Source organism: Anopheles merus, unplaced genomic scaffold (genome assembly GCF_017562075.2).
Source record: "Anopheles merus strain MAF unplaced genomic scaffold, AmerM5.1 LNR4000007, whole genome shotgun sequence".
Classification (NCBI taxonomy): domain Eukaryota; kingdom Metazoa; phylum Arthropoda; class Insecta; order Diptera; family Culicidae; genus Anopheles; species Anopheles merus.
The window spans coordinates 228,031-372,209 of NW_024427587.1; the positions used below are offsets into that span (position 1 = coordinate 228,031).

At 41.4% G+C, this 144,179-nt stretch overlaps 4 protein-coding genes across 12 annotated transcripts; 2 read left to right on the forward strand and 2 right to left on the reverse strand.

The window, feature by feature from the left end:
• The first annotated feature begins 10,163 nt into the window (after positions 1-10,163).
• On the forward strand, positions 10,164-104,843 carry LOC121600804 (plectin). 9 transcript variants are annotated; one of them, XR_006005875.1, is made up of 24 exons: positions 10,164-11,016; positions 13,017-13,083; positions 13,763-14,011; positions 15,932-16,141; positions 16,209-16,361; positions 16,445-16,683; positions 16,757-16,906; positions 66,865-66,961; positions 67,213-67,268; positions 73,310-73,399; positions 73,477-73,554; positions 73,674-73,841; positions 73,919-74,410; positions 78,446-78,562; positions 80,642-80,824; positions 82,361-82,528; positions 82,614-84,677; positions 84,775-84,990; positions 85,058-85,420; positions 85,513-85,583; positions 85,742-85,876; positions 85,944-86,212; positions 104,586-104,683; positions 104,762-104,843. XR_006005875.1 is itself a non-coding variant. In XM_041929566.1 (23 exons), the coding sequence occupies exons 3-23, from the start codon at positions 13,861-13,863 to the stop codon at positions 86,032-86,034; spliced, it is 6,099 nt and encodes a 2,032-aa protein (XP_041785500.1). In that variant the 5' UTR covers positions 10,164-11,016; positions 13,017-13,083; positions 13,763-13,860; the 3' UTR covers positions 86,035-87,573. The 9 variants fall into 9 exon arrangements, 7 of the variants coding, with proteins under 7 accessions (XP_041785500.1, XP_041785493.1, XP_041785494.1 ...); XR_006005874.1 differs by lacking the exons at positions 104,586-104,683; positions 104,762-104,843 and adding an exon at positions 86,297-87,573; XM_041929566.1 differs by lacking the exons at positions 104,586-104,683; positions 104,762-104,843 and adding an exon at positions 69,554-70,360 and having other exon boundaries at positions 85,944-87,573.
• An 11,693-nt stretch (positions 104,844-116,536) lies between these two features.
• On the reverse strand, positions 116,537-118,044 carry LOC121600809 (uncharacterized protein K02A2.6-like). The gene is made up of 2 exons (XM_041929577.1): positions 117,817-118,044; positions 116,537-117,238 (listed from the first exon to the last, which is right to left on the reverse strand). The coding sequence occupies exons 1-2, from the start codon at positions 118,042-118,044 to the stop codon at positions 116,537-116,539; spliced, it is 930 nt and encodes a 309-aa protein (XP_041785511.1).
• A 973-nt stretch (positions 118,045-119,017) lies between these two features.
• Positions 119,018-120,058, reverse strand: LOC121600810. Its single transcript, XM_041929578.1, has one exon. The coding sequence runs from the start codon at positions 120,056-120,058 to the stop codon at positions 119,018-119,020; it is 1,041 nt and encodes a 346-aa protein (XP_041785512.1).
• Positions 120,059-129,869: 9,811 nt separating this feature from the next.
• On the forward strand, positions 129,870-137,404 carry LOC121600811. The gene is made up of 4 exons (XM_041929579.1): positions 129,870-130,410; positions 130,552-131,188; positions 131,278-133,011; positions 137,386-137,404. The coding sequence occupies exons 1-4, from the start codon at positions 129,870-129,872 to the stop codon at positions 137,402-137,404; spliced, it is 2,931 nt and encodes a 976-aa protein (XP_041785513.1).
• Positions 137,405-144,179: the final 6,775 nt, after the last annotated feature.

Sequence of the window (144,179 nt, forward strand, 5' to 3'; positions counted from 1 at the left end):
AACCGACTGAAGAAGTTTAACGAACAGTAAGAGTGAAACGAAAGAGCAGCGGTAAAAGCGGAGCGCGACTGATGCTTCGGAATGTATATGTTATGACTAGTTAAGGCCCGGTAAAATCTACCGGATGTCCTCAAATTTCGAATTATTTTCAAACTCTACACGTTGCAACATCCATAACTCCTATTTTTCCTATTTGTTCTTATGCGTTAATGCATTTGTAGTGACAAATGTGTTAACCTTGTAACATCCAGGACAGTTCTTACTGTACTTTGCAGAACCGTTAAATAGCGATGAGGCTACTTTTTACTTTTTTTACTTTTTTTTTAGTAGTAACCTCAACAACGTGTTCATTGAATAACGTATTGATGTGCAGTGGGTTAAAAAATTAGGGTGCCGCTAATACATATACAATATGTTTAGATCCAATCCCAATTACGTACCTAAAACATACGATTTTTGAAATGCTCACTTTTGCTTCAATCCATTTTGTGTTTTTTGTGCCCCTTAACTGTAAGATTGATCTATAAAAATATGATATCGCACATGGTTCGAATTCCATTTCTACTCTTTTTTCGATTTATGTTTCATACGTTAGGTAATAAGTAATAGATTCTTAGAACATTTTCTATGTAAATTTTCCCGGTCGCAAATTTCAAAAAGGTTTCCAAAAACGCCGTCAAAATTTCATTTTATTATCCTGAAACTGGTTTTGAAGTATTGAATGGAATTTGTATTTGTATATGAGACAATTGTTATTGTTGCGCCAAATATCAAATTTTAATAGTGAACATATACCCTCATATAACCATTCCAAATGTGTAGTTCTAATATTCCGATCTATATTGTTATAGAAAAGAATGGTTCAACACTGTTATAGCCTTTCTTGATCAATTTACTAAATTAACGTTTACTTGTAAACTACTTTATTTACTCTTCCCGCCACACATTTTTCAGATTTTGCTTCTAATTTGACGTGTCCTTAATTATAACGTGGTTGTTCTTAATCAACACCATAGTACGGTGATAGCATCACATGGTAGATATAGCCATCACTCTTGATAGATACAGTCAGAATCTTTTCAGCCCTCTTGGGCACGTTACAGTAACCATAGTTTCATTGTGGATCATTCTGCAGTTGATGCTGATCCGGCTGAATGCAGTGCGCACGGTTGTCTCACCTAACGCGCAGTATGTTGCAGTTATGTTGCGCAATGAACCATCTTTCCCTTTAGTGCTTTGTTCCGGAAGGACATCTTTAAATAAGTAGTTCTTCCCGCACGCGAGCAAATCGTTACAAATTCAATTTTCACTCTCAAGCCATCAACATCCGCCGCTTTCTTGCTCTGAATTTCAGCAAGGCTTTTTAGCATATGGCCGCTTAGGGTCTCTCGGCTACATCCACCTCTTATTGCCATGCGTTTTCCTTGTCCCGACTCAGCCAATATTGCGGAGTAGTAGATTTGAGGGAGTAGTAGATTTGGGGCGGTCCCGTGGTACGTGGTCATCAACTCGAACGACTCAATAACATGCCCGTCATGGGTTCAAGCCCATGGACCGTCCCCCCATAGCAAGGATTGACTATCCGGCTACGTGATAATGAATTAAGTCTCGAAAGGCTATACTATACGGCATGTCCGCATAGGATGTTACGCCAAATAGAAGAAGATTTGAGGGAGTGTACATGTTCGACGTCCTGGGTATAGCAACCCGTTTTACAGGATATTCTGTACCACACTTATCTGCTGCTGACGACGGTGTATGTAGTATTCGAGGTGCTTAAGCACCAATAATGAGTATGGTTGGCATTATTAACGATTCAATGAATTGGAATATCAACCATTTCACAATTAAGCTATTTTGCATAGTTTTCAAACATGTTTTTTAAATATTGCCTTGAATATCTTGATTTATAATGGGAAGGGGTATGAGATGAGACACGTTATCATCAGGTGGCTATTTTGCAACTTTAATTATTTAATCGGGCCGGTCTGGTGGTACAGTCGTCAACTCATACGACGTAACAACAAGCCCGTCATGGGTTCAAGTTCCGAATAGACCGTGCCTCCATACGTAGGACTGACTATCTTGCTATGGTAACAATAAGTCACTGAAAGCCAAGCTCACTTAACTAGTGGGTACAGGCAAGCATTGACCGACAACGGTTGTTGTGCCATTGAATAAGATAATTATTTGAAAAAATTCATTATATCCAATACCATGTGTTTTCAAATCGGTTTGTGTAAACAAAAAAATCTAAGTAACCATTGCCCTCATTACCCGCAGGCTGGCAGTGTGGCATGGAGCAAGTCCTTTCGCAGCAACGCGCGTTGCTAAGAGAGCTATGCTCTCACCGCTCTCTCTCTCTCGCTATATGTTTACTCTCACGTCATTGTGGCGATTTTCGATTTTATATATAGTGAGATAGGATAGGTATAGATTAATCTTCGGCTGCTACAACCCATTTTGAAATTAGGTAGGGTAACGTAGGGATTAGTTCTAGGGTAGGTTACATATATATTATAATGTTTTCAAAAAAAAAAACAAAAAAAAAAAAAGAACACAATTTCGCAGCAACGCGCGTTGCTAAGAGAGCTATGCTCTCACCGCTCTCTCTCTCTCTCTCGCTATATGTTTACTCTCACGTCATTGTGGCGATTTTCGATTTTATATATAGTGAGATAGGATAGGTATAGATTAATCTTCGGCTGCTACAACCCATTTTGAAATTAGGTAGGGTAACGTAGGGATTAGTTCTAGGGTAGGTTACATATATATTATAATGTTTTCAAAAAAAAAAACAAAAAAACAAAAAAAAGAACACAATAACACAATTACTCACTACACTAATAAACCTTTTCAATCTTACTTCACACGCTATCGCAGAAGCACAACACGGCACGGACTGAAAGCGCGGAAACACATACTGGGGAGCGGCTGCTCAAAACAATGAGGCTCGAGGTGACAATGACGGATGAGGCCGGTAGAGAGGCTGCGCAATGGCGGATGAGGCCGGTAGAGCGGCAGCACAAAGAAAGAAGCGGCATGACCGGTACAACTCGGAAATCGGTGATTCGGTGATTCGGTGATTCGGTGAATCTTGGAAGGCAAAATCTCTATCTGCGGCTCGAAAACTTGGCGAAATTTATGTGAATGCGTAACGCGATGAGATTACGGCGCATAGAGATACGATACAGGAATGGGGAAGAGACAGGAGCATTGCAAAGGGGCGCTGTTAACATGTTGGTGCACGATTCAGCTAGACGAAGGGTTGGCCTGTTTAGATGTGTTAAGAAGGTTAGGTGTTACCTTGAATCATGTACACGGAAAGACATGAATTGGCCATCGTATCGTCAAAGTAACGTAATGTCGCAGAAGTTGCGTGGAAGCGTTATTAGCTCATGCGTTGATAGCAATATCGTCAATAAGGCAGAGGTGAACCGATAGGGGCAACGAACGACTTGTTATTTGGTGCAAAAAAAAAAAAAGGGAAAGGACATGTAGCGACCTCGACTGTACCCCAGTAGATGCAACGAGATCGACTGCGGAGATCTCGGCCGGCTACCATAGCAAATGGATTGAAGAGATAAGGGAGAGTGAGTAGCCGTGCGGATAAGAGCAACGACGAAGAGGCGAAAAGATGAGAGAGTGAGTGCGGGGTGCGAGGTGCGAGAGATCCAAAAGCACAGATGTTTCATTTATTCTTAGATTAGCTGTAGGACAAACGTGTGCGGTTTAGATTGGATAGGGTACAAAGGCTAGCTGCGTTAGGAAATAAAGTGTATAATTGTTCTAGCTGTATAAGTGGTTTTTTGGTTCGTTTTGGGTGCGGTAAATTTTAGTGCTAATTATTTGTTTTTTTTTTCAAATAGAGTTGTTCTAATTTACGGTTCACTAGAATACTCCTCAGTAGTTTGGTGCCCATCGTCGTCGTTATGGTCGAATAAGATTGAGTCAGTGCAGAAAAAATTCACCCGTTTGGTCTTACGGTTCACACCCTGGCGTAACGTAGCAGCGAGACCTAGTTATCATGTCCGGTGTTTAATTTTTAAACTCGAGTCTCTCGCTACTCGTCGCGAAACGGCGCAAATCTTGTTCATGAAAAAAATCAATCTAGGAGAGATAGATTCACCGGACCTTTTAGCTAGAGTTTATTTCCACGTACCTGCTCGTATTTTAAGAAACTTTAGGCTACTAAGAGTTGACCAAACTAGACGTGCATATAGCGATAATGAACCTTTGACTGCAATGGCTATCAGATTTAATGCACATTATGTCTCTTTTGACTGGAATTCCCTAAGTTAACCTGTTTTGCTTGCTGTGATTAGCCGGTGTTTTAGCCGATCTCTTAGTACAGTCGTCAACTCGTACGACTTAACAACTTGCCCGTCATGGCTTCAATCCCCAAATAGACCGTGCCGCCATACGTAGGACTGACTATCCTGCTATGGGGGGAAATCAATTAGTCACTGAAAGCCAAGCCGACAAGTGGTACAGGCAGGCCTTGACCGACAACGGTTGTTGAGCCAAAGAAGAAGAAGAACCTGTTTTTCTTGCTGTGATACTCTGTGTTATTTATTTTGTGCTTATGTTACATTGTACCGTGTTGCTTTATGTTATTATAAGTTTAGTTTATAAGATCAGTGATAAGGCCAATGATGGCCAATCACTTAACATTTACAAATAAACAAATAAAACCTGTGTCAATCATGGTAGGGCAATAAGATTAAGTCGTATTTATCGCTCTTTCAACCGATCCCTGTACAAAAATCATATATACCGTGTGCAAAGATATATGCGAAGAAAACCAAAGAGATTTTGGGCGTATGCCAAGAGTAGGAAAGCTAAAAATCAACTACCAAAGAAAATCAAATATAAAGGTGAAATAGCCAGTTGTGAACACGACATAGCAAAAACATTTGCATCTCGCTTTCACGACGTTTATGATACTTAAACATTCAATGCAACTCAAATTAATGAAGCTTTAAAAAATACTCCCCACAATGTTGTCGATGCTCATACCATCAATGTTGACGAAGAATCTATGTCAGCTGCATTATGTAAAATAAAACTGTCATTTTGTCCAAGCCCTGATGGTATTCCATCTGTGGTACTAAAACGTTGTAATAATCTCGTCTCGCATCTAGTACATCTATGTCGTCTGTCCTTTGAACAACACACTGTTCCTAGCTTGTGGAAAACATCTTCGTTAATCCCTATATTCAAGAAAGGTGATAAAAATGAGGCAAGTAATTACAGAGGAGTACCCTCTCTTTCAGCATGTGCAAAACTGATTGAAATAATTGTCCACAATGCATTGATAGGACCTTTAAAAAACTATAATGCAATTGCGCAGCATGGCTTTATACCAAATCGCTCGACATCCACAAATCTAATTGTATTTGTCTCGGAATGTACGAGTAATATCAGCAAAGAGATCCAAATAGACTGCATATATACTGATCTAAAAGCTGCCTTCGACAGTGAGTCCATTGATATACTGATAGCAAAACTCGACAGGCTAGGCTTTCAACACTTATTGTCATGGCTTCGATCATATCTGATCAATAGGACTAACTACGTAAAGTATGGGAAAGCTAGTTTAGATATCTTTACAAGCACATCTGGGGTTCCTCAGGGTAGCAACCTTGGCCCTTTATTGTTTTTAATATATGTAAATGATGTCTCTTTTGTTTTACCTGACGGCAGTTACTTCATGGATACAGATGATGTAATAATATTTCGTCCAGTTAACACTCACTCCGACCATAACGAACTGCAACGCGTGATTAAAATGTTTTCCGACTGGTGCAATCGTAATTTTCTTGTCCTTTGTATAGATAAGTGTGCTATTATCTCGTTTACTCGTGCCCGGCAACCTTTTTATTATAATTATGACATAGATGGACAAACGATTAACCGTGTAGATACAATTCGCGATCTTGGTATCTTACTAGATCATAAATTAACTTTTACAAAACACATAGAAGACGTTGTTAGCAGAGCCAATAGGACCTTAGGTTTAGTACGGAAAATGACGAAAAAGTTCAATGATCCTTTGTGTATCAAAACACTGTTTGACAGTCTAGTCAGGTCGATTTTAGAATATGGATCAATTGTGTGGTGTCCTCATACCGACCGCTGGATCAAACGCATTGAAAGTGTAGAAAGGAAAATGACTCGTTTCGCGATTAAAAAGCTTAGATGGCCAAATGGTGACACGCTACCCTATAGGACAAGATGCTTATTGTTAGGTGAAGAATCGTTAGAGAAGCGGCGTGAAAAGGCTAAAAAAATCTTTATGGCCAAACTGATAAAAAGATAAATGGACGCACCTCGATTATTAAGCAAAATGAACATACACGCTCCTCGCTCTAGTCCTCGTTCATCGTCCCTTTTGTATGTAGATAGGCATAACACTAATTATGCGGCAAATGAACCAATATCAGCAATGGCACGCAGTTTTAATTCATTCTATGCAGGAGTTGATTTTCACACATCTATGTCCACTATTAGTGAAGGTCTGCGCTACATTAATCTATAATAACTTACGATATCTTGTGGGGCCATCATTGGCGGACAAGAATTATAAAATAAATAAATAAATAAATAAATAAATAAATTATTACGTTAAAAAATTTTAGAAACAAAAAAAAAGTTAATAATAATAAGCAATGCGATTGGTATTATTGCTGTTTTTCTGTTTTGTTTCATCCAAGAATGGTTAAAAAATGATAATATCTACTTAAAAACTAATTGTATTCTTTAATCATTTTAGAATTGCTAAAAGAAGAGCAATAGTGTGATAATTCAAAACATAACGAAGCAAGAGCAATATCGCTTCTTGATGACCCCATCCTCCCACGCCTCAAAAAATATTAAGGCTATTCTGGGGATGATACAAAAGTGTTATTGGCTATAAAATTATCGAGGTAAATGTGCATTTAGTAGTTATAAAAATGTTTCATGGACAAGTTATGTCATGTTAGATAAATTTATTAATGATATCTTATGAAAAACTTTAGCACTTTGACAATCGTTGTACTCGTAAACAGAATCGTCGTTCTCGTTAAAACAACAGGAATTTTTCAATGTTCTTATTTGTTTTCAAATACGATGCAAAATACCCTTAAAGCAGATAAAAAAGAAAACAACTGATTTGTGTGAAATTAAGAAGAACGAATAACAGGACAAATATTTTCGCGGGAAAATTGTATGCTATTTCACTACATCTAAAACTTTGTTTTCCATGTATTACGTTGGTGACAGTCGCATGCAAAACTTTAAATAAATTCATTGCAATTTTTGTGTATCTTATCTTTATAAAATTGGTATGCGGCCTTTATTTCGAAAGTCTTATTGTGGTGTTAAAATAATGTTAATATTACATAATGGTTGCATTAAAAAATTTGACAACAATTGTCCATTGTTCATGGGTTTTTCTTAACCCGCTTTAACAAAACGTTGATTGCACTTTGAGTAGTAGTATCTCATTAGTTAGCAGACTAAATTTGACAGTCGAACTCTAACCATGATGGACAAAAAAGTGATTCAAAAGCATGCGCGATCAAAGAATGGCACCCCGTAGCGTCCAAAATGGACTCCGTGTGGAAGTTTGTGGACGTCGTATATACCCGTTTCGGCATTTTGGTCGCCAATATTTTGGCACTATTAGGCAATAATCAAAGCATCGAAAGAAATCCCAGGTTCATTTTTGAGTTTCCAAAAGAAGTTGAAATGAAGACAGAGGGACAAGTGGCTACATTACTGCGTTAGCTGGATCGGGAGATCGATGCAACCCACCAAACAGTAAAATAATACCTGGGATACATGAATAAACAGATCAGAAATTAGAACTCGCATCCACTGGCTTCACAGGGGTAAACAATTATGCGAATACTCAATGCAATCATTTCAGGTGAATTTCGACAGAATTTCTATATGACATCCTAGTCTGCAACTGGTCCAACATCCGTCACCTGTGTCCCATCGATTTTTTTCTGCACCAATGTGATGCAAAAACTCTACTTTAACAATTTTGTAGCGAAAACTTAGGAGTAATTGATGAAAATCGAAGGTAGAACTTAAAGCTGTAGAAAATATTGACACTTTAAAATTACGATATAAAAAAATTACATACTGTAAATAATCACTACTACCAAGTGTCGATTTTACCCGCATTGGCCGCACAAGTTATGGTGACATTTTATACTATATAGTTTGTACTGGTCTGGTGGTACAGTCGTCAACTCGTACGACGTAACAACATGCTCGTCATGGATTCAAGTCCCCAATAGACCGTGCCCCCATACGTAGGACTGACTATCCTGCTATGGTAACAATAAGTCATTGAAAGCCGAGCTCACTTCATGAGTGCGTACAAAGGCAGGCCTTGACCGACAATGGTTTTTGTGCCAAAGAAGAAGAAGAAGAAGTTTAATATAAAAATTACACACTTTGATACAGAACTAATCAATAGCGTTTATAAAAGAATACACGTACATTATAATTTTGTTGAATTAACGCAACAATTCCTCAAGTCCCAGAAGTACAAATTTACATCGGCTGTCAATCAGAACCACCGTGTTTATTTTGTTGTTTTTTGACAGTTGACAGGTTTCTGATCAGTAAAAAATGACTCAAATATTCAAAACAGTTAATACAAATAAAGTGTATAATTTTTTTTTCTTCAAAAAGTTTTATAAATACTAAAACGGCAAGGTGTAGAACCAACCCTGACTTCCCCTACAATTTTTTTTGCGTTTCAACCGATATTGGCCGCGGTAGCATAGAGGCGTAAAAAATGAAGAATATGAAAGAATTATTTTTTAATCCATTGCAGGGCGATTAGTTGTGTATGATGGGGAAACAAAGATAAAATTCAAATCAAAATATTTAGCCTACGTGATAAAAGATAAATAATCAAATCATATCTCCTTTCTATTCAAATGTTAACTGTCGTCATCTGTGCCTAAAACAACACGCTATTAATTTTAATTTACGATCTTGTGTTATGTTCAAAAGGATTGCAAAACTTCCATTGATGTCCCGATCATCAGATTAGTTGATTATTTGTACGGTTCTGTGTATCCCTGTGTGTATCGGTTCGGCTTCGACCTGAACAATCATTTGGGCTAATGTTTAGGATTTATTGAATGAAAGGACGATATTTGTATGTTTTTTTTTTTTTCAGGAGTAACGGTCCAAAAAGGCCGTATTGCTATATTTGTATGTTATCAATAGTAAAAAAAGAATAATCTTGTCTCAAATACAGTCCGAACTCACTGGTTGAACTTCGATTTCCTGCCAACTATTGAATATGTGCTTTTTAGTTGGTACGTTTTAGATACAAAAAAATTAAAAAAAAATCTCGGCAGATATTTTTGCGAATTTTTCGAAAACCGGTGTTCCATACAAACGTAGGCTTTTCAATTAAACTATCAGCTAACTATCGAGCGTTCTACTAAAAAATATGCCAACTAAAAAGCGTTCAACTATTGAATTCTAACAGCGCGGCTACATGAGGTGAAATATACAGCGAAATGAACTATTTGACAGGTGAAATATCTGACAGGTTCAGCTAAAGGGTTGGGAGAGACACAACATCTGCTTTCAAAATTCTATTAAAAATAGTATCTTCTTAAGCAGAAAATTCCATAATTGGAAGAATTTATGAACTGTTGACTCAAAATTGACGAAGTACTCGATATTGAAGTTATTTAATGGATTTAAATACGATTTTGTGCACGTTATTTGTTTAAATTACACATGAGCTGGTTGCTGTGATGCTTTATCCATCAGATATTTCGCCTGTCAAATAGTTCATTTTGATGTATATTTCACCTCATGTGGCCTCATGTTAACTGTAGCTACAAATGCTCAAAATGTTGAAAATAATAATGAATACTCTTATTTATAATGACCATAAGAAACTTAAACAACTTTTTTTGAATTAATTGAAATGGGCGAATAAAAGCAAAAAACCATTTAAAAATGACGGTTAAAAGCATTTGGGTCTATCTATACACCAGCACTACACAAAAGCTGAACCTTTCGGTAAGATACCTTGTGAAGCTTTTGACAGAATGTTTTATGTCATAAGCTTGTCGAGCGCTTGAAAGATTGCAGACTTATGTCACACGACCATCACACCAATATATGTGCAAAGTACTATTATAGCAGAAGGGCATGCGCAGACTAGATTGCAATGAGCAGCACTTTTTCATTGATTCTTTTCCTACCAGTTTTGTAGCGCGAAGTCAAAGATTTAGAGTGGTCGAAATATAGGACCTGGGAAACGGCATATCAAAGTGGTGTTCCTTGAGTGTAGGCACATTTGCAGATGTTTAGGTTTCACGGCTCTGTTATGTACCTTTGCAGGTTGTAAATGTTGCGTATAAAAATATGAAAAATTAAATGTTGCGTTATGATTGAGGCACAACTCAATATTAGTCATACGTGTGTCCGTGTCCAATGGCATGCCCATTAGGTTAACTGTAAGCAAGAAAAGTTAAAGCTTAAAGAAAGCATTGCGTGCAATCTTTGTGCTAATAATGTTCATGGTTATGTGAAAAGCAGTGTGTTGAGTATCGAGTACAAAATCAGTGGTCTCTGGTACCGAATGCGCCTCTCGTTAATGGTGCTGACGAGCATGATAACAGGTCAAAAATGTTAGCAAGATAAGCATGCCGCTTGCTGCTACAGTTATTTTTTCCTCACCGCGAACCGTAGTGCACCACCCTGGCTCTTGCCGCCATTTCGTTTTGCAATCCAATTGACAAGTAATCTTTGGAGCATGTGTATGAGAGCTGAAGGAATATAAATCGGGTCGTACAGAAAGTGAATAGCATTCGTATTCGTGTGCCGTTACTCGATGGGATAAAGTGTCACAATACATACGAAGTTAATTTTCCAACAGCATATTGTTGGATCTATTTAGTTATATTCGCATACTACATTTTGCTGTGCTACAGTTTATCTAATCCTGAACTAAGTTGTTTGTTCCTACGTAAATTTGAGGTGCGTTAAATCCATTTTCACCCCTCATCGTATGAAATTTCCTATCTTATTACTCTTCCTTATCAACATCATCAGTATAATCATCGTCGTCATCATCTTTGTAATCATCATAATTCAGAACAGGGTTATCAATTTCAAAATAAGGTTATTGTTTGAAATAACATTTCTATCACACGCGTTAGGAATTAGCGCAACACAAAAAAATTGTTTTGAAGCTCGAAACTGTGATGTTCACTGTCCCTTCACTTTTGTTGTATGTAAGCATGGCATTGCTATTTTTTCTTTCATTTTATGTAAATATCATTTTTATCAAATGGTATGCATGTTATTTTTAGAATACGAGCTCAATGGTATTATTTCTGTCCACTTAGATAAAAAACATAAATTCTCCACAAACTCCGTTCTCCTGGACCATCAATTGCTCTCTATATATTACTCATAGTTCTCTCTTTTTCTCAGTTCAATTTTCCACTCTAACTCCGTCTTTCTCTTCTCTAAGCTCTTATGACTGCTCACACTTTTCTAAATCTTGGATTTTTTACTCTGCTCAGGTTTCTCTTAAATTCTCCTATATTTTATTATGCTCCCTCTTTTCATGACTATCTCTCATTGTGTCCTTTCATGACCACAGTAGACCATGCCATACATATCTAAGGAATTTTATACCAGAAGATCAATACTGCATGATTATTAGAAGGAACGTCACGGACTTCTGGAACCAAAAACATACATATAATATACGACATTAACGAACAGTTTGGTGTAGATATGTATGCAGTTCCTTACGAGTCTAGCTTCATTCATTGCTGGACTTTTACACTACTGACAGCGATGGAGTACAACATAATCTTATGTTCTCCATTCAGGCTCGCTGCTGTGAGCTATATTGTGTAGGCGCCTGCGTGCTTATGTATGACACTGTGTTTCATAGAATTTCCTAGACAGAGCGTGGTTTTCATCGAAAATGCTTCACCATTTTTGTTGTCCTTGAATTAGCGTCCGGGCTTTCGGCATTTAATGTCAACTGATTGTTGTAGTCAATAAATTTGACAATGCTCAAACAATTAATGTTCTACCCGATATAATTGTCGACTTATGTGATTCAACATTATGATTGTTTTAAGATCCCATTTCATATAAGATCCCTTTTAACTTCCTTTTTTTATATAATATATTTTATAGGATATTATTCTTTGTAGGATATTTGTGGGCAATATTTTATAGGAGTTTATTCTTTGTGAGCCCATGCATGCAATTTTCTTCTGAATGCTAATGAACAATCATTTAGATTCTCTTTAAAATTGACAAAAATGTAATTGAACAATCAGACAACTCAATTAGTAACATGAGTACAAATCAATTTGCTTGGGGAACCATCAACTAGTCACATAAGAACAAGATGGTTTGTTTTCAATTGGTTTGTTTGTTTCTGTTTTCTTTTTTTTCTCAGAATGATGTAAATAACAATAACTGTTTTTACTAATCTGATTTTTTTTAAACTCGTAATCACAACTCTATCTCAATCTCTTCTCTTATTGCATACATAAAAGCTGGCATCATATTTTGCCTTCATTGTGTTTTTCTATTATCACTGTGTGCAAATAACATTCCAGTTTAATGATACAAAATATTAAATTCTAGCATATTATGCCATGTTTCAAAGTCATACATTTCATTTATCCAAACATGTTCTAAACTTTTCACGATAAAAATATATGTCAAGCCGGGGTAATACTACAACGAAATTTTTCCGTTTATTTTTGTTATAAGCATATACAATAATATATAAGCAATACGGCAAAGCCGTCCCTTCTGAATAAAAAAAATATATATGCCATATAAATAAAACTAATTACGAGCCATGTGATTCGTCACATCACTTAATAAACAGTTGAGCATATTCCGTTACACATAGCTTTTAATTGTTATTATACATAAAATTGCAATGTAGCAATTTTACACTAATTTGTTTTTTTTTTGTTTTATCGCTCGGTATGCAGCATCGGCAAAAGTGTTTGTAAAGGTAATTCACCGTGATTCGCTTCAACCTGAATCAACACCCATACGGTGAGTGTACATTGATGATGTCTATTTTGCAAATGGAAGTTTTTTAAGCAAAACCTCCTCCTTCGGCATACCTAGAATATGACAATCCCTCTCATAACACTATCCTTTTTATACCTGCTTTTATCGTTATTTGAATACTTGTCACTCCTTATAATATATATTTAGAAAACAGCCACAATATATTTTCAACAAAAAATGTAAATTTGACACAATCATTTGTACCAATATCGTATTGTAATTCTGTTCAAACTAATCCATTCTATGAATTATTGATTTTTTTACGAAACTATGATTGGATTCTGGACCATAAAATTTCATAAACCATTACATTTGAATAATACGACTTAATAACAGTAATAATAATCTAGTGGCTGTTTAGTTGTTAGTTATAAAGTTGGCAATTTCTATATATATGCTATATTTTGATATTGGATACAACAAATCATTTCACGAAAGTTAACAAAATCCAATTTTAATAGTAAATATCTATCTATATTCACTGTTTAGAATTATACCGCATATTACACATTATTTAATAGCCGTGCACTTACAGTACTACACCCATATCTGCGCCATATTGTTATTACTCATCTATCTATGTTGCTTTTCTTTATATGCACCGAAAACACATGATGTGAAAATGCGCCACTACCAACACCACTACAAAAACACTGTAAAGAAAAAAAATCAAAACACCCACAAACCAAACCTAAAAAACAGTAGCCAATTCTAGATCCGCGGAATATAATATAGACCGCGATTTATTCGCGGCATATTATGTCTCGCGAAGTCTACAGCACAGGTCAAACAAACTCAAACACTACCGGTACTAGAAGCCCTGGTCGATCAACGAGACGATTAACTGAACTGCCGACTGTTGACAAGTCGCCTTCACGAGACTACGGCGGAATCCGAGGAAGACCTTTAGGTGAAATAAAAATCGTTTTTACACTGATCGTGATATTGTATTGTATGCCTCTTTTTATCCTCATCTTAAAATCTATGTGTCTGGAACGTACAAATAAATTTTGATAAAATTTAAATTGAAATACTGTTTGTTTCATATGTCATAATTCTGTAACAGCTGCTCGTTTGCTAATATCTAATATATATATATATATATATATATATATATATATATATATATATATATATATATATATATATATATATATATATATATATATATATATAAAATTAAAACAAAATCAAGTTAAAATTATAATGAAAAGGATTCACACTTTACGCTACATTTTATTTTTTGAAAAGGCTTTCGTTTCACTAGAACACAAATACGCCAATAAAGTTTTAAAGTATGTAATGTTGAAAATGTATAACACTACATAATCGTGTTCCTCACAATATCATAATTAAAAATCGAATGATTGAATATTTTTACTCGAGTCTTCCATTTTCAGATTTGTTGTATTACTCTTTTCTCGACATGACTTGTTAGAAATACCCATTCATATTTCAATAACTACAAACGTGCCCTTAAAAGTAGAAATGGATACTTTCATTTAAAAAGCAACGAGCAGTTTGTTAGGGGCTATAGTTCGATACTTATTTTTACTTGTCTCTTACTGCTCGGTTTGTAATGGTGCTGTGCCGACTCGGTAATAATAGTGTTACCCTATTTAGTATTGTGATCACAACAACCTTGTGCATAGTAAATTTTTAAAAGGTTAAATGAACATTTTTTGCGAAAATTATAAATGCAGTACAACTACAGACATTCAAAGTATTTATATTTTTTGTATTATAGTTGTTTGTTTATGTTTTATATGTAGTAATAATCATTAATTTTATGTTAATATGCAATGTGTTTCATGTTTTTAAAGTTGTTTAAGCAATTTGTTAAATACTTACACAACTTTGAACCAATATAACATACATTAACAATGCCGAACACTGACTCGATATATACAGGAGACTCTCGAGATACGATCCACTCGAATTACGACGATTCGCAGATAGGATAATTTTGATTTTGACATCCCAAGTGACATTTGCTTGAAATTGTTTTTCCATATCTGCTCGATTAGTACTCGATACGCCTGAAATTATAAATTTGTGTGTGATCAAGTGTATTGAAAACGCTAAGATTTGGTGAGTTCGTAAATTAGACTTTCTTCTATTAATGGACGATGCCGTCGAACTCATTTTAAATTTGTAGCTTTGATTTTTTATGAAAAACAAAAGCAAAATTTGTGTGACGTTATTCTATAAAAATTGGTATTATTTAAGTATAACATGGCTACATGACCAACTATAACGATAGAAAACATCATTTTCGAGCGAATCTTGAAGAAAACAACGAAAAAGCCGCATCACTGTTGATTTACACATTTATAAAGAATCCCTGACTACTCGGACTGAAATTTCAATAGTGTAAACGATCTTTACAGTGAAATTTATTAATTCTTTTAAAAAATCGTTCAAGTACACGAAAAATTTGTTCGGTCTCAGATACAGTCATATCTTGAAGGTCTCCTGTATCCTGGTACGACAACAAGTAAAATCATGAATTCAGTCAATACCGCGTAAACTATTTGATTCTACAGTTACTGATTTTGATCTACTGTTTTTTTAATCTAATTTTATGTTTTTGTTTTAATAAGAATGTTATATTTTAAACTTGTTCCTAGAATATAGATTTATGGTAAAGTAAGAAAAACTACTAAAAAAGAACGTGGACGTGAGATAGAGTTGTACTGTATTTTAATTGGTTTTGCTCGTAGCATGTAAATCATTATTACGTTTTCCTACTTTAATTTTTATGTTTTGCTTTCAATTCACGGTAGAATCATCTTTAGCTCATAAACGTCACCTTTCCCCATTCTTATAGGGCCCAATATACACCAATCACACTCAGGAACTAATTCTCCGCTAAACTACAGCTGGAAGTCTTATCCACACCATAATTCATTTACAGCCATGGGTAGTCCATATTATCGAGATATGGACGAGCCCATCAGCCCTGCTGGTGGCCACCATCGCAGTAGAAGTGCAACTCGAGCTCCCACGCACTCGTTGGAGTATCCTCGCGAGCAATTGAGTATGGCTTGAATTGAGTGAAATGATCCATTTCTATCTAATTTATCTATAACATATCGTTATTCTAGGAACTCGTTATCAGTCATTGGATAGGGGTCTCGTTGATCCACACGATCGTGAATTCATACCGATACGAGAACCACGTGATCGTTCTCGTGATCGGTCATTGGAAAGGGGACTGTATCTAGAGGAGGAACTCTATGGCCGACCACCTAGGCAAGGTTGGCAACGCTCCAATATGTGCACATAAGGCACCAAAATCAATACAAACTAATTTAACTCCCAATGTTCTGTTTTTTTTCAGCAATGCCGGAACGAGGATATCTAGGCGATTTACAGGTTCAAAATGGAGAGCTGCAACGCGAACTGGGAAATCTTAAAAAAGAGCTCGAACTCACGAATCAAAAGCTCGGAAGCTCAATGCATAGCATCAAAACATTCTGGTCGCCCGAACTAAAGAAAGAGCGTGCTCTTCGAAAAGAGGAAAGTGCTAAATACAGCCTGATCAATGATCAGTTAAAACTGCTTAATAGTGAAAATCAGGTATGAACTAGACTATTCATAATTTGCTGTCGAACGAATGTGACATTCATAGTTTATTTTATTTTATATATAGAAACAAGCAATGTTGGTAAGGCAACTTGAAGAAGAGCTTAGATTACGAATGAGGGCACCGAATATAGAAATGCAACAACAAATGGAGGCTTTATATGCAGAAAATGAACACCTCCAACGAGAAATATCAATATTGCGCGATACTATTAAGGTAACAAAATATCAGAAAAAAAAATCATTATTTTACTCTTTTTTATATGGTTATACATTCAAAGCCCTGATTACAACTGATATCGTCAAGAAATCCTGTGTAACAATATTTAACAGCATATGAATATGGTTTCATAATCATATTATTAATCGTATTGATTCAATAACCAGTTGGAAATTACACAGTTTGTTTTCTCCATACGCTGTATTCAATTGTAGATCAAACGGTGCCTTGAGACAGATTACTTTAATTTGAAAAATGTTATAGTTGTGTCTGGTTGTAAAATTGAAACATTTTTTGTGGATTACAATTGAAAAAATTACAAGATTAGACAGTTCAGCCGTATACGCAGGTTTGACTATCCCAAGTGAAGGTTTTTGAAAGAGAACAGGCCGATGCACAGCCCGTTACAAGGTTTCTATTGCTCGCTTTTGACAGTTTCATTAAAAATTGTGTACAAACAAACGGGTAATAGCTAACGTGAAAAAGTAGACTAATTCAGTATTAGGAAGATTCTATTTGTTAAATTTCTTTCTGTCAATCACCCATGGCGAAAATAGGTACGAAATTGCAGTCTACTCTGTATTCAGACACATTGATAACCTTTTTGATTGATTGCCATTTCCTGACCATGAATCACTATCGTTTGCATCACTCCATCTGAAGCTCAACAGTCATAAAACAGCTCAGTACCCTAGCCGCAAAATCCCAGTTTCGCCGCGACCTCCGATCAAGCGAAAACATTTTATTTACGATTTGTATGGGGCGAACACACACACACACACGAATTATGGTTGTTCATTATGGATGAGAAGATTATGGTTCTGTCTTTTGTTTCACTCTAGCTCACAGACGATGATGCCCTGTCACATTCTCACAATCCCTTCGGCTCTACTGTTTGGTTGTTGCTGCTCTTTCTCGCACGTGAGGGAGTTTTCTTTCTCCTTGTTTTTCCCGTGTATGGCATGGGCTGCGAACGATCATCTTCCTCACGATCTTTTAGTTAGTAAAAGGGAAATTGTTAGAAGCAATGTCTCTGGCACACTAAAACCTATACAAATTCGTGCACGTTGCTGTGCCACACTGTACGGAAAGTGTTTTGTGACTAGCACAACCACAAACACAGTATTATGATATGTGTGTATTTGGGACACATTTTGGTAAACTTTTTCTGCGGTCGAGAAACAATTAATTGCCGCATATTGTATACACTTTAAACCAAAAGGCAGAATGCATTTTAATCATAATTCTGCTACTCTCTTCGACATGCGCCTCGACGCATTGAACGCATGCTGTGATTAGACCGGTTCCTACGAGGCCAGACGAGTTCGATTCTCATCCGGACCATTCTCCAGGTATCAAGAGCCGACTATCCAATAACGTGGTTTTAGTAAGGCAAAGAAGCCGTTACAGCCCGGTCTCGTTACAGTATTACTCGTTACGTCAAAGAAGAAGATTTTTTTACGGGAAGATGTGGGCTTGAGTTCAGCCTTGACACGTAGAGGATGCAAGATCATCTATACAACAAAGAAAGTAGGGAAATGGCAGGGAGCTGTAGAGTCTTATCAACCACGGGCTGCTATCGACTACGTGGTTCCACGGAGCGCTAGTATGTGGTCAGCGGGAGCGCTAGGTAGTTCGACAGCCATGACGACAATCGTGGGAGCATCGAGTTCGAGTCGACCCAAATGATCGGGATCGTTTACGGATGGTTCCGACCCGGTAGGTCGACCCGCACCCAGTGGCGGATCAACACAAGTGGAGACCCTAAGCGGTCACACTAATGTAAGCCATTCGGATATGTCGAGCGAGAATTTGTATGAGGAATTTTAAACCAGAGAAGAATTGCTAAACAATTATACTTATGAGCGAGGGGGGGGGATTCCTTTCCTTTAAGCCCCATGCGGCCGCTTAGTTAGCGTACTGGTTAATCCGCCCCTTCCCGCACCTTCCTATTGTTTTTACCAAATACAGTTTACATGTTGTATAGTAAACTATGCTGGCCTGATTGAACAGCAACACGAATAACAAGGAAAGAAGGGGGAAGGAGGTAATGGGGGGGGGAGGCAAACAAGAGCGTAAGGAGGAGCGGGAAGGGTGATAGTCGAAGAGGTGAGATGAGAAGATAACGGCGTGGATTGCGCGCGGCAGCGCGAATTGTTCCAGAGCGACAATAGGTTCTAAACAAAGGGGGACGAGAGCGAAGCGAGCTGGAGGAAGCATATAGGAACGGGAAGGACATCCAAGAAGGGAGCAACATGATTTTTTTTGTTAGTCGATGTTCTTGATTTACCCATAGCGAGATAGCCTGTCCTGTGCCACTAGGATCATACGAGGCTTGGACCAAAGTGGGTAGAAAGGAGGTGTCGTCATGTAGAACAATTGGACATCGAGGCTTTATAAAAAGCACAAAACCAGGATCGACGGCAGTTACCAAATGCGACGAATGTTGCTGGTATTTGGATGTGATAAATGAATTGTTCTCGTTTGATAAACATTTGTTTAGCACTAAAAATTTGTATTTTGCATGCACACTCCATAAATCGGCATTTTACACGTTATAATGCAGCTGCTGCCTGTAAACAAATATTGACGGCTGTTGTCAAACTGAATCTCAAAATGGCAACATGCCAAACGCTAAGAAGACACCTCCTCTATATTCCACCTTGGCTTGGACCTAGGACGGGTATGTTGTTGTGTTGTGTTCGGGTAGCACGACAACATGCATGCAGCATAAAAGTCACTTACGCATGCTACGTCAATGACGTTACGCACTTACGCATGCTACGAGTGCAGCGACGGGCTAGAACACAACTTTCTATGCCATCCTCCAGGCAGCGACATGGCCGCGCAGTACCATCTGCAACGATAATGCGTCTCCAAAAAAGGCGAGAGAAGGAGCAAGCCAGGCAAAGCGAGCAATGCATGCGTCAGCCAAGCTGGGGCGGGTTGCTCCTCGCTTACAGCATCGAGCGAGGGACTGGGGAGACGTTCCTTTTTTTCTTCCAAACAGTAGACCCCAGTAATTAGGATTAAAAAGGTACACCATGGTGGGTAAATCCTAACCTTCAATCCGGTAGGAGGGAGGGAGGGAGGGAGGAGTGCGAGAAGATTGAAGGGTTTGTACATTATTAAAGACAAAATAATGGAAAGACAATGTGTGTTCAATGATATCTCTCAATTTAATATTTGACCTTCCGTTGACTTTTACTAAGCATTGGTTGGCTTAACATGTGCTGACTAGTGCATTGAATGATCTTTTGATTGAATTGTTTTTTTTTTTGCACAAGTGCAACTAACTGCACTAACAAATAACAGCTATTTTGCGCAGTTGTGACCTATTGCTATGATAATAATGCTACAATGCATGATTCTAATTGATTTATGTACCTATTTCGTGCTTCTTAAACAAAATATCGATGATATTCAGATGTTGGAGCTTTTTGTCATTCTTGTGTATGTTTTTGGTGCGGCCACGAGAAAAGCTCTTTTTTGCAGTTGACAAGCAATTTTGACAAAGTTGAAAAAAATTTCAACATTTTTTCACCTCCTTGGCCACGCGCTAATTAGAGTAAATGTAGCAATAGTGGTACAATTTGTAGTGGTAGAGACACCGACAAACCGACATGACACTTCGAACAAAATGAGCTTCAAAAGTTGTCTTCTTATTTCAAATGAAAATACGTTGAACACTAGCGCCATCTCTATTATGATTCGCTTACTACACTGACACAGAGAAGAAACTGCTAAACCCCCTTTTTGTTTTTCTTCGTAAATTCCAATGCGTATTGTTTTATGTACTTCTCACATCTTTGCATTGATTTGGAAACTTATAAAATGATTTTCCTGGGTGTTTTGACCAATAATTCTCACAAAATCTTGCCTCACACTTGCTTCGCAATTTGTATTTAGAAAAGTAGTTTACATCGAAGCAGCATTGAACAGAGCTTACTTTGACAGAAGTGTTCGCCTCACTGGTAAATGACAGTACGTTCGTGTGGGACACTTTTGTAACGCCAGTGTCATGTCGGTTTGTCGGTGGTAGAGATGCGTATTATTGGTTTTAAATTGTTAGGAAGGTACATTTATGAATATTTTAATACATAGCAATTGTAATAAGCCGGTCTCATGGTACAGTCGTCAACTCGTACGACTTAAAAACATGCCCGTCATGGGTTCAAACCCCAAATAGACCGTGCCGCCATACGTAGGACTGACTATCCTGCTATGGGGGGAAATCAATAAGTCACTGAAAGCCAACCCCACAAGTGTGTTGGCAGGCCTTGACCGGCATCGGTTGTTGAGCCAAACAAGAAGAAGAAGAAGCAATTGTAATATGTTTTATCTTTGCAATCACATCCATTTTTACCATCAAACACAACAATTTTACGAAAAATGCATATATTGTGAATACTTTGTTGTACCAATAATGGTGGTATGGTCACCGACAAACCGACATGACACTGGCGTTACAAAAGTGTCCCACACGAAAGTACTGTCATTTACCGGTGAGGCGAACACTTCTGTCAAAGTAAGCTCTGTTCAATGCTGCTTCGATGTAAACTACTTTTCTAAATACAAATTGCGAAGCAAGTGTGAGGCAAGATTTTGTGAGAATTATTAGTCAAAACACCCAGGAAAATCATTTTATAAGTTTCCAAATCAATGCAAAGATGTGAGAAGTACATAAAACAATACGCATTGGAATTTGCGAAGAAAAACAAAAAGGGGGTTTAGCAGTTTCTTCTCTGTGTCAGTGTAGTAAGCGAATCATAATAGAGATGGCGCTAGTGTTCAACGTATTTTCATTTGAAATAAGAAGACAACTTTTGAAGCTCATTTTGTTCGAAGTGTCACGTCGGTTTGTCGGTGGTATGGTTCCTATAGTCGTCGTATTGCGTTCCTATAGTGGTGATGCTCGCGTGCGCAGCTTCGGGGGTGCGTGCTGGCGTGCGTGCTTTCGTGGGTGCGTGCTCGCGTGCGCGCGTACGTGTATGTGTGCGTGCGTGGGTATGTGTGTGTATGTGTATGCGTGCGTGCGTGTATGTGTGTGTGTGTATGCGTGCGTGCGGAAACCTCAAAACTCTTTGAGTCTGATGTGTACATTTTCATCCACTGCCGCTTAATTCTTCTTCTTCTTCTTCTTCTTCTTCTTCTTCTTATTATTATTATTATTATTATTATTATTATTATTATTATTATTATTATTATTATTATTATTATTATTATTATTATTATATTATTATTATTATTATTATTATTATTATTATTATTATTATTATTATTATTATTATTATTATTATTATTATTATTATTATTATGATTATTATTATTATTATCATTATTATTATTATTATTATGATTATTATTATTATGATTATATTATTATTATTATTATTATTATTTTATTATTATTTTTATTATTACTTTTATTATTATTATTATTATTATTATTATGCCGCCAGAGCGGAATGTTGATGAAAATCAGCGCCGGGCTGAACGTGTTAATGCGAATTAGGGTTTTGCGCGTTGCACAGCAAACCCTCCAGCGTAAGCTATCGATTCCTTAGTCATTTTTACGTGGCAGCGTTTGAACTCATTGCGCTTTTTTGGTTTGATTGGTGAAAATGCAACTTCATCGCCGCAATGTTTGTTAACAGCATTTTTAAGCGCCATAACAGCTCACGAGCATTGACCACACGCGAGAAAGAGATAGCGCTATGGAGGGAAAAAGGACGGACGACGGCTGACAGCGATTGGCCGTTTGACGCAAGGTGGATTTCAAAATATCAGGTGGTGGACTCAAGGTGTATGGATATTAGGAGGTGAAGTGCTTCAGAGCAAATTGACATTTCACGACTTGACATAACAATACTGTGGGCTTCGGTATTAAAATCGGGAAGGGCTGGAGGGGGGTATAGAAAATTGTATGCGATTTGACATAACAATACCCGCAAAACAAAATCGAGCAGTTTTTGAGCTCGCTTTCTAGCTCGCTTTCCGCCGAAACCGATCGAGAAAGCGAGCAGAAATGTCCGAAGAACCGATCGAAGCTCTTGATCGGTTGAAGCGTTTACGGTATTTCGAGAGAGCGCGCTGTATGTGTATGTCTCTTTTGACAAAAAAGCTCTGGTACGCGACCGTGATGGCGCAAAAATGATAATGGCCGAAAAAGTTTCACACCCACGTTTTCTTTCTCCCCTCTTTTCCCTTTCACCTCGCTTTATCGTTACCCGCTGCGCAAAGCGATCGAAAACTTTTCAGCCACTCGCTCAATGTAGCTAGAGAGCAAAAACCAATAACGATAAAGCGAGGTGAAAGGGAAAAGAGGGGAGAAAGAAAACGTGGGTGTGAAACATTTTTCGGCCATTATCATTTTTGCGCCATCACGGTCGCGTACCAGAGCTTTTTTGTCAAAAAGAGACATACACATACAGCGCGCTCTCTCGAAATACCGTAAACGCTTCAACCGATCAAGAGCTTCGATCGGTTCTTCGGACATTTCTGCTCGCTTTCTCGATCGGTTCGGCGGAAAGCGAGCTAGAAAGCGAGCTCAAAAACTGCTCGATTTTGTTTTGCGTGTATTGGTTTTTGCTCTCTAGCTACATTGAGCGAGTGGCTGAAAAGTTTTCGATCGCTTTGCGCAGCGGGATGGCGACCCTCCAAAGACCCTTATCCACCACCTGATATATTTAATCCACCTTGGTCTGACGCACCAACACAACTAAACTTTCGACAGCCTGCTCAGGCGACCCCCGCTGCGCAAAGCGACGGAAGAAATCATGCCTTTCGGAGAATTTTATCATGCCATCTTTTTCCCTCCAACGGCAAATTTGTCGAGCAGCTCGTCGAGCTGCCCGTCCCTGGCTCCGCCTCGTACCGCTCGACTAAACGCGCTGTCGAAGGTTTGGATGTGTTGGTGCGTCAGACGGCCAATCGCTGTCAGCCGTCGTCCGTGCTTTTTCCCTCCATAGCGCTATCTCTTTCTCGCGTGTGGACAATGCTCTTGAGTTGCTGTGGTGCTTAAAAAACCGTTTATACACATTGCGGCGATGAAGTTGCATTGTTACAAATCAAACCAAAAAAGCGCAATGAGTTTAATCGATGCAATGTAAAAATTACTACGGAATCGCTAGCGCACGAAGGAGGGTTTGCTGTCCAACGCGCAGAACCCTAATTCGCTCTAACACGTTTCTAACACTAAGCTTTTGCTTTCGTCTGTTGTGGATTACGTAGATATGCTAAGCATCCTGCGCATAATTGTGATTGTGCGTGTGTATGCAAAACTGTCGCCAAATGTAATTTCTTCCGGAATGTTATGATCCATCGGTCAAAGAAAGGAAGGTGTTCATGAAAGGCGGAAAGACGAATTGAGGCCCCTGTCAATGGTAACTGATGACAGGGAGGAGGGGGTACTGGCACACAGGTGTTGGGAAATAGAACAGTATACTTAAATTGCCGGCGGGGGAGGGGGGGCTTCGACCATGGAACCCCTACGATCATCGAACACAGGCCCTAAAATTGTATTCGCCATGGGGTGAGGGGAGGTGCAAATGGTTCTCCAGCCACAGAGCCCTAAAGACCATCTTTCCGGGCCCTTGTCGCTAATAATCTGTCCACTTGTACGCACACGGCATACTACAGCCTAGAGATCTTCGGCGACCGCCTAGTCCGCCTATCGTTAGGTCCGCCGCTGGTTCATGGCCGTGTTTTTTTTTTATCGTGGAGGTGCATCCTTCCCCCTGCCTGCAGCGTATGCATCGAGTAGGAGACAGAGTGGCAGTATGCAAGTTGCACGCTGGATAGGAGCAAGCCCGCGGCACCGCCATCATTCCGGACATCTGCATGCCCGTCGTGGGTTCTAATCGCGTATGAACCGTCCGCCGTAGCAAGGGCTGACTATCCGGCTACGTGGTACTCAAGTCCTGAAAAGACCGACATGATCGCGTAGGCCATTACGCCAATAATAAGAATAATAATAAGAAGAAGAACTTAGCATAGCAGTCCACACTCGGGGAAGGTTTTTGTTTTGACTTTGGTGCTGCCTGGTCTTCCGCTCTGACGCGACAAATACACGGAATGCACTCGATCAAAACATGAACCTACCGATCCGAACCCATTCCAAGGCAGTGCCGGTCAATCGGCGTTATGATACCGACTCCAACTCAACAAGCCACCAGATTCTGGACGGACAGGTGCAACACCATACGCGCACCGTAATAAACAAGTCCAGAATCCTCTTTTGTATGGATTCAATTCAAAATGTTGTTTCCACTTGCGTCCGCTAGCTGAATTGGAAAGAAATGTGCTACATATCACACGCACGTTTGCTTAGATCGTGTGTCTTTTTAATACTCCCAACAGCAGAGCCGATCGCAAAGATGCCAATGCTAATGGTTGTGTTGTCGCTCAGGTAGCGAGATCGAAAATGCATGGACTTAGTAGCCGCAGCGGATGAAAATGTACGCATCAGAATCAAATAGTTTTAGGGTTTCCACACGCACGCACACACCACACAAACACACACACAAAAACACACACACACACGCACGCGAGCACGCAAGCACGCACACACGCACACATGCACGTACACGTGTACGCGGGCAGGCACCCGCGAAAGCGCAAACGCAAGCACGCACCCACGAAGCCGCGCACGCGAGCACGCACCCGCCACCCCCCTCCCTCCCGCACGGGCAAGTACGGCTACCTTATCGGTAGAACGGCTGGTTCAGCTATCATGTATCGCATCCTCATCCCTAGTGCCGGGCGGGGTGGGGAATCGCGACATGATAGAGTGAACGGCCACTTTCCCGCTGTGTGTGTGCGTGTGTGTGACGAGACCCGACAACGCGAGACAGATTTCGGCACACAAAAAAAATTTTTTTTCCACTATACACTGTGCTACATAATGCTTAGAAGGTCGTTGAAGCATCAAACATGTTCAAATTAAAAAATATTAGATTAGTGTTAGACGTTCTCCTACGCTTGTTTTAAATAGGCTTCTTCACCCTCAATTGGCAGGGGCATCGAATGGTCTCATCAGCAGCGGCACGAAATAAAATAAACCATCAATACACCAATAACACTTTAAATCCCAATCCAGCTTCTCCCACAGCGTCTCAAGGTCACACACAAATTAATAAATGCTAACACCCACCAATAACAATACATAACCGCAATGCACATACATGAATCAACGCATACACCACAACACCCAATCAGCTGGCGGCGGAAGGCACGGGCAGAAGCGCAAGTAAGGCAAGGCAGGGTGAGGGAGGGAGAAGAAGCGGACGAAAAAATGGGCGCCAATATTTTTAAATTTTTTGACCGTTTTTTTGCTCCGCCGCCATAAATAGTTCGTTCATTTCGCCAACAGATGGCGCTAACCCGGCACAGGCCAGCGCAGGAATCGCTGAAGTCCACCCGCTGCGCAAAGCGACGGAAGACGTTATGGCGTTCTGAGAATTTTATCATGCCTTCCTTTTCTCTCCAAATGTGTTGGTGCGTCAGACGGCCAATCGCTGTCAGCCGTCGTCCGTGCTTTTCCCTCCATAGCGCCATCTCTTTCTCGCGTGTGGTCAATGCTCGCGAGCTGTTGTGGCGCCTAAAAATGCCGTTAACAAACATTGCGGCGATGAAGTTGCATTTTCACAAATCAAACCAAAAAATCGCAATGAGTTCAAACACTGCAATATAAAAATGACTAAGGAATCGCTAGTTTACGCAGGAGGGTTTGCTGTGCAACGCGCAGAATCCTAATCCGCATTAACACGTTTAGTCCGGCGCTGATTTTCATGAGCTTACCGTTCCGCCGGCATCTAGAACGCAAGCTGATTGTGAAATCGGCATACTGGAAAGTTCACTGGCAGTCCCTGGGGCCTGCCATCGAACTGAACGTGCTAAGCATTAAGCATAACACTAAGATTTTGCTTTCGCCTGTTGCAAAAACTGTTACCCGATTACATAGATATGCTAAGCATCCTGCACATGGTTGTGAGTGTGCGTGTGTATGCAAAACTGTCGCCGAATGTATGCTCTTCCGGAATGTTATGATCCATAGGTCAAAGAAAGAAAGGTGTTCATGAAAGGCGGAAAGACGAATTGAGGCCCCTGTAAATGGTAACTGATGACAGGGAGGAGGGGGTACTGGCACACAGCTGTTGGGAGATAAATTGAACATTATACTTAAATTGCAGGCGGATGGAGGGGGGATGGATGGATTGAACATTATACTTCTCTAGCCACGGGGAACCAACGACCATCTTTCCGGGGGCCCTTGTCGCTAATACTCTGTCCACTTGTAGACATACGACATACTACAGTCTAGAAATCTTCGGCGACTGCCTAGTCCGCCTACCGTTAGGTTCGCCGCTGGTACATGGCCGTGTTTTTTTATCGTGGAGGTGCATCCTTCCCCCTGCCTGCAGCGTATGCATCGAGCAGGAGACAGTGTGGCAGTATGCAAGTTGCACGCTGGATAGGAGCGGGCCCGCGGCAACGCCATCATTCCGCACATCTTAACAGCATGCCCGTCATGGGTTCTAACCGCGTATGAACCGTCCGCCGTAGCAAAGGCTTACTATCCGGCTACGTGGTATTCAAGTCCTGAAATGGCCGGCATGATCGCATAGGCTATTACCCCAACATTAATAATAATAATATTAATAAGAACTTAGCATAGCAGTTCACACCTGGGGAAGAGTTTGTCTTGACTTTGTTGCTGCCGGGCTACCGCTGTGACGCGACAAATGCACGGAATACACTCGACCAAAACATGAACCTACCGATCCGAACTCATTCCAAGGCATTGCTGGTCAATCGGCGTCACGATACCGACAAGCCAACAAGACGCCCGATTCTGGACGGACTGGTGCAGCACCATATGCGCATCGTAATAAACAAATCCAGAATCCTCTTTTGTATGAATTCAATTCAAGTTTTGTTTCCAGTTGCGTCCGCTAGCTGAATTAGAAATAAATGTGCAATATATCACACGCACGTTTGCTTAGATCGTGTGTCTTTTTAATACCCCCAACAGCAGAGCCGATCGCAAAGATGCCAATGCTAATGGTTGTGTTGTCGCTCAGGTAGCGAGATCGAAAATGCATGGACTTTGTAGCCGCAGCGGATGAAAATGTACGCATCAGAATCAAATAGTTTTAGGGTTTCCAAACGCACGCACACAAATACCCAAACACGCGCGCGCAAACTCACACACAAACACGCGCGCGCCAACTCCCACACAAATACACGCGCGCAAACTCGCACACACATAACACACACACACATACGCGCGCGCGCACATGCATGAACGCGCGTACGCCAGCACGCACGCACGCACACACACACGCACGTACGCGCGCCCGCGAGCATGAAAGCGCGCACGCCAGCACGCACCCACGAAAGCGCGCTCGCGAGCACGCACCCCCGAAGTCGCGCAAGCACGCACTCTCCCCCCCCCCCCCACTAGACCACCCCCCCCCCTCCACGCATGATCGATTACGGCTACCTTCTCGGTAGAACGGCTGGTTCAGGTTTCTTGTAGCGCATCCTCATCCCTAGCGCCGGGCGGGGTGGGGGATCGCGACATGATAGAGTGAACGGTCACTTTCCCCGCGCTGTGTGTGTGTTTGTAACGAGACCCAAAAACTCGAGACAGATTTCGGCACATTAAAAAAAAATTTATAGCCACTATACATTGTGCTACATGATGCTTAGAAGGTCGTTGAAGCATCAAACATGTTCAAATTAAAAAAATATTAGATTAGTGTTAGACGTTCTCCTACGCTTGTTTTAAATAGGCTTCTTCACCCTCAGTTGGCAGGGGCATCGAATGGTCTCATCAGCAGCGGCACGAAATAAAATAAACCATCAATACACCGATAACACTTTGAATCCCAATCCAGCTTCTCCCACAGCGCCTCAAAGGTCCCGCTGTGCAAATTCGAGCAGTTTCCAGCGCAGGAAATGTACCAAAATCTGCGCTGGCCAGCGCAGATTTTGGCTGGTCTCCCGCGCTGGACTTCAGCGATTCCTGCGCAGGGTTAGCGCCATCTGTTGGCGAAATGGACGAACTATTTATGGCGGTGGAGCAAAAAAAAAAAAAACGGTCAAAAAATTTAAAATTATTGGCGTCCATTTTTTCGTCCGCTTCTTCTCTCTCCCTCAACCTGCCTTGCCTAACTTGCGCTTCTGCCCGTGCCTTCCGCTGATTGGGTGTTGTGGTGTATGCGTTGATTCATGTATGTGCATTGCGGTTGTGTATTGTTATTGGTGGGTGTTAGCATTTATTAATTAGTGTGTGACCTTGAGACGCTGTGGGAGAAGCTGGATTGGGATTCAAAGTGTTATCGGTGTAATGATGGTTTATTTTATTTCGCGCCGCTGCTGATGAGACCATTCGATGCCCGTGGCAATTGAGGGTGAAGAAGCCTATTTAAAACAAGCGTAGGAGAACGTCTAACACTAATCTAATATTTTTTAATTTGAACATGTTTGATGCTTCAACGACCTTCTAAGCATCATGTAGCACAGTGTATAGTGGCAATATTTTTTTTAATGTGCCAAAATATGTGTCTAGTTTTCGGGTCTTGACACACCCACACACACAGCACGGGGAAAGTGACCGTTCATTATATTATGTCGCGATCCCCGCCCGGCGCTTTGGATGAGGATGCGCTGCAAGATAGCTGAACCAGCAATCCGATAAGGTAGCCGTAACCGATCATGCGGAAGGGAGGGGGGGGATTGGTGTTGAGTGCGCGCTCGCGTGCGCGCTTTCGGGGGTGCGTGCTGGCGTGTGCGCGTACGTTCATGTGTGCGTGTGTGTGTGTGTGTGTGAGTGCGTGCGTGCTGGCGTGCGCGCGTTCATGCATGTGTGCGTGCGTGTTTGTGTGTGTGTCTGTATGCGTGCGTGCGGAAACCTCATAACTGTTTGATTCTGATGCGTACATTTTCATCCATAGCGGTTACAAAGTCCATGCATTTTCAATCTCGCTACCTGAGAGACAACACAACCATTAGATTGGCACCACCATCTTTGCGATCGGTTCTGCTGTTGGGGGTGTTAAAAAGACACACGATCGAAGCAAACGTGCATGTGATACGTAGCACATTTCTTTTCAATTCAGGTAGGCTAGTGGAAACAAAAAATGAAATAAACTCATACAAAAGAGAATGTCTGTCCGTCCAGAATCTGGCGGCTTGTTGGCTTGGAGTCGGTATCATGACTCTTCCCCGGTACGGATGGCGCTTCAAAGTTCTTTTTTTTATTATTATTCTTGTCATTACGGCCTACGCGATCATGTTGGCCTTTTCATGACTTGACGTACACGTAGCCGGATAGTCAACCCTTGCTACGGCGGACGGTTCATACGCGGTTAGAACCCACGACGGGCATGCAGATGTGCGGAATGATGGCGGTGCCGCGGGCCCACTCCTATCCAGCGTGCAACTTGCACACTGCCACACTGTCTCCTGCCCGGTGCATACGCAGCAGGCAGGAGGAAGTATGCACCTCCACAACAAAAAAAAACACCGTCATGAACCAGCGGCGGATCTAACGGTAGGCGGACTAGGCGGTCGCCCAAGATATCTAGTCTGTAGTATGGCGTATGTTTACAAGTGGACAGAGTATTAGCGACAAGGGACCCCGAAAAGATGGTCGTTGGGGTCCCGTGGCTGGAGAATCATTTGAACTCATTGCGCTTTTTTTATTTGATTTGTGAAAATGCAACTTCTTCGCCGCAATGTTTGTTAACGGTTTTTTTAAGCGCCACAACAGTTCGCGACCATTGACCACACGCGTGAAAGAGATAGCGCTATGGAGGGAAAAAGCACGGACGACGGCTGACAGCGATTGGCCGTCTGATGCACTAACACATCAAAACCTTCGACAGCGCGCACAGGCGAGGGGAAAGAGGCAGAGCCAGGGTCGGGTAGCTCGACTGGCTGCTTGACAAATTTGCCGTTAGAGAGAAAAGCATGATAAAATTCTCCGAACGCCTTGATTTGTTCCGTCGCTTTGCGCAGCGGGGTCATACACAAATAAATAATTGCTAACACCCACCAATAACAATACACAACCGCAATGCACATATGAGTATCAACGCATACACCGCAACAGCCAATCAGCTGGTGGCGGAAGGCACGGGCAGAAGCGCAAGTAAGGCAAGGCAGGGCGAGGGAGGGAGAAGAAGCGGACGAGAAAATGGACGCCAATATTTTTAAATTTTTTGACCGTTTTTTTGCTCCGCCGCCATAAATAGTTCGTTCATTTCGCCAACAGATGGCGCTAACCCTGCGCAGGAATCGCTGAAGTACCTGCGCAGGAATCGCGTGCTTGCGCGACTTCGGGGGTGCGTGCTCGCGAGCGCGCTTTCGTGGGTGCGTGCTGGCGTGCGCGCTTTCATGCTCGCGGGCGCGCGTACGTGCGTGTGTGTGTGCGTGCGTGCGTGCTGGCGTGCGCGCTTTCATGCATGTGTAAGCGCGTGTGTGTGTGTGTGTGTGTGTGTGTGTGTGTGTGTGAGAGAGAGAGAGAGAGAGAGAGAGTTTGCGTTTGCGTGTTTGTGTGTGAGTTTGCGCGCGCGTGTTTGTGTCATTGTGTGTGTGCGTGCGTTTGGAAACCCCAAAACTATTTGATTCTGATGTGTACATTTTCATCCGCTGCGGCTACAAAGTACCACGCATTTTCGATGTTGAGAGACAATACAACCATTGGCATTGGCATCTTTGCGATCGGCTCTGCTGTTGGGGGTATTAAAAAGACACACGATCTTAGCAAACGTGCGTGTGATATGTTGCACATTTATTTCTAATTCAGCTAGCGGACGCAAGTGGTAACAACATTTTGAATTGAATTCATACAAAAGAGGATTCTGGATTTGTTTATTACGGTGCGCGTATGGTGCTGCACCTGTCCGTCAAGAATCTGGTGGCTTGTTGGTTTGGAGTAGTTATCATGAATCATGTCGTTGGGGCCCCGTGGCTGGAGAACCATTTGCACAGCCCTCCCCCTCCCCCATGCCGGCAACAATTTTAAGGCCTGTGACCGATGATCGTAGGGGTCCCTTGGCCACCCCCCCCCGCGCCACTGATTTAATTATACTGTTCAATCTTCCAACAGCTGTGTGCCAGTACCCCCTCCTCCCGGTCATCAGTTACCATTTACATGGACCTCAACTCGTCCTTTCGCCACTGTCATAAACACCTTCCTGTTTTGACCGATGGACCATAATATTCCGGAAGAAAACACATTTGGCGAAAGTGCATACACACGCACGCACACACCCATGCGCTGACGGCTCAGCATATCTGTGTAATCTAAACCATACGAAAGCAAAAGCTTAGTGTAACAAAGTTACGCTTAATGCTTTGCACGTTCAGTTCGATGGCAGGCCTCAGGGACTGCCAGTGGACTTTCCAGTATGCCGGTTTCCCAATCAGCTTGCGTTCTAGATGCCGGCGGAAAGGAAAGTTGATGAAAATCAGCGCCGGGCTGAACGTGTTTACGCAGGAGGGTTTGCTGTGCAACGCGCAGAACCCTTATTCGCATTAACTAGCGATTCCTTAGTCATTTTTATATTGCAGTGTTTTAACTCATTGCGATTTTTTGGTTTGATTTGTAAAAATGCAACTTCATCGCCGCAATGTTTGTTAACGGCATTTTTAGGCGCCACAACAGCTCGCGAGCATTGACCACACGCGAGAAAGAGATGGCGCTATGGAGGGAAAAGCACGGACGACGGCTGACAGCGATTGGCCGTCTGATGCACCAACACATCCAAACCTACGGCAGCGCGTTCAGGCGAGGGGTACGAGGCGGAGCCAGGGACGGGTAGCTCGACGAGCTGCTTGACAAATTTGCCGTTGGAGGGAAAGAGATGGCATGATAAAATTCTCAGAACGGCATGATTTCTTGGGCATGATTGCGGTTGTGTATTGTTATTGGTGGGTGTTAGCATTTATTAATTTGTGTGTGACCTTGAGACGCTGTGGGAGAAGCTGGATTGGGATTTAAAATGTTATCGGTTGTATTGATGGTTTATTTTATTTCGTGCCGCTGCTGATGAGACCATTCGATGCCCCTGCCAATTGAGGGTGAAGAAGCCTATTTAAAACAAGCGTAGGAGAACGTCTAACACTAATCTAATATTTTTTTAATTTGAACATGTTTGATGCTTCAACGACCTTCTATGCATCATGTAGCACAGTGTATAGTGGTTATAATTTTTTTTTAATTTCCCGAAATCTGTCTCCAGTTTTTGGGTCTCGACACACACACACACACGCACACAGCGCGGGGAAAGTGACCGTTCACTCTATCATGTCGCGATCCCCCACCCAGCCCGGCGCTTTGGATGAGGATGCGATACAAGAAAGCTGAACCAGCCGTTCTACCGATACGGTAGCCGTAATCGATCATGCGGAGAGGGGGGGTGGTGGTGTGGCGGGGGGGGGGAATGCTTGCTTGCGTTCGCGCTTTCGTGGGTGCGTGGGTGCTTGCGTTTGCGCTTTCGCGGGTGCCTGCCCGCGTACACGCGTACGTGCATGTGTGCGTGTGTGTGTGCGTGCGTGCGTGCTCGCGTGCGTGTGTGTGTGTGTTTGTGTGTGTGTATGTGCGTGCGTGTGGAAACCCCAAAACTATTTGATTCTGATGCGTACATTTTCATCCGCTGCGGCTACAAAGTCCATGCATTTTCGATTTCGCTACCTGAGAGACAACATAACTATCGGATTGGTACCACGATCTTTGCGATCGGTTCTGCTGTTGGGGGTGTTAAAAAGGCACACGATCGAAGCAAACGTGCATGTAATATGTAGCAAATTTCTTTCGCGCATATGGTGCTGCACCTGCCCGTCCAGAATCTGGCGGCCTGTTGGTTTGGAGAAGTTATCATGACGCCGATTGCCGACAATGCCTTGGAATGAGTTCGGATCGGTAGGTTCATGTTTTAGTCGAGTGAATTCCGTGCATTTGTCGCGCCACAGCTGCCGGGTCTACCAGCACCAAAGTCAAAACAAAAACCTTCCCCGAGTGTGGACTTCTATGCTAAGTTCTTCTTCTTCTTCTTATTATTATTATCATTATTGGCGTAATAGTCTACGCGATCATGCCGGCCTTTTCAGGACTTGAATACCACGTAGCCGGATAGTCAGCCCTTGCTACGGCGGACGGTTCATACGCGGTTAGAACCCACGACGGGCATGCAGATGTGAGGAATGATGGCGGTGCCGCGGGACCGCTCCTATCCAGCGGGTAACTTGCATACTGCCACATTGTCTGCTTCCCTATGCATACGCTGCAGGCAGGGGGAAGGATGCACCTCCACGATAAAAAAAAACACGGTCATGTACCAGCGGCAGACCTAACGATAGGCGGACTAGGCGGTCGCCGAAGATATCTAGTCTGTAGTATGCCGTATGTCTACAAGTGGACAGATTATTAGCGACAAGGGCCCCCGGAAAGATGGTCTTTAGGGCTCCGTGGCTGGAGAAAACCATTTGCACCTCCCCTCCCCTCATGGCGGCTACACTTTTAGGGCCTGTGACCGATGATCGTAGGGGTCCCATGGCCACCCCCCTTCCCGCCGGCAATTTAAGTATACTGTTCAATCTCCCAACAGCTGTGTGCCACTACCCCCTCCTTCCTGTCATCAGTTACCATTGACAGGGGCCTCAATTCGTCTTTCCGCCTTTCATGAACATGTAGGTTTCTACAATTATAATCTTTATTTCGTGTGCAGGAGAATCGTTTTTGTTGCGGTACACAGGAGTATTCAGAAAAAAGAGAGGGCTTATCCGATCGGATGATCCTATTTATACCTTCTCTCTCTCTCGCCTTACGCTCGCGCGCCTATTCGTTCTCACGCACCTATTCTTTCTCGCGCACCTATTCTTTCTCGCGCACCTACGCACTCTCGCGAGGCTACGCATTTCTCGCGCTCATTATGCGTGTCCTGCCCGACTCTCCCGTTATTTGCTAACCTCTCTAACTATCTACTTGAGACCCTAGTTAACCCTTAACATCGCAGACCTCAAGTGATGGCAAAAAGCCGTCCTTTTTAATTCACTTATTTTGAACAGGCGATCACCACAAACACCTTCCTTTTTTTGACCGATGGATCATAACATTTCGGAAAAAACACATTTGGCGACAGTTTTGCACACACACGCACGCTCATACCCTTGCGCAGACGGCTCAGCATATCTGTGTAAACTACAACATACGAAAGCAAAAGCTTAGTGTAACAAAGTTATGCTTAATGCTTAACACGTTCAGATCGATGGCAGGCCCCACTGCCAGCCAGTGAACTTTCCAGCCTGCGTTCTAGGTGCTGGTGGAAAGGAAAGTTGATGAAAATCAGCGCCGGGATGAACGTGTTAATGCGAATTAGGATTCAGAGCGTTTCACAGCAAACCCTCCAGCGTTAGCTAGCGATTCCTTAGTCATTTTTACATTGCAACAATTGAACTCATTGCGCTTTTTTTGATTTGATTTGTGAAAATTAAACTTCATCGCCGCAATGTTTGTTAACGGCTTTTTTAAGCGCCACAGCAACTCATGAGCATTGACCACACGCGAGAAAGAGATAGCGCTATGGTGGGAAAAGCACGGACGACGGCTGACAGCGATTGGCCGTCTGACGCACCAACACATCCAAACCTTCGACAGCGCGCACAGGCGAGGGGTAAGAGGCAGAGCCAGGGTCGGGTAGCTCGACGAGCTGCTTGACAAATTTGCCGTTGGAGAGAAAAGGAAGGCATGATAAAATTCTCCGAACGGCATGATTTCTTCCGTCGCTTTGCGCAGCGGGATGCTTTTTTCACGATTTGTATGGAGCGAAGACACACGCCCAAATTATGGTCGCAAATTATGGATGGGAAGTTTATGGTTCTGACTTCTGTTTCACTCTCGCTCACAGGCGATGATCTCCCGTCGTATTCTCACAATCCCATCGGCTCTACGGTTTGGTTGTTGCTGCTCTTTCTCGCACGTGAGGGAGTTTTCTTTCTCCTTGTTTTTCCCGTGTGTGGCATTGGCTGCGAACGATCAGTATCCTCATGATCCGTTAGTTAGTTAAAGGGAAATTGTTAGTAGCAATGGCTGTGGCATACCAAATTCTGCACAAATTCGTGTACGTTTGTGTGACACGCTGTACGGAAAGCGTTTTGTTATTAGTACAACCACAAACACAGTATTATGATGTGTGTAGATTTGGGACACATGGTGGTATACTTGTTATGTGGACGAGCAACAATTAAATGCTGCATTGTATACACTTTAAACCAAACGGCAAAATTCTTGTAATCGTAATCTTGTAATCTTGTAATCACAACGAGACCGGTAACTACGAGGCCATACGAGATCGATTCTCATCCGGACCATTTCCCCGATAGCAAGAAGCGACTATCCTATAGCTTGATTTTAGTAAGGTTGAGAAGCCGTTTCAGCCCGGTCCACTGCATTGTTCGTTACGTCAAAGAATAAGAATAAAATTTGTACGGGAGGCAATTGGCTTGATATGCAGATGGCAGGAAGCTGTAGGATCTTATTAGCCACAGGCTCTAATCGCCTACGTAGTTCCAAGGAGCGCTGATATTTATTTATTCATTTATTTATTTATTTATTTGTCATTTAGTATTTTGCATAGATTTGCTGGGGCACTTACTGATATAATTAATCCTTAATTCATCTACAAACTTAGCTACAGCGCTATCAATAAGGAAACGAGAGACAATTGGTTTTAAACTGAGCTATACTAATATTGAAGTCGAAGAATCTTTGGTATTTGTTGAAGCTATGCATCATTTGGTTAATAGGCGCATTGTAGGAATGTGCAGTTCTTGAGAACGTAGATCTTAATAGCTCACGTATCCTGAGAGGTCGTTCAGGAGCATAAAGATTCAGCTTTTCTAGCAGGTAGGGAGAGTCTATGTCCCCGCTGATTAACTTCGCGACAAAAGTAGCTTGTAATGCCTGACGTCTATATTCTAAGGTTTGTAGACCAAGAAGCATGCACCGTGACAGGTAATCTAAATGTTGTGATGAAGCCCATTATAATCGGTGTATTGCTATTCCGGAGAATCTTTTTTGTATGCTTTCTATCCTAGCTGAATGGGAAGAAAAGAACTGAATTAGACTCTAGGATGGAACGTACTAATGCGGAATATAATGCTTTCAAACATATTGGATCGTTTATCTCAAGAGTTTGTCTGATTACAAATCCTAACATCCTATCGGCCTTGGTAATAATAGAGTGGTAATTTTATTATTTTATTTTATTATTTATTTAATAAATTGTTGGCCTCTACGGTTTTACAAATGTGTTCTTATAATCTAGGGAAACATATGGGATGAGGAGTCACGAAGACGGGAGCGGAATTGGGAAACTGGGACGTTGAAGTCGAATAGGCGATACGTATCGTTGAAGGCAGAAGGAGCGCGCAAGAAAGGGTCTTTCTAGCCATGACGAGTTTGGCGGGAAGGAATAAGGAGCGGGGGTCAGTCACGAAGACAACATGAGGGGGCATAGATAGGAATCGAGGATAGGAGGGCGGGAACATTCAAGTCATTGGAAAGGAGGCAGGCAATGAAATATGACTGGATGTGATAGATGCGCGTTCTCAATGTCTCTAGCCCGAGCAAACGGCATCGGATAGGATACGAAGGAATTCGATCCGATCGTCCAAGAAAACGACGGATAGCGACACGAGTGAATTTCCGCAGAATTCGTTCGATCCTATCGATCAGTGTTAGGCCGGCAGGCCACCAAACTACCGACGCATTCTCAAGTATCGGGAGGACCCAACAGCAGTACAGGGACTTTAAACACATAGGATCAGTGATTTCAGAGGACATAAGAATAATGAAACCGAGCATTTTATTGGCCTTACTAAGGGTGATTTCGATGTGTTCTTGGAACGAGAGTTTCTCGTCGATCCACACTCCAAGGTCCTTTGTGACAATAACTCTGTTAAGTACAGTGTCACAAAGAACGTAATCGTGCTCGATCTTATTGGACGAGCGGCCATATGAAATCACACAACATTTATCCGGAGACAGACTAAGACCGTTAGAGTTACACCAAACATTAAAACAATCGATGTAATCCTGTAGACGCGCACAATCAGTGAACGAGGACACTGGTAGGAAAATTTTGATGTCGTCAGCGTAAAGCAAACAACCATCACGAGGAAGAACATTAACACAATCGTTGATAAACAGTAGGAAAAGTAGAGGACTAAGTACGCTGCCTTGGGGTACACCAGAAGAGGCAATAAAAGGCTCGGAAAAACTATTTTCGACTCTGACCTTATAAGATCTACCGTAAAGGAAAGATTTAAGCCAGGATAGAAGGGGATCACCAATTCCGAGTTTCTCAAGCTTTGAATGTAAACAGGCTAGCGATATAGAGTCAAAAGTTGCTTTTAAGTCGGTATATATAGTATCCACTTGAGAGCCACGCTCCATGTTGTTGAAGATCGAGGATACAAGGCACATTAGGTTAGTAGATCTTGAACGTTTTGGCATGAATCCGTGCTGATGTTCTGAAATTAGATTTTTAACACACGAACGAATAGACGAGTGAACAATTGACTCAAACACTTTGGAAGACGAACACAATATAGACACACCCCTATAGTTAGTACATGAAAAACGATCGCCCTTTTTGTGGATTGGAATGAGCCAGGCTTTTTTCCACAGTGACGGAAAATAGCCATCCTGTATTGATCTATTGTATAATCGGCAAAGTAGAGGAGCGAAAAATGTAGAACATTTCTTTAATAATGCTGATGGTATCCCATCAGGACCGGGGGAAAAAGATAGTTTGAGTTTGGATAGGGCAACCAATACAGAGTCGACATGAATTGAGACATTATTACACGAAATCACATTCGACGGTGTATGAACAAGACAATCAGAAAGATTAACTGGACTGCTGCTGCTGGGGTCGACAAAAACACTAGAACAATGTTTGGCAAAAAGTTTACTCGGGTCTTCGGAAGAAGAAGCGGACTCATTATTTAGGGATAGGTTGGAAGGGATGCCATTCTGTTTCTGACGCGATTTACAGAAACGCCAGAAAGACCGCGGGTTCGATCTAAATTGGACTTGCAGCCGTGCTACAAATGATGAGTAACACCATCGATTGTAGGAACGGTATGCATTTGTAGCGTAATTATGGATACGTAAGGTGTAATGATTGCGGTTATTGTGAAAAAATCGGTGGGAACGACGTGCATCGGCTCTAAGCGATCTGAGCGTCCTATTCGACCACGGAGGGTAAGGTGGGGGTTTGAAACGAGGACAACATATAGGGAATGTGAAAGTTATAACAGTATTGAAGACAGTAACTGCATCGTCCATGAAGCACGCATCCTCGATGAAAGACCAATCGACATTTGATAATGTCTCGATGAAGTGGGCGTGGTTCATTCTTTTAAAGTTGAATCTGCATGGCGGTGTGGTTCGATGGGAATGGTGTTGCGGCGGCGTGATGGTTGAACTTGCAGAGACAGGAACGGATAATTCAAGTGCCGGGTGGTGTCGATCCTATGGGAGTAAAGGTGCAACGGAAGGGCTTATGCAGGAAACAATATCGGTAGTTGCAGCGTTGGCGAAAACTGAATCAAGCTGACGACCCAATCCGTTTTTTACATCGGATAGTTGATGTAGCCCATTGAACACCATACCGTCTATGAGAGCGACATTACTCGACGATGAACGGCAAGGATATAGGTGTCTCGATGAAGGGTGGGGGAATTCCCATGCGAGTGACGGCGTGTTGAAATCACCAAATAATATTAGTAAGTCGGTAGCATTCTTTCGCAAATCGCGCTAATATCGTCATGCATAGCGTCAAATACTGTTGATGATGAGCTTCGGTCCGGAGGAATATATATAACACCGACATACAATGAACGGTGGCTGAGTCTGATGCATACCCAAAGCGATTCGAGCAAAGCGTTAGTGTGAGTGAGTACCGAACACGACAGATTAGCCGAACATGCGATTAAAACGCCTCCTCCGCGAGAGTGAGAACTATTCGCTGGGTTACGATCACATAATCTGATAAGAGTTGTTGGTGATGAGTGATGATGGTATTGAGTCGTCTAGCCATGTCTCGGTGAGCACCCATACATCAAAATCCGAGTTAGATATAGTGAGCCGGAGATCGTTTAATTTTGTGCGTAAACCTCGGAAGTTTTGGTTATAGAAAAACAGATCGGTTTTGGTTGTCGAAAGGGAAGCTGAATCTGCTGTGGTGCTTAAATTTGCTCTGGTGTTTACATTTGTTCTGGTGCTATTGTTTGCGTATTGCTATTGTGCTATTGTAGATGGTACTATTGTTTGTGTCAACGGATGCTGTATTGTTGTGTTCAAAGTCAAAGTCAATGTGTTTGCCTCTCTGCCATTTGGTAACAGCTTATAGATGATGACGTCATTAGTGTCCAGTTGAGAAGTTACCATTTCACGCATTTCCAACGCAGAAGCGTTTGACAGCCAAGGTACTCAAAGTACAGGTGGGTATCGAACATCACAGACAGAATCAACTGACATGTTCGACTCGAGGTTTGTCTTTTTTGTTTGTTTGTGTCTGACAGTGCACTTCCATATGATTACATGGATTTGTTCGAGTCGGATGTCGTGTTCGATTGGTGCCAGAGCGTAGCCTAACAAAATCAACATGCTTTCTCCTCCTACCCAACAAACCAAAAAACCTGAGAGAGGGAGAAAGCATGATGATTTTGTTGCATGTGATGATGTTGAGAATCAAGATACAGGGTTTTGGATCATATAATGGACTGCTTGACCCAATTGTTGAAATGTTTGAAGTGGATAGGGGTTTGTAACCGCAAATGTTTGCACCGTTGCTATGGCGGTTTGCAGGCTTCTTCCTTTCTTTCTTTCTTTTTTTGCACAACAACCGCTGTCGGTCAAGTCTTGCCTGTACCACTAGTGGGCTTGGCTTTCAGTGACTTACAGTGGGTGGAATCGCAAACCGTAACGACTTTCGTTATCGTTAATTTTTGTATGCGTCTCTTAGCAACACACGATCGTCAAATTGTAAACGACAATGCAGCTGACGACAGTCGTTACGACTGTCCCTTGGCTCATGAACAAATTATCGTCACGATCTCTTTGCGGTTGAGAGTCGCCCGCATTAATTATGGTTTCGCACTATGTTTTGTTGATAAATCATACCGGCCATACCATGCAGGCAAGATTCACCATGTGGCAGATCTTTTGGAAAATATAAACGCATAACTTACCATCTATTCATTGACTTCAAAGTTGCATATGATAGCATAGCAAGGGTAAAACTGTACGACGCTATCAACTCTTTTGGAATCCCGGCCATTCTGATAAGGCTAGTTAGAATGACTATGACCAACGTCACTTGCCAGATCAAAGTGGGTGGAAAACTCTCAGGGCCTTTTGCTACCACCAAGGGTCTGCGCCAGAGGGACGGGCTTGCATGTCTCCTATTCAATTTGGCTCTAGAGAGGGCCATCTGCGACTCGAGATTGGAGACTACGGGAAACAACTTCTATAAGTCAACCCAGATCCTGGCATACGCTGATGATATAGAAATCATTGGTTTCGGCTCTGATCATCATCGGCTCTCCTCAGTGGCGCGTTAAACGGTGGGCGGACTGGGCGGCCGCCAGGGGCCCCGGCGATCTAGGGGGCCCCGTCATTGTGGATGTTCGACTTCGTATCGATTCTACCCCCCCCCCCCCCCCTCTGGATGGGACTTTTACCATCTATTTCAAAAAGACTCATTTTTAATTAATGAATTTTTCCCATCGCTTCACTCACTGTATTTTGTCAAGGGCCCGAACCGAAATACCGGGGCCCCATACTACTCAAAGCAGCACATTAAATGTTCTAAGAAATCTGCCAATACTTGCATCACAGTCGCAAGCGAAGAACGCTGCGACATGCGCGCACAGCTCAAATCAATACCTCATCATCGTTGTCGCAAAGTATTGGACAGAGCGAGAAACCGTTAATTTTTGCTGGTGTGGGTGGCCTGTGCACGAGCACCCAAACCCAAAACCACGCAGAGCAACTTGCTGCTAAAATGGAATGCACAGCACGCTGCGCTTAACTACCACCGAAAACCCGTTACACAACACAATCATACAACACACCCAAGCAAAAATTTAAAGACCCCGAAACACAATATCAATACACCGACTCGTAGCCGGTAAAATTAGCAGGAAAAATTGACTAACATCAAGCAAGCAACGGTGCTCCAGTGGGTAGAGGTTTCATTCGAGAAACGATTCCATCGATATCGATGTGTGCGCTTTTCAATTTGGCTGGGATGAAACGTGCCTGCGCTTGTCTGGGGCCCCTATACTTGTTTTGCAGATGTGTGCCGAAAACAGACAGCTGTTTTCACGCGAAAAATGGTATTCACATCTCAAGCCTGAGATCGTGGAGCGTGCCTGCTTTTAACGAAAAACCTTAAATTTTCACGCGGGGTCCTACTCAACTTTTGTGGTCAACTGACAAATAGGGGAAATCGGGAAGGGGTGGTATTCATATGTCCAAAAAGGAACTCGAAAAAGGAACATAGTTGTATTTACATACAACTTTTTGCGTGAAGACAAAATAAAAAACCGTTACAGCTATACTGAAGCCAAAACTCAAAGGTGGTTTACGGGGCCTCAACGATTATGTGGACTCTTCGATGAAGGGGTCCCGTCGGTAAGGGCCCCGTCGGTAAGGAGGCCCCATCAATAAGGGTCCCCGTCTATTAGGGGCCCCATCAATAAGGGGCCCCGTCCATTTGGTGTCTTGGTGTGGATGGTCCGTGCTCGAGCTCACCAAAAAAACGCGGAGACACTTGCTGCTAAAATCCAATGCACGGAACACAGGACAGCGCTGCGTTTAACCACAAAGAAAACCCGTTGAAACAGCCACAATCACAAATCATACACAGACAAAAATTTAAAGGCCCCTAAACAAAATTTCAATACACCGGCTCGTAGCCGGAGAAATTCGCAGGAAAAATTGACACCAAGCTCGCGTTGCTTTAAAAAGTCTAGGAAGATCGTTTGGTCAACGGTCCTTCAGTGGGTTGAGGTCTCATTCGAGAAATGGTTAAATCGATGTCATTGTGTGCACTCTTGGCTGGGATGAACCGTCTTGTTCTTGTATACGGGGCCCCTGCTACCGCTTTGCGATTTTGTGTCGAAAGCAGACAGCTGTTTCACACGAAAAATGGTATTCACATTCCTGGCCTGGGATAGTGGATTGTGTGTGTCTTTTAATGCAAAAACTAAAATTTTCATTCTTGGCCCTAATCGAACACATCAAGTTTGTAACCGAAGAGAAGGGGAAATGGGAAAGGTTTCAGTTAGAAGGAAGGGGGGAAGGGTATAAAAATACTCAAGGAACCTATGGACCATGTTCATTTATATATGGTTTTTATCGACTATTTCAATTTTTGCGAATACAACAAGACCAAAAACCGTTACAGATGCATCTACATCCAGCCATAAAACGAAGAACAATCTCCATTGCCTCGGCCATTTGGGGGCCCCGTTGATGATTCGGTCGATTGAGGGGCCCCTTCCATTTGATGTTGTCAACCTAATATATCCCCATTTTTCCCCCGGGGGTTATGTTTACAATCAGATTTACTATTACTACCAGACCTATCAGAAGCATATTTATTTTACTTATCAGAAGCATTTTACTATCAGAAGCAGAAAACATTTGCCTTTTTAACATGTGCAATATTTTGTTTACCATGTGCACCTTAGTTGGAAGCGTAGAACGCTGCGATACATGCCCAGAGCTCAACACAATATCATTTCATCATCGATGGCCCAAAGCGTTGGATCAAATGCATTGAACGCTACGCGCGAGTTGGGTAAAGCGAAATCCGTTACAAGAGATGCCTCACACAAACTACATGCACATACGACATTAAAAGGCTCCGAAACCGATCTCAACACAACGGTTCGTAGCCGTAGAAATAAGCAAGAAAAATTGGCTGACACCAAGCACGCTCTTTTTATCTGTTGAGGTTTCATTCAAGAATCGATTCCGATGTCGATGTGTGCGTTTTTTAATTTGGCCTGTGTGTATGTTATCACGCAAAAACTAAGAACTCGTGCCCCGGCTAACCTTTGGGGCCCCAGTTAAAATTGTGGACTGGACGAAGTGATGGTGGAAAGGCAAGCTGTTGAAGGGTTTGGGTCAAATTTGGAAGGGTCGACGGAAAGGAAATATCGATATGAATGATCGCGTAAAATTTGAACTAATTAAGCTATCGGCAAAGTCCGGCCCACCACAATATGCAGTCAGGCCCGAGAAAATATTTGCGCGATTTTGAAAGATAGGAAGATCCTATTTATTAAAAATTAACTGAACATATTTTAATATGACAATTCATATCGTTGAACTATTCCAAATTTGATCACCATAACATGGATTGTCGGACCAATCAATATGGTCAAATTTGAGGAGAAATTAGAAAATAGAAACGAATAATTCCATAAAAACCTAACTGTTGATTTTACGAGAACAATGGTTACACTCTATTGCTTTTTAAGGATGCAACGATTTTCTTGGAGCTTTTTTTTTAAGAAATGCACTATCAATTCGTCTGACCTGGCCTTACTTGTCCGTGGCCTCATAATAGTACTGAACGATTGTACGTTTGTCTCGATATTTTTCAGCTGTTAACTATTTTGTACCATCTCCAGATATATCCTAGAAAACAATTTGAAACATGGAAGGAAGGGTACGTTAAGAAGCGATATTGCGATTTTGCTTTATTGTTTTGAGCTTTTTATGACTTTTGCACACTATGCTGCAGACTCTTAATTGAAGAATCTTTACAATCAATTTTAGTTATTGTAATTTAATAAAATGAATTTAAAACTTGCTTGGATGATATAATAATCTAAGAAAACCAATAACCAATCGCATTGTTTAATAACATAAATATCATATCATTTTGTGTATTAACTGTAATAATATAATAATGTATGTGTAAAACAAATGCATTCTCCTGGCCCTCACCGCTCGATCATTTAGAAAGCAGCTGATCTAAAGCAGTGGTCTCCAACCTGTGGTCCGTGGATTACTTGAGACAAACATACTGCAATACAAGGTATTTCCAGTTACTTTCGAATGAAAATATTGTTTTTCCAGCGTGCAAGAAGTTATCGCTTTGACCGATTGAAAATGAAGTGGCCGTAATTCGAAGCCAGACGGTACTTCAGTATTCATTGTAAAGGTAAACCAACGTAAAAGCAAAATATTGTTTTCATGTTATGCTCACGATGACGATTTTAAATCAAATCGTCCGTATTATGAAACACGAGCTGGAAATTGTAAAGTAGGAAAGAAAATATCGTTTAGAACCATCGTTCTTGTCCATAAAAGACAAACGTAACTAGCTTAGCGAAAACGATAACTTTCCGACCTTTAACTTCTATTGAGTATAGATAAAACCAACAACAACGATCATGGCAGGTCAGATTTGTTCGGATTGTCAGGATAGGACTAAGCCCATCCATCATCTATCGACTTCTCATTTAAGGAGTTTACTTATGTCCTCCTACCCAAGGTAAGCCCTCTAAACTCCAACGTCCTACAGGTTTTTATGATCGCCTAGACCAGGGGTCTCCAAACTTTTCAGTTCGCGGGCCGCATTTCTTCGTAAATATCGTTGTTGAGGGCCATTTACGCGTTACTTTTGGTAATGAGAACGTTTAAAACTTGTTTTGACAAGAAAATACTTAATAAATGTTTTAAAGTTCTGCATTTTTCTTTTATAGTAACTTGATTCTTGTCTTGGTTTAGTAAAAATTAAAAAAAAATGATGGAAACTGTCAAACATATATGATATTTACATTATCCTTTACAACATCATCACGGGCCGCATTATAGGCTCTCGAGGGCCGTAGTTTGGAAACCCCTGGCCTAGACGATCAAGTGTCGAAAGTCCGCTTCGAAACAGTATCCACAGTGCCCAAAATTTTAACATACCACAAAGCCTTTCTGATATTAATGATTGTTAAGTCATTACTATCGATTGAAAATTAGCGAAAAAAGTATTAAAATTGGGGTTTTTACTGATGCGCGGGTGGCAGTCCATTCTGCTTATGTTCATCTCTGTTTCATAAAGTTTTATACAGATGTGAATTGTATTTTGTCGAAAGAAGTTTGTTGATTTGGTATAATGGGTATTTGGCCGAATACGCACCTAAAATTTATCGGGGTGTCTGTAAGCGGTTACCAAATCAAATTTTTGTTCATCACGAGCAAGTGGGCTTCGCAGTATGTTTTCCTTTGAAGCTCAGACGTGTCGTTTTGGTAGAATAAATAGCTGCATTTTCAGTAATTTGTTTTACTGATATTCAGTACCATGTATAACTTAATAGCTTTCAGTCAAAAATGTAACTGCAGCAAACTTATACAATTTGCAGTGTATGATTCGTACACCAAACCCCCCCCCCCCCCCGCGATGGATTTGGTGAAGGGGCCCCGTCTACCATAACGCCTAGGGCCTCGGAGAGGCTTGACCCGCCACTGTATAAACCTTGTTATGTTTCTTGACAGATGAAAGATGGATAAACAATAAAAGAGCAATCGCATGTGGAACTACGAGGAGTCAAGACGTGCTTTATCACGATACTATATTTGGCGACGAGTAAAAAGAAACAAAGAGAACTAGCAGTGGAACAAAATCAGACGGCAAGATACAATGAATCGATTGGTAAGCTTACTTCGTTTTGTTACTTCGGAAATGTGAAAGAAGGAAATGTATGTGATTGATTGTACATTTGTATTGCAATTTGCTTAAATGCAGTGAACCCCGATTCAATTCAGCCTTGCGTAAAAGCTAAAGAAAAATGAAGCCAATTGAAAATTTGCTTAAATGCAGGACTACCCAAGTGAAAAGTGTGGTTAAAAGAATGGACATTGCTCCCTTGTTAATTTGCTTTAATGCAGAATACGGAAAACGTGTTGAAACAAGTTTCGCTTAAACGCCGAATCTATGTGTAACAAAGAATAAGTATTGTTCCTTTGTTTGCTTGAATGCAGAACTCAGAAAACATGTTGGAACATGTATTGCTTCAATGTGGAATCCATATGTGAGTGTTTGGCACAAAGTAGAGTATTAATACATGCAAGGTTGGATCGCTTATGTATGAGTGTGCGTCTTTGTCAAAATGGAGGATGAAACGCAGAAAAATGGAAAAATATGTGAATTATAAAAAAGCAAATCAATCAAATGTGCGTGATAGGTTTTTTCTGAAAATTTCTTCAATGCAGAATTAAAAAAATAATAATAATAAGATGATTGAAAGATCGAGTGTTCTACAATAAGTGTTATGTTATTGCACCAGTGTTAGGGCTTGGTACTTGTTCAGACGCAGCGTATCGCAACGCGTGACGCAAGCTGGTATCTGTTCGCTGCGTTCTGCATGGATGTGTCAACACATTTTACAAAGAAAAACATTAACAAACAGCAATAATGCCTATTATTTATAGGTTCACAACTGATTATAAAGTTAAATAACAACTGTACAATCCTTTCCAGTTGTACCTAAAACAGTGCAAAGCATGTTTACGTTTTTTGCATATTGTATACTAACCCGCACACACCTGTTTTGCAGAAATTACGCAATATTTTTATCTACATTTATTTTGTTTTGGTTATAAAATTATTTAGTAGTCCAATTACAAGCAAAATTGCGCTCGAAACAATTTAACGTGAAAAAATATCGATTTTCACCCGATATGGTTGAATTATTTTGACCGACGCATCACGTCATGCGTCGGAATAGAAATTTTTCTACTTTGACGCTGCGTCGGGCGTCGTTAACGCACGCGTCTGTCAAATCCCATACATTTTGGCAAAATCGCAACGCATTGCGTCGGAACAAGTACCGCTCTCTTAGTGTAATGCAGTGTTGTCAAACCCATAATGGATTAAAAGTTTTTTTTTTGTATCAATAGGAGCTGCATGTTTGGATGTGTGAATAAACACAATCCTATTGTATTTTGACTATTTATATGAATTTCACAGACGCACACGTCTGATTTCTATGAATGACTAAATACGGTTGTATTATTTTTACAGATGTATTTCGTTTCCCAGGGCTGACGCCTCTACCGTTTAATTATGAGGGTCACCGAGAAAACCTTGCAAATGAGTGGAAAAAATGGGTCAAATCTTTCGAAATCATGCTTTGAGCATTTCGAATTGATGATGAGGAGTGGAAGAAAGACCTCCTATTACATTTTGTGGGACCAAAGGTCCAACAATTTATGGAACTCTGCCAGAACTACCAAGCATTGAGAAACGGGGACCTCTTTCAAATATTGAACAATATACCCCCAATATGAACAGCTACGAAGAGGCCGTTGCAAAATTAAATAATTTTTTCTTGCCGAGACAAAACCCCACCTATGAACGACACCTATTGCGGCAAATTAAACAACAACCAGGAGAGAATTTTGACACCTTTTTAGTGAAATTACGCATACAAGCAGAAAGATGCGGCTTTGGCGACAAGACAGAAGAAAATTTTAAATACCAAATTATTGAAAACTGTCAGTCAGCTGCATTGCGTAGAGAGCTGTTGAGACTAGGCGACGCTAGTCTCAATAAAATATTGAGTGTAGCAAAAATTCTTGAAACAGTTGCTCATCAAGAAAAATCGTTCATATAAAGTCAGCATCAAGTTGATGATGTTAATAAAATTGATGGGTATTCTGTTCACAAAAAGAGAATATTAGCTGAAAAAAATCAAATGCAATGTCATCGTTGTGGGTATATGGGACATCTCGCCAAAGACGAGAAATGCCCAGCCAAAGGAAAAACGTGTAGTAAATGCGGCGGCATGAACCATTTCGCTAAGAGGTGTCGCACTAAAAACTCAGAACAAAGGACTTTCAAGGGTACCAAGAAACAGCGACGAGAGACAACAGAAGCTGGAAATAGAGAGTACAAACATGACACAGTAAAACATATTGATAACAATACCGGAATACGTCTTCCATCTCACGCCATATGATAACAGCTATGAACGCTATGATCGATTCGGGATCAAAATACAACTTAATCAGCCAAACTGTCTGGGAGCAACTAAAGTCCCAACATGTTGTTGTATCAAATCAACAATTACACTCAAGGCATATGGCGGACAGGTACTGCCGCTCGTAGGTGTGTTTACTGCTACAGTCACTTTAGGCTCAGCAGAAACTACTGCCGATTTCTATGTCATGAAGGGTGATGGCAAAACTTTAATTGGGCGCGATACGGCTACTCAAATGGGAGCGTTGAAAATTACCGTTCCTGTAAATGCGGTTGACAACGAAAACCATAAACTTTCGACCTTGAAAAATGTTGTGGTGGATATACCAATAAAATCAGCATCAGTAGCTGTCATTCAGCCATACCGTCGAATACCGGTTGCCCTGGAAAAGCTTGTCGATAAAAAGCTGGATGAACTACTGATTCAGGGAGTTATCGAGCAAGTAAATGAGCCATCTAAGTGAGTATCACCTGTAGTAGTTGTCCCTAAAGGAAACAACGATGTTTGCATATGCGTAGATATGCGGCGCGCTAACGAGGCGGTTGAGAGAGAAAATCATCCACTACCTACATTTGAGGACTTCTTACCACATATGGCTAAGCCAAAAGTATTTTCCCGTTTGGAAATTAAAAATGCTTTCCACCAGGTAGAAATCTCAAAACAATCTCGGGGGATTACTACGTTCATCACATGTAGAGGGTTGTTCCGTTACAGTAGACTTATGTTTGGGATAAACTGTGCACCAGAGCTGTTCCAGAAAACTATGGAACAAATTCTTACAGGCTGCGATGGATTTGGTGAAGGGGCCCCGTCTACCATAACGCCTAGGGCCTCGGAGAGGCTTGACCCGCCACTGGCTCTCCTACGTAGCAGAAGGCTATCAAGGAATCGAGCAGGCAGCAGATATTCTCGGATTGCAGATAAACGAGACAAAACCCAAACTGATGGTGGCAACATCAGTGACCCTACCAATAAACAATCACAACCTACGTAGGCGCGACTTACAGATAGGCGAACGAACTTTTGAAGTCGTCTCACAATTCACCTATGTCAGTTTAAGGGTCAGTTCCGACAATAGCATAGATGAGTTGTGAGATAGGATGCTGGCTGCCAACCATTCATTCTACAGTCTGAAATAGCATTTCATCTCGAACAACCTCGCAACAGGTTCTGGCAATATATAGTACCTATATAGTACCGGTACTCACTTAGGCCTCTGGGTTATGGGCACTGCTCAAATCTGATGAAACCCTCTTAGCCGCGTTCGAGAGGAAGATGCTCAGAAGGATTCTTGGAAGATTCTTGTGTAGAAGGATAATGGAGGACCCGTTATAACGACGAGCTATGCGAGATGTACGGCGACCTCACTGTCGTGCAGCGTATCTAGCTCGCCAGGCTCCGGTGGGCTGGCCATGTTGTACATTTGGAAATGGACGACCCAGTCCGTAAAGTCTTTTTAGGCCGCCCACAAGGACAGAGTGGGCGTGGTAGGCCCAAATTGTTCAGGTAAGATGGCGTGGAGGCGTCCGCCATTAAGGTTGGGATAACAAATTGGCAAAGGAAAATGCGAAACCGTGAACTGTACCACCAGGCTTGTTTTTCAACGACATGTTTTTTTAACCATTACAGGATAGTCCGTATGAGAAAAGAACTACGTTTGGAGCCACGGTCCATTCAGGGCTTGAACCCATGACGGACATGTTGTTCGTTTAAAATATGCCAACCCATGAGAACACATTCATAAATACATGCAACTAGACTAGACAACTAGATAAATGCACACTAGACACACCTCAATTTAACTGGAAAACAAACGACTCTTAGCCTACTACGATTGTTAATTTGACGATGAAACATTGCAATCGAGCAGATGTCGTCTTTTTTACCGTCGTTTATTTTGACGACTTCCACTGGCGATCCCACCCAGTGTTGACCTAGTCAGTATTGAAAGTATGTGTAGTGTTTAAGATTTATTGAATCAGAATGAACATTAAATAAGATATAACAAGCCTACTATGCAACTCTGATATGTTGGTTCTTCCAATACTCCTCCTCAACGTAATCAGATAATTAGGATTTTAAACCCAATTGTAATGATAGTTTGACTATCTTGATTGCTCCAAGCGGCTTGGTTAGCATGTCAGCTAACATATCTTCTGTAGGGCAATATTCCAGTTTAATTATTCCATTGTTGCATAATTCACTCACAAAGCATTCCTTTGTATGAATATGCTTCGAACGTCGATTTATACGCTCTGACCCTATGAATTTTATACAACTTTGGTTGTCTTCCATCACTATGATAGGTTGTCGTGGAGCTTCACCAAGATCTTCCAACAGACGACGTAACCAAACGATTTCCTGGCTCGCTTCGCTCAACGCCACGAATTCTGCTTCCATTGACGATAATGTGACGCATGTTTGTAATCGGCTAGCCCAGGAAATAGCTCCTCCTGCCAGCAAGAATAACATTCCAGACGTCGATTTTCGGGTCTTCAGATCTCCAGCCCAGTCAGCATCTGAATATACAACTAAACCTGTTGCCTTGTCGTCATAGTGTAATCGCCAATGTTTCGTCCCTTTCAAATAACGTACTACACGTTTTGCAGCTGTCCAATCTGCCTCTGTTGGTGAGGCCACACGACATCCAAGTAGTGATGTACTCACCGCTATGTCCGGTCTAGCACACACTGCGATATACAAAAGTGCTCCGACTAGACTTCTGTACGTAGACGAATCTTGCAGTAGGACACTCTCGGTTTCCATCTTTGCGAATGCTTCTTCCATGGATGACTTTGCAATTTTCGCGTCACGGAGTCCAAAACGTTCAGCAACTCGTTCGATGTAACTCTCTAGTGAAATACTATAATTTCCATTCTGTTAATGCACTTCTAGACCTAAAAAATAGTTCAGGTCTCCTAGATCCGTCATTTCAAATTCCTTTTTCAAATAATAATAAATTTCCCCTATATGAGCTTCTTTCTTACTTCCGACTAAAATATCATCTACGTACACTAAGATGTAGATTCGATCGCCGCTAACATCTTTAGTGTATAAGCAGTGATCCGCACTACTTTGCACAAATTGCATTCCAACAAGAACGTCATGTAATCGATGATTCCAACACCGGGCGGACTGCTTCAGCCCGTAAATGCTCCTCCTAAGTCTGCATACTAGCTTTTCTGCTCCTTTCTTCTCATATCCAACAGGTTGTTTCATATATATCTCCTCTTCGAGATTACCATACAGGTATGCAGTCTTCACATCGAAGTGCTTCAGAATCAGCTTTTTCATGCTAGCAATGGCCAATAAAGTCCTCAGGGTTGTCTGCTTCGTAACGGGGGCAAAAACTTCATCATAATCTTCCCCATATTTTTGACTAAATCCCTGTGCCACCAGCCGCGCTTTGTATTTCAAAATATTGCCAGCTGCGTTTCGCTTCCGTTTGTAAACCCATTTACAACCAACTGGTTTACGGCCTGCGGGTAGATTCACCAAATCCCATGTACCATTTGTTGCATGAGATTTCAGCTCATCGGTCATGGCTTTCTTCCATTCAAAATTGTCCTCATAGTTTAGCGCCTCCTGTATGTTTCTAGGTTCCTTCTCCTCCTCTTTGGCGATTAAAGCTTACTCAATCAACCGCTTGGGAGGAACACCCTTATTAGATCGCAATGATCGTCGAGGAATTTCGTTTAATTGAAGTTCTTGAAATGACTGTTCACCCTCGGACGCGTTTTCATAAACCGTATCGTCCAGTTCATCCAATGTTTCATCATGTATCATTGTTTCGAGTTCCTGTGTGATGGTGGTTTCATGATCTTCAATCTCAGCCACTGCTTCGGTTTGTGTTTCAATACTTTCGTAGTTTTTCATCAGTGTGGTCCTCGACGATGGTAGTTGCACCATTTCGATAGTTGGTTCAATCGATTCAGTGTAGTTTCTCTCCAAATCCGTTTCGGGTATTTCTATAAATTTGGCATCTCTACTAATCACTATCTGATTAGTTTTACAATCCAAAAAACGATAGGCTTTTCGTTCTTCAGCATATCCAACGAAAACCATTTTCTTCGCCTTCACATCAAGTTTAAAACGCTTCTCTTTGGGTACATGTACGTATGCTTCCGAACCAAAAATTCTGATATGACTATATTATGGTTTCTTATTATGCCAAAATTCATACGGTGTCTTCTCAATTGATGATGATGGCAGCCGATTCTGCAAATAGTTTGCAGCCGTTATTGCTTCCCCCCAATACTGCTTTCCGAGACCAGACTCAGCAAGCATGCACCTAACCATTTCCACAACATATCGATTCTTTCGTTCCGCTTTTCCGTTCTGTTGAGGTGAATAAGGAGCTGTCTTTTGATGAATAGTCCCGCTCTCCGCTAAAAACTTCTTCAATTTTGCTCCAGAATATTCTCCTCCTCCATCCGTGTGTAGAATTCTTGGATAGTGCCCAAACTGATTTTTTACTAAGTTAAAATACTCATGTATTTTATACTCAGCCCCTGACTTTGCCTTCAACAGATAGATAACAGTATATCCACTAAAATCATCTAACATCGTCATAAAATATCGGTTACCTCCCGGTGTAGTAACTTCCATAGGGCCTCCAATATCAGAATGAATCAAATCACCAACTGTATGCGACTTACTTGAAGATTCTTCCGGGAACGATAAGCGACTCATCTTTCCTACGCAACACACTCCGCAGACACGCTGAACATCGCACCTCTTGATTTGTAGTCCATAGCCAAGTTCTTTTCGAACAATCGCAGAGATGGCTTCGGGATCTCTATGGCCTAAACGACGGTGCCACAGATGTTCACACAATTCCAGGTGTTTCGATTTTGTAAGTAGTACTTTTTCTACGTAATTTTTCAGCCGATAGAGTCCACTATGTCGCTCGCCTAAAATCATTGTTTCTTGTTCAAATCATTGTTCGCATAATTTTGAAACCGTTTCTATCGAATAAAATGTTGAATCCAAGGTCACAAATCTTACTCACCGAGAGCAAATTTCCAGCAAGTGATGGAACAATCATAACATCGTTAAGCGTAACCTTCACTCGATCACCATTGTCTGTATCCCATCAGCTAAGCAAATCTCCGGTTTTCTGGACGAATTTTTGTTTTTCAAAAAAAATTCATTGTTTGTCATGTGTGACGTCGCACCAGAATCCAGATACCACCAGTTTCCTTCACATGCTGATGTGACGTTCAAACACATCTCCTTTTTAGGGTGAACTTCTTTAACTAAGTTGGCTCTGGCACCTCTCCGGTTGTTTTTCATACAAAAATCTTTTCGAACGTCAGTCATCAGTGGACAATCTCGAATAAAATGTCCCTCTTCTTGACAAAAATGACAAACGCGACGTTTCTTCATCTTTGGCAAAACCTTGATGCTGGTTCCAATTTTCAACGCCTATTCATCACTCGGGCCACTTTGAAAATCGTAACATTCTTGCCTGCGACGCCACTCGTCGCGCAATTTATTCTTTACAAAATCCACCGTGACTTGATCCTTCGGGTAGCTTTCGATGACGTTGATGAGTGTTCCGTAGGACATAGGAAGACTTGAAAGCATTACAGCCACAAACTGTCGAGGCTTTAAGCCCTCATCTGCCACTTCCAAACGATTGTGCATCGCCGTCAACTGCTTAAGATGCTCTGGAAGATTGCCGTCTTCTGGCAGCTTCAAAGAACACATCTTTCGCATTACCGTCATCATCGTATTCATAGATTCTACTTCGTGGATGCTCATGAGAGTATCCCACATTTCCTTCGCGGTATTTTTCCGGCAAATGTGGACCAATTGATCGTTTTCCACGGCCAAACCGATCATATGACGCGCCTCTCCGTCTTTTTCAGACCAGGCCGCCATCTCTTTTTCTTCCGTTGGCTTCGGTTCTTTCACGGTTTTCATCAGCTTCTCCTTGGTCAACTTCAGCTCCATTTTGAACTTCCATATTTCAAAATTCTGGTCGTTAAGTTTCTCAATCTTGTCGTCCGCCATTTTTTTTCTTGCGACGGGGTTCAACCTTTTTCGACCAACCAAGCACTTATGAAACTCCGAAAAAAAAAAAATGAAACGATGAACTCCACTGATTCTAATTCAATTTAATTCGCGTTGCACTGGGCCCATAACCTATTGAAAGTATGTGTAGTGTTTAAGATTTATTGAATCAGAATGAACATTGAATAAGATATAACAAGCCTACTATGCAACTCTGATATGTTGCTTCTTCCAATAGTCAGCTCAATTCAGGGTTTCCTAGCCAATCCGTTATCGCCAAAGCGTTATCGGTCGCCGTAAATACATTTTCGGGCGACTTAAACCCTTAATTGAGCACTGCCATTTCTATTCAGATTATTCACATTAGCTTGATAAAAATAGTTGGTTGTTGTTTAACTTAGTATGTATTATTTTTAAAATGTTAACCTAAGCTAATCACCAAACATATTATGTAATTTGAAAAATATAAAACCAATTTTCCTGATTAAAAACAGTTCTAATAAGGTATTTGAATTATTTTTATTTGTAATTTAACTAAAAAATAGTCACTTCTCTAATAGATCAGTTTAACTACACTATTCATAGTATATACTATTCAACGTTGGCAAATGAATGTCGATTGTATACCGAGTAACCAATGACAGATCGTTCGAGTTTCCTTTGTTGAAATTTATTTTACGGGATCGATGTGTTCGCCTCCGATGTTGAGCTGGCTAGAGCAACCCTGTATCAATTACTCATAGCAGGATAGTCAGTCCTACGTATGGAGGACGGTCCATTCGGGGCTTGATCCATGACAGGCATGTTGTTATTTGTATGAGTTGACGACTCGTATATGCCGGCAAGGTGTTCTTGCATGTAGGGGAATACTGCAAGAGAAGTTTTCAAAACAGCTATGTAGTTTTGCATCCAGCTATGTATCGCTTGGTTGTGGCGTTGTGAAAATTATAACTAGAATTTGTTAAAGATCCATATGATGATTTATGAGTTTGAGGTGATAAAAAAGATATAAACACCGTTGATTTGAGCCAAATTTGCCACATAGGTAGTTTCTAGTTCAGGGTATGATTTTTTATGCTCCTTTAACACCTACACCCTCTTCTTCCTCTTCCCTTTCCCTTTTCTTTCAACAAGATATAATGATGTGAATACTGATACACCGATGATTACTTACTTACTTATCCGGCGCTACAACCGCTTTGCGCTTATCCCGGCCTTAATGGCGGACGCCTCCACGCCATCTTGCCACCTCAATTTGGGCCTATCACGCCTCCTCTGTCTTTGTGTACGGCCTAAAAAAACTTTACGGGCTGGGTCGTCCGTTTCCATGCGTACAACATGGCCAGCCCACCTGAGCCTGGCGAGCTTTATACGCTGCACGACAGTGAGGTCGCTATACATCTCGTATCTATTCTACCTGCTCGATCCCTTGGTTGGCTTCTGCTACATAGATAATCAGCTGCGATGATGATACACTGATGATTCACTGAGAAAATTTTAATCCATTCCAGATAAGGGCAAGTAATTGTTTAAAATCATTGTTCAACCTAAATAAACCCTCTTATTTATCCTTTGTTTTCCTTTTAATCCTTGAATATAACATATCTACACGTTATGTGGCAATGTCTAAACCAACGATTGTTATTATTATTACTAAATATTTATTCAATAAACAGTTAAAGTCCTGAGGAATTTTTTCAGGTGTGAATTTCTGATATTCCAATATTTGCATAATTTTATGACAACGAACAAGATTCAGCACACAAAAATAATGTTCAAAAACTTTCCATGACTGTCGCGTTAGTATCAATAAAGAGCAATAAATTTTTAATTTGTTGTTGGTGTCACTTTGATTATCAATATTTTTGAGCTGGAATGAAAGTGGCGAATTCTTACTTTTGATGCTGTCTATAAATCCATAAATTACAACAGGTCGTTCAGTCCAGTTCAGATCGTTATTTCACAGAGGAGTGCAAGGTGTCATACAAGTCCTTAGTACCCGTTATTTCCTTCCTGGCAATCTCCATAGAAAATCAGAATTATGAGCCCACCTGTAGTTCATCTAATTACATTAGTCTTGGTAAGATGCCTGATGGAAAGCTTGAGATCGTTTGTAACATTCTATCAAAAGTAACACGTGTTCGTGCTGACATCTGATTTCATCTGATTTCAAAACGTTTTGCAGAAATATAATGTTCTATCTTTAGTACCCATACTTTAGTAGTTTATCGAAAGTTGGGCCTTTTCCAAAATTATTTTTTTTTGCGTTTTTAATTCCTGTCGGCTGAGTGATTTTGTTTTTTTTTTTTTAATATATACTGCATAACTGGTCACCAACTGTCTTGATTGATGGCTCACCATTAAAAAAGTAATGTTCCTAAATTACATACATATGAGTAAGACATTCACAATTTTGTATGAGGTAGAAACTAAATCGTGAGTTGCTTCTGTTGAGAATTGTTCATCAAATATATATTTCGTATGTCAAAGAGTTCATTTCGCTGTATATCTCCTATGCATGTGTGTGTGATGAACGAAAGACTTCAGACCCCGCTCCTCGCGTTTTTCAACCATCATTTTTTGTCACACTCACACACCTCTCCACGCTCGGCGTTTTGCCGTCCAAAATCTAGAGAGAGAAGACAGGGCCTCGCTTTGGCACTCTCAACAAGAACAACTCAACAACTCACTCTCAAAAATCTCTCAATAACTTCGGCTCTACTACTTGGGTTACTAAAAGCAAAAACCAAACACTTTTGTAATTCTAAACACACAGTTAGAAAAATTTGGCGTAACGTCTTACGCGGACTTGCCGACCTATACAGGCTTTTGAGACTTATTCAATACCAAGCAGCCGGATAGTCATTTTTCCAAGATGACGACTGTACCTCAGGACGAGCTAGAAAAGAAGATAAAAAAAGCTCCAGTTAAATGTTTAAATCTACAGAAAATTGCATAATCATGTTATAGGAAGAGAATATGTGATTTCATGGAACATGTTAAGAAAGCCTACATATCCTATTAAAACCGTTTCAATCGTAACGCCTTAGGAGATGGAAAAGGTTTTATCCTGACGACGTCGTACGCGGACGTGCCGTATCATCAAAGCCACGATTACCACAGAAGACATTATACATCTATTGATATCACTCATGTTATCATACTGGCTACGCAGAATAACTCATACATTACATCGAAAGGTTATGTGGAATCTGGTCTTGGTTACGTGGAAGCTATTCTAGCAGTTAGATCGGAGACATCATTCCTATTAGCTGCACTGCACAATACTACTCACCGATAGTTATGTGCTCATAATGATTGTTTTATAAATTAATGCGATAAATGTCCATGCACATCATGAAAACCAATCTTTAACATCCGATGGGAGTAATTTTTCTAAAGCGATAAATTCTATTGATGTTTTGTTTGGTATATGTGGAATAGTAATGGGCAAAACGACTGCAAAGTCGGAGAAAGCTCCGCCCAGCTCTAGGCACCCACTCTTTTATTAACTTTTTGCCTAAATAAACTCTTTTTTTATTAATTTTTTATTTAATTATGGGTTTGTGCATTTTTAAATAATTGTCTGTCAAAGGGTTAAGTTAAGGGGCTGATACAGTCGTCAACTCGTACGACTTAACAACATGCCCGTTGTGGGTTCAACCCTGACCGATTTCCCGTAGCAAGGACTGACTATTCGGCTGCGTGGTATTGAATAAAGTTCCGAAAACCTCTATAGGCCGTCATGTCCGCGTAGGACGTTTATGCCAAATAGAAGAAGAAGTTTACTCAAAAACTTTGACTAAAATACTTACATAAGTGAAACTCGATTGAATAACTCGAGCTGTAGTGTCCGGAATCAGTATCTTAATCGACAGCACTAATGTATATACTGTTCACAGTCGCACATCCTTTCATTTGAGGAGTTGGACGGCTATATCGGTCGTTAAATAGCAGATTAAATAAACTCTAAAAGATGCAAGTCACGGACGTCCATAATACAATCTCATCGGGTGTTAGCATCCACACTCCCGAGAAGATAGATTCGTTTTTTACGCTATCGTACGATGCCGTCTGCATTTAACAGTTTGTTTGGAACCGTTGCTTTGGAGCTGTTGGTGCGGAGCCGGCTCCGTACAAAAGTCAGAGGCGCTCCGAGAGCTGTTATTCTGGAGCCGGTTCTGGAGCTGTTGGTACCCTCCGAAACACTCAACTAGAATTTCTAATTAGGTCAACAATACGGCCGTTTCGGACCGTACCTCCTGAAAAAAAAATTAGGCCAAGGTCTAAAATATGTGCACAGCATTTGAAATAAAGAGGAAAATCCAGAAATGGCACATCAATAATCCAATTTACGTTTTTGTATGGAACGTACCGTACTAGAAAGGATGGAACGTTTGCGTATAGTGAATTCATATCGAAAAATTATAAAGTATCTATACAAGGTGTAGAAATGTCCGAGTTATCACACTATGTTATCACAAATTGTGCATGGAGCTGTCCAATGAAAAGTACTGGCGTACTGCAAATGTACACCAGGAATTGCGTGGGAATCGCGAGGAATGGCTGGATCCGTGGAAATCCTCAACACGCAAGACTTAACTACATGCCCTTTGTGGGGTTAAGACCGGTATGGACCGAGTCCTCAATACATAGCAGTGATTATCCTGCTATGTGTATTCAATAAGTCACTGACAGCTTAATACAAGTGATGGGAAAAGTCAAAGTGGGTTTATTATACCCGAAATTTCCGAAAATTGAGGAACGGAACGAACCTGTCAATCTGGAGAAATCCGAAGAATCGATCGAAGCTTTTGATCGATTGAAGCGTTTACGGTAATTCGAGAGAGCGTGCTATATATGTTTATCCTTTCTGACAAAAAAGCTCTGGTTGGCGCAAAAATGATAATGGCCGAAAAATAGTTCACACCCACGTTCTCTTTCTACCCTCATTCTCCTCTGCCCCATCTTTTCACCTCGCTTTATCATTGGGGGCCTTCACGATTCTAGTTAGTTTTTTGTATGGAGTTTGACAGTTGGAGGCTGAAATCATGTAAAAACTCCATACAAAACCACAAAAAAAAACTAGACTGCAATTTTCAGTCTAGATTATTCTAGCCACAAAGCACCCACTGCGCAAATTAGAGCAGTTTCCTGCGCAGGAAATGTATCAAAGCCTGCGCTGGCCAGCGCAGATTTTGACTGGTCTCCCGCGCGGGACTTCAGCGATTCCTGCGCAGGCCTGCGCAGGGTTAGCGCCATCTGTTGGCGAAATGGACGAACTATTTATGGCGGTGGAGCAAAAAAACGGTCAAAAATTTAAGATTATTGGCGACCATTTTCTCGTCCGCTTCTTCTCCCTCCCTCACCCTGCCTTGCCTTACTTGCGCTTCTGCCCGTGCCTTCCGCCGCCAGCTGATTGGCTGTTGCGGTGTATGCGTTGATTCATGTATGTGCATTGCGGTTGTGTATTGTTATTTAGCATGTTAACATGCGGGTGTTAGCATTTATTAATTTGTGTGTGACCTTGAGACGCTGTGAGAGAAGCTGGATTGGGATTCAAAGTGTTATCGGTGTATTGATGGTTTATTTTATTTCGTGCCGCTGCTGATGAGACCATTCGATGCCCGTGGCAATTGAGGGTGAAGAAGCCTATTTAAAACAAGCGTAAGAGAACGTCTAACACTAATCTAATATTTTTTTTAATTTGAACATGTTTGATGCTTCCACGACCTTCTAAGCATCATGTAGCACAGTGTATAATGGAAATAAAATAACTTTTTTTAAATGTGCAAAAATCTGTCTCGAGTTTTCGGGTCGCGACACACACACACACAGCGCGGGGAAAGTGACCGTTAACTCTATCATGTCGCGCTCCCCCACCCCGCCCGGCGCTTTGGATGAGGATGCGATACAAGAAAGCTGAACCAGCCGTTCTACCGATACGGTAGCCGTAATCGATCATGCGGGGAGGGGGGGGGGTGGTCTGGTGGTGGGGGGGGGGGGAGTGCGTGCTTGCGTTCGCGCTTTCGTGGGCGCGTGGGTGCTTGCGTTTGCGCTTTCGCGGGTGCCTGCCCGCGTACACGCGTACGTGCATGTGTGCGTGTGTGTGTGTGTGTGTGCGTGCGTGCATGTGTGTGTGCGTGCGTGCATGTGTGCGTGCTTACGTGTGTGCTCGCGTGCGTGCGTGTGTGTGTTTGTGTGTGTTTGTGTGTGTGTGCGTGCGTGTGGAAACCCCAAAACTATTTGATTCTGATGCGTACATTTTCATCCGCTGCGGCTACAAAGTCCATGCATTTTCGATTTCGCTACCTGAGAGACAACACAACTATCGGATTGGCACCACGATCTTTGCGATCGGTTCTGCTGTTGGGGGTATTCAAAAGACACACGATCGAAGCAATCGTGCATGTGATATGTAGCACAAAGCTAGCGGACGCAAGTGGAATCAAAACTTGAATTGAACTCATACAAAAGAGGATTCTGGATTAGTTTATTACGGTGCGCGTATGGTGCTGCACCTGTCCGTCCAGAATCTCGCGACTTGTTGACTTGTCGGTATCGTGACGCCGTGCGACCGGCACTGCCTTGGAATGGGTAAGGCTCGGTAGGTTCATGTCCTTTGTTCAAGTGTATTACGTGCATTTGTCGCGCCACGGCTGTATACCCGGCAGCAACAAAGTCATAACAAACTCTTTCCCGGTACGGATGGCGCTTCAAAGTTCTTTTTCTTATTATTATTCTTGTCATTACGGCCTACGCGATCATGTTGCCTTTTCAGGACTTCAGACGTACACGTAGCCGGATAGACAGCCCTTGCTACGGCGGACGGTTCATACGCGGTTAGAACCCACGACGAGCATGCAGATGTGAGGAATGACGGCGGTGCTGCGGGACCGCTCCTATCCAGCGTGCAACTTGCATACTGCCACACTGTCTCCTGTCCGGTGCATACGCAGCAGGCAGGAGGAAGGATGCACCTCCTCAACAAAAAAAAACCGTCATGAACCAGCGGCGGATCTAACGGTAGACGGACTAGGCGGTCGCCGAAGATCTCTAGTATGTAGTATGCCGTATGTTTACAAGTGGACAGAGTATTAGCGACAAGGGCCCGCGGAAAGATGGTCGTTGGGGCCCTGCGGCGGGAGAACCATTTGCCCCCCCTTCCCCCTCATGCCGGCAATAATTGTAGGGCCTGTGACCGATGATCGTAAAGGTCCCATGGCCTAAGCCCCCTCCCCCCTCCCTCCCTCCGCTGGCAATTTAGATATGCTGTTAAATCTCCCAACAGCTGTGTGCCAGTACCCCCTCCCCCGGTCATCAGTTACCATTTACAGGGGCTTCAACTCGTCTTTCAGCCTTTCATGAATTCCTTTCTTTCCGATGGATCATAATATTCCAGAAGAGCATACATTCCGCGACAGTTTTGCACACACACGCACACTCACACCCTTGCGCAGACGGCTCAGCATATCTGTGTAATCTACATCATACGAAAGCAAAAGCTTATGGTAACAAAGTTATGCTTAACACGTTCAGTTCGATGGCAGGCCCCAGGGCGGTGCCAGTGAACTTTCCAGTATACTGGTTTCACAATCAGCTTGCGTTCTTGAAGCCGGCGGAACAGAATGTTGATGAAAATCAGCGCCGGGTTGAATGTGTTAATGCGGATTAGGGTTCTGCGCATTGCACAGCAAACCCTCCAGCGTGAGCTAGCGATTCCTTAGTCATTTTTACTTGACAGCGTTTGAACTCATTGCGCTTTTTTGGTTTGATTTGTGAAAATTAAACTTCATCATCGCAATGTTTGTTAACGGCTTTTTAAGCGCCACAGCAACTCATGACCATTAACCATACGGGAGAAAGAGATAGCGCTATGGAGGGAAAAAGCACGGACGACGGCTGACAACGATTGGCCGTCTGACGCACCAACACATCCAAACCTTCGACAGCGTGTTTAGGCGAGGGTTATGAGGCGAAGCCAGGGACGGGAAGCTCGACGAGCTGCTTGACAAATTTGCCGTAGGAGGGAAAAAGATGGCATGATAAAATTCTCCGAACGCCTTGATTTCTTCCGTCGCTTTGCTCAGTGGGACACTACAACACTACGACATACATCAAATATCCAGAGTCGGAACTTTCGAAAAACGAATTTTATAGGTCTCTCATCGGCCCTTACCAACGTTGACTGGAGCCATATCACCAGAGACCCGGATCACAACCAAAATTGTTGGTTAAATTTGTTGTTTAAAAAGACAATCACAAGCTTTTACGATCAGTTTGTCCCTCGTTATCGGACCCCAATCAAGCCACCCTGGTCTAACTCACGGTTAAAAGACCTGAGAAAACAGAAAAAAAGATTCCATAAAATGTTCCGTCAACATAAGAACGAGGTCAATAGAAAAATATGTATTCAAGCTGCCGGTCTGTACCAGACATTTAATCGCCGAGCCTACGCCAACTACGTAAAAAAAAAAAGAAAACCGATTTAAAATAGATCTAAGAACATGTTTTAGTTTTGCTCGACAAAAACGAGATAGTAACAGACTTCCATCAATGATGCTTCTGAATGGAAGATCGTACACCGGTAATGTTGAAATCTGTCAAGCATTTGCTGATTACTTTTCATCAACAATGTTGATTCAACATACGTGATTAACTCGCCACCAGTCACTAATGCTGTTACGTCCAACCATATACCTGATGCTGCCGACATTCCTCTTCCTGTTCTTTCTGAAGCTGACATTGCTTCGGCTATCAACGAGTTGAAGCTTTCATTCGCTTCTGGGCCTGACGCTTTACCCAGTGCGATTTTCAAACGCTGCAGAGATGCTTTAACTCCTGTCTTGACCACATTGTTCAACAAGTCTTTTCAGCAGAAATGATTCCCTCAAGCCTGGAAATCTTCATTCATGTTACCGGTTTACAAAAATGAAAATAGAAATGACATATGTAATTACCTTGGTATTGCAGTGCAGTTATGTGCAGTGAGCTAAATTTTCGAGATCACCATTTCGAAACACTTATCAAGTGGTTTTGAAAATATAATTTTGAACGATCAGCACGGCTTTCTACCCAACCGCTCAATTGAAACTAACCTTCTCTCTTAATGGAGCACCTGCTATCCTGCAATGGACAACGGTAAACAGGTAGACGTAATCTACACCGACTTCAGTGTTGCCTTTGACTCCGTAAATCACTCAATGCTAATTTCAAAACTATCAAGCTACGGAGTAAATGGGGTGCTAGTTCATTGGCTCTCCTGTTATTTAAGTGATAGGCATATAACAGTGAATATTTCCTCCTCTCTATCTGCACCATTCACCAACACGTCCGGGGTCCCTCAAGGCAGTATTCTCGGAACTATTCTTTTTAACATTTTCATGAGCGATGTTATTTACGTTATACCAGATAGCGAAAAATTGTTTTATGCAGATGATCTGAGAATGTTCCTACCGGTATCAGATCAAACCGATTGTTCAACTCTTCAAAAATGTTTAACTCGATTTAACTCATGGTCTCAACATATCTAAATGCTCTGTTATATCCTACACTAGAAAAAGAACTCCCATTGTTTACGATTATAAAATTGATGATAGATCAGTGCCGCGTAAAAATGTGATTCGCGATTTAGGCGTTCATTTAGATAGCAGACTAACGTTACAGAACCAATATGAAGCAATACTTTCAAAAGCCTTCCGTTTGTTAGAATTCATTTTGCGTATTGCGAAAGACTTCAAAGATCCATTCAGTATAAAAGCTCTATATTGTGCAATTGTCCATCCTACCTTAGAATTTGCTAGTATTATTTGGACTCCGACACAGCAATATTTAATAGATAGGCTAAAATAGGTTCAACGCAAGCTTACTCGTTCATTGTTTTATCGTCTCCCGTGATCTCGTAATTCTGTTTGTCCCTCTTACCGTACAAGGTGCCTGTTATTTGGACTAGAACGCCCCGTCAATTCTGAGTAAATTGAACTTTGAGGCTCCCAGTAGAATGTTAAGAACCAGGACATTATTCAACATAGAATTCAGATCGTCTAATTTTGGATCTAACGATCCTTTATTAAAAATTATAAGTGCCTATAACTCGCTAGCAAACAAAGTCGACTTGAACTTAAACTTAAACAATTTACGGACCTTTTTACATAGCTTAGTATGACGCATCCACAGTTTATGTTGTTTTTTTATTTATTTTTATTTGGTTGATTGACAGTTAAACTTCTTATGTTTTTCGATGCGTTTTTGTTAGCACTGTTCTTTAGCATTTATTATAGAAATAAGTATGTTCTTCTTCTTCTTCTTCTTCTTTTGGCTCAACAACCGTTGTCGCTCAAGGCCTACCTGTACCACTTGTGGGGTTGGCTTTCAGTGACTCTTGGATTACCCCCCCCCCCCCCCATAGCAGGATAGTCAGTCCCACGTATAGCGGCACGGTCTAGTTGGGGCTTGAACCCATGACGGGCATGTTGTTAAGTCGTACGAGTTGACGACTGTACAATGAGACCAATGAGAAATAAGTATGTTATGTAAGCTTATGCCAGCTGGATAACTTTCGGAATAAATAATAATAAAAATAATAATATGAGAGTGTGACGGCGCTCACATCTGATGATTTTCATTCACAGATTCATTCAATCTGTTTCTTTACGTTTGTATGGAAAAAAACCGCGAGGTTTTTAAGTGAGCGACGAACGGATTTGGGCGAACGGAGTCCATGCTTTGGCCGTTTGGTTGGTTACAGGCCTGGTATGGTTTCATGGGGACAGTGGCGAATTTAGGGTGTTGGGGGTTGAAAGGAGTGGAGGCCCCCCGATTGCTGTCGAGTGGGGGGGAGGGGTGCATATTGTTGCATTGCATAAATCCCACTACTGGGCCCCTATAGTTTATGAGTCCCTTCATCCATGGGGCCCCTAACTAGTACAGATGCTCTTGCTGACTACTGTACACATTATTCCATATGCTGGAATTACCATACACGGGGCCCCTTTCATTGACGGGGCCCCCGCGGCCGCTCAGTCCACGCACCGTTAAATCCGCCACTGCATGGGGACCGGCATTAGGTTATGTGTAGTAGTTGAACCAGAATATGTAATATATTGGTGTCAGGGCCAGCTCGGCTTTGGTTTTGGTTTTAGGTCTCTTAAGGGATCATTATAAGTATCTCATAATAATTGGGTTTCGAGGCCATTATTTTAAGCGTTCTTTTAAGAGGAAAGGGGATCTTTAAAATTTATTTGATCTGCCCCGTTACACTTTAGCTGGCCAAATTAACTAGTTTCTATAAAACATTTCTAAAATATGTTGTTTGTATTTTTGGATGATTTTCAAATGCATTCGTTAGTATAAAAACATATTATTCGAAGTGTCCATATAGTCATGGTGTGACCCTAAGTTCGTTGTACTTTGTAATATGTCATAATCTTAATTAAAAAAAAAATTACAAAGATGTGAAATAGTATTTTGCACAATTCATAGATTCACTGTTTTTATTTATCTTCTCCGGATTTTCCGCGAACCGTGAAAAACGACTGTCCATATAGTTATGTTCTCGTGATACAATCGTCAACTCGTACGACTTAACAACATGCTCATCATGGGTTCAAGTGCTGACAAGACCGTTTCCCTTTACGTAGTACTGTCTATCCTGTTATAGGTGATCAATGAGTCTTTGATAGCCAAGACCACTAGTGGTACATGCATGCCTAACCCGACTACGATTGTTGTGCCAAATAATAATAAGAAGAACTAGAACAAGAAGAAAACAAGACACAATTCTGCTACACACGACTTAAAACTACATAATTTCGATTTTTAAAATTCAAATTATATCTATTATTCTTCTTAATCTTCAGGAACTGGAACTGCGAATAGAAACCCAAAAACAAACGCTTCAAGCAAGGGATGAAAGCATAAAAAAGTTATTGGAAATGCTTCAAAGTAAAGGAATGGGTGCGTATGATAGCTAATGAAATCATTATCTCGTGTGCAAAGAAAACTGTACATAGATGTCGAATCAGGCGGCGCGCTAGCACCAATCAGACATGAAAAATGTATGGAAATCGACATATTCAATTTGACAACCAATATATCAAACATGTCCAATCCCAAAAAAATCATGTTCGATGTCGTGTTCGAATGGTGCCAAGTGCCGGATTATACGACAGATAGAGCTTACTGATGAGGATTTATATCATTTTCAGGTAAAGAAGAAGAGCGACAAATGTTTCAACAAATGCAAGCTCTTGCTCAGAAACAGGTGAGTGTTTGCATTATTTCGTTTAATGTTAGAACTAAACAATATCAAAACTCTTGTGCGGCACATCAGATTATTTGCTACAAAATGTGCTCGCTGCAAATGTGGTTTTATGAATAAATCATTTATCATGCATGAAACAATACGCAATTTCTTCTCTACATATTTTATTTAATGTCACATTTTTTGTCACTATACTTTTTAAGAGTACATTGTCTCCATATTTGAATCAACAACAGTTTAAGTTTTTTTTACTACCATTCACATATTATTTCTTATATTACTTTCCTACATTTCGCTTTTCATGCTTACGTACTTGTTGTTTGGCGAAAGAATTATAAAAAAAAACTTATTTGTTAAAACAACCGTGCGCATTAGCAACTATGCTAGCGATCATACACCCACACACGTGGGATAAGCTATTTGTTTCGATCTCTCTCTCTTTTTTTTTCGACTAATTATATCTCATTTTTAACTTTAAATATTTTGTGTCTGTATTATTTTATTATTTCTGTTTATTATTCCTTCGCTCTTTTCCAATCAATCGCATTATCTCTTCCTATCTATCTCCCTCTCGTTCTCGTCTTTTCTCTTTCTCTTCTATCAATTTACCTTATAATCTTACATCTTGATTGAATACATTTTTTAAATTAATAAACAAAAGTAAAAAAAAAGTGTTTTTCTTAAATTAATTTTAATCTCATTTGCCTTTATTCTGATCTGAATCTTTCTGCGCTATCGAAGTTGTTTTTCGAAATACGATTTTTTTAAAAGAAGCTATATGTTTTTAGTGTGAGTAATATTTATTTATATTTATGAAAATAAAATAAAAAAATATTTATTTGGTTTGTTTGCTTTTGAGGGGTGATAAATGCGATAGGAATTTGTACTATCATCAAAACTATACTCACATCATTTGGAAATATTCTATGAAATTTTCACTCATTTCTTCATTGAACCATGATTACGTTGTCTTTGTTTTTCTGTTGTTTTTAACACACTTAAAATAAAATAAAAAAAACATCAGAGAAAGAGTACTTATCTCAAACAGTAGTACTCAATCGTTCATGTATATGCCAGCCAATTTTTGTGTGGGTGTATGTATGCGTAAGAGTGAGGGTTGTTTTCTACTATGATCGTATGCTGTCGTTCGCTGGCTCTGCTGTTTCGAGAAGGCATCTTGTTCAAAGACAATAGCGAACATTAAAAAAAAGCAAGCATACAAGAGTGCACGATTCAAAAAGAAGAAAAAGTAGCACTACTAGCAATAAATATACAAAACAAAACAATACCAAATCATGTTACTAAACTAGCAACTGCATACATATTTGGTAGTAGCTAAAACTGTAAAACATATGCAAAAACTAAACTAATATGTATTAATAATTGAACAATGAGAAGCCATTTAATGTAAGGATATAACAATACAATGAAATGTAAGCAAATATGTTAGCGGATGATGACGATGATCATAAAAAATAATTCTTTCGTCAAAACCACTGCATTTGTTGACGAAGCGTAAAGTCAAACATACGTCCTCAATGTTATATGTTAATATAAAAACAGTAAATTGTACATATGCGATAATTATAAGTAGAGCTTACTCAAAGTACGATAGCATAGAGCATGGCATAATTAATAAATTTTACATGCAACAAATAAAATATTTGCATTTACTGTGCGGAAATTAAAAAATATAATCAAATCTCTAACAGCTTGATAAAAAGAACTGATTGGTTCATATATAATAGAGCAAGATAGAGATCATGCAAGCATTAAAATTACATTGAATGTGTATCAATGTGAAATACAAAATTATAATTCACCGAGTAACTCTTTCTTTTATTCAACCTTTGTAGTACGCTCTTAATTCGTTCTAGTGAACCATACATCAATAGCAAACGATAAGGAAAAATATTATAACTCTCTCTACAGCAAGATGACAATGCAAACGATTATTAGATGTTTATCATTTCTGTTGCATTACATAAATAAATTTTTTGACTGTCCATTTCATGACATTAAATATATCCAAATTCCTTCGCAGTATCTGTATACTGTGAAACTTGTGGTATCTAAGTTTTGCATCATTTAACCAAAACAGGAAACGTAGTTATAGCCCGGGTCTAGATATATTAACGCGATGTTAAGTTAATGCGGATGAAACAAATCCTCTAACTAATTAACAAATCAATGTTAACAAAATACCAACATCCGTTAAACGAAAACAAACCAACATCCAGTGTTGTCTTCTCTCTCCTTTCTTTTTCATATGACCATATTTTCAGATGTTTGATATCACCAACTGCACCACTACTACAGCTGATTTAATGCGTACCAGTTTTTATCCAGCCCAGCCAACGTCGGTATACAATTCAAACTACCACAACATCGCTCCAGCATCTAAACTGTTGGACGTGCGCTCCGGACGATTGCCGGCTCGCCGCTACAGCATTAGTGGCGGTGTTCCGTTGTCCTCCATGATTGATTACTGCAATTTGTCCGAGAATGCGGCTAATCTTTATACACAATCAGCCAATCTGACCAACTTGCTAAATGAAACCACAAAATCGTTATCCCGCTCTTCTAACATATTAAATATGCGTTCGCTAGGCACAACGGCCTCAGGCGATAGCGGTAGTAATATGCCAATGTGTCATGCAACTACACACTTTACACAATCATTATTAGCTTCAGCACCAACATCTTCCTCTACCACCATTTGCGGTGTACTTGATCCATCTCCATCGCTCCCTTTCGAGCGAATGGGCGCTTCTACGGCTACTTCAGCTGGGACTACCACAGGCTTACACTGTGGGTATCCAAACACCTCCAGTATTTCACACTTGCCTAACGCGGTAGCCAGCAATTCTAATCTGTCGTATTATAACCATCATCTGCAACATCATCTGCCTCATGTTAATCAGCAAAACAGTATACCAGTACCGCAGCAACTACAATTTTCACAGCATAGCTCCTTTTGTAACACCGGTTGCAGACCGTCAACAGATTACCTTCTCTCAAAACCCATCTATAGCAATAATACGATAAATGCCGCCTCGAATGCCATCTCCTTTTTATCAAATCCCCACAGTGTGTTATCTCACACAAAAAATTTACTATCGCAGCATCAGTTTCTTTCCAATCCCGCCATCACTCGCTCGTTAACTAATTTGCCTTCTTCCACTACTTCATCTTATCCCTACGAACGTCCTATATCATCGGTAACAGCGTTACGTTATCCATCGTCATTTGATAATACAAACTCATTGCATACAATGCACGACAATATCGACTGCAATGCTATGTTGAGATACCCTACCTCATACCACGCTCCGTATTCCAAAGTAGATTTAGACTATAGCAGAGCCAGTGATATGAAGCGTCAAGTAAGTTTTAAATTCGATGTTGATACTTTATCTATAGATTCTTAGATCTGTGGCATGGATAACAACTAATATGATTAAAGACTGCCATGCTTTTAGCTAAATTTGCCATAGTTCGGAATACGAATAAATTACTGTTACATCCAATAACTATATTTTCTTTTTCCCACGGTTCCTTTTCGTATCTTCCTTTTTCATATGAAATGTATAAAAACGCCATGTTATTAAAACGATCTTTATAAACTATCTTATTACATAAAGTTTAAGTAGACAAGGTCTAAAAAGAAATATTCAAAAACAAAAACGAAAACTAAAATGAAAACAAAAGATAGAGTGGTAAAGACAAAGAAAAGTTAATGTGTAGTACAAGTTCTTCAACATCCTAAGCCAATTAATGAGCGTCAACATATAGATATTCAAAAGACACGCAAGGACGTTTGAAAAAGAGCCCCCCCCCCCCCTCTCTCTCTCTCTCTCTCTCTCTCTCTCTCTCTATATATATATATATATATATATATATATATATATATATATATATATATATATATATATATATATATATATATATATATATATATATATATATATATATATATATATATATATATATATATTTTTTTTTGGTATCGTAAAATCACAAGCAATAATGTCATATTAACAATTGAACAATTAATGTAAATTAAGTAGGGTAATGAAGAATTACGCAATGCTCATTTTCATAGCTATTTACATTTATGTATAAGGTTACAACATAACACCTAGATAATTACAGATAATTGCAACAGATCGAAAATTATAAAATAACTGGAAGCAGGTGATTTCGTTTTTGGAATCACTAGTATTGGGAATATTATTGGGTTATATTTTATTATTATTGGGTTATATTTTTGTTCAGCCCCTCGAGAATTTACGATTCAGTATGAAATGGATTCGCATAAAATGCACTGCCTAGTTTTTCTCTTGAGATTTTGAAAATTGTTTGTGTAACAATTTGTTTTAAGTCATTTGTACCAAAAACTGAAAAAAAATCATAACATTTTTATGAAATGTCTTTGAATCCTTGTTATAAATCTGTTTACTTTAATGCCCTCTTGAACAGAATTGGGTCAAACGATACCAATTTTACCATCCGACACGTTCTTAGCTCTTTTATGGTTTGGTTTACTTGTTGCATTTTTAAAGAAAAATTTGCATTGCGTTAACGTCTCATCTCGGTACCGAATTTCCCATGTTTCTTGTTGTTGGTTTTCAGGATTTTATAATACTTTCAGTTTTGTTTTTGTTCTGTATGCACTATATGAGAACATACAGAACATATACAAAATATATAACGGGCCTCGTGGTCTATTCAATAGACGTATTAGCTTATTTAAAACCGGATGGGATACATTCCCATTCAGGATCCGATCACACAGTACACTTAAGACCGGAAGCCTGTATAGGCCACGACTGTGTAGGTCGTTACGCCAAAGATGAAGACTACGTTATCACTTTATAATAGGTTGTGCTATAGGAAAATGTGGGGAGATTATTTTACTTCTTATTTTTCATCCTTGTCCAGTCAGTTATAACCTTGTTAAGAGTGTGAAATGTATTACTACTAATTATAGAGTTTTAAAATGTCAAACATTCACAGTCAATTAAAACTAGTGCTCTCTAATAGTATTAGTAAAAAAGATAAATCATTTCATCCTCGATAGATATAAGACTAATTTTAAACTAGCTAAACATGTTTTAAATTATACCCTATATAGTCACTATACAACGAATTACAACAAAAGCGACGAGGAGAACAAATATAAAATATGTCTAACCTGCATAGACGTTAAATCATTGTGACGTGTTAGCATACTAGGTTATTGAAACAATTAAACAAGAATGTCTTTCAATGCTCTACACATGAAAATATCTTCTTGAATGATGTAACACTAACATAAACCTGAATTTAATGTTTGAGACATCGGTGTAGTAACAAATTAAGGTTTTTGTTAAAATATTTTACCATCTTATACTTATTGTAGTTCATTCGGAAAAAAATATAACCAGAATAAAAATCCTGGTGCAGTGATTAAAATGAACAAAGAGATCAAATATGTTTGATTGGAAACTTTCAGTCTTAGGATATGTATGTAAAATGACAAAGTATAAAGGAAGAATTACTAAAGATATCTTTTTATTTATTATTTCTTCAAATATCTTTAAATGAAAGGTAGAAGATAATTACTAAGTAATTTGCATCAAATCGAGTTATGTTTCTACTTATTGTTGAAATACTAGTAACATAGTTTGACTTATGCTGAGGGTAACTTCATAAGCATCGTTTATTATTGCTATTTATTATCATATGATAAATAAACTAGAATTAAAGTCTATTGTTTAAAAAATCGTTCAAAACAATTGCGCTCCACTGTAATCGTCAATATTCAGCAATGCTATCTCGAATTGCTTTGCCTTCGAAAAAGTATACATATCGCAATCCTTACACTTCACAAACGCCACCATGAAACTTAATTTTGCTGTGCTAAAAAATGAGCGATTACAACTGTATCCAATATTCAGTTAGCATAATTATCAGTAAAAGATGCATCCGTAATCAGGTTTGATTAGGATATTAGAACAATGTGTATTAAAAATTCTATCTTGTGTCTATATTTAAAGCTGGATGATTTTCGTTTGGAAATCACACGTCGTGATCAAGAGATAATGGCAATGGCTGCCAAAATGAAGACTCTCGAAGAACAACATCAGGTACACACATGTTTATTTGTTTTTTCCTTTTCAAGCCAATTCATCGAAAGCATACTAATACGATTGCATCTTTCTAGGATTACCAACGTCATATTGCCGTTCTGAAAGAATCACTATGCGCCAAAGAAGAACATTACAATATGTTGCAATCAGATGTAAGTGTTGTATAATCTATTACCATGTACACCGAAGTTAAAATCGAGATCTATTTAAAAATTTGCTGCGTTTTTTACTATATTCTTACTGTATTCATATTTTTACTATATTCTTACAGGTCGAGGAACTCCGTAATAGGTTAGAGGAAAAAAATCGCATGATTGAAAAAAAAACTCAAGGCACAATGCATACTGTTCAGGAAAAGAATCGTCTACAGACCGAACTCACCGAGCTGAAAGAACACATGGATATTAAAGACAGGAAGATAAACGTTCTTCAACGAAAAGTATTTATTAACGATGATATTTCCATATCATTCTGGTAAAATTCTGTAAAAGTATATTTTTCGTTTCATTTATACAGATTGATAATTTAGAAGATTTGCTTAAGGAGAAAGATAACCAAGTCGACATGGCACGAGCAAGGCTTAGTGCAATGCAAGCCCATCATTGCAGTTCCGAAGGAGCTCTGACGAGTTTGGAGGAGGCTATTGGCGATAAGGAAAAACAGATGCAACAACTGCGAGATCAGCGTGATCGAGCTGAAGCGGAAAAAAAAGAAGAACGAGAGTTGCATGAACGAGAGCTGGCTGAATTTAAGATGAAGCTTCATTCTCTTGATAGCGAGGTAGAAAAGTTAACAACTCGCCTCCATAGAGCTCTTGCAGAGAAAGATCGTTTGGAAGCAAAATTAGAGAGCTCGCAAAGTGAACTCGGCAAGTCGAAGGCAGAGCTAGAACATAAAACAGCAAGTGATGTGGGTCGCAGTGGAGCAGATTGGGATCACGCGAAACAACGGTTATCTCGTTTAGAATTGGAGAATGAACGTTTACGTGCCGAATTAGAACGATCACAGGTAATATTAATTCCACTACCATCTCACTAACGCTCTATGTATTGAAAAAATACCGGGGTTATCAGCATGTCCATCAATATGTACGATTTTATTGAAAACAATGGAGTTTGACATTTGGATGATTATTAAATTATATGCTAGTTAAGGTTTATTTATGCATGAATGATTTTTTGCAGTTACATTTATAGGTATTACTTTGATATTATTATTATTATTATTATTATTATTATTATTATTATTATTATTATTATCATTATTATTATTATCATCATCATCATTATTATTATTATTATTATTATTATTATTATTATTATTATTATTATTATTATTATTATTATTATTATTATTATTATTATTATTATTATTATTATTATTATTATATTATTATTATTATTATTATTGTTATTATTATTATTATTATTATTACTACTGCTATTATTGGGGGCCTACACGATTCTAGTTAGTTTTTTGTATGGAGTTTGACAGTTGGAGGCTGAAATCATGTAAACACTCCATACAAAACCACACAAAAAACTAGCCTGCAATTTTCAGTCTAGATTATTCTACCCACAAAGCTAGAATTAGATTCGAGTACCTGCTCGAAAACACGGGTTTTTTTACATTTATCCCAAGGTGCATTAAAGAGATCACGTGAAGGAATCTAGAATCAAAGTGTATGTAGTCCAGGTGGTCTCATAGCTTTTTTTTTTATAACCAATTTTGAATATCACTTTTTGACAGGATGAGTGAAAACTTTTGTTCAAACAAGCTTTCTGAAGGCATGACAAATACACAAAACACTCCTAAAATCTTCATTCAGAAACAGTAGCGATAAAAATCAGTCTTCTAAATTCATACACCTTGGGATAAGCCCACCTGTATATTATACCCACTTAGAAAGCTGATCGAAAACAGATATACAATGCAAAAAGCTGACAGGCTGAAATTTCAGCCTACGAGCTTAAAACGGAAAGGCCCCCATTATTATTATTATTTTTATTATACTAAATATTATTATTATTACTATTATTATTATTGTAATTATTATTATTATTATTATTATTTTTATCATAATTATTGTTGTATTTATTATTCTTTGGACAATATAAGGTATTTAGATAAATTAGACCAATTAGTCAAATTGGTACGTTATTGAGAGTGTTTAGACAATAGATTTTAATACTTCGCGTTTGTAGAGTTGTATATTTTTACTATCCAATTTTATCAGTTACATGTGATTTTTTTCGACAAAATGACATGTTAACAAAATAATTGTGGCAGATTCTAACGAGGTTAAAGCGATCTTTTGATTATAGTATACTTACTTACTTACTTATCCGGCGTTACAACCGCTTTGCGGTCTTGCCCTGCCTTAGGAGTGTCCGAAACCGCTCACAGTCTCGCGCCTTCGTCTGCCAGTCCGTTATCCTGGCCTTAATGGCGGACGCCTCCACGCCATCTTGCCACCTCAATTTGGGCCTACCACGCCTCCTCTGTCCTTGTGGACGGCCTAAAAAGACTTTACGGGCTGGGTCGTCCGTTTCCATGCGTATAACATGGCCAGCCCACCGGAGCCTGGCGAGCTTGATACGCTGTACGACAGTGAGGTCGCCGTACATCTCGTATAGCTCGTCATTATAGCGGCTCCTCCATTGTCCTTCCACACATACGGGGCCAAGTATCCTTCTGAGCATCTTCCTCTCGAACGCGGCTAAGAGGGTTTCGTCAGATTTGGACAGTGTCCATGTCTCAGAGGCGTATGTGAGTACTGGTACTATATAGGTACTATATAGTCCCAGCTTCGTCCGTCGCGACAGGTTCTTTGAGGTGAACTGCTTTTTCAGGCTGTAGAAAGACCGGTTGGCAGCCAGCATCCTTCGCGCAACTCAGCTTCCATGCTATTGTCGTTGCTGACCTTTGATCCCAGATAGGTGAATTGTGGGACGACTTCAAAAGTGCGTTCACCTATCTGCATGTCACGCCTACGTAGATTCTGATTATTTGTTGGCGGGCCCGCTGATGTTGCCACCATCAGTTTGGTCTTTGCCTCGTTTATCTGCAATCCGAGGTTCTCTGCCGCCTGCTCGATCCCTTGGTAGGCTTCTGCTACATAGGAGAGCCGCAGACCAATGATGTCTATATCATCAGCGTATGCCAGGATCTGGGTTGACTTATAGAAGATGGTTCCCGTAGTCTCCACCCTCGAGTCATGGATGGCTCTCTCTAGCGCCAGGTTGAATAAGAGACAAGCGAGCCCGTCCCCCTGGCGCAGACCTTTGGTGGTAGCAAAAGGTCCTGAGAGTTTTCCATCCACCCTCACCTGGCATGTGACGTTGGTCATAGTCATTCTAACTAGCCTCATCAGTTTGGCCGGGATTCCAAAAGAGCTCATAGCGTCATACAGTTTTACCCTGGCTATGCTATCATATGCGGCTTTGAAGTCAATGAAGAGATGGTATGTGTCTTGTCTGTATTCAGCCATCTTCTCCAAGATCTGCCGCATGGTGAAGATCTGATCAGTGGTAGATTTTCCGTTTCGGAATCCTCTTTGATAGTTTCCTACTATCTCTTCGACGTGCGGGACAAGGCGATCCTGAAGGATCAGGGAGAATATTTTATAGGCGGTATTCAACACCGTAATACCCCTGTAGTTGTTGCAGTCCAAGCTGTCTCCCTTCTTGTATATGGGGTAGATGATGCCGAGATTCCAATCACAAGGCATCGATTCGCTATCCCACACCTCAGTAACAATTTGATGAATCTCGTTTTCTAGTCGTGCACCTCCATTCTTGACCAGTTCAGCTGTAATTCCGTCGGTTCCGGGTGCCTTGTTATTTTTCAGCCGACGGATAGCCTTTCGTGTTTCTTCTATGCTAGGTGGCAGTAGCATGACACTATCTGCTAGTGGCGCTTCTAGCTGTTCGCTAAACTGGTCATTGAGTAATTCATCAAAATACTGAGCCTACCGCGAGAAGACCTCTGGCTGGTTACTGACCAGATCTCCATCCTTGTTGCGACAGCAGGTTACCTTAGGTACAACGTTGTTTCGGTGACCTGCTATCGCTTGGTAAAACTTTCGTGTCGGTCCGTACGCCTCTCTGGTTTGCTCGAGTTCCCGCATGTTTTGCTCTTCCAAAGCATGCTTCTTGGAGCGGTGAACTCGTTTCTCTTCGCGTCTAAGCCGTGAATATTCCTCTGCGCATGCCCGCGTTCTATGCCGTTGCTGCATTGCTCGGTATGCAGTATTCTTACGTTCGGTCACTTATAGTATATTATAGTACTTATAGTATATTATAGTATAAGTGATCTTAATTGTGATGACCTGAAAGTAACCGTAAAATACTAAAAAAAGACAGTAGGAATATAGTTATTGTCTAAATATAGTCTAAATGCATTTCGATCTTAATTTGACGAATTTTTGTTGCGATAATATGTTTTTCTTCTTTTGCTTTTGTGCATTTTTGCTGGGTTAAAATACATTGTTACTTTATAAAATATAATTGCTACGCATATTAGCCAAAATCGGATTGGCCATCTTGGATGCCATTTGACAGCAGAAAGCCCTTGAAAATTCATCATTGCCTCAAACATTTACTGTTACTACAGGCATATATGTTTACTCTTCCTGTAAAATGACCTGATCGATTTATCATTTTAATTATAAATAAAATTTGAATCGAAAAGGGCTCCTAGATGTCAAACTGCCTGCAACGAACTTTTGGCTACTTGTCAAATCTTTATACATTACTTGACCTCGTTCCTACAGTCCTTGGGCACACAAGAAGAAGATGTTTGCTATCATGTCCTTATTACTCGACCTTCTGTCTTAAAGGGACCTTGGTGTCGAAACAGAATATAAAATATCATTTTCGCGCTGCTTTTTCCCTACCAATACATTTACACAAATTACAAAGCTGTCAGTTCTCATGATCCAATGAAACGCAAATTCGAAACGCTAATGAAACATTTCACAGACACGGACTAGGGGCTGTTTAATCACAAATACTTTAACAATCTCTTTGTTCCATTTTTTAGACCACTTTTGGCAGATCTACGCTGAGCACATCACAAGAACTTGATCGAGCCCAGGAACGGGCAGACAAAACCACAAACGAACTACGGCGCACGCAAGCTGAGCTACGAGTGACACAAGTAAGCAAAATCAGTCGTATCGTGATGTTTTTATTTAGCTTTTTGCATAAGTATTGCCTAATAAATTGATATTGGTTGTAAAATTCATGTTGTAGTATAGATGATAGAATTTACAATACTTCTTTATCATCTCAATGTTCGGACCCAAGTCGGTCAATAGTATTCTATGTTTATAAAATGTTTTCACATTTACTTTCGACATTGTAATCCTAATAGAAAATATAAATAAAAACGAAAATATACTTTTAACAGGTGTCAAATCAATACACTTAGCTCCAATCAATATATACAGCTGAAGAGATAATTAGATAATTTGATTATTCCACGAAGCTAAATATTAAAAATCTAAATATTCTCTCAGTTTAGTAATCATACATTACACAGTAGATTTAAATTCTTTCAATAGTTGTTGTTGCTTATTCACAATATCTTTATTTTCCCTCAAAGACCATCCTTCATGAAAATGTAAAGAATTAATAAGTATAGATTTATTTGTTGCTAGGTTTTTTATTAATTTGAGCCATAATAAATACTCTTAATGCTCGTATCTAATTATACAATAGCTACATGATTAAATTGCGTTAACACGCTTTGATTTTAATGTTCTTTATGCATGCTCAGAATATCATGCGTTTTCGATGTGGAGATAATGCTATATTTGGTTTAATTTAATTTTTTTTATGTTTGATATGTCTGTATTTTCATTTTGTTTTTTGTGGAACAATGCAATACATAAATCATTTAATTGATGGACAGTTATATTAATTGATGGATTCCTATTATATTAAGTTGTTACTGTTATTTTGCATAACTGTTACAAATAATGTAAGTGTTTTAGTTGTATTTGGCTAAATGTGTATGAATTAAATTATCTACTACTTCACCACATGTTTATTGTTCTACCATTTCGAAAAATAAAACTTTTACTAATTGTCATTGATAGCCTTATATGGGTGGTATAGGTTATAGTATGGGTATTATATAATTTCGATGACCAATCTGAGTATACAAAACATTATTTCAATACGGATATTTATTACATTATTAGATTACATCTTTCTGAGCGCATTTTTATTGCATTTAATTAGATGTTTCTTTTATTTGATTCATGACACAACAAATAACACAATCACTGATAATCCGTTCACCAACGTTTTATAGGAACATACGGTACACGATTTTGTGAGTAGCAATTTTTTACACAATCTTGATCTTTTCTCAGTAATTTATTGATTTGATCTAAGATTGAAACCAAATGCCAACAACATTTAATTTGGCCTTATTGTTACTTTTTATGCCATTGTTCGTTATTTATGCTCAAGTTATCGTTACTAGATTTCTCCAATTATTCCTAACAGTAATCATTTTATTTAATGCCACAGCATTTGATATATTGGGAATAGTTTAATCAAATTGAATCAATTTATCACACAACACTAAGTTTACACAAATATCACGCTGACGCCAACGTAAATTACTCAGTGATGTTAATGTTTGCTACTCATGCACTCAAAATGCTGTTGACGGATCAAACTACACAGTCTTAAAGCCAGGATTGGAATAAATTCACACAAACAGCATATTGCTTTTAGATTTCATCTCCTCTTTGTAAAGTACACACATTCACACTTGATGATAGATTGTTAGCAGTATTTGTTGCTTTTGTTACTTATAACTACTCTTTAATCTTAGTATGTATTTCATTTAATGGACTTAGCACTTCTATGGTCACGTGTATATTTTTCATAACTATTGCTATAGGTTGATTGTCAATTTCAAGTTTTTTTTTTAATCAAAGCTCTATCCTTTATTATACAATATTTACAAGTGAATGATAATGTAAGAATCTCTTTTATGCTATCGAAACACATAGCAATAGCAATTCTATAGAATTTGTTTGCGTTTAGAATTAAACCGAATTTGATTTTGATTTGATTTCCCTTCTTTCTTTTCTTTTTTCTCTTCACATTTCTTTCTTCTCGTTTCTGTCCCATTTCTTAACCTGTGTCAATTGCGAAATTGATGCGGTTAAACTCCGCATTACACGTCACCCAATCGATCGGCAATTTTCTCGTCTAGACTGACGCTGAACGATCAAGAGCGGAAGCTGCCGCCTTGCAAGAGAAATTAGAGAAGAGTCAAGGCGAAGTCTATAGACTCAAGGCTAAGCTTGAAAACGCACAAGGTGAACAGGAAAGCTTGAAACAGGAAATGGAAAGAGGCCAGGCTGGTATACAACGAATTGTTAGTGAAAGAGATAAGGTAATTTCCTGTTCCGTTGTTTTAAATTTCCACATATACCCTCATGACATGACTGGCATAATTACATACGACTGACATTTTTTTCTATTGGCATTTCATTAAACGATGCCTTAAGTATAAGTATTTAACCATTAAACATTTATGCAAATTTTTGTTTTTGGAGACTGGGGTGCTAAATAAGATTAAGTGATTTTAAAAATATGTTCCTATTCAAACTACACATTTCGTGTTCACTATCGCTTATTAGTAAGTGATATTGGCTTATCATTAACATCGATTTGCACGCTAAGTAGACACTATTACAACAATACATTTATATTTGTTAGTTTTACATACACGTTCATATTCTGATAAAAGCACATGAAATACATGCCGTAAAAAACTCTGTGCCATTGTTATGCCTTAAGGGATGTTACAAACGCAACCATGTACAACTATGAGTTGATACGATCTCCATAGATACCTTATGTGGTTAAAGATGCTGCATTGTAGATCACAGCAATCTTACTAACCTCACATCATAATCAACACTATCAATTAGTTTTTGCTCACTTTGTATTATCATCATGCCCTACAATATAAATCGTATGAGTGTCGTATAGCAAACCATAGCAAAAATTATTCAATATGTTGTCAACGCGTAATGTTTGTGATTATGGATAAGATAAGTATTTATCTGTGTTGTATAGATGTCGAAATGGATCTGCCTTAATATCAAAAGATTTCAATTATTTTTTGTATGCTAAAAGTTTAATCATTTAATTCAATACATATCACTTGAAACCAACGTGCGTAAAATCCAGTGTACTCGAATAACCGCAAAAAAAAAACACAATTTATAATATGACAACGATATCTCCAATTAGATTCAATATAAAAGGAAACATGAACAATAACCATACATTGCAACTTAAAGGCAAACAATTAAGGCTAATTATACTAGCCATTGTGCATGCAGCTAACTACTTATCATTCCATGGTATAAGTGTTAACCACCTGCATATACCTGCATAAATATGAAATGTAACTAATGTCTAATTATAAGTATCTATCTAGAAAATAAAAAAGTACATGGCTGTATGTAAATATTGAATGATTGGTAGTTCAAATCTATCGCTCCTGCAGTACGTTACCACTCTACGCTTTGTAGTGTACTCTCTATGACCTGTATTATTTCACTCATATAATTGAAACCATCGATACATACATATGAATGTTCAAAATTGTCGGTATGGGCAATTATCTTTAAAACATCTACAAGTTAAAATGCAATTATGTTATTGTAGCTATATGACCTGGGAGTCTTTACATAATAATAAATAAAAGATGTATGATTGTATGCATTTTTGATATAATGAAAGTAAAAAAACATTTTGAGCTCCTATTCTCCATCTTGATACACTAACGTACACGTATGGGATCTTTTTCTTCTTTTAAGTATACATTATTCATGAAAAATCTCTTATTCTGCAACCTTTAATAACAACCTAAATATATACTACATTTGTGTCACTGTAAACTATTTCATAAAACTAGGCGTACGCAGAGCTCGAAAAAATACGTGAAGAACTAGAACGTACACAGGCTACTCTCGGCAAATCGCAGCTTACCCAAGAGAAACTACAGAATTCTCTCGACAAAGCACAAAATGAAATTGATCATTTGCAGGAGAAATTAGATAAGAGCGGTGGAGAAACCCGCAGGGTGAGAATAACATAAATAAGACACAATGAGCCCTTGAATTATATTTATTTCGCATTTATTTATTTTTTCTTCTATTTTAATATAGTTGCAACTCGAAAAAGAGAAAATCAATTATGAATTTGAAAATATTCAGTCGCAGCTAGACAAATCTTTGGGCCAAGCTTCACGTATTCAAAAAGAGAAAGAAGCCGCACAAATGGACCTCGATCGCTATCGAGACAAGGCGGATAAATTACAGTCATCCCTTGCTCGTTTGCAAAAGGAACGCGATGTGCTTAGTGATGAATTAGAAAAATTGAAGGAAAAATCCGAATCCACTCAGAGTACAGCACTCAAATATCAAAGAGAACGCGATGCTATACAGACAGAACTTGAGGTAGTAAAAGAACGCTGGGAAAAAGCACATCAGGTACATCAAAAGCTTCAAATGGAACGAGATGATGCAACTACCGAGATCGATATATTAAAAGAGAAGCTTGATAAAGCACTGTATGCTAGTCAAAAGTTGATTGATGAGAAAGACACTTCCACTAAAGAGTTTGAGAAGATGCTTGAGAAGTATGATCGTGCCCAAAATGAAATCTATCGACTACAGTCACGAGTCGACACGGCCGAAGCAGACCGCAATCGTTTAGAGGTAGAAGCTGAACGTTCTGCACTGGCAGCAGCAAAAGCACGAGAAGACTTACGTAAAATCCAGGAGGAAACTACGCGGCTCCAGGAAGCATGCGACCGTGCAGCAATGCAGCTGGGTCGCTCGAAAGAACTCGAAGATAAGGCAAAGGAGGATGTAGACATGATTCGCGAGAGGCTTGATAAATGTCAAACCGATTTGCGTCGAGCACAATCGGAAAAGGAAAATCAACAGGCAGAAATCGAGCGGTTAACTTATGAACTAGATCGTTCGCACAATCTATACACCAAACAAACGGCTTCGCTTGACTCAGCTCAGGAAGAAATAGCACGCTATGGATTGGAGATCGAAAAGATGCGTGAGCGCTACGAAAAGACGGCAGCAGAACTGCGACGCTTACAGGAGAATGAATCCTTCTCACGTGAAGCCCGCCGTATGAAGGATGAGAATGATCGATTGCGGGAAAAGTACGACAAGGTTATCGTGGAGCTAGAAAACTTCCGAGGCAAATCGCAATATGAACAGGAGACATTCGATAAAATGAAAGAGAAGTTTGAGACACGAGAAAACGAATTCCAAACCATGGAGCTAAAGTTACACGAAACCAGCCTACAGCTCGATCTGGCTAGAGCAGAAGTAACTAAACTTATCTCAAATCAAGATAAACAGCGAGCCGATGCAGAACGTGCTCACATTGAATATGAAAAAATACGAGACAAGCATGAGAAACTAATCAAGGAAGTCGAGCGATTGCGGCAGAATCCGCAATCTGCTATCAGCCCCGGAGCGTTGGCCGCTACCAGTACAGTAAGCTTAGCAGACAAAAACGAACTAGATCGTTTGCGTGATCGGCTTGAAAAGGCGCTGCAAAGCCGAGACGCCACCGAGATGGAGGCCGGACGTTTGGCAAAGGAACTAGAAAAGGCACAGCTACATCTAACGAAACAACAAGAAGTCTATGAAGCCACACGTATTGAGTTTGAGCGTATGTCTGCTGAACTGACACGTGTGCTCGAGCGGCTGGAAAAATCTGAAGCCGAAAAGGAAACCCTTCGCCAATCTACTAAGATCTATGAAAAACATCACCAGCAACATGCCAGTAACCACCATATAGAGCAAAGTCTCATGAAACTCGAAGCTGATAACAAACAGCTGATGGCCGAACGCGATCAACTAGTGATGCAGCTGGAAAAGAGCCAGGATATGCTAATGAGTTTCCAGCAGGAGCTTAACGCAGCTGAAGTGGAACTGCAGCGTCAATGTGAAGAAAATCGCCGTCTTAAGAGCTCTCCTCAACAGCCAGGAAGCGCTCCTGCTGCACCTCAACAAGGCCAAGTTGCGGCCCAGGAAATACAGAACTACAAGAAGGAAATTACAAAGCTGAAACAAATGCTTCAGGAAACGGGGGCTCGTGGAGATAATGAGCTCGAACAGTGGCGTAAAGTTGTGGAACAGGAGAAAAATCGAGCAGATCAAGCAGAAAAGGCGGCCATTGAATTACAGAAGCGAATGCAGGTATGAGTAACAATTTCATGTTTATTAGCTTGAAGATTGTAACTGTTCATACAGCATATTTTCGATGCAAATTAATGTATTTCTATTTTCGTTCTAGGTAATGGAGCAACAGTTGAAGCAACAACTCTTACAAATGACCAATATGCAGAAACAATTGCAACAACAATCAACACAACAACAACCACCACAGCAATCGCCGTCAAATAAAAAGGATCTAGAAAAACTACAAGAAGATCTTAAAACAGCTGCTACACAACGCGATCAATTCCAAAATCAGTTGGAGTTACTGGTGCAGGAATTAGAAAAGAGCCAAGTAATATTCAATTAAAGCCTCCGTGCATTGATTTTGGGTTAATAATTGCTTGTTTTCTTTCTTATAGACAGAGGCTTTGGAAGCGACCAAAAAGACTCAACAGCAACAACAGCAGGTTGGTCAGCTACAGCAACAAATACAGCAGATGCAACAACAACTGCAACAAGCAACGCAGGCAGCTAATCAGAAGGTAGCTCAAAATGCAGGCGTAAGTGAGGCGGAGCGTAAGCAACTAGAAGCACAAATGAAGCAAATCGAAGACGCAACTCGACTGTTGGAAAGCGAAAGAAAAACGTTTGAAGATCAGCGCAAAGCTATTGAAAATAAGCGCAAAGAGTTGGAAGACAAAGAAAAAAATCTTATTGAGTTTGACAAACAACTTAAGAAACGCAAAGAACAAATGGACCAACTAGAAAAATCATTACAAAAGGTAAGATCAGTATGATCCATGATGCTTGATTCTAAATTTACATTTGCCAACCTACACTTGCTATTTTGTTTACCTATGTTGTGTTGCTTTAGGCCGGCGGAACTGCTGCTGCTGCTGGAGAATTGAATAAACAGTTAACAGAAACCCAGCAGATGCTAGATAAGTATGTACACAAACAATAGCTTTGTTAATTAGTATATGCGAAAGTCATATTCTATCTTGATTTTATTGTACCTTGGGAATTATACCTCGGCATATCTGTATCAAATCATTGATATATAAAACCCTCATACAATCACTACCATATGGTATTTGTTGTAGAGCATCAAAGGAACTAGAGGATGCAAAAGAGGAAGCCAAGCGATCTGCTGCTGAAACGGAACGACTCCTCCAGTTGGTGCAAATGACACAAGAAGAACAGAACCAGAAAGAAAAAACAATAATGGATTTGCAGCAGTGAGTATATTTGTTACCAAACAGATTTAATATCGAACCGGTCACTGAAATGTGAATTTGTTTACAGGGCCTTAAAAAATGCTCAAGCTAAATTGAAAACAGCACAAGCACAGCCACAAGATGCGGGACCAGCAGGTTTCCTCAAGAGCTTCTTCTAAAATGGGTTTGCTTTTTTGAATTAGTGATTGGTGTACTTTAATTTTTATTACACCAATAACTGGGTCTTGCTTAAACGCGACTAGAAACAAAAAACAATATCGTAATGAGAGTACAACTATTAGTAGTAATTTCTTTAGGAGAACCTGAAAGGGTTGCTGCTAGCTTCAATTGAGAATGGTAAGTAGTTTTACAACCTTATGGTTGGTAAATTATTTGTTATGTTGGATTCACTAATTGTGATTTCGTAAACAAACTGTACAGTAAGAATGGTCAGAGAACAACCAACATAGAAACATATGCAACGCTGGTTCTGTTATCGTTAAGCGTTTTGGTAAAATTTAAAACTATGTAACAAATAATTTGGAATACAAATTCCTTCCATGCGTTAAACATCAATGACAACCACAAAAATAGACATTTTTGTTAAATCTTGGCTAGTATCTAAGCCATTTCTCCCACTTTATCACAAGCAATAATTCTGTAAAGTATCCAGACAGCCAAATTAATGGTTGATTGAACTAGGAGATTAAACAATAAAACGCAAGTAGCGATCACTAAAATATATTTAGCAAACCAGATGAACACTTGCTGCCATTTATTATTCTATAAAATAAAACAAGAACCCTTTGCAAGAGTGATTTTTGACTACCAAAAAATATCATGTGCTATATTATTACTCTTCATCAATAGACCATGGATGATAAATGAAGAGCAATTTCAAATTACGATTCGACACAGAGCTGTTGAGTTGCGAAACAGCTAAAAAGGAGTTTACACTTCCTAACTATCGTTACAGAGAATCACATTTGAATGAAGCAGTTCTTAGTTTAATGATCCTAGCATAAAGAAAAACTACACTCTTGTAAGCAAAATCATAAGCGACCAGTTCTGAGCCACCGTAAATGTTTAATATGTATTATCAAATTACATGGCAGTAAAATACAAATCAATTAGTTATGTAATATTCTACGCACCTATGTATTGTACGATACATTAATTAAGAAACAAAGCATGTAAACAAAAACTACACACAAAATCACACACAATAGACAATAATAGAATTCAAAGGCAAGTGTGTAATCGCTATTTGTACCGCATGGCAATCGCTCGACATTGTCGGTCAAACAAAATCGTGCACTATAAGTATTGTTTTACTGTGTCCAATTGATAATACCCTTCAGCTTCAGACGAAGTAAAACTATCCAACGCTTTCTAGAAAATCAGGACCAAATCGTTAGTAGGTCTTGTACACTGCTAAAAAACAAACATATGCACGATATTAAATCTATAACTGATATTATACGCTATCACTATCTATAACAAAATCGATGGTTAGTATACAATAGTTTACTGATTTTTATATTGTATTTTAATTATCAATATTATGCGTAGAACTAGTTTCAAGTTTTTTTTCTGGGCTTTCGATTAGTGAAATCGAAACGGTTCTATCTAAAATGCAAAGTTTGTGTTCGTTCGTTATGGTAAAACTTATCGTTAAAGTTAAAGTTAGCAGTGAATAAAATTATTTAAACACTTTATTTATTATTTAGTATGCAGTTTTATTATATGTTCAAAGTTCACAAAAAAAGAACCGAAATAGTCGAAGGTTTTTTAACCAATACAGCTATTCAAATAGATAAAAACATAAACATGATGGATATGGATTGCGATGTTCTTTTAACGAAAGCAACAAAAAATATTTTTTATTTCACATTCGGAAACTCGGAGGATCATTTTTTGCATATTCTATTATCACGTTATCAAAAATCTTTTACACGCAAATCTTTTTGTACGCAATTTTCTATCTGTATCATTTTATCCGATAGTCCCATGTAAATATTGTATTGAACGAACTGTCTTCATAGCCGATTTACATTATTTTTTTATTCAGAAGGAACGGTCCGAAAAGGCAGTATTGGAGATATTTTTACGTATATTATTACGAAAACCTTCAAATACTAATTCAATGGTGTCAAAAATAAAGTATATGACTTTTCACACGTGTAAATTAAACGAGTAGGGGTTTGCTTCAAATTGTCATCTTAGACTGTAAAACATGTGCATAATTAAACCAATTCATGCGCATGGAACTATCAAAACACAAACAAAATCCCAAATCTGAAGTTACCTAAAACATGTTTGCAGTATGAATCAATGCTATTATAGAAGACCAGCTGGTTGAATACAAGGCATTTTGAAAAACCACCTCTTGACGTGCGAGTTCTCGCTCCAGCTAGAGTGGCTATTTCAAATCTCAAACATTTTCAAAATCCGTCGAAAACCGTATTAAGTTTTCAACAAATGAAACGAAACAACTGATTTAGTCGTTAGATCTGTTAGATCAATACCATCAAAATGTTATTAAGAAGTGTATGTTTAATGACTGCTTATTCAAACCTGGGAAAACTCACACGCGTGTTTGCCAATGGTCAGCAGTCAGAAGGGCTATTTCACCATCTGTTCTCTTATAATAGCCTAGGTATAAATATATCGCCGAAGACTGAACCCATTTTTTATCATTGTCTATTTTTGCAATTGATGATTGTGTTTATTTATTAATTTATTTGAATCAAAGTTATCGGGCAGTATGCCTAAATAACTTAATGCTTACAGAGTACAAGTTTAAAGTATGGTCCTAGAACTAACTTGAATATGCTGAACTAACTTGAATATGTTGGATGTAAACAAAAACTTAACATCATTCTTATCAATGAGGTCCTTTCCGTTTTAAGTTCGTAGGCTGAAATTTCAGCCTGTCAGCTGTTTGCATTGTACAGCAGTTTTCGAGCAGCTATCTAAGTAGGTATAATATACAGGAGGGCTTATCCCAAGGTGTATGAATTTAGAAAGCAGATTTTTATCGCTTCTGTTTCTGAATGAAGATTTTTAGAGTGTTTTGAGTATTCATCAAGCCTTCAGAAAGCTAGTTTGAACAAAAGTTTTCACCCATCCTGTCAAAACGAGATATTCAAATTTGGTTATAAAAACATGCTATGAGACCACCTGGACTACATACACTTTGATTCTAGATTCCACCACGTGATCTCTTTAATGCACCTTGGGGTAAATGTAAACAACACCGTGTTTTCGAGCAGGTACTCGAATATAATTCTAGCTTTGAGGCTAGAATAATCTAGACTGAAAATTGCAGGCTAGTTTTTGTGTGGTTTTGTATGGAGTGTTTACATGATTTCATCCTCCAACTGTCAAACTCCATACAAAAAACTAACTAGAATCGTGAAGGGCCCCAATAATCGTAAATCTAATTTATATTATTATATTCAAACTGTTATTGCGGGCGTTCACGATATCATCCAGCAGTTTTATTTGAAGTTTGACACTTGGAGACTGAAATTATGTCAACACACCATACAAAACCACACGCAAAAATAGCCTCAGTATTTCAGTCTGAATTATTTCAGGCTAAAAATTATGTAAACAAAAGCCGCTTCGTCTCGGGCGCGATCAGGTTACATAATGAATGATTGATTTTTTAGCTGGAGGATAAATAGTGGGTCAAGAAAGGTTAAAACTTGTTTGGATCGATTTGTTTAAGTTAAATAAAAGTACATTAACTCATTTTAAACAGAAAAATATACAAAATACATCTTGAATGCATCTTTGTTTGTACACAATTATTGAAATAAAAAATGGCGGAAAGTAATTGTCACAAGGATGTACTCCGGATGATGTATACTGTCCACTGACAAGCTGAAATTTCAGCTCCTTGGCTGAAAATAGAAAAGGCCTGGTTTTGTTTTTTAACATTTTGGTATTGTTGAACACAATTTCTTAACAAGCTTTTTTGTGCAACAGCATACGTTCATATTCTTCTATGCTCAGTTCGATTTATTCCCATTGTCGCGCACACGAAGGTGTCTTTCGGAGCAGCAGGCACAGTACACGCCGACTTAAGCACAATAATAAACGCACCAACTGGCTCTTGGCAAATAATGGCTTCATTAATTTATTCAATTGATTTTATAGGCTAAAAATGCTGACCGTCGTCGATCAGCATATTCTTCTTAGTCTATTCTTCTTAGCCTATTTTTCCATTTAATCGTTAAACCAGCGCGCATCGCTGGCGCGTTGCATAACGTAGCTAGTCAGCATTTATTGACCTAGCAACGCTTTGTTTTTTAAGCCTAAATTGTCGTCAGCAACACCCATATTCAATTCAAGTTTGCTTCAAGTGCCTTATTCACGTTGACTTTGTTGATTTATTGTTTCACATTGTATTAAACTTATCACTGTTTGGTTTTGAATTCTCACTTCAATTAAAGTTTCAAGTATTAAATTTATACTTTATTTTAATATTAATTATTCTTAATAAATCTTTTTTCTACAATTTTCTAAATATTAAGAAAACAACAAATTTGTAACAAGCATGCTTACAAAAATAAACATGCCAATTGCCCTAGCAAGCCATTTATTTGATTTTTTGATTCGATATTATTTTCAATATAAACACAGCTAAAAACGGAGAAGTGCATGTCTCGTAAAAAATCCTCAATCATTAATTGCATATGAACATAGTACGTAGATATTCGTTTTTAACTGCATACTGTTCGTATTATCTGTATCCAATAACACGTGCAACGACAATCATATCAGTTGCTCATTCATTTTACAATAATTTTCTTCTTGTTCAAATACAATATATATATATATATATATATATATATATATATATATATATATACCTAACTTTCGTTCATCCTTAACAGTTTTTTAGATTTTTCCTGCTACTGCTGGGAGCTGGCCTCCTAATGATCTAACTCACAAGTATAAACATATGTTGTTTTTGAAAAGCATCCATCAATTTTGCTTTGGTCGACCAGGCAGTGGTTCGAAATATCACGGAATCAAACTCGGTAACTGGTAAACTAGAAATATGGGAAAATTTATATTTTATATCCCAATTCCTAAATCACAATGCATCACAATATAAAAATTTGACTTGATATTGTTAGCATATATTTCTGTTGCTAGTTAATCCATCACACAACATCTTGTTGTAAATCTAGTGAAAAGTACCATTTTGAGAAAAGGTGAGCGTCAAATTTTTATGTCACAAATCTATAGCTCGAGCACATAAATTCGAGTAGTGCACTCGAAACTTATTCATCTCTCGTGTATTTCTATCACTACGAAAGCACTTGCTATTACTTCTACTATTCCTAACTGTTAACAATACTGCTTTTAATGTAATTTAATAATACTGTCACTGATACTATTAATATTGTGCACACAAAAACACCCCATGTATAACTGCGACGTAGCAACTGTCGCTCGTAGAACTGAGGTATTATACTGCAATGAATACAAAGGTAGCCATATGTACAACTAATATTGTTGTATTAGATTTAATCCTAGCTCACAATAACGTGTATAAATGGATAAACTGAACGATTTGCCAACAATGAGTTAAATTAACATTGTGAGGATGATCTTACGTCGAAAATTATGTTTCTGAAAATCCGGATGAACTTTTCCATTTTGAAATTTACGCGAGCAATGCTCTACACCTATTGTTAGTAATATTGCTATATAAAATGAAATGCAATTACTAAAAGTCTCCAAGGAGACATATAAAAGTAGCCAGATGACGAACTGTAAAATATGTACTAGATCTAGATGTAGTACATCTTAATAAAGATAAAGATGTAGTAAAAGATGACTGGCTGACTCTGGAAATAGAACATTTTCGGTCACGGAAATAGAACATTTTCGGCAACATCTCACGATGCTGAATTTAGAATCCTCCTGCACGGCGCATACCGCTGCGTAGAATGTATAGTAGTGATGTGCTCTTTGGAGGGCACCCATGACTCCGATCCACTTCCGGCCTAATCCGAACTACTCGGAGTCGGAGTCGTCCCCATTTAGGCTGTCAACCCACTGCTGCTATTGTTGCTGCTGTGGCAACCCATCAGTATTGCTGTTTTTGCCTCATAACCCGTACTCTGAGCCACGCTGTTGGACAAAATTAATCCAATGACACGATACCAATAGGCTTTACGAAGTGTCGTCGTTTTTCGTAGCTGATCCCCTAAATGGGGAATCGTGAGTGGAAAAGCAACTGTTTTTGCGTATTGCGTGAATGCGTGATTGCGGTTGCAGTTGTTGCTCTTTCGTTTGACTTGTCAGTCCTCCGTCATTCGTCATCTAAGCGATCTTCGTCGTGGGAGCACTTTTTTTTTGTTTTTCCTCAGTTCAATTGATGTTAAGATTGTAGTGGCTGCTATGAAATCTTCTTCTTCTTTGGCACAACAATCGTTGTCGGTCAAGGCCTGCATGTACCACTAATGGGCTTTGGCTTTTAGTGACTCATTGATTACCATAGCAAGATAGTCAAGTCCTACGTATGGGGACACTGTCCATTCGGGGCTTGAACTTATGACGATCATGTTGTTAAGTCGTACGAATTGATGACCGTACTACGAGACCGGCCCCACAAACACAAATCTCAATATTAGTTACCATTATCAGGATTATCAGGAGCGACACTACTGATGTATAGCATTCTCATGCAAAGCGTAACGCCCTCTACTGCGCTCTCACATACGGATCAAATTAACATTTTGAGTGCCATGACTGTCGTATATGTTTGCCAGTTATGTTTCTTAGGGTGCCATGGCTATCATCTTAAGATATTTTAATAGACCGGGCGTATGATCATGGGATTTTGCAAAAAGAGGAACAAAATGATGAATAACTTCGTAATGTATATGTTTTTTGTATTTTTGTTTGTTATTTTCATTTACATAGAATAATTCATGTATACCCAAATTAACAGTTTCTTCCATCAATATTGTGCACTCACATATATTTTAGTTATAATATCTTTTTTCAAAATGTGTAATATATAGTAGTATATTATTAAATCATTTCTATTATAATTATATTCATATTATTTAAAATATTATCTAAATGTCAACATACGTTGTTTACATGGTCGCTATTGAATGAAGCATCTAGTTGAGAACAAATCTATACATAATATTAAACTGTTGTTTTGATCAAAATAAAGCAAACCATTAAAAAATAACAAGATAATAAATCAACCAAATTGTATTATAAATCAATATTTTCATCGTTTTTAGTTTGTTTATATTAAATTACACTTCCCTAGGGGCCATGGCTATCACATATGATAGCCATCAAACATGTAAACAAAAAGTGCTTGGCCCCAGGGAAACATAAACAAAAATGGTCTACAATATAAGTGTTAACGGGCGTCCAATAAACCGTCGGCCTTGAAGAGCTGGGTTAGGAAAATAACACATCCTGAAAATGAATGAAAAGTTGGGTTATCAAGAAAGACACGGGATTATAAATAATACCTAGAGTAATAAACGTTTGAGCTAAATTGAATACTAAATATTTTTTTCTGTGGCATATAACCACTAATGAAGTTTTCGTAGTTGGTGTAACTCATATTTAACTCAAAAGTAGCTCATTGCAGGCAGATAGTTCGGTTTATTGTAAATAGTAGTTATATTGTTATATTCTGCAAAAATCCAGACCTGGTCGTCCATATTTATTTAGCTATGTATAAACTATATTTTATTTACTTTCTCACAATTCTATTCTTTGCCTGGGTCATGGTGCATAATGTTGCACTACCACCTGTTTTTTTATTATTTATAATTAGACACATCGTCTTGTAACTTAAATATAGTTTACCGAAAATAAATGTCACAACAATTCATAATATTGAAGATGCATAAAAATAAACCTAGGTGAACGAAACGTTTACGCGAGTGTTTTCTCATTTACATATCTTTGAAATTATTCAGCGCAGTTATATCTTAACAAAACAAAAAAACCATTATCAACTTAAATTCAGTGCCGCACGGCAAAAAAGAACAAAAATGGTATTTTTTTTAAATTATACACAAACAAATGCAAAAATGGTATATCGGTAATGATGCGAAAATAAAGAGCGAAAAATAGTATAATATCGCGATAGATTAGTCAGGCAAAAGTTATGTAATAATCATGATTATCGTTATGATTACGCTGATTAATAAAACTAGTCTAATTAATTAATATAACTTATCTAACAAGATGTGTAGGATAATGACAAATATTGCAGCCGTATAAGTATCTACCTAATAAACATACATAATCACGTTAATATGTAAACCATCTAAATAATGTATAGCTTAGTACAAAATAACAAATTCGAAACAAGTAACAAAATGGTTCATAATCTCGATCTGTTGAGATGGTACCTTTTTCCAAAAAGAAATAACATTATACAAAAGCTTATAGTTCAAAGAAAGATGACTGTCCACACCCTTTGAAAACAAACTAGAAACCTGCTGTAATAATTTATTAGCTCTTTAAAACGGTCGGAGCAGAACTATAAACAAAGTAATTTAAACACACAGAAAACGCGTAACGATTGCGTACAAATCGGGTCAATATCCACACTTTGTTAAATGTTATTGTATTAAATTATCAGAGCAAGACAAACAACATCCATCTCGAACCTAAACATTATGTGTGCAAACATAGTTAAAAAGAAATAAAAACTGTTGAAACCGTAATGTCAACAAAACAATCTCGCTGACTCGTTACTACGTTTGGGATGAAACAATGGAACACTATGTTTATGTTTTGAATATATAAACATTTATCAAAATAAACAATATAATAAATAACAATCATTAGAAATAAAATATTTAATAAAAAAGGGATTCCTTAAAAATAATAAATCGACTAGGACCGCACACACGAGTCATACCGCTGCCCGTATTTTGCTGGTAGCGTCGTAACAGCTTTGTAATATCTAGTGATACAATTGTGCTATCAATCACCTGCGAAGGTTGTCATGTACATGAAAATTTTGTCTTTTCATCTGAAGCGGTTGTGCTATCATCTGATGCGTTTGTCATAATAGTTGATACTTTTTTCTATCAAATGAAAAACCCTGTATTGAGAAACAATAATACAGTGGAGCGCCGTTTATCCGGGCTCATCGGGACTCGGCCTCGCCCGGATATGGGAAAAACACGGATACAGGGTTTTAGAGGATTCTGTAATGAGTCCAATTATATATTTAATCGATTGTTTTTTTTAAATTTTATATTATGTTTTGATACTAATCACAAATTTTTTATTAACTTTTGAAAGGAAAATATTTTAAATTTTTGTTTGTTTTTCGTTTTTTTTTTGTTCTGAATATGTACTTTCAAAACAGTTTTTTTTTTTCAAATATTATCCTCAGAACGCAACGTGTCCTTTATATTGATCTAATATTTCTCAACAGCACGTATAAACGGACAGTCGGATGGAAAGTACCCGGATAAACGGCTTCCACTGTACTTCATAATACAGGGTTTTCGAGGATTATATAGACATGTTCAGCGAGTTGTAGATTTTTTCAGGCATATAATTGACTCCCCAATTGACATTTTCGAGCACGAATAATCGGGAATTCGAGCAAATTCGCTTAAACTGGAGCCTTAAACTTCCCTTAAACTGCAACAGTTTAAGGGAATTTAGAAAAAGTCCTTTAAAATCAACTGTGCTGCGGCTTTTTCGTTACTTTCTTCTAGATTCGATGGGAAATGATTTTTCCTATCGTTATAGTAGGCCATGAAGCCATTTTATACTTAAATAATATCATTTTTTTTTATAAAAAAAGTCACACAAAATTTGAATTTGTTTTTTATCAAATACCAAAGCTATGAAATAAAATAAGCTCGACGGCAGAGTCCATCGATAGAAGAAAGTCTCTGATAGATTCTGTAGTGCTGTCATTTGTTTTGTTTACACCATGTGCCACAGCGTTTAATTTTTCATTCTTCAATGTTCAAAAAGTAGCTTATAATCATTCCCCAAGCTGCTTAATACATAAATTAGTTGAAACAAATATATTTTTTCGAAAATCGTTTGTTTACCTTCCGATGAAAATGATCCAAACTGCAGTCCAAGGGGTGCGAAAGTGACAGCTCTACAGTATAACCGAACATGCCAACAGCTACTTCCGAACAATTCTATATCTTTCTGAAAGAGTTTATTATATGCCTGAACAAATCTACAACTCGCTGAATATGTCTATATAATCCTCGAAAACCCTGTAATACCTTCTTCTTCTTCATATGGCCAAAAATTTGTTCCGGCAGTTCAACGAGTTTGGACCCATGTGACATTTGCTCGAAATTGTTTTCCCATATCTGCTCGATTAGTACTCGAAACGATTGAAATTGTGGATTTGTGTGTGATCCAGTGAGTTGAAAACGCTAAGATTTGGTGAGTTCGTAAATTAGACTTTCTTCTATTGATTGACGATGCAGTCGAGCTCATTTTACATTCGTAGCTTTGATTTGTTATGAAAAACCAAAGCTAATTTTGTGTGATGTTATTTAATAAAAAAACGAAATTATATATGTATTAAATGGCTACATGACCAACTTTAACGATTGGAAACATCATTTCCAAGCGAATCTAAAAGAAAACAACGAAAAAGCCGCTTCACAGTTGATTTTAAAGGCCTTTTTATAAATTCCCGTTAAACTGGTGCAGTTTAAGGGAAGTTTAAGGCTCCAGTTTAAGGGAATTTGCTCGAATTCCCGATTATTCGTGCTCGAAAATGTCAATTAGGAAGTTTAAGGCTCCAGTTTAAGGGAATTTGCTCGAATTTCCGGTTATTCGTGCTCAAAAATGTCAATTAGGAAATGACAATTTGACAAACATTTCTCAAAACTACTAAAGCCATTTTGCTGTCAAAGTTTTGTAAAAAACTGGAAAAATATTATTTTTACATTTTGTACATTTAAAAAAAAAAAAACTGCCTACTTTGAAAATCTATAACTAAAACGCGGTAGCAAATTGAACCAATCTATGCACAGTTATAGAAACTGCATTAGTTTGATTAATTTTCATTAGAAAATTGCATCGATATTGGATTGCACATTCAAAGGTTATAAGCTTCTAAAGTTGCTGGCTACCCGGGTAGCCCGGATGTCTGGACAGTGGCGCGTTAAACGGTGGGCGGACTGGGCGGCCGCCAGGGGCCCCGGCGATCTAGGGGGCCCCGTTATTGTGGATGTTCGACTTCGTATCGATTCTACCCCCCCCCCCCCCCCTCTGGATGGGACTTTTACCATCTATTTCAAAAAGACTCATTTTTAATTAATGCATTTTTCCCATCGCTTCACTCACTATATTTTGTCGAGGGCCCTGAACTGCAGAAAACCGGGGCCCCATATTACTCAAAGCAGCACATTAAATGTTCTAAGAAATCTGCCGATACTTGCACCAAAGTCGCAAGCGAAGAACACTGCGACACGCGCGCACAGCTCAAATCAATACCTCATCATCGTTGGCGCAAAGTATTGGACAGAGCGAGAAACCGTCAATTTTTCCTGGTATGGGTGGCCTGTGCACGAGACACACCAAACCCAAAACCACGCAGAGCAACTTGCTGCTAAAATGGAATGCACAGAACGCTGCGCTTAACTACCACCGAAAACCCGTTACACAACACAATCATACAACACACCCAAGCAAAAATTTAAAGACCCCGAAACACAATATCAATACACCGGCTCGTAGGTGGTAAAATTAGCAGGAAAAACTGACTAACATCAAACAAGCAACGGTGCTCCAGTGGGTAGAGGTTTCACTCGAGAAACGATTCCATCAATATCGATGTGTGCGCTTTTCAATTTGGCTTGGATGAAACGTGCCTGTGCTTGCTGGGGGCCCCTATACTTGTTTTGCAGATGTGTGCCGAAAACAGTCAGCTTTCACGCGAAAAATGGTATTCACATTTCAAGCCTGAGATCGTGGAGCGTACCTGCTTTTAACCCAAAACCTTAAATTTTCACGCGGGGCCCTACTCAACTTTTGCGGTCAACTGACAAATAGGGGAAAACGGGAAGGGGTGCTATTCATGTGGCCAAAAAGGAACTGGGCCATGTTAATATTAAAATGATGTTTTATCACTATTTACATACAACTTTTTGCGTGAAGACAAAATAAAAAACCGTTACAACTATACTGAAGCCAAAACTCAAAGGTGGTTTACGGGGCCTCAACGATTATGTGGACTCTTCGATGAAGGGGTCCCGTTGGTAAGGGCCCCGTCGGTAAGGAGGCCTCATCAATAAGGGGCCCCGTCTATTAGGGGCCCCATCAATAAGGGGCCCCGTCCATTTGGTGTCTTGGTGTGGATGGTCCGTGCTCGAGCTCACCAAAAAAACGCGGAGACACTTGCTGCTAAAATCCAATGCACGGAACACAGAACAGCGCTGCGTTTAACCACAAAGAAAACCCGTTGAAACAGCCACAATCACAAATCATACACAGACAAAAATTTAAAGGCCCTTAAACAAAATTTCAATACACCGGCTCGTAGCCGGAGAAATTAGCAGGAAAAATTGACACCAAGCTCGCGTTGCTTTAAAAAGTCTAGGAAGGTCGTTTGGTCAACGGTGCTTCAGTGGGTTGAGGTTTCATTCGAGAAATGGTTAAATCGATGTCATTGTGTGCACTCTTGGCTGGGATGAACCGTCCTGTTCTTGTATACGGGGCCCCTGTTACTGCTTGGCGATTTTGTGTCGAAAGCAGACGGCTGTTTCACACGAAAAATGGTATTCACATTCCTGGCCTGGGATAGTGGATTGTGTGTGTCTTTTAATGCAAAAACTAAAATTTTCATTCTTGGCCCTAATCGAACACATCAAGTTTGTAACCGAAGAGAAGGGGAAATGGGAAAGGTTTCAGTTAGAAGGAAGGGGGAAGGGTATAAAAATACTCAAGGAACCTATGGACCATGTTCATTTATATATGGTTTTTATCGACTATTTCAATTTTTGCGAATACAACAAGACCAAAAACCGTTACAGATGCATCTACATACAGCCATAATACGAAGAACAATCTCCATTGCCTCGGCCATTTGGGGGCCCCGTTGATGATTCCGTCGATTGAGGGGCCCCTTCCATTTGATGTTGTCAACCCAATATACCCCCATTTTCCCCCCGGGGGTTATGTTTACAGTCAGATTTACTATTACTACCAGACCTATCAGAAGCATATTTATTTTACTTATCAGAAGCATTTTACTATCAGAAGCAGAAAACATTTGCCTTTTTAACATGTGCAATATTTTTGTTTACCATGTGCACCTTAGTTGGAAGCGTAGAACGCTGCGATACATGCCCAGAGCTCAAAACAATATCATTTCATCATCGTTGGCCCAAAGCGTTGGATCAAATGCATTGAACGCTACGCGCGAGTTGGGTAAAGCGAAATCCGTTACAAGAGATGCCTCACGCAAACTACATGCACATACGACATTAAAAGGCTCCGAAACCGATCTCAACACAACGGTTCGTAGCCGTATAAATAAGCAAGAAAAATTGGCTGACACCAAGCACGCTCTTTTTATCTGTTGAGGTTTCATTCAAGAATCGATTCCGATGTCGATGTGTGCGTTTTTTAATTTGGCCTGTGTCTATGTTATCACGCAAAAACTAAGAACTCGTGCCCCGGCTAACCTTTGGGGCCCCAGTTAAAATTGTGGACTGGACGAAGTGATGGTAGAAAGGCAAGCTGTTGAAGGGTTTGGGTCAAATTTGGAAGGGTCGACGGAAAGGAAATATCGATATGAATGATCGCGTAAAATTTGAACTAATTAAGCTGTCGGCAAAGTCCGGCCCGCCACAATATAAAGTCAGGCCCGAGAAAATATTTGTGCGATTTTGAAAGATAGGAAGATCCTATTCATTAAAAATTAACTGAACATATTTTAATATGACAATTCATATCGTTGAACTATTCCAAATTTGATCACCATAACATGGATTGTCGGACCAATCAATATGGTCAAATTTGAGGAGAAATTAGAAAATAGAAACGAATAATTCCATAAAAACCTAACTGTTGATTTTACGAGAACAATGGTTACACTCTATTGCTTTTTAAGGATGCAACGATTTTCTTGGAGCTTTTTTTTTAAAGAGCACTATCAATTCGTCTGACCTGGCCTTACTTGTCAGTGGCCTCATAATAGTACTGAACGATTGTACGTTTGTCTCGATATTTTTTCAGCTGTTAACTATTTTGTGCCATCTTCAGATATATCCTAGAAAACAATTTGAAACATGGAAGGAAGGGTACGTTAAGAAGCGATATTGCGATTTTGCTTTATTGTTTTGAACTTTTTATGACTTTTGCACACTATGCTGCAGACTCTTAATTGAAGAATCTTTACAATCAATTTTAGTTATTGTAATTTAATAAAATGAATTTGAAACTTGCTTGGATGCTATAATAATGTAAGAAAACCAATAACCAATCGCATTGTTTAATAACATAAATATCATATCATTTTGTGTATTAACTGTAATAATATAATAATGTATGTGTAAAACAAATGCATTCTCCTGGCCCTCACCGCTCGATCATTTAGAAAGCAGCTGATCTAAAGCAGTGGTCTCCAACCTGTGGTCCGTGGATTACTTGAGACAAACATACTGCAATACAAGGTATTTCCAGTTACTTTCGAATGAAAATATTGTTTTTCCCGCGTGCAAGAAGTTATCGCTCTGACCGATTGAAAATGAAGTGGCCGTAATTCGAATAAAGACGGTACTTCAGCATTCATTGTAAAGGTAAACCAACGTAAAAGCAAAATATTGTTTTCATGTTATGCTCACGATGACGATTTTAAATCAAATCGTCCGTATTACGAAACACGAGCTGGAAACTGTAAAGTACGAAAGAAAATATCGTTTAGAACCATCGTTCTTGTCCATAAAACACAAACGTAACTAGCTTAGCGAAAACGACAACTTTCCGACCTTTAACTTCTTTTGAGTATAGATAAAACCAACAACAACGATCATGGCAGGTCAGATTTGTTCGGATTGTCAGGATAGGACTATCCTACCCATCCATCATCTATCGACTTCTCATTTAAGGAGTTTACTTATGTCCTCCTACCCAAGGTAAGCCCTCTAAACTCCAACGTCCTACAGGTTTTTATGATCGCCTAGACCAGGTATGTCAAACAGGCGGCCCGCGGGCCGCATGCGGCCCGCGTCGATTCTGAATGCGGCCCGAGAGAATATTTTGAGAAGTGCTGAAATCAAAACCAAAATCACTGCAAACCAAAAATCTGTTATTACTATTTGTCGAGGTGTATTAAATTTTCGAGAGAAGAACAATCAAACAAATTTGAAAACTTCGCAGCAACTAGTGATTGATTGTCGGAATAGCTCCACGGCTCAAAACCATTTCCGATCTTAGCTATTCCGGCTCCGATTCCGGCAAAATCCAACCAACAGTTCCACTCGGTAAGCAGCGGTCGGCAAACGTTTGATGCCAAGGGCCAAATTTAGTAAATGATCATAAGCCGCGGGCGAGGAAATGAAGTTTGTTTTGCACTTATCATCTTGCCACTCTCATCAAAATATTTAAGAAGAAAAAAATTATATCGATTGGTGATATTGTTGTTTTTTTCTTTAATTATGGCATCAAAATAAAGTTGAAACTTGATATTTACAATTTTTGAATCAAATTGCAAAGGTTCATCAGTTAAGTATCAGTAAAAGAGTGCGCAAAAGTGTGATCAGTCAAAACAAAAAAGCAAGAGTAATATATCTTATTGATAACCTCCGAAAAAGTAAATTAGCTAATTATCATAATACTCCACGAATAAGTAATTCTGAGTCAGAATAATTGATATCAGATCACTCACAAATAGATTATATCGTTGTTCTCGTAAAAAAGCAATAGTTTGTTTTCAATCGTGGAAAGTTTTTTCTTACTCCAACTGATTGTTAGCCAAAGATAAAGAATGCGAAAATTCCTTTTCGTTTCTTATTTATTAATTTGCTATCGCCAGGGATGTGCCTGCAATGTTAATATTATATAGTAAAAATGTAACCTCGAATTCGACCATAATGATGATTCCTTTTATCCATATTATGATAATCGAAGTTGGAAGAGTTTGACGGTATGAAATGAGATACTCCTCAAAGATGATCATTAATATATGTACGGATAGGTTCTTCCCATGTTTCATAATTAGAAAACCAATTCGGGTGCCAGATTGAACGTTGTGGCGGGCCGGACTTTGCCGACCGCTGGTCTAGAGTCATTCGAAACCGTTGGAGAAATCGGTTGTCGCGGCTAGTCTGCAGTCAGAAATGGCTCCGGTCGGTCCTATCGATCTCAATGCCTCTGACTGCCGAGTAAAGGCTTTAGTCGGCTCCGAATTGCTCCGATCAGATCTGCTGTGTATGTTACATCTTTGATGTTCGATTGGAGCCACTTCTGTTTTTTTGTTTTTGATAAAAGGATTTAGATTAAGGATCAAAATAAACGAAATACCGTAGTCCTGTAATACATGGCTTATTAATAGATTAGCTCACACATTCCATACTGTAATTCGCGAATCATTTCCCTTCAAGTGTCAAAAAAATATTTGCCGATCTTTTTGGGATCACGCACCACGAATCTGCGTCTGATAAAATTATCGTAATTTAATAAGATTTTTCATAAAAAACGGGTTCTTGCTAAAAGAAATGAATATACCAAGCTGTTGATCTGTCGAAAAATTGCGGTCAAATATTTTCGTTATTCATCCAGCGATTAATAGCTCGGATTGCTTGAATAAGATTCGCTACACGATGCTAGACTTACCCTACCTCTGTGAAAAAGTGTGTTTGACAGATATTTTCTAGTAGAACTGCCGTGTGAGAACGATACTAATGAAAAATATCCTATTTTAATAATAAGAATAAAAAAAAATTATATATGACTTTTAAAGTACATTAAACATTTTTTCACATCAAAAAGCACATAGAAAAATAACATCGCAAATTTGTTTATGACTAACGATTCCAGATTTGAAGCGAGGAGTACAAAAAGTCAATTTGTCTAATAATAATGATCTTATACAGTATTTTATATGAATGTTGGGGAATATTTTTTATTCTCAACTTTGCGGCCCGCGAATCACTGAAAATTTGTACTTGCGGCCCTCCGATGAAATGAGTTTGACACAGCTGGCCTAGACGATCAAGTGTCGAAAGTCCGCTTCGAAACAGTATCCACAGTACCCAAAATTTTAACATACCACAAAGCCTTTCTGATATTACTGATTGTTAAGTCATTGATATCGATTGAAAATTGGCGAAAAAAAGTATTGAAATTGGTGTTTTTATTGATGCGCGGGTGGCAGTCCATTCTGCTCATGTTCATCTCTGCTTCATAAAGTTTTATACAGATGTGAATTGTATTTTGTCGAAACAAGTTTGTTGATTTGGTATGCACTCACGGTGTGTGAAGATTTTTCTCAACCAAAACGTTAATCCCGCAAGCCGAATACGCACCTAAAATTTATCGGGGTATCTGTAAGCTGTTACCAAAACAAATTTTTGTTCATCACGAGCAAGTGGGCATCGCAGTATGTTTTCCTTTGAAGCTCAGACATGTCGTTTTGGTAGAATAAATAGCTGCATTTTCAGTAATTTGTTTTACTGATATTCAGTACCATGTATTACTCAATAGCTTTCAGTAAAAAATGTAACTGCAGCAAACTTATAAAATTTGAAGTGTATGATTCGTACACCACCCCCCCCCCCCCCGCGATGGATTTGGTGAAGGGGCCCCGTCTACCATAACGCCTAGGGCCTCGGAGAGGCTTGACCCGCCACTGTGTCTGGAATAGGGGTATTGGAAAATTTAATTCTAAAAAACAGGTTAATTATACTCAAAAAAAACATCTACGAAAAATCCCAGTGAAAGATGGCTGCGAATTACACACATATTCCAAATTTTAAGTCAATCGGATTCCTAGAATCAGAGAAATGAGCAATCAAAATCGATTTGGCTGCCTGTGTAGCCGGTTGCCTGGAAAAGGTTTAACACAGGATCGTCGTAGTAACATTGCATTCCGTTACTGCGACGACCACAGTGTGCGTGTGCCACTCGATTGTACAGACAGGCATTTTATGATAGTAGCATGCGGTTCGCAAGTGACGACACGTGATCCTATAACAATTCTTATAATAAATCTTCTTCTTCTATACATACATTTAGCTTAAAGCGTAACGTTACCATGGCAACGGGGTGACGCCGTTACAGCGACGCCGTTACGCAGACGGTGCTTCTCATTGTTTGCTCTTCGTTGTACACGTGCACCGTACTCGGGCACTTTTGCTGACTGTTCATTTTGATCTAGCAGTCTCTTTCAACCATACGGATTCGATCTGGTGGATGAAATTGTATATGTGTTTTTTTTGTGGAATATTTTTTTAAAACCGTTGAAACTGTTTTCACTGGTGCTGAGCCAAGTTTAGTTAATCAATTGAAATGCTTGCCTGTAGAACAAACGTGTGTTACAGTGAATCGAACTTGCGGAAAGAAATGGCATGTAGATTTTCGAAAATGGTGCTATCGTCTAATCAATTTGAAACGCGAACAGTTTGGAAAATTGAAGGAATTTTTTTGTACATATGTGTGTTGTACTAACCATAAACAATGTATCTTTTTCATTTGTGTATGAATCATTGACAAGCGTGATCCAATCGAATAGCTTCAAGAACACCAAACGGCAATACAGTTGGAGATCCATATAGTATGAAAATGAATACAGATGAAGATCCATACTTTATGGTGAGTATTTTATCGCACATCGATATTATTCGCAGCTGTTAGCAAATAAATTAACCGACCGTTTTCTTTTACTTATAGTTTTTGCAACAACGGAACCACTCAAGAAGACAGAAGGAAAATGGTGGCTCATACCACTACAAAACCACTACAAGAGAACCACTACAAAAAAAAAAAAAAAAAAAAAAAAATGTACAATGAAAAAAGAAGAACATGCATCGCAGTAGCGTAGCTGTGAATGAGAGTTTAAATAAGAACTTACGAAAGTGCTCCGGCAAGAAATTCAAACTTAACAACCATCGAATTCTCGACTTTACTTTCCGAAATCAGCCAATGACGTGTGTGATTCCTTAGCAAGGGGGAAACCGAATCGCAAGTCGATTAACGACTATATTCAGACGCTTGAGCATAATCATATATCGACTTATGACTGGAAATGAAGTTGTTTATGGCAAAAAATTGATGACGATGATGATTTATACAAATGCATGTTCATCTATTTGCCCTTGCAAAATTCATGCAAAATTTCATAGAAAAAAGTGATTAATTCACATTGGCTTTTATAAGGTGTTAATTTTAGCAACATTGTAACAACAACAATTACAACGCTGTCGTTTAAAAACGTTTTTACACTCGTTCAATATCGGACTTATTAAATGTTTTACAAAATGTTAGTTTGGTTGATGTTCATTACATATTGTTTATGTTTTCAGCTACCATGTTATGCAGGAAGAGGAATATTCAAAATAAACCCACATGTCCAATTCAACCTTTCAAACTGAGATGGATGCATTATGCGACAAACACATACACACTTATTTCTTTGAAGTGTTGAACAGAAATCCACACACACTTAAACAAACAACGGTAGATTTTGATATTATGGTACTCCTATCACACAATTTAAGACAAATAATTCCTGTAATTTTACGATCCACCTACGTCGATGAGATCAACGATAGCTTCAAATTGTTGCCACTGTGGCGCCGTTTCCTGAGTATAAACATTAGCGTCCAAGTACTGCAGGACTCATCATCTATAATTTATGAATCTCAAAAACCAGTGATTATCAACTTACATTTAAACACTCAAGGCAAAACCATGAATGTTAAGCAGAATGCATGTTGTTAATCATAGAGCTACGGCGTTTGATTCAGTCAAATCATTTTTTCTACAATTAAATCTTGCAGAAGGTGGAACACAGATTAACACGTTAAACCCTATGGCGGTCTACAGTGACCATCAGCGAACTTTCCCGTACGACGGTGGTGGTCCCTGTGTCTTTTCATGGGAGATTAACAATCATTACGATCAACTATACTCTGCCTAAATGAATGGAATCAGTGCACAGATTGAATTTCGTGTTCTAAGAAATATTGCGGTTGACAAAAATCTTATCGGACACACAACAGTATTGATGAACAGTTGAGTTGAAAACTTAGCAAAAATAAAATCAATTTTGCATCGTGTTCTTGTTCTTATTCTAATTGGCGTAAACGTCCTACGAGGACATGCCGGCCTATACAGGCTTTCAAGACTTTATTCAATACCACATAGCCGCATAGTCAATCCTTGCTACGGAGGGACGGTCCATTCCGGGCTTGAACCCATTGTGGGCGTGTTATTGAGTCGTTCGAGTTGACAAATGTACCACGAGACCGCCCCATTTGCTTCGTGTATATTTGGTTAAGTTAAACTTAAATTCAGTTAATGTAGATGGAATGAAAAGTTAGTTAAATTCAGTACCGGGTTGAATCTATTGATGGGGGAAGGTGGTCCACAAGATTCTTCGACAAGGATTTTTTCGTTGAAATCTTGAGGGGCATGTTGCTACGGGCAATTTTGGGCATGTTGCTACGGCAGAGGAGCTGACCCAGGTGGCTTGTGATGGCACTGTGCCTAGGTAACCGCCAAGGAGGGCCAGCGTACAGTTTATTGGTGGACGTCCGAGATTGATCGGTTGCGCAGCCATTTTCATGGAATGAAACGGCGGTTCAACCGGGCCCGGATCGAGGAGCAGCGCGAGGAAAGGCATCAAATGAAGTCAGACGCACGCGCTGCCCTGGAACGGGCCACCAAGCTCAGCAAGGACCAACACAAGCAGGATCTGCCGGTACGATTGGAACTGCACGGCTTTGGCCCTGTTTACCAAATCCGAAGTAGCAGTGGGAAGGAGCTCGGGTTCCGATGGAACGGGATGCTAATAAGCTCCAGTTCATCGTGAATGAGCTCTTTCCCGAGCGTCCCCCGATGGAGTGGCCCGAGACGGAAGTTGGAGGGGATCCGCAGGATCCGGTCTCGGAGGAGGAGTAGGCGGAAGAGTTGAAGGAGAATACCCGTTCACTCAACCCCAAAAAAGCTCCGGGGGACGACAACATTCCGAATATGGCTGCAGCTGCGGCAATTCTGGCTTTTACTACCGTTTTTGCCAAAAGCTATAAGCAGCTACTGGAGGCAGGCACTTTCCCCGACGCATGGAAGCGGCAACAACTGGTGCTGCTTACCAAGTCGGGGAAACCCCTCGTCATACCGGCTCATTTGCTTGCTGAGTGTGCTGGGGAAAATTTTGGAGCGGTTGATTCAGCGGAGGCTGACAACCCACCTGGAGTCGACTAGGGGATTATCGGATGCCCAATACGGTTTCCGTAAAGGGCGTTCGACCGTGGATGCCATCACTCGGGTGATGGATAACGGGAAAGTCGCTCTAGACAAGAACAGAAAGGGGGATCGTCTCTGTGCGGAGGTAACAGTGGACGTCCGGAATGCCTTCAACTCGGCAAACTGGACAGCGATCGGCCAAGCTCTGCAGCGTAAAAACACGCCGCCTTATTTGCAGGCGTTGCTGCCGAACTATTTTATTGGCCGAAAGCTACACTATAATACGGATGAAGGAGTAGTGTCGAGGACTGTATCTGCTGGCGTTCCTCAGGGTTCGGTTCTAGGACCAACACTGTGGAATGTCATGTATGACGACCTACTCCGCTTGCCGCTCGAGGGACTTCGAGCGGACATCATTGGTTTTGCTGACGACGTGGCCTTCACATTTTTGGGAAGGACCACAGAACAGGTCAGCGCATTAGCAACGGCTAACCTGGAGAGGATCGAGCGGTGGTTGCAAGGAGTCGGATTGGAACTTGCCCACCAAAAGACCGGGTTCATGATTTTTTGTACTCATCATGTCGCGCCCCTACTAGCAAAGAGAATGTAAAAGTGTGCGTCTTTCAGGCGAGGGGCATGTAGAAGCAGGGGGAGACGGCTGGAAATACGCGGAATTGCTCGGAGGCGAGAGCGTGTTTTGCTTTCTACACAGTTTTCGCACTCACACAATCACACATGTGTGAATGTGTGCGTTTACTTTCAGCCTGCGCGCTCAGTTTGGTTTTCTCGCAGCGGCTTGCTGGTGTCGGTGTCTCGCTCGCACTAGTGCAGCGAATGTTCCTCGTGCGTTCCCTTTCTTGCTACCACACAAAATTGTCAGTACAGTTCAAGCCTTCGCAGTGTGAGGCCGCGCGCGTTTTAGCCTAATTCCCGGGCGTTCGATGTAATTTGAAGTGAAGTGTTGAAGTGCCCAAGCTCCCGACCACGCTGGTTTTCGCTGGTCTTTTCGGGGATAATTCGTTAACGAATTATCCCCGAAAAGACCAACGAAATACAGATCATTTTCGGGGATAGTGAACACACGTGAAAGATGAACCCATGCAAAAAAGAGTTAAAAATAGAAATGAACATTCGGATTCACTCCCTCCACTCATGATCATGCTTCATCCTTGATGTTACCAACCACATCGCTAGTTCTACTTCGAATCACTTTGCCAGTTGCGCCACCATATTATTATTCATTATCGTGCTATTTACTGGTTTGTTTGTATGAAGGGGTACTGATACTAAAAGAATTAAAAGAAATAAATAAAACAATAAAAATAACAGATTAACTATTAAACACGCATTTCTAACAATGAGTAAATGGGTTTGAAGTTATTGGAGCTGGATGTTTTAAAAATTAAATAAAACTTTAAATCATAAAAAAAAACAAAAAAAATGGAATTGAACTCAGGTCGACCATGGTACAAACATTACACCATTAACATTTGACCATAACTAGTTCATGAACATGAATTGTTATCTATCACTTTTAAACCCTTCAAATATAGTACAATGAACAAAGAGATGTGTAAAAGTTCATCGATGCGTGTGAGAGAGTAGGGCTGATGAATAGAAAGAGATGGCATGAGTTTGTGTTCATTATCCCCGAAAAATTTCGCTTGGGTGTTATTTATTTCAATTCACATTATTACGGCCTCGGTCGTATTTTCAAGTGTTGAAGTGTTGTGCGCATTGAAATAAAGCAGCGTTAATCTTTCATAATTCAACATGAATATGTAAATTATGCTGCTTTATTTCAATGCTTTTTTTACAGTATTCAACATACACAACATACAGGTAGTAAGGCGGGTGCTTGAAGTGACGATTTTTTTTATTATTTATAATAAAAAATATGTGTGGTTTTGTGGCTAGATTGTGGTTAGCGATATGTGGAACTGTGCCTTAAGTTTCAATAAAGTGTTAAAATATCAACCGAGCTTGATGTGTTAAAGTTTTATTTCGATGCATGCGATTTTATTGCGCTGCAAATCAAAGTGAACGAAAGCGCACAGCGCACAACGCGCAACGAAAGAAACGAGGGGGAGGGGGTGTCCAGCGCTACGCGCAAAGTGCGGCAACAGCGCAGCGCAAACCGAAAAGAACGCGCGGGAGGGGGTGTTCAGCACAACACGCAAGTGCGGCAACAGCGCAGCGCAAACCGAAAGAAACGAGGCAAGAACAGCAGATCAGCATCCAGCGGAGCGCGAGAGGAAAGAAACGGGAGGGAGGGGGTATCAGCTGATCAGCTGTTTTGTATCGCGAGAGCGCCCCGTGTAATTTGAAGGCAAGCGAGAGAGCGCTGCGCGCGCTCACTCTCAATTCGGAAAAAAATCGCTTCCGCTCGACTATGGCGGACAATACAACTTCGACCGAACCCCTTCTCCCTGTTTCTACATGCCCCTCGCCTGTAAATTTCGCTCTCTTTGCCTGTAGGGGCAGCTCGCAGAGCTTCAAGCGGGCGGTCACTCGATCCAATCCACGGAAACGCTGAAATACCTGGGAGTGGACCTCTGCCGCAAACAGCACCACAGCCGGCATCTGGAAAGGGTGGTCAATAAGGCTTCACGGATTATGAATGCCTTGCCCTGCCTGATGCCGAATAAGCGTGGTCCTAAGAGCCGCAGTAGGAGACAGCTCGTAAACGTCGGCAATAGTATCATCTGATACGGAGTTGCCACCTGGGGGCGATGGGTACTCGACAAGGAGACTCATCGCAAATCGGTCCAAAGGGTGCATCGACCGGGGGCTCTCCGAGTCGCCAGCGCCTTCCAGACCGTGTCTTATGATGCCGCTTGGGTTGTCGCCAACACCACCCCGTTCCCGTACCGAAAAAAAGGGGGAAAAACACTTCGCCAGCTCTCAAGCAGTTTAAAAGCAATAAGTCTGCAGGCAGTGATGAGCTAGAGGCCAAGCTCTTCAATACAGAGCCGGTGAGGCTTACCCTCGAAACGGTTGGTGCATTCATGATTATAAGAATCTGGGAACAGAAATAACTGCTAGAAATGAGTGGACGCTGGGTTTCATTCACCCATGACGTTTAAATTAAAAAACAGACGACAAGCTGGAATGCTCGAGTTTTCGTGCCATCACAGTCTTTAATGCCGCCTACAAGATCCTGCCCCAGATCCCAGATCACCTGTTCTGCAAGTATGCGTCCCTAGCTACAAAGGCAAATCCACCACTGACCTATTTATCGACTTCAGGCAGCCTACAAAACGTTAGTCCGGTATGAGCTGTAGAAAATCATGCAGCGGTACCACTTTCTTGGGAAGTTCATCCGGATGGTAGAAACCACTATGAACGAGGTGCAGTCCAAGGAAAGAGTATCAAACTTGATGTCGGAGTCCTTCGAAACGCACAGGGTACTGTTGACGAACACAGGATCTGAGTCAAGGTGACGGACTTTTCTGTCTTTTCTTCAACATCGCCCTGGAAGGTGTCATTTATTATGCAGTCGAAGAAATTGTTTCATGACTTTCAAATGGTTAATGTTTCATTATTGAGAAACAGCGAATGTGTGTGAGGCGTATAAACGCAGGTAACTCAAATGCCAATTAACAATCATTGATCAGACTCAGACCAACTGAGGAGCAGTTTATTAGTTGACGGCGACAGTCTCGTCGTTCTATTTTGGTATGATTGTTACTTCGAACAACAACATCAGCAGCAAATTCCATGCAGGGTAATCGTGTATACTTTGGGCTTCATCGACTGCTGAGATCCAGAAGACTCAGTCCGCATGAAATGTGAGATATAACGCACATTGATGCGCCCGGTTGTCCTCTATGGACACGAGTCCTGGATCATTCGAGTGGAAGACGCAAACGCTTTGATCGTGTTTGAGTGACGCATTTTCCGACCACCTTTGGTGGTGTGTTCGAGTATGAAGTTTGGAGGAGAAGGATGAACAACGAGTTTGCTGAGCTGTACGGCGGATAGAGCACTCTGACGATGATGAAGGCTGACAGGATACGATCGCTGGGGCAAGTTATGAGGATACCGAACTCATGTCTCGCCAAAAAGGGGTTGGTAATCTGGATCAGATAAATTAAGTTTTGTCGGAGAATGGGTATCTACATGGTTGAGATGCTGCAACTAGAGACCGAACATCATGGAGAATTGTTGTTCAGGCCATATAAGGACGATGTGCTCGATCGTAAAAGAGAAAAATATATAGTGATAAGGGAAAAAGGACTGCATGTGAAGGTGTTTGAGTACAGTCTCGAGTGATAAAAAAACACTCGGCATTCTGTTGCAAAATCCTGTAACCGGGCCATCTTAAGCTAGTCTCCCTATACAAAACGACCCACTGCGCAAAGCGACGGAAGAAATCATGCCGTTCGGAGAATTTTATCATGCCATCTTTTTCCCTCTAACGGCAAATTTGTCAAGCAGCTCGTCGAGCTACCCGTCCCTGGCTTCGTCTCATACTCCTCGCCTAAACGCGCTGTCGAAGGTTTAGTTGTTGGTGCGTCAGACGGCCAATCGTTGTCAGCCGTCGTCCGTGCTTTTTCCCTCCATAGCGCTATCTCTTTCTCCCGTATGGGTAATGGTCATGAGTTGCTGTGGCGCTTAAAAAGCCGTTAACAAACATTGCGACGATGAAGTTTAATTTTCACAAATCAAACCAAAAAAGCGCAATGAGTTCAAACGCTGTCAAGTAAAAATGACTAAGGAATCGCTAGCTCACGCTGGAGGGTTTGCTGTGCAATGCGCAGAACCCTAATCCGCATTGACACATTCAACCCGGCGCTGATTTTCATCAACATTCTGTTCCGCCGGCTTCAAGAACGCAAGCTGATTGTGAAACCAGTATACTGGAAAGTTCACTGGCACCGCCCTGGGGCCTGCCATCGAACTGAACGTGTTAAGCATTAAGCATAACTTTGTTACCATAAGCTTTTGCTTTCGTATGGTGTAGATTACACAGATATGCTGAGCCGTCTGCGCAAGGGTGTGAGTGTGCGTGTGTGTGCAAAACTGTCGCGGAATGTATGCTCTTCTGGAATATTATGATCCATCGGAAAGGAAGGTGTACATGAAAGGCTGAAAGACGAGTTGAAGCCCCTGTAAATGGTAACTGATGACCGGGGGAGGGGGTACTGGCACACAGCTGTTGGGAGATTTAACAGCATATCTAAATTGCCAGCGGAGGGAGGGAGGGGGGAGGGGGCTTAGGCCATGGGACCTTTACGATCATCGGTCACAGGCCCTACAATTATTGCCGGCATGAGGGGGGAGGGGAGGCAAATGGTTCTCCCGCCGCAGGGCCCCAAAGACCATCTTTCCGCGGGCCCTTGTCGCTAATACCCTGTCCACTTGTAAACATACGCCATACTACATACTAGAGATCTTCGGCGACCGCCTAGTCCGTCTACCGTTAGATCCGCCGCTGGTTCATGACGGTGTTTTTTTTTTGTTGAGGAGGTGCATCCTTCCTCCTGCCTGCTGCGTATGCACCGGACAGGAGACAGTGTGGCAGTATGCAAGTTGCACGCTGGATAGGAGCGGTCCCGCAGCACCGCCGTCATTCCTCACATCTGCATGCTCGTCGTGGGTTCTAACCGCGTATGAACCGTCCGCCGTAGCAAGGGCTGTCTATCCGGCTACGTGTACGTCTGAAGTCCTGAAAAGGCCAACATGATCGCGTAGGCCGTAATGACAAGAATAATAATAAATCGAACCTTGAGACGCTGTGGGAGAAGCTGGATTGGGATTCAAAGTGTTATCGGTGTATTGATGGTTTATTTTATTTCACGCCGCTGCTGATGAGACCATTCGATGTCCCTGCCAATTGAGGGTGAAGAAGCCTATTTAAAACAAGCGTAGGAGAACGTCTAACACTAATCTAATTTGTTTTTAATTTGAACATGTTTGATGCTTCCACGACCTTCTAAGCATCATGTAGCACAGTGTATAATGGAAAAAAAAATAACTTTTTTTAAATGTGCAGAAATCTGTCTCGAGTTTTCGGGTCGCGACACACACACACAGAGCGCGGGGAAAGTGACCGTTAACTCTATCATGTCGCGATCCCCCACCCCGCCCGGCGCTTTGGATGAGGATGCGATACAAGAAAGCTGAACCAGCCGTTCTACCGATACGGTAGCCGTAATCGATCATGCGGGAAGAGGGGGAGGTGGTCTGGTGGGGGGGGGGGGGGGAGTGCCTGCTTGCGTTCGCGCTTTTGTGGGTGCGTGCTTGCGTTCGCGCTTTCGCGGTTGCGTGCCCGCGTGCTCGCGTACGTGCATGTGTGCATGTGTGCGTGTGTGTGTGCGTGCGTGCATGTGTGCGTGCGTACGTGTGTGCTCGCGTGCGTGCGTGTGTGTGTGTGTGTGTTTGTGTGTGTGTGTGTGTGTGTGTGTGTGTGTGTGTGTGTGTGTGTGTGTGTGTGTGTTGTGTGCGTGCGTGTGGAAACCCCAAAACTATTTGATTCTGATGCGTACATTTTCATCCACTGCGGCTACAAAGTCCATGCATTTTCGATTTCGCTACCTGAGAGACAACACAACTACAGTAGGTGACCGCTAACTGAGAGGTAAACAAGCTCCAGTTAACGAACAATGTTCGCTAACTGGAGTGACGTTTCGATGGATTGATTATTTTGATTGGCGTTGGCTGGAATAAACATACCAAACTTTTTTTTCATTTATGTTGATATAAAGTATAGTAATTCGTGTAATAACATAAATTAATAGCAAACGTAGGCAAAAGACTCTAAATTTGTTTGAAAAATGCACATTTGCGACAAATTTCTCTTCATGAAATTCCGGATGTTTCATGTTTTGACGTTTAAGTGTTCGTTAACTGAGAGTAACTCCAGTTAGCGAACCTCCAGTTAAAAAGCACTCCAGTTAAAACACATCCAGTTAGCGGTCACCTACTGTATCGGATTGGCACCACGATCTTTGCGATCGGTTCTGCTGTTGGGGGTATTAAAAAGACACACGATCGAAGCAATCGTGCATGTGATATGTAGCACAAAGCTAGCGGACGCAAGTGGAATCAAAACTTGAATTGAACTCATACAAAAGAGGATTCTGGATTAGTTTATTACGGTGCGCGTATGGTGCTGCACCTGTCCGTCCAGAATCTCGCGGCTTGTTGACTTGTCGGTATCGTGACGCCGTGCGACCGGCACTGCCTTGGAATGGGTAAGGCTCGGTAGGTTCATGTCCTTTGTTCAAGTGTATTACGTGCATTTGTCGCGCCACGGCTGTATACCCGGCAGCAACAAAGTCATAACAAACTCTTTCCCGGTACGGATGGCGCTTCAAAGTTCTTTTTCTTATTATTATTCTTGTCATTACGGCCTACGCGATCATGTTGCCTTTTCAGGACTTCAGACGTACACGTAGCTGGATAGACAGCCCTTGCTACGGCGGACGGTTCATACGCGGTTAGAACCCACGACGAGCATGCAGATGTGAGGAATGACGGCGGTGCTGCGGGACCGCTCCTATCCAGCGTGCAACTTGCATACTGCCACACTGTCTCCTGTCCGGTGCATACGCAGCAGGCAGGAGGAAGGATGCACCTCCTCAACAAAAAAAAAAACACCGTCATGAACCAGCGGCGGATCTAACGGTAGACGGACTAGGCGGTCGCCGAAGATCTCTAGTCTGTAGTATGCCGTATGTTTACAAGTGGACAGAGTATTAGCGACAAGGGCCCGCGGAAAGATGGTCGTTGGGGCCCTGCGGCGGGAGAACCATTTGCCCCCCCTTCCCCCTCATGCCGGCAATAATTGTAGGGCCTGTGACCGATGATCGTAAAGGTCCCATGGCCTAAGCCCCCTCCCCCTCCCTCCCTCCGCTGGCAATTTAGATATGCTGTTAAATCTCCCAACAGCTGTGTGCCAGTACCCCCTCCCCCGGTCATCAGTTACCATTTACAGGAGCTTCAACTCGTCTTTCAGCCTTTCATGAATTCCTTCCTTTCCGATGGATCATAATATTCCAGAAGAGCATACATTCCGCGACAGTTTTGCACACACACGCACACTCACACCCTTGCGCAGACGGCTCAGCATATCTGTGTAATCTACACCATACGAAAGCAAAAGCTTATGGTAACAAAGTTATGCTTAATGCTTAACACGTTCAGTTCGATGGCAGGCCCCAGGGCGGTGCCAGTGAACTTTCCAGTATACTGGTTTCACAATCAGCTTGCGTTCTTGAAGCCGGCGGAACAGAATGTTGATGAAAATCAGCGCCGGGTTGAATGTGTTAATGCGGATTAGGGTTCTGCGCATTGCACAGCAAACCCTCCAGCGTGAGCTAGCGATTCCTTAGTCATTTTTACTTGACAGCGTTTGAACTCATTGCGCTTTTTTGGTTTGATTTGTGAAAATTAAACTTCATCGTCGCAATGTTTGTTAACGGCTTTTTTAAGCGCCACAGCAACTCATGACCATTACCCATACGGGAGAAAGAGATAGCGCTATGGAGGGAAAAAGCACGGACGACGGCTGACAACGATTGGCCGTCTGACGCACCAACACAACTAAACCTTCGACAGCGCGTTTAGGCGAGGAGTATGAGACGGAGCCAGGGACGGGTAGCTCGACGAGCTGCTTGACAAATTTGCCGTTGGAGAGAAAAGGAAGGCATGATAAAATTCTCCGAACGGCATGATTTCTTCCGTCGCTTTGCGCAGCGGGCTGTCAGTTCCCGGAAAGCATCGAGTGTGCGAAGAGGCTGCAGTCTCGGCGGACTGCAACATCTCCCCCGGCTAAATGAGCTGATAGGCTCCGAGTCGACGCGGAAGGCTTCTTACTCGAGAAGACCTGCGTGGCATATCAATCTGGTGCTGGTCGGTCGTACTTCCGTGACCGTTGTCGAGGTCGGCAGGAGGTAGCGAGCTGGATGTCGTCAAAGGAACATCCATCGGGTCATCGCTGCTAGTGATGAATAAGCGGGGGATGACGGTGGAAGTGCTGTTGGCTCGCTTACGATTGGTTCCAGCTCCGGCTGGGTTGGCTCTGTTCGGGAAGAAGAAGAAGACCATTTCTCTAACAGTACATCAAGCCGCAGCTGATGTCCCTCAGGTGCACGGGCTACCGCACGACGCCTGATTTGGTTTATGTGGCGCCGAAGTAAACGTCCATCGTTCGCAATGATGACATACATAACGCGTCCACAGCTACGAACGATCTTTCCCGGTATCCACTTCCATGAGTTTCTATAGAAAGATTTTGTAGAAACGAGCTCGTCAGGTTGAAAACTTTGCACTGAAATAAATGAGGAAGGAGATAGTGAGTGTGATGATGGGGGCCGCAACAGCTCCAGTGCGGCCGAACATTTCCTCAGCTGGAGATTTCTGCTGGCTCAACTGCGTGTTTGGTGTCGATCGGTATGTCATGAGAAACAATTCCAGAGCCTCATCAAGGGACGTCTCGTCGCTCTGGATCTTCCGCAGTGCTCGTTTCAGCGTATCGACGAACCGCTCCGCCTGTCCATTTGATTGCGGATGGAACGGTGCTGTGGTGATGTGCTCGATCCCGCTGCTGTTGCAAAACTCCACAAACAAGGCACTGGTAAATTGCGGACCGTTGTCGCTAACTAACGTTTCAGGCATACCGAAGCGAGTGAAAATGTTCCGTATCATGGAGATGGTGGCAGATGTTGTTGTAGTCGTAGTCTTATAGATTTCAGGCCACTTGGAGAAAGCGTCAACCACGACTAAAAAGTAACACCCTTCCAGTGGCCCAGCATAGTCCACGTGTACTCTACGCCTGGCGCTCGATGGTGTTGGCCATGTCGCTGGTGTTGCTCGAGGAGGTGCTTTAGCGGCTGCCAAACAGGATCCACAAGATGCCACGTAGCTCACAATATCGTCGTCGATCATTGGCCAATACAGGTAGCTTCTCGCAATCGCCTTCATTCTCTGCATCCCCGGATGACCCTTGTGTAGCTGCAGCAAACAACGGGAAAAGTATACACCTCTCAACGGTTGAGAGCGATTCTTTCCTATTGTGGTACCGTGCCAAATCTGCTCCGAAGGGAACATCATGCAGCCATCCGGCCTGCACGTACTTATGGACTTTCCGGAGCAAGGGGTCAGTCTGCTGTCTCAATGTCTCTAAAACATAAAGGAAATGAGCTAAGCGCATTAATGGCAACTGACCTTAAGTCGATTTCTAACTCCAGGCTGGCGATGACGTATTCAGCTTCAGGTTTGGCGTGATGATGTATGAGCCGAGATAACACATCGGCGTTTCCAAATGAGTCTGTTGCTACATACTCGATATCCATGTCATACAGCTGAAGAGTAAGTGCAAACCTCTGCAGTCGGTTTGCTGTGTATGTCGGAATTCCTTTCTTACTGCCAAATATGCGTACCAATGGTCGGTGGTCGGTCTGCAGTGTGAAATGACGACCGTATATCATGCGATGAAATTTGGTTACAGCGAAAATTATTGCCAGTCCTTCTCTGTCGATTTGGCTATAACCAATCTCCGCCTTGCTGAGTGCTCTGGATGCGTGTTGTACCACTTTTAGGGATTCGTCTGGATACTTGTGGCATAGCGTTGCTCTTAAGCCATCTGGTGATGCATCGGCGGACACAACTATGTCGCGCGTTGGATCGTAGTGTGTGAGCAAGAGCTCCGTGGACAAGAGGGCTTTAAATTGGTCGAAAGCTTTCTGACATTCGGGTGTCCACTGGAACACACTTCCGGCTAGCAGCAACTTATCCAGTGGGTAGCGCAAGTTACGCATGTTGGGGATAAACTTGGCATAAAAATTTATCGCACCGATGAATGATCGAACGCCTGTGACATCTTTTGGAGCCGGCAAATTCTTGATGGCGTCGATCTTTGTCGGGTCGGGTCGTAGGCCTCGGCTGTCGATGATATGCCCCAAGTAGCGTATTTTTGACTTGTTGAATGCGCACTTTTCACTCCGGATGGTAAACCCATAGTCCCTTATGCGCTTCAGCGTTTCTTCAAGAGCTGCATCATGCTCTTCCTGCGTTTTTCCTCTAACTATTCCTCTAACGAACCACTACGCCCGGTGCTGCCCAATCCGAATAGTCGCAGGAACTGATGATGCCTAGATTCTCAAGCCGATCCAACTCTTTATTTACAGCATCTTCCATCGCGTATGCAACCGGACGTTTCGGTCGAAAAACTGGTCTGCTCCCCTGTTGCAGCTGAATTTGTGCCTTGGTGCACAGGCCCGTTCCGCTAAAAAGCGATGGAAATTCTTTCTCCCAGGATCGTAGTTCAGCTGTGCCTATGTGATTGCAATAGCTATCCATCGGGACGGTCCCCAAGCCGAAAAGATGAATTAAATCCGCCCCGAACAATGACACATCCGCTTTTGACACGCGAATTGTAGCTTGCTTGGTGGTATTGTTAATGCTCACGTTCGCTTCAAACTCACCTTGAAGGCCGAAAACTTCACCAGTAGCTGCTTTCGCTCTTACCTTGGGTGGGTTGAGGTGAGGCTTACCCAACTGCTTCCATAGTTGCTGGTTAATGACAGTGATGTCCGATCCGGTGTCTAGTTGTAGTCGAGCTGGCTTCTCTCCGATGAGTATGCTGACAAATTTCCGCTTCTGCTGCACGCTGCACACGTTGACACGTACTACTCGCGAAGACACTGCACGGCGATGATCGAATCGCGGTCGTCCTCTGCGCCGTTGAGACGAGTTGCAGAAACCCTCTCGATGACCTGTACGTCCACAATCTCAGCACTTGTTGGTTCTGTAGGTGCAGTCACGGGTCCAATGCAGGGCACCACAAAGCCAGCACGGGGTGCGGGGTTTGGAGGCTTCGTTTCGGGGTGCTGGTTTGGGATAGCGCTCGTTGTTGGTTTTTCGTTGCCACTGGCGGTTGTTTCTGGCTTGTACTGCCTGTACTCGCTCACTAGTGTGCGTAGCGATCATAGCGCTATCAGCTTTCACACGCACTAAACGTTGGCAATCTGCTGCTAGCTGCTCTAGGGTGGCGTTTTTTCTGTCTTCAATGGCGGCTAACAATTTCATCCTTATGTCCTGTACGCTTTCGTCCTTTAATCCGCATACGAGGATGAGGCACTTAAAATCTTCCTCCGTCATCGAAGAAAATTCTGCATCGACGCACGCTTTATTCACTCGACAGGTAAATGCTAGCAGATCCTCGGTGCGCGTTTTGGTAATATTAAGACACTTGAAGCGTTTGCTCAACACCGACTCCATTTTGCCGAAAAGGACGGTAAGCTTTTCCACCATTTCGTTGAAGCTGAAATCTCGCGGTGCACGCGGCAAAATGAAATTACTAAACCGGGCGTGTTCAGCAGTTCCAAGCTTACGTCCCAGGAGTTGAACCTTGGCGGCGTCATCCAAGCGAGAAGCATCCTCACTAAACAAATCTACATACCGCGTGTACCATGATTCGAAGGTTACTCCCGCTTCTGGATCGTACCGGAACTCACTAATATTACCGGCAAAGGCTTCCAGTATCAACTCCAGGTTGCTCAGTTTTGGCACAAATTGTAGATCGGGGGTCGGTGGCTGCTGCTGCTGCTGTTGTTGTTGCACGAGCTGTGATAACAGTTGCTGTTGCTGTGTCATTTGCTGCTGCTGTTGGGCTAATTGCTGTTGTAAAAGCTGCAGCGTTTGCTGCAGCGGCGATGAATCCAATGGCGTGAGCTGCTGTGGCTGGGGGTGAATGAACCCTGTGTTCAGGACCCCATTTTGTGAGAGACGACGTTGCTCCTCGATGATTGGCGTCTCTTCTGGGCTGGACATTCTGCGGCGTTTCCCTACTTGTCGTTGACCGTTTCCACTTAAACTCGTCGCCACTTTTATGTTGTTGTTGACTTATATTTTATTTCAACAAAACATTATATATAAAAACGATCAAATGATAAAAGAAAAGGAATACGGTGCCGCGCGCTAGCCACGTCTATTGCTGGTGCAGATAAAATCCCGAGTATCGTTACATCGCAGGATCCCCGATCGTAATGGATCATGCACGAGAGATAGTGAAAGAGACGACTATATTCGCTACACATCGAATGCTGTCAGTTCCCGGAAAGCATCGAGAGTGCGAAGAGGTTGCAGTCTCGGCGGACTGCAACAGTTTTTATCCCATGATTTCATTTTTTATGTGTTTTAAAGACTTTCTGAAGATCATTGAATCTTGTTAAAATATGATTATCTCAGTCATAACATGTACTTCGAGATTGAATTAAATTTTCAAGGTACAAGATCTTCAAGTCTAGAGAAGGTTGCAACGAATAGTTTAAAAAGAGTTCTGAAGATGGGCCCTTTCAGGCTTAAAAGAGCTTTATTATGGTTTTATGAGGACATACAAGAAAAACACCTATTAATTGAATACTAAATGCCATGATAATAACAACATTGTTAGAACTATGATAAAACTTAAAATGTTACTTGGCAGTCAATGTGCTGAAGGACAAGTGGTCATCACTCCAGTCCACATATAGAAAGTGCCGATCAACATATAACAGGAGTCTGGTAACTGGTTCTGGTATGAACTATCAGAAAGTAACAAAGAAGAGCTTGTAGCGACCAGACCGCCATCTGGCGTTAGATTCACCGATCGATCGTGACAGTCATGGGACAAGGAGCCGGATCTCCGCGGAGCACACTCACCAGGCACACGAACTTGTCAAGGCCGCATGTCCTTCACTTCCTGCTGTCATCGAGCACACTTTTTTCTTCTCTCACCGACCTCGACAGTTAACGGACCTATTCCTTCACTCCGCGAACCTTTACAACTTCTCGGACCGACTTTGACCGCGATCGGACGTGCTCAACCGTTCCCGAAAAATCGATTTAAATAAATACGTTGTTATGTACTCACGACACTAAACGCGTTCGCGACTTAAAATTAGGGACCAAAAGTAGATCCGAACTACAGCGCCCTAAAACTGGTGACCCCAACGTGACCGCGTGCGCGAGTGATTGAGTGTGTAAACCGACGAACACCGTGTCCCGCCAGGAAAAACGTGTTTCCTTGTGCCACGGTCCGGACCGACAGAAACGTTCCCCCCGTCATCGAGGAGCTGCTGACCACGAAAGAGGCACCACGCACGATTGGCCAATGGAAAAAGCCCCCTCCGCGCATACACATCCAACCCAAGTGAGTTCCAATCGACACCGAAGGTGCCATCCAGTAAGGAACACCGTATAGGAACACTTTTTCCCCGACGGAGCAACCGATCCCAGCGGAAAATTTTCCTCTCGGTGCAGAACAATCGCCGAACATTTTGCTGACACACACCGTGCCGTGTCGCACACCCGCCGAGCATTTTGGTACCAAGTACGTGTTTGCGCACCCACCGAACATTACCTCACACGTACATCCGAGTGCGCTCCAGACCCTCACGGTTTCGACAAAACGACGGTAGATGAGCCCACCGTACATCAACCGGGCCAAGTGTGTGTATGTGTGCAGGCCGACGCCGAGCGGAATGCGTCAGATTTTGCTCGAGCCCCCGTCGTGAACTTTTTCGAACGTGCATCGAAGACGTCGTCATCGTATGCAGCCATCGTTCCTTTCTCGGCGACACCATCGACCGGACGCAACTGAAGACCATCGCCCATCGCTTTCTCACGCCACCGACGTCATCGACGAACGCAGCCAACGACCGACTAGTCCCAACACGTTCGACCGCGAGTGCGAAGTTTTCTTCGCCTAAGGACCGACCTAGCCAACCTCAGCTGGACTTGCTGCTCCCACCGCCATTAAGATAAGATCCATCCTTTTAACCGTCTTGTGTGCGACCAAAAAACTTTACGTAATCGTACAACCGCCTAAACGGGTAGTCCATAGTTAGTTTTTTATGGAACAATGATGTTTTTCGTGGTTAAAAGAGTATATCTTTTGAATTGCTTGTAAGATTTGAATGAAAAGTGTTTCAAAGGTTCATAATAATGTTTTATAACATATCGTAGTAAAATTAGAATTATAAAAATCCTATCAAGATTTTTTTCAATCAAAAATATGTTGTAACTCCACCACCATAACTGGCCAGGCCGCATGTTTTAAGTGGATGATTAGTCTCTTTCTAAGTTTTACTTACGTTTCTTTCAAAAGTTCACAGAAAAAGCTCACAAATTCAGTTCAAAAGTTAGAATATGTTCATTATGTTTTATTAAAAACCGGCTCCGACCGGCTTCAGATAACTTCGGAACCTCCTCCACTCCAACCCAACGGAGGCGGCTCCGCACCCACGGCTCGAAAGCTGACTCCACTCCAGCTGCTCCGGAACAGGCTCCTGCACCAATGACTCCGCACTCATGACTCCAAAGCCGGTTTTTACAGATTGCACCAAAAAATTCATTTGAATAAAGATTCAATCGGGAAGATCCATAATTAGGTGAGTAAATAATGTTGAAAGGAATCTACAAAAAAAAATCTATAAGTGTTGAACATAGTTCAACAATCACACTATCACATCGGGTGTTAGCCTTAAAAACGAATCTATCTTCTCGCAAGTGTAGAAGCTATCATACAATGCCGTCTCTATTGAAACGTTAGTACAGAGCCGTTGGATCGGAGCCTTTGATTCGTCGCCGGCTTCGGGGTTGTTTGTACGGAGCCTGCTCCGGAGCTGTTGATGTAGATCCGGCTATGGAGCCGTGGGTGCAGAGCCGACTTCGGAGCCAGTCGGACAAAACACCCATCCCTATTCGGCAGTAACATTATGACAAAAGTGTGAATGTGTGTGTTAACTTTCAGCCAATTTTATTTCGTTTGCTTGTAGTGGTTGGTATCATTTTGAAAGAGGTGATTTCAGTGTTAATTTCAAAACATTGTTACACTGTAATACAACATTTGAAAGACAATAAAAAGACATAAGCTCTCAAAACATGCGGCAAGGCCGGTTGGGGTGTTAGAGTTACAGCACATTTTTGATTGACAAAAATATTGATAGGATTTTTAAAATTCTAATTTTATAACGATATGTTATAAAACATTATTGTGACCCTATGTTTATTCAAATTTAACTAGTAATTCAAAAGCTATACGGTTTTAACCACGAAAAACATAATTCTTCCATACAAAATGTATGGCCTACCCGGGTAGGCGGTTGTACATGTGAAGGGTATATAAACTTAAATAATTTAAAAAAATATTTAAACATTTTTGATATTTTTTATATTTTGCACTTAGGTAGAAAACATCTTTTCTGAGGCATTTTTAAAATTTGAAGTTGATATGATTTTTTAATCCAAAGTTATTTTGTAATTGTTGTCACATAGCGAACTGAACGACCTGTATTAAACCAGGAGGGTTAACGGACACGAAGCGCTATCCGATTATGACACGAAGTGACGAGGGAAAAGCTATAAAAAGAGCGCAGGATAAGATTTGCGCCCTTTTCAAACCACTCGCGGAATCTAGACAAATTTTTTGGCAAACTAAAATAAATCGTTTCGGCAAGAAATTATTCCGCGTTGGTTTCATTTTCCTACAGTAATAAAGATGCGAGACTTACCCGGGTATGCGGTTGTACACATGACGGTTAAACTAATCTTAGTGTTGTGTTCGGATGGCCGAGAGTGTACAATTTATATTACACCGAACACGTAATTAACAATACACAATACTTCATTAAACGAACGATCATCCCTTGTGTTCCCGACGGTGTCCCACGAGCGTCTAGCGCTCTCTCATCTGCTAATCGCTCATCAGTCACTCAGTGGCTGCATACGTCCTTAACGCCGAATAAAGGGAGCCTTCCACTTCGTGACCGCAACATCTCCCCCTTTTTAATAGCGAAGGTACGGATCGAACCGACGTGGAGCTCTTCTGGTGAACGTTAATGCTGAGGAATGGATCGATGTGGGGGAGGAGATGGCGGCTCAATTGGAGTCGCCACTGGCGGTGCAAGTTGTGTTGGATAAACATCTGGGATCACTGATGGTGTAACGGGTATGCTCCAGGAATCCAATAATACATCCAACGGTAATGGATCGATACGTTCCGTCATGGGACCCTGGCTGCTAAATGGTCCACGCCTTTTCAGTTGATTAATGTGTCTAATGATGCTGCGATGACCAGTCAGTACCTCGTAGGTAACATTTCCACGTTTCCGAATCACTCTTCCTGGAACGCAATGCCAATTGTTCCTACTATACGTCTTAGCATAGACAAGGTCATCACGTTCGAACGATCTTTCATTCCCTTCTCTAAAATCATCTTGAAATTTCCTTGGAGGGCGGAGTTTTGCTTCAGCAGGTGTTTTGCTTTGCTCTAACTGAGGATTTGGCGTGGTTCGATATGTCTGTAGGAATACGTCCAGTGCTTCTTGCAGCGGTGCTCCTCCTACTCTTATCTTGGTTAAAGAGCGCTTAAACGTATCTAAGAATCTTTCTGCATGCCCGTTTCGATTGCAGGTGAAACGGGGCAGACGTAATGTGATGCACACCATTACTCAAACAGAACTCCGAAAACTCACCGCCTGTGAATTGTGTGCCATCGTCGCTAATCAGTGTCTTTGGCATACCAAAACGTTTGAACAACCCTCTTAAGATGCTAACGGTTATTCATTTATTTATTGAAAATAATTGCGTGGCGCGCGCAGGGGCCTTTGCAATATTAAAAATAAAATAGTACTTAAATGGGCCTAGTACTATTAGTACTAGTATCTGTGATACTAGCCGTCCAGATGATCTCTGGCCATTTAGTATGTGCATCGAGTACTACTAAAAAATAGTCTCCATCTATTGGGCCCGCGTAGTCCACATGGATACGCTCGCATGGCATTGTTGTTTTCGGCCACGGCAAAGGATCAGCATGAGCAGGAGATTTTGCTGCCAGAGCACATGAATGGCAATTACTGACGAGATCGATGATGTCTTCATTTAACGACGGCCAAAACACATAGCTACGCGCAATCGCCTTCATGCGCTGGATACCAGGATGTCCTCGATGAAGCTGGGACAGACATTGCTTGCGTAGTTTCTCTGGTATTGACACTCTCTCTCCGAGCAAAATACATCCTTCCACCGTTGAATAGTCTTCCTTCCTGCTGTGATAACGAGATGAATCTGCAGCAAGGGCAATGTTACGTGGCCACCCGTTTTTTTATGTAGTAGTGCAACTTCCTTGCTATAGGATCACGATTCGTTTCTCGAGCGATCTCTCTAAAACTCAAGGGAATCGTGACTAAAGCGCTTGTTGCAATAGACTTTACATTCATCTCTAGTGCAACAGAAGCGATTACACAATCCTCATCCGGTTTATCATGCTTCGTAATTAGCCTGGAGAGTACATCGGCATTTCCGAATGATTCGGTGCGTACATATTCAATGCTGAAATCGTATGACAGTAGCGTGAGCGCAAAACGCTGCAAGCGGGTGGCAGTGTAGACTGGGATCCCTTTTTTCGACCCAAAGATCCGCAGTAGTGGACGATGATCTGAAGCTGGAAACGCCTTCCAAATATCATCTTGTGGAATTTCGTTACCGCGAAGATGATTGCCAGCCCTTCACCATCTATTTGACTATAGCCTTCCTCTGTTTTTGTAAGTGCTCTAGAGGCGTGTTGAACCACACGTATGGTACCATTAGGAAACATGTGGCTAATAGTGGCACCAATACCTATTGATGATGCATCTGCCGATACTATTATTTTATGCCATGGATCATAATGTGTTGGCAACAAGTTCGATGATAGCAAAGATTTAAATCTTTCAAACGCTCTTTTACAATCGGCGGTCCACCGAAACTGTGAATTTGTCTTCAATAAGTTATCCAGTGCATAACGCAGCTCTCTCATGTTTGGGACAAATCTGGCATAATAATTTATGGCTCCTAGAAAGGATCGGACGCCGCTCACATCTGTTGGTTCTGGAAGTCTTTTTATGACATCGATCTTCGCTGGATCGGGGTTCGCAATCCGTGGGTGTCGATAATGTAACCCAAATATCTTAATTGCTGAACCTTAAAAGCGCATTTTTCCGATCGAATGCTGAATCCATACTCTTGAATTCTTTTCAAAACTTCCATTAAGTTCTCTTCATGTCGTCCATGTAACAGGACACTCCTTTTACACCAGCCATCATTGTGTCGATAAGCTGCTGAAACGCTGCTGGAGCAATCTTAATACCAGGCGGCAATCTATTGCAGGTGAATAAACCTCGATGCGTATTGATGGTGAGTAAATATCGGTAGGCATGGTCGATTTCTACCTGTAAGAAATCATCGTATAGATCAATTTTGCTGAATATTTTGCATTGCGATAGTCTAGCGAAAATATCTTCAGGTAAAGGTAAAGGATACTCATGTTGCTGCAACGCATCATTTAGTCCAGTTTAGTAGTCCCCGCATAGCCGAATGCTGCCGTTTGCCGTACGGACGACGACGATGGGTGCTGGCCATTCAGAGTAATCCGTTGATATTATGATATTATGCTCATCTGCTCTAGTCGATCGAGTTCCTTATCGACTAACTCCTGTACTCCATATGCTACCGGTCGCTTTGGACAAAATACTGGACGAACGTTTTCCTTCAGCTGCAGTTTTACGCTAGCCTTTGTGCACAGACCCATGCCGTTGAAGACCTCTTGAAATCTCCGCTCAATTGTCTTAGAGTAATCCTCAGATGAAATATGCCTACAAAAAGCATCCATGGGGGTAGAACCAAGTGCGAACAGATCTACTAAGTCTGTTCCGAGCAATAGTATGTCTGCCTGGGCTACTGTTAAAGTTACGCACGTAACATGAGTTACGCTACTGATGGTAGCATTCGCCTCAAACTCTCCCAACAGAAAGAGTCCGGTTCCTGATGCTGTTCTTGCGCTAACTGTTCGTTTTAGTTCAGGCTTTCCAAAACGTTGCCATACGCTTCGATTAACGATCGTTATATCAGATCCTGTGTCGAACTGCAATTGAGTGCTTACATTATTTATAAAAATGTTGATATATTTTCGCCTTTACTAAACATGTGTTGTGTTAATCGAAACCACTCGTGATGAAAACTTGTTTCTGCATATTGGACTATCTGAATAACGTTTCGGTTTCAAACAGTAACCGTCTCTATGACCTTTTTTTTACAGACACGACACACATTCGACTTAAAAGGACAATCACGCGCCCAATGATTTTTTCCACAAAGCCAGCAATTTCTTCCAAATAGGGTTTGAGGACGCTTGTATTCGTGCTTTCTGCTCTGGAAATTTGGCGCTCAGAAAACATTGGTTCGTCAGTTTTCTTTTGCACAGCGAAAACTCGCTCGGTTGCTGCTTTTTCCATCATAGCACTGTCTTCTTTTAAGTTCAAAATACGCTGACAGTCTGCTGTTAAACTTCCAGTGTTGTGTCGTCTCGGTCGTCAATTTTTCCAAGTAGACGTGTTCGAATCTCGACATCTTCTTCGACCCGCAGTTCGCATACGTTTATAAGACACTTGAACTATTCCTCAGTTAATTTTCCAATTTCAAAATCTACACAGCCCGATTCACACGACAAGAATATGCCAGCTAATCTTCACTACGTCGTTTCATTAGGTTCAGGCATTTATAACGCCTATGCAACAATGACTCTTTCGCTCGGAATAAAGATGACAGCTTTTTTATCGTTTCTCTAAACGAAAAATCACGACAACTATTTGGCAATATGAAATTGGCATATCTTTCATATTCTGCTGCGCCCAGTTTTCTTATGAGGAGTCGCACTTTTGCGCTATCATCCAACCTTAAAGCATCTCGTTCAAACAAATCCTCATATCGAGCAAACCACTAAGCAAAGGTCATTTTTGCTTCCTCGTCGTAGTGGGACTCCTTTATGTGGTGCGATTAAGAATCGAGTATTTGCTCTGCAAAAGGTTAATACATTTTATGGGGGCTTGGCAATTGCCGAATTATTTTGCATTAATGTGTGTCGGCTTATCTGTTGCTGCATTAAAACGATCATTTGCATCATTTGCTCCGATGACGCTGCTTGGTGCAATGACCCTTCAACAAAATTCTGCGATGGCGCTGGATTCTGGTGTGCTGAGGGCATTGCATTTTGTAGATTTAGTGGCACTGCTACTAATGATGGCTGCTGCGGCATACTTGCTGCACCGGGAACGCTGTACCAATTTTGCTACGAGGGAGTAGTTGCAGTACGCACAGAACACCCGATAAAACAAATTGAACACGGTACGATCACGCGACGTACATACACACGCACGACGCTAGTTCGAGAGTTGTAGCTTTTGTTACGAAAAGAACTTAGGCGAGCCCTGCAACTATCTACCAAACCGGGCGAAATGTGCAGCGAGAGTAGAAATGATCGGGCGAACCCGATCGTGGCCGGAACGCGATGAACACCCACACGTGTGTGTGAGTGAGTGCTCGAGAGGCCGAAAGGGAAGAGGTTCGGGTTCGGGACATGCCATGGCATTCGGCAAGTGTGCGAGCAGGGAACGAGTTGGCAGAGAGCGATAGGCGAACCTTTTTTGTAGTTCTTATCTTTTCACTGCCTTTTTCTTACTTTGCTTAACTGAATTATATTAGCTTAAGTACGTATAGTTCAACTTTCGTAAATCTTTTGCGAGCAAATAAAGACATTGTTAAAGCTGAACTCACAAACGCCTACTACGCGCCTCCTTGTGCTTACACTCTTTTGCCTACAAAAAAGGGTTCTTCAGTGCGTTAAGTGTAATAGTGAAGAACAATGGGACCGAAGAAAGCACGTGGTTGCAAGGCTTGCGGTAACCAGGTTGACGACACTTTGTACGTGCAGTGCGATGAATGTGATGCGTGGTGGCATTTCTCGAGTGCCGGTATAACGGCATCCGTAGAAGCCGTGGAGAAATGTGCGTGGTTGTGCGAGGAGTGTGCCAGGAAGACGCTGAGAGAGCAATCATCGCCACGCGAGGGCAATAAGGAGCCCAAGGAAGGAACCTCGAAATACGTGGATGGGGATCTCGTTCGTAACCTTAGTTTGGAAGCAGCGACGGATGGCGGGGCGCGCCCGGTTACAAACCCACAGAGGCGGCCGCTTTTATCGCTCGATGAGGCCAACGACGAGATAGCGCCAGGAACATCGACCCACGTGGCAGGGGGACCCGTACATAACCTCAACCAGGATGCCGCCACGGAAGGCGGGATGCGCCCGGTCATGACACCAAAGAGGCGGCCGCTTTCATCGCTCGATGAGGCCGACGGAGGTAAAACGTCTGGCTCATGGAACCTCGTGCACAGGGGATCGTGTCATAACCTCAACCTGGATGCGGCAAGTGATGACGTGGCACGTCAACTCGCCGTGCTGAAGCGGCGACAGGAGGTGGAGAAACAGCGCATGGAGCTGGAACTGCAGTTGAAGTTCGTGCAGGAGGAAGAGGCACTTCTCAGGTTTGGAGAAAATAAGTCTTTTTCAATTTCACCACAAATTAACTCTTTTCAGACTGAAAAGAGAACAGTGAAACGCAGCGAAGAAGAAGAAGAGGAACCAGACCTAACTCCATGACAAGAGGCTGCGCGGCACATGGTTTCCAAAGAGCTCCCAGTTTTCTCCGGTGATCCCGCTGAGTGGCCGATTTTTATATCGCACTACTAGTATACTACCAGGCGATGTGGATACTCGAATTGGGAGAATATGCTGCGCCTGCAAAAGTGCCTGAAAGGACCTGCCCTCGAAGCTGTTCGGAATCGATTGATGTTACCGGACGTAGTTCCGCAGGTTATCGAGAAGCTACGTTACAAATATGGGCGGCCGGTGCACTTAATTAAAACATTCATCGAGAAGGTGCGGAAGATTCCGGCACCCCAAACTGACAAGCTGGACAGCTTAGTCGAGTATGGGGAAGCAGTGCAGTGTATGGTGGACCATATGGTTGCGGCTGGTGAACGTGCGCATATCACCAACCCGCTCTTGCTGCAAGAGGTGGTCGTCAAGTTACCAACGGATCAACAGTTACGTTGGTCGCATCACATCCGCGGAATGACATCAGTGGATCTGTCCACATTCAGCGACTACATGGAGGATTTGGCCGAAGACGCTGCGAGGCTGACGACGATTGACTCTCCTTCAGTGCGCGGGACCAGCAAGGGAAGGCCTACGAAGGGCTACGTCCACGCGCTCGTGGATCCAGATGGAGCGACAACGTCCAGCGCGGCTGAAAGGCAGTGTGTATCCTGTAACGTCGCGGGGCATGTATTGTCGACATGCACTAATTTTCGAGGACTGCCGGTAAAGGATCGATGAAGGCGAGCGCGTGAGCTATCGGTGTGTTATCATCAGTCGAATCCGATGTCGGCGCTTTTTAGAATCGTTCCAGTAACAGCGTATGGACCCGGTGTGATGATAAATACCTTCGCGTTCCTGGACGAAGGCTCGTCAATGACGCTGATGGACGAAGACCTGGCAAAACAGTTAGGGGTGAAGGGAGAAAGACGACCTCTATGTATCAAGTGGACAGGTGATACGACAAGGGTCGAGCCGGCGACGATGATGATCGATTTGCAGATTGGACCTGTGACGTCGACAAAAAGGTTCAATCTGAAAGCTGTGCGGACTGTCACCAGCCTTAGCCTCCCACAGCAAACTTTCATGATGGATGACGAGAGATGGGACCATCTTAAGCAGCTGCCATTGCCAGAGTACCATGATGCTCGGCCACAGTTGTTGATCGGGTTGGACAACCTTCGATTGGCGGTGCCGCTGAAGACGCGTGAAGGCCTTGCAGGGGAACCGGTTGCCGTGAAGACTCGGCTTGGATGGTGCGTGTATGGGAAGACTGCTGGAAGCCAAATCGGAAGGGTGCTACATATGTGCGAGTGTGGAGCATCAGACGAAAACTCCACCATCCAGGGGGCCTTACGCAAGTTTATGAGTTGGAGCAACTCGGGACTGTCTCCAGTGACGTGCCTGATCCAGATGAACGAAGGGCACAGACAATCCTGGAAACAACGACGGTGCGGATTGGTAATCGGTTTGAAAGCGGTCTGTTGTGGAAGACAGACAACGTGGAGCTTCCTTCGAGCTTGGGTATGGCGCGTCGCAGGCTGGAATGCCTGGAAAGAAGGATGGAACGTGACCCTAAGCTGAAAACCGTGGTTCACCATCACATAGCCGATATGATGGGAAAGGGTTACATCCACAAGGCGACGTCTGCTGAACTTTCCGAGAGTAATTCGAAGCGAATTTGGTACCTGCCGTTGGGAGTGGTTACCAATTCGAAGAAGCCAGGGAAGGTGCCCATCATCTGGGACGCCGCTGCTAAGGTACAAGGTACGTCCCTAAATGACATGTTGCTGAAGGGGCCGGACGAGTTAATTTCTTTACCAGGGGTGCTGTTCCGGTTTCGAATGTACGGGATAGCGGTGTGCGCGGACGTCAAAGAAATGTTCCTGCAAATACGCATGCGCGACGAAGACAAGCATGCGCAGCGGTTCCTGTGGCGGGAAGATCCTGCTGACGATATCGCAACGTATTTCGTGGACGTCGTTACCTTTGGGTCAGCCTGCTCCCCAGCCACCGCACAATACGTGAAAAACCGGAACGCCAGGGAACATGTCGAGAAATATCCTCGTGCCGTACATGGCATCTTGACCAGCACGTATGTCGACGACTATTTGGATAGCTTCGGAACACTCGAAGAAGCCAGTCGAGTATCGAGAGAAGTCAGGGGAATCTTCTCGAACGGCGGGTTCGTACTCCGGAACTGGGTTTCCAACAATCCGGTTGTTTTGGATCGACTGGGCGGCGAAAGCTCCAGTCTCGGTATGAAGAGTTTGACGTCTACGGCGGATGATGGAGAACATGTGCTCGGGTTACGGTGGAACCCGAGTTCGGACCAATTGTCCTTTTACACGCAGACGTGTGTTGGAATGGCGGAGATATTTGAGACGGAGCGCACCCCCACCAAGCGAGAAGTGCTCAAATGCGTGATGTCACTTTTTGATCCGCTCGGACTGTCTGCACATTTCACCATCCATGGAAGGATCTTGATTCAAGACCTTTGGCGAGCTGGTACCGGTTGGGATGAGGCCATCAGTCCCGGTCAAATGCGAGATTGGCGTAGATGGGTGGATGTTTTTCCTCTGATAGCCCAGCTTAGGATTCCGAGGTGCTACTTCCCGGAGGCACGAGAGAAAGTGTACGAGAATACAGAGTTACACTTGTTTGTGGATGCCAGCCAGCTAGCGTACGCATGTGTGCTGTATTTACGGGTCGTCGATACTGAAGGAGAACCGCATTGTACCATGCTATGCGGAACGGCAAAGGTTGCCCCTCTGAAGCCCTTGACGATACCAAAGATGGAGTTACAAGCCTGCTTGTTAGGTGCACGGCTTCTGAAGTCCACGGAACAGCATCACCCGATTCCTATTAAAAAACGGGTGCTCTGGACGGACAGCACGGTGGCGCTATCATGGATACATGCCGACCCTAGGAATTACAGGCCATTTGTCGCGAATAGAGTGGCAGAGATTCAGGAGAACACCAACGTGAATGAGTGGCGATGGGTGCCCACTAAGGACAATCCAGCAGACAAAGCTACCAAATGGAAAGGGCGTGAGAACTTCAACTGGGATGGCATTTGGTTCCAGGGTCCCTCATTTCTGCTGCAGGATGAAGAGTCTTGGCCGACGAGAAGATTCGTTTCAACTACTCCTGAGGAAGAGATACGGCGGGTCAACCTTCACCGCGAGAAGTTGAATCCTGGACTTCTTCCTCTAAAAGCTGATCGCTTCAGCCGCCTGGAAAGGATGATCAGGACGTTGGCGTGGATTGTCAGGTACGTGGACAATTTGATGAGAAAGGTGGGAGGAGCCCCTCTACACCTTGGGATCCTCTCTCAAGACGAATTGGAGAGAGCGGAGACGATTGCGTGGAAGCAAGCGCAAGGGGAATATTTTCAGGATGAAGTACGAGTCCTGAGTGTCGGTGAGGGAACAGGAAGGAGTACCGTGCCTAAGGAAAGTCCTATCTATGGCCTCTTACCCTACGCGGATGAGCGTGGTGTTTTGCGCATGCGGGGACGGATTGGAGCAGCTCCGGAACTGCCATATGCTGCTAGGTACCCAATCGTATTGCCACGTGACGCATGGATAACCCACCTGCTGGTGGACAAATTTCATCGCCGGTTTCGACACGCCAATAACGAAACCGTGGTGAACGAACTGAGGCAGTATTTCCAGATCCCAAAGATGAGACGGTTGATTTCAAAAGTGGTTCGGCAATGCGTGTTCTGCCATATTCGACGAGCATTGCCACAGATCCCCCCGATGGCTCCATTACCGAAACAGCGGCTCACTGCATTCGTGAGACCGTTCACATTTGTGGGACTGGACTACTTTGGACCGCTGTTGGTGAGGAGAGAAAGAGCACAGGAGAAACGATGGGTGGCGCTTTTCACATGCCTAACCATAAGAGCAATTCATTTAGAAGTTGTGAGTAGTCTTTCCACAGATTCCTGTATTTTGGCAGTGAGACGCTTTGTGGCCAGGAGAGGCGCTCCTGTCGAGGTGGTCAGCGACAACGGGACGAATTTCGTGGGAGCCAGCCAGCAGCTAAGGAAGGAAATCGACGAGCGCAACGATGCTTTAGCTGCGACCTTCACCAACGCGAACACCCGATGGACATTCAACCCCCCTGGCGCACCCCATATGGGAGGGGTATGGGAACCCATGGTGCGATCGGTGAAGGCTGCGATGAGTACGACGACGGAACTACAGCGTACACCCGATGATGAGACGCTGCTTACGGTGATAGTGGAAGCGGAGGGAATGATCAACACCCGCCCTCTGACGTACATCCCGCTGGAATCGGCGGATCAGGAGTCTCTTACTCCTAACCACTTCTTGCTGGGCAGTTCATCGGGAGTGAAGCAGAGACCGGTGGCACCGACTAGCCTTCAGACGGGGTTACGAAGCAACTGGAAAATGGTGCAACATATCCTGGACGGATTTTGGAGACGGTGGATAAAAGAGTATCTTCCGGTGTTGGCGCGGCAAAGCAAATGGTTTGAGGCTGTGAGAGAGATTGAGGTAGGAGACATGGTTCTGATAGTCGACGGTGGCGTTAGGAATCAGTGGAAGAGAGGGCTAGTAGAACGAGTGGTTTCGGGAGCCGACGGGCGGACACGACAAGCTTGGGTGCGAACAAGCACAGGGACCCTCAGAAGGCCGGTGGCTAAACTTGCCTTATTAGAGATAAGAAAGGGTGACTAATAGCGTATTGGTCACGGGCTGGGGGATGTTACGAAAAGAACTTAGGCGAGCCCTGCAACTATCTACCAAACCGGGCGAAATGTGCAGCGAGAGTAGAAATGATCGGGCGAACCCGATCGTGGCCGGAACGCGATGAACACCCACACGTGTGTGTGAGTGAGTGCTCGAGAGGCCGAAAGGGAAGAGGTTCGGGTTCGGGACATGCCATGGCATTCGGCAAGTGTGCGAGCAGGGAACGAGTTGGCAGAGAGCGATAGGCGAACCTTTTTTGTAGTTCTTATCTTTTCACTGCCTTTTTCTTACTTTGCTTAACTGAAATAGATTAGCTTAAGTACGTATAGTTCAACTTTCGTAAATCTTTTGCGAGCAAATAAAGACATTGTTAAAGCTGAACTCACAAACGCCTACTACGCGCCTTGAGCTTACAGCTTTTATGTTCTTTCGATCGCAGAGGTGGTCGAATAAAACTCACGCGTTACTAATAAATTTAATAACGTATACCATCAACGGACCAACGGACCGTAGACCATCAACGGACCATCACCACATCAACGGACCAACATCAACGGACCAACGGACCATCAGTAAAGGTAACCGATACTGCCTTACGATAATCGACCGATTTACTCGCTGGCCGGAGGCAATACCGATCCCAGATATCACTGTATCTACCGTCGTATGAGCACTGCTATTCCACTGGATCGGAGTTCCTGCACACTTAAATTAAAGGGAGACAATTCGAATCCTTGTTCAAGGAGTTGACGAAAGCCCTGGGAACGAAACACATCCGTACAACAACCTATCACTCACAGGCGAATGGGATAATCAAGAGGTGGCACCGCACTCTTAAGGCAGCAATCACCTGCAGAGACACCGCAAAATGGAGCGAACACCTACCGCTGATACTGCTCGGACTACGAACCACGTTCAAAAACGACATCAACGCCTCGCCAGCCGAACTTGTGTACGGAACGACGTTGACCATCCCGGCAAAATTCTTCATCGCAAAACTGCAAAATGCCCCCACCGACCAATCTGACTTTGCCAAAACGTTAAGGGAGACGACGCTCGTGGGAAGGGCAAGCGACAACCCTGCTGCCGCCGACTACCGACCACTCGGAAATCCTGCCGTTACCGGACGTTCAGGCAAAATTGGACCACAGGGACACCGCCACAACCTCCAAACCGACGTCGCGCGAACAACCAACCACCCGACAACATCGAGACAAACCGGTCGAACCACCAACGACGCCCCACCACCATCCATAAGCCGCAACGACCAGACGATATCGACAGGTGTCACCAGGTCTCAGCGGAATGTCATCATACCTCTACGTTACCCTTGACACCACTCTAGAAGGCGAGTACTGTAGCGACCAGACCGCCATCTGGCGCTAGTTTCATAGAGCGATTGTGACAGTCATGGGACAAGGACACGGATCTCTGCGTAGCACTCTCACCAGGCACATGAACTTGTCAAGGTGACGTTAGCCGCATGTCCGCCTCTTCACTTCCTGCTGTCATCGAGCACACTTTTTTCTTCTCTCGCCGACCTCGACAGTGAACGGACCTATTCCTTTGCTTGGCGAACCATTACAACTCCTCGGACCGACTTTAACCTCGATCGGACGTGCTCAACCGTTCCCGAAAAATCGATTTAAATAAATACGTTGTTATGTACTCACGACACTAAACGCGTTCGTGACTTAAAATTAGGGACCAAAAGTAGATCCGACTACAGCGCCCTAAAAGCTATTAAAAACTTATTTTATTATTTTATTAGTTTTAGGAGCTGATGAAGTTGACTACCCTACTTGTTTTGCCTATAGTGCGATGCGATTTCTCGATGGAAAACCCGATTGTGGTTAAACGTTGAGTACCGTAAGTTTATATATACATTCGATCCGCGTTGGTTGAATTTTGATATAATCTCAATAATTTTATTTGTGTTTTTATATGAAAAAAGTGCTTACTAAAAACCACAAGTTTAATAGTTGACATGCAATCTAAGTTCTATCAGCGAATTCAAACTATTTATGTTTTATTTTATGTCCATGGTTATACTATTCTATAAGCTCTTTACATTATTTTAAACGAACTTATTACCGATAGTATGAGGTAAAAAAGATAATAAATCTAAATAATATTGTTTTATACAAATTGTACAAATGTATTCAAGCGCATTGTATGCTACAAGCTATCCGAAATTAGAAAACTTTTAAATATTTAGCGCATTCTTTTGATTTACTGATTGTTTATTTGAAAGAGAGGTGAACGAGATGAGTAAGACTAAAATAAGACTTAAATTTATTCAATTTATACATTAAATGGTAGTAGTGCAATAATCCTTACTTCATGTAAGTAGAGTAAGTTCGTAGTATTAGTGTTCGGCAAGGATATGCAAAGTTGTCACAAAAATAAATTTATCAATTTTGCTAATTTTATTAATTTTACAATTTTCAATTATTCAGTAAATAATTTGCCATATGCATCCGAATTTCCATCATATTGAAATTGGGCCGTGACCTATTTGCATTAAATCTAAGCATATTTGGATTTTCGTCTTGTCTATATATAAATTGGTTGGCATCTTGATTTTCATCTCGTCTTATAGAATTATGCAAATATATGGTGGCCATTACGACTTTTTGGCGTTTTCCTCACTAAGCACAATAGGCTTTCTCAACATCCGAAACCTGCCACTATGGATTCCGTAGGCCATTTCAACAGGACGCCTGGCAATCGAGTGTCACATATACAAGATCCGCTGGATTGATCCTCTTTCCGTTAAACCAACGGTTTAAGGCAGTAATGCGTCTGCGAAAAAGCCTTATCTCTTAAAAACGGTGCAGGGCTTGGAATTCCACATTTGTTTCTTTCTAGTTTTTTTTACAGTAAAGAATTTCTAAAGACTCCTCCGTCTGATATTCTACTTTTAGAGCCAACATCTGCATATAAAAATTACTGCTAGAATCTAACACACCTAAAAATACAACACTAAAAAACTTTCTATAGTTAAAATAGTTAGTTCCGCTATGCGGTAGAGCTTTTATCATAACATGTTTGCCGTCAATCGCCCCGAGTGTATGGGACAATTTCCACTTTTCTTCAAAGCCCTGCACAAGTTTTATCCATTCGTCCGAATTGGTGGTTTTGCGTGCGAAGTGCATGCAGAATAAAAAAAATAAAAATAAAAATAAAGAAGATCGGTGCATTTCCACGAAACGCCAGGCGCACCCCCCCCCCCCCCCACCCGCCCGGTGTACGTCGCTACCAGCACGCGCAGCACCGGTACCGTCTACACCAAGCGTAATCGATAAGGAGTTCCTGGAATCGCCGGTGCCAACAGATGTCGCCGGGAGTGACAATGAAAACCGGGAGCGTGATGGGAGTTGGGGACAAACGAGAATGGGAGAGGGAGGAAAGGCGTAGAATTTTTGGTTTAGTGTCGGGCAGATTTTTTGGTATATAAAGGCGGCTCAAGCTGGAGCCAAATCAGATTCGAACGATAAGGCAAAGAGTTAAGACCTTCATTTCATAACATCCGAAATAATCCGAATCTCTCAAGGAACGATCCCCCTTTCGTTGGCATAGACTCCCGAGGCAGCGAGGAGCACTAGCTGAAAGGCTTGGAGAATTCCCCGTTGTAGCCGTAGGAGCCGGAACCTTCGCCCGGCGGAGCCCCTCGGCCGCAACATAAAGTGTACCAATTTTTTTTCTTCCAAAAGTTATATAAATATGTTGACGGCGGAACTCGGGCCAGGTCACGCGAAGGAAAGGCCTTCAGTGTCCTAAGTTTCAACCGAAAACAAATTTATTGGAAAAGATGGGTTTCTGCCCGAAAGGAGCTATTATAAAAAATTGTGCATTAATCTTTCCGCTAGTATTCACGGTTCGTGGGAATCTATGCTGCAAAAGTGGCACAATTGATACAATAACTTTTCGGATGGGGCAGAGGGACCCGAATGAGACCTAAAACAAATCCAAGGAAAGGCCAAGACGATCAAAGAAAATCGAGACGTTCTCCGTTCAGTTTCTGGATTAGATCAAACGTTTATTAAACAAAATTGGTTCTTATATACTAACATATTCGATGGTGTTGAAACGTGTCCGTACACGTTGTTTAAATGTATTGGTGCCAGTGCGTGTGAAAATATTGTGCCCTTTTTCGGAAATCCATGCAATGGTTTTTTATGTTCTTTGTTTTGTATATGCCGCTTTGTTTGTGTTTCAGTTCCACGCATTCTAGATTGATCCTAACAAAACATGAAATTTTATGACGTCCTGGTTTTGGGTTGGTAACTGAAAGGAGTCATTATCTGGTACATATGCACGTTTTCGTCCTGCATGCATTTTTTTCTCTTAATTTCTTTGCACTCACCGGATATGCTCGTTCCAAAATATTTTATTACCCTACGTTCTGTCTGTGTTGCTTACGCTTATCGATGAACTCAAGAAACGGGCCGTTCCCAAAAGAAAAATGTTTGTTAATTTAGGCCAGCGATCTTGTTCTCATATGATAAGTTACAATAGTTTCAAATTCTACCCAAACTTAACCGTGGGAAATAAAACATTTCGTTGCAATTTAAAAATCCTTAACTCAGCCGTTGCAATTTAAAAATCGCCTCAAACCTACCGGTTGCTACCGCAACATTCTCCCCCTTGTAATTCATCACTATGAATTACACCTAACTCTTGGTTTGAGCGATGTATGGATACTTGATCCGGCTCCTTTACTTCCATTTAATATATTGTTTTCCTTAATTAAATTGAATAATATTCAATCAATGCAAAACAACGGTTAGATGACGATCAGCTGATGCTTATAAATGATGCTTGCTTTTGATTCAACATCTTTCACGATCCGCTTCGTATGATGTCTTAGCTGTTCCAGAATTTTCCCGAGATGACCAAATAGTTTTCCTCTCTCGTAAGGAAATTGAAGTTTGTTTTCACCGTGTGCTTTGGAGAAAGTTGCGTATGTTGCAAGAATGCACGAAATCCACAGTACTGAGTGTACGTAATATCCAATTAACCGTTTGCAAAGATTATTCTGAAACTCAGTTTTAGCGGATTTTTCATTTATATTTAGCTTTCGTATTTTCAATGTATGCTCTTGTTCTTGGCTTTAGCTATAATTATTTTTTTTATGTGGCGAAATCTGTCTCGAGTTTTCGGGCCTCGACACACACACACGCACGCACACAGCGCGGGGCTACTTGAGAGACAACACAACCATTAGATTGGCACCACCATCTTTGCGATCGGTTCTGCTGATGGGGGCATTAAACAGACAAACGATCGAAGCAAACGTGCATGTGATACGTAGCACATTTCGTTCCAATTCAGCTAGTGCAAGTAAGTGGAAACATCTTTTGAATTGAATCCATACAAAAGAGGATTCTGGACTTGTTTATTACGGTGCGCGTATGGTGTTGCACCTGTCCGTCCAGAATCTGGTGGCTTGTTGAGTTGGAGTCGGTATCATAACGCCGATTGACCGGCAATGTCTTGGAATGGGTTCGGATCGATAGGTTCATGTTTTGGTCGATTGCATTCCGTTGATTTGCCCGTAGCGATAGATCCTACAGCAACAAAATCAAGACAAACTTTTCCCCGGGTGACTGCTACGCTAAGTTCTTCTTCTTCTTCTTCTTATTATTATTATTATTATTATTATTATTATTATTATTATTATTATTATTATTATTATTATTATTATTATTATTATTTTTTATTATTATTATTATTATTATTATTATTATTATTATTATTATTATTATTATTATTATTATTATTATTATTATTGTCATTATTATTATTATTTTTATTATTGTCATTACGGCCTACGCGATCATGCCCGCCTTTTCAGGACTTGAGTAGCACGTAGCCATACGCGGTTAGAACCCACGACGGGCATGTTGTTAAGATGTGCAGATTGATGGCGGTGCCGCGGGACCGCTCCTATCCAGCGGGTAATTTGCATACTGCCACACTGTCTCCTGCCCGATGCATACGCAGCAGGCAGGGGGAAGGATGCACCTCCACATTAAAAAAAAACACCGTCATGAACCAGCGGCGGATCTAACGGCAGGCGGATTAGGTGGTCGCCGAAGATCTCTAGTCTGTAGTACGGCGTATGTCTACAAGTGGACAGAGTATTAGCGACAAGGGCCCGCGGAAAGACGGTCGTTGGGCCCCGTGGCTGGAGAAGAATTTGGTTCCGGGTTGTATGGTGGAAAGTTATTGTTTTCACTTTGCTAGTTACGTTTGTCCTTTGTTGACAAGAACGATGGTTCTTGTCAATAAGTTCCTGATTTGGGATTAATGCTTATACTGTTCCTGCTTTGGGTTATAATGCATAAACTGTTCTTGCTTATGTTGTACGTTTGGTTCGTTTGTATTGGAAACACACGTCTGGATGGTTCGAGTTCAGATAATAGAGTGAGAGTTTATTTACAAGTGTATACAATAGTTCATGCATTCGGGTTGGACAACATCCAACATCTGTCAAATGACAGTTCGACCCAACTAACCTAGTGTTATGCATGTGAACGCAGGATAAGTGACAGACGTCAACAGCTGTCTTCCAAGCAGACCACGCCGCTTACGTCCGCGCTTTTGTTACTCTCTCTCTCTCCGATTGCCATTGTTATCGCGTACAAAAACTAATTTTGTAAACCCGAAGTATTTTTCTAATAAATCAGTGAACTCACAACAGTAAATACAGAACATTTGGTCTCAGAAGTTCCGGATTTACGGTCCACAGTCAGTAACGTACATTACCCTTGTGAGAGATTCACTGTGAGAAAAACTTACTTTAAAATGACGACACTAGATCCATCGTCTATGGCTGCGCTATCCCGTATGATCGCGGAAGCCCTAAAAACAGCCATCGGATCAGCGGCAGGGGAAGCACGCCAAGATGCAACACCCTCGACGTCACGGGCACCGTCATTTTCTCATCCAGCTTATCGCACCACCGAAGGGACCGTCTGCGACTATTTCGACCGAATGGAATGGGCCCTGCAGCTGAACGGTATCCCTACCGAAAAGTACGCCGATTACGCGAGAGTCCACATGGGAGCCGAGTTAAACAACGCGCTAAAGTTCCTGATTGCACCGAAGCTACCGCAAGAGATTCTGTACAAGGATCTCCGGAAAACGCTCGAAACGCATTTCGACAAACAGCGCAATAAGTTTGTCGAAAGCATCAAGTTCCGGCAAATTACGCAGCAGCAAGGGGAAAGCATCGCACAATTCACACTACGCCTGAAGCAGGGAGCTGCTCATTGTGATTACGGAGAATTCTTGGACCGCATGCTCATCGAACAATTGCTACACGGACTAATGGAACATGGTATTTGCGACGAGATTATCGCAAAGAATCCAGTAACCTTTAAAGATACATGTGAGATCGCCAGCACGCTAGAAGCAACACACAACACCGCGCAGGAGGTTAACGCAGGGATGCCGTCCGTCGAATCAACGAATAAGTCGGGTTACGAGCAGCCGAAGACAAAGAAGACACCTGCATCTCGTGCTACGTCGAAGCCCAGCAAGTCAACGCGGCGAGAAACGTCCCAAGGTAAACCAAAACAAGGTACAACAAATCCAGGTATGTGCAATGGTTGTGGTGGAAACCACCTTCGAAATCAATGTCGTTTTCGTGATGCTCGTTGCAACACGTGCAACAAAAAGGGACACATTTCTAAAGTATGTAGATCTCGGAAAACTAACCACGATGAAGATTCTATTAATCCCGTAAACACCCGCCCAGAAGCCTCCATCGATTACGTACAAACGCTAAATGCCCTACAAACAACTTCGCCATCCGGGAAGAAAATGGTAGAAGTTACGATCGATGGACATCCTTTACACATGGAGCTTGACACAGGAGCCCCATGCGGTATTATTTCGGAAGCAAAGTTGAAAACAATTAAAAAACAATTCCGTTTACTTCCATCCGAACGACAGTTTTCTAGCTACTCAGGTCACAGCATCACCTGTTTAGGACGTTTGCCAGTCAACGTAGCCATGGGGTCTGCAAATAGAAAACTAAACGTTTATGTTGTTTCGGGAACATCCGAGCCGTTATTCGGTAGAGAATGGATCGCGCAGTTTTCAGATCAGATCGATATAAATTCCATGTTTGCTCCTAATGTTTCTGTCCAATCAGTCACTGACACAGAACCATCAGCCATTGAAAAATCGAAACTCAATGATCTTTTGGAAAATTTTCGAGAAGTTTTTAGCGATACCCCTGGAAAGCTAATTGGTCCTCCGGCAAAAGTACATCTAAAGCCTGGCGCCACACCTATTTTTTCTAAGGCTAGAGAGGTGCCACTTTCTCTGCGAGAGCGTTACGCAGTAGAAATCAACAAAAAGATTACAGCAGGTTTTTACGAACGAGTTGACTACTCCGAATGGGCTTCACCCACACACATCGTTGTTAAAAAGAACGGGAACATCAGAATCACGGATAATTACAAACCGACTGTTAATCCTCGTATGATAGTCGATGAACACCCCATCCCGAAGGTCGAGGATATTTTTAACAAACTCAAGGGAGTTGCCTCCTTTTGTCATCTCGATTTAACCGATGCATACACGCACCTTCCTTTAGACGATGATTTCAAGCACGTCCTTACGCTAAACACTGTTACACATGGTCTCATCCGACCGACCAGAGCAGTGTATGGAGCCGTCAATATCCCAGCAATATGGCAAAGGCGTATGGAAAGCGTTCTGCAAGACCTAAACAACGTGGTCAATTTTTACGACGACATAATCGTAGCCGCAGTCAATTTCGACAACCTGCTCGAAACCCTCAAAGGTACACTGCAGAAACTGAAAGATAACGGACTCCGGCTTAACCGAGCGAAATGTGTATCTGCTGTTCCTTCGTTAGAGTTTCTTGGTCACATGATCGATCGCCATGGGTTGCACAAATCCGACAAACACATTGCCGCAATCCGTGATGCTCCACGTCCAAACACCCTGGAAGAGCTGCAACTATTTTTAGGCAAAGCTACCTATTACAGTTCGTTCATTCCGAACCTTTCAACACGAGCTCGTAGCTTACGTGATTTGCTCACAGCGCAGACATTCGAGTGGAATGACGACGCGGATGAAGCCTACCAAGATATTAAGGAAGCGCTAATCTCACCGCAAGTCTTGGTACAATACGATCCTACACTTCCCATCATCTTAGCCACGGATGCCAGCAAAACCGGTTTGGGAGCCGTACTATCACACCGATTGTCTGACGGAACGAAACGCCCCATAGCTTATGCTAGCTGCACGATGTCCAAAACAGAGCAAAAGTATCCGCAGATAGACAAAGAGGCGTTAGCAATCGTGTGGGCAGTGAAAAAGTTCTTTCACTATTTGTATGCACGTAAATTTACTTTAGTGACGGACCATAAACCGCTAACACAAATTATACAGCCCGAGAAATCCCTTCCCCCGTTGTGTATTAGCAGGATGGCGAATTATGCTGACTACTTGGCACACCCAAGCCTCGAGACTACGAAGAAGCTCAGGCGACGATTTTGAACAATTTGCGCATGTCCAAATCGAACAACTGCCAGTAAGAGCAGAGCACATTGCTCGAGAAACACGCAAAGATCCTCACCTAGTAAAAATCCTTCAACACCTTGAGCAAGGTCAAAACCTCGGACAATACGGATACAAAGCACCCGAATCGAAGTACACAATCGCAGCCAACTGT

Bases quoted from the DNA above. Each gene is read 5' to 3' on its own strand.
- LOC121600804 (XM_041929566.1), top strand. From the start codon at position 13,861: ATGTCTCGCGAAGTCTACAGCACAGGTCAAACAAACTCAAACACTACC. The intron at 66,962-67,212 runs GTGCGTATGATA...TATCATTTTCAG, and splicing joins GCTTCAAAGTAAAGGAATGG to GTAAAGAAGAAGAGCGACAA. The intron at 82,529-82,613 runs GTGAGAATAACA...ATTTTAATATAG, and splicing joins GCGGTGGAGAAACCCGCAGG to TTGCAACTCGAAAAAGAGAA.
- LOC121600809 (XM_041929577.1), bottom strand. From the start codon at position 118,044: ATGCGTAACTTGCGCTACCCACTGGATAAGTTGCTGCTAGCCGGAAGT. The intron at 117,239-117,816 runs GTACAACACGCA...TGTTTGCTGCAG, and splicing joins CAGACGAATCCCTAAAAGTG to CTACACAAGGGTCATCCGGG.
- LOC121600810 (XM_041929578.1), bottom strand. From the start codon at position 120,058: ATGTCCAGCCCAGAAGAGACGCCAATCATCGAGGAGCAACGTCGTCTC.
- LOC121600811 (XM_041929579.1), top strand. From the start codon at position 129,870: ATGCTGCGCCTGCAAAAGTGCCTGAAAGGACCTGCCCTCGAAGCTGTT. The intron at 130,411-130,551 runs GTAACGTCGCGG...GAATCGTTCCAG, and splicing joins TGAAAGGCAGTGTGTATCCT to TAACAGCGTATGGACCCGGT. The intron at 131,189-131,277 runs GTGCGGATTGGT...GGCGCGTCGCAG, and splicing joins CAATCCTGGAAACAACGACG to GCTGGAATGCCTGGAAAGAA.